This window comes from Rhineura floridana, chromosome 2 (assembly GCF_030035675.1).
Source record: "Rhineura floridana isolate rRhiFlo1 chromosome 2, rRhiFlo1.hap2, whole genome shotgun sequence".
Lineage (NCBI taxonomy): Eukaryota > Metazoa > Chordata > Lepidosauria > Squamata > Rhineuridae > Rhineura > Rhineura floridana.
In genome coordinates this window covers 40,818,411-40,959,656 of record NC_084481.1, presented here as the reverse complement: position 1 = coordinate 40,959,656, position 141,246 = coordinate 40,818,411, and the positions used below count along the sequence as shown (strand labels likewise).

The window sequence follows — 141,246 nt, the reverse complement described above, 5'->3', positions numbered from 1 at the left end:
AGAAAATAGGAGTCTCAGTTCATTTTAGTGGTTTAGTATTGATGCTCTCAGAGAGAGCATCTGTGCCATGCATCCTCTCTCAATGGTGGATAGATCAGCAATGGAGAATATTCAAAAATCCCCCAAGTCGAAGGAGGAGGAAGTCAGGTAAGTAACCCCACCCATTAGGAAGTTACATCATGGTAAAACAGGTACATGGGATATTCCCCAAATATCCCTTAAAGGGAACATGCAACATTTGCCTATTCCAACAATTGGCTTGTAGGATTCTGGAGACATAGTGACCCTGCTGGGACCCTGCTCCCAAAACAGTAAGGGGTCTAAGACCCCTGAGACCCTAAATGACTACACCCCTGTTTGGGAGGGAAATGAGATGATTTATTCTAAATGCACAAATCACAACTTCTTCGGATTCCCCCTCCCCCTTCTTCTCTTGTAGGAAGCCCCTGGGTACCCCCAATCCATCTGAAAAACTGTTTATTCTGATGCCTGCACCATTTGTAAATGGATAATTGACCGCTGCCTGGACTTGGTGGTGGGCTGGATGGGGGCCAATAAACTGAGTCTGAATCCTAGCAAGACAGAGGTGCTGTGGGTTGGTCGTTCCCAAGTTCGGATAATTGGTCAGTTGCCTGCTTTGGGCAGGGTCATACTCCCTCTGGATTACTGGATTACTGTAATGCATACTATGTGGGTCTGCCCTTGAGGTTGGTCCAGAAGCTGCAGCTGGTGCAAAATGCGGCGGCGAGACTGCTCACTGGAGCAGGTTTGCCAACATGTCACCCCGCTACTGAAAGAATTGCACTGGCTGCCCATTTGCTACTGGGCCAAGTTCAAGGTTCTAGTTTTGGTGTACAAAGCCCTATACAGCTCAGGACCAGGATACCTGAAAGACCGTCTTATCCCTTACATACCCAGTCGATCACTGCGCTCTGCAGGTGAGGGCCTCCTGCAGATACCATCTTAACAGTGTATCAGAGCGGAAAGCACAGAAGGAGGAGGGGCAGGTAAGCTTTCCTAAAGACCTCACAGTCTAGTGACAGAAGGAAGTCAGTCAGAGCATCACACATAAAGGTAAACAAAGCCTATCCATCTGGAGGACCCTAGCTCTATCTTCCTTCTGGAGCTTAAACAAAAGAACACAACAGGAGTTGCTCTTGCCCCACTTCCAACACCCCTTCTCAACGAGTGTTTGGTTCAGCCCATGAGATTCATCTTGTCTCGCAGCTTGCAGTGTCTGACTTTGCCCAATGCCTTTGTGAGAGCATCTGCAGTCATGTCTTCTGTTGGACAATACTGCATCTTGAGTAGTCCTCTATGGTAGGTATCTCTAATGAAATGGTGCACATCTATGTGCTTGGTCCGTGAACTCACCCCTTCTGACTCTATGAGTCTGATGCATGCTTGGTTGTCCTCATGCATCACAACAGGCCCAGGTATAGAGTTACCTAAATCTTTGAACAGTTCAAGCTGTTGGAATGCATGAGGTTCAACTCCAACTTGGTGGGTTGGGGCTGCATGGGGTTAAAAAGGGTAGCTAGGAAGGAGACCTGCTTCTCTCGAGAGGGGAGCAGACATCTTCCCTTTGTCTCTCCCTCTCAACCAGCATGAGAGCTGCACTGGGACCAGTGCAGCCTGCTCCAACATAGCTAGTTAGCTAGATATAGAACTCTTTCCTATCAAGCATGTACTTCCAGAATAAAGTAGTTCTTTCTTTTTTTAAAGCTTAAAGTCTCTGTCTGACTAATTTGCAGGGAAGGTAGAATCTTAGCAAAGATTCAAACACACACACACACATAAGCTAGCTCAAAACCATCCTCTGCTATGCAACTCAATAGAATTCTGACACAAGCAGCCACATCAGCTGTCTGCTTGCTTCAGAAGCTGACACATATTCCGCTTCTGTGGAAGAGAGTGCTACAGTCTCCTGTTTCTTGCTTGCCTAGCTGATCACTGAATTTCCATAGTAGAAGATGTTTCCACTTGTGGATTTTCGATCTGTAGTGTCTTCAGCCCAATCAGCATCTGCATATCCCACTAGTTTGGGATCTCTGGTAGCTGCCAACTTTAGTTTCATTGTTGCAGTACCCTTTAGATATCTCACCACTCTTTTTATTGTTTCCCAGTCCTTTTTGGTTGGCGAGCTGGTTTTTCTGCACAAGTATCCCACAGCTAGCACCACATCTGGCCTGCAAACAGTGCTGATATACAAAAGTTTTCCAATAGCTTGTCTGTAGCTCTCTTGGTCTTCCCATGGTTGTTTGTTCTGGTCTGGTTTCACGTACCCTACAGTTGGTGCGTTCTGAGGGTCTGGGTGCTGGTGCTGCGGCTGCCCCTTCTGGCTCTGATGCCTGTTCTGGCTCTGTTGCCTCTTCTGGTTCACACTCCTCACCTTCCTCTGCAGGTATATTGTTATACCTTCTGTGGTGGAAGAATAACTCAGTTTGTTCTTCCATTTTGGTGTGGCACCACTTCTGGTTGGTGTGTGCACTTTCTTTCATCAAAATGGTCAGCTCTGCATACTTCAACTTTGCCAGTTTCGGATCTATTACTCTGTATCCCTTTTTTGTTGGAGAATATCCAATAAAAATCTCTTCCCTGGCAGTGTTGTCAAGTTCGGATCTCTTTTCCTTTGGGAAGTGCACAAAAGCCTTGCATCCAAATACACAAAGGTGTGACATACTTTTCTATCTCTGTTCTGCTTTTCTTTCTAACTTAAAGTCTCCCTTGTAAATTACGCACAAGCACTTTCAGCTTCTTGCATTCAACACAACTTGCATTCAACATAGTTTGCTGGGCCCGTAACCCTTGTTGCTCTGTGTGTAGTTGTGTTGCTTAATTTCGTTTAAAAGCAGCACCACCACAGCAGAGAGTAACAGAAGATTTAGAAATGCGAGTGTGCCAGCGTGTGCGTGCGTTTGCCTAAGAAAGCAGGCTTTTACCCTGCATCAGCATCACTGAGACTGGACACTTAGTAAAATAAGAAAAGCTACTTTATTTAGAGAAATACATAGTAGATAGAAAAGGCATACCTAGTTCTAACTAACTAACTAAGTTGGAGCATAACGTCCAGGTGTGGGATGTCTCCTCTCTCCTGGACAGTCTGAGAACAAAGGAGTGGAAAGGGCAGAAGGAGGAGGGGCAGGTAAGCTTCCCTAAAGACGTCACAGTCTAGCGACAGAAGGAAGTCAGTCAGAGCATCACAGGTAAAGGTAAACAAAGCCTATCCATCTGGAGGACCCTAGCTCTATCTTCCTTCTGGAGCTTAAACAAAAGAACAAAACAGGAGTTGCTCTTGCCCCACTTCCAACAACCAGGAGGTTCGTTCTGTGTAATATCGGAAATGGACCTTTACTGTGACGGCACCTACCCTGTGGAATTCCCTCCCTTTGAATATTAGGCAGGCACCATCTCTGCTATCTTTTCGGTGCCTTTTGAAGACTTTTCTTTTTCAACAAGCCTTTTAAGTTTAGAGCTATCGCAGTCTGTGTCTGTGTCAGAATTGCTTAATATGTTTTTTAATAATGTTTTTAACCCTTTTTAAAGTTTTTAAATGTTTTTAATGCTGTTTTGTCTTAATGTATTTTAAGATTTGTTTTTATGATGTTTTAAAGTGTTGTAGTGACTTGTTTGCCGCCCTGGGCTCCTGCTGGGAGGAAGGGCAGGATACAAATCAATCAATCAATCAATCATCATCATCATCATCATAATGCCAAAGGGGAGGGAAGGTAAATAATTCCAAAAAGGAGCTATTGCAGATGCAAAAGCTCCGCCAGTATGCCCTAGCTAGGGCATTTTCAAATGTGACAGTCTCGTTAGACAAGTTGTTTTGGGAGAAATTGCTGGCTTCTTTATCTCTTCCCCTTTCTTTGTTTGCTTAAAGCCACAGGTCACCACGACCCAGCCTCCTTATTCTATAGCAACTGGTGAATCGGTCCAGAGGTTGTGGGCTCCTCTGGAATGCCTCAGCCCAAGTCGGAGCAACAGGTTCTGCGCAAAGAGGAAAAGCAGCAGCGGAAGGCTTTTCCCTACCTTAGCGAGCCCATTTGTCTTGTGAGCTCATTATTTTGATTCCCACTCGCAATACCCTGTCCCAGGCCAGCCCCACATTTCTATCCATATCTCACAAAACGACTTTATAACCTATCTAAAACTGATGATGTCAAACTGCGGGGGAGGGTTGTGGACACTAGCATAGGGGGTTCCTAACATTAGGGGAAGGTTCTCCAGCTACCGCTGGCAGCAATGATCTTTCATTCAACAACAACAACACGTTGAAGGGCGTAAATCAAGATGAGAAGGCACGATCCATCCACAATTCAGCACTTTGTGAGCCCCATAGACAAGGCAAGAATGCGGTCGTAAGCTCCTGGGCGGAAGCATCACTGACTGAACACAGTAGGTATAGACTTCCGAGTCTATATTGCCTCCGAGTAAGTGGATGGCATCCTTTAAAGGGCCGAACTCTGGCGGCATTATGGCCGGAAATCTTTATCCTATTCTTACTCACATTTTGAGCAGGTATAAATTGTGCTAACTAAACGACTTTATCCTAAACACGCAAATCCAAGCAAACAATTGCAAGGCTGCAATTTGAATGTGGTGGTAACAGTCTTCTGTTCTGATATTTGTATTATTTCGGGATGTACATGTCTCTTTACTGTATACAATTAAGAAAGAAGATAAAAGTTACAAAATCGAGTTCAGCTGAGTAGAAGAAATATTTATTTTATTTTATAGATGTGCCTTTAGTAACCACTTCCTAATTACCGCCCTAGAAACAAATAGGAATTGGGTTTAGACAGGAGTGAACTACATGACCTTTGTCGGTTTCACTTACTGGCCTGATCAGTTGATTAGAAAGGGTTGACAGTAAGTTAAGTAAGCCATCAAGACTTTAATGAAAGTGAACTTGTGTTTGTTGCCAGCCGCTTGTTCTTGTCGTTACTGGCACGGCTTTGTCATTCCTCGCTCCTTCCTCAGAAACTGCCAAATGTTAGTAGGAGGACAACAAACCATGGCGAAAAGACCCATTAGTACTTGCCAGGCCAGTTTTCGCTTCTCTTCCCAGAGATTCTGATAAAGGCGCGGCTGCGAGTCTGACCTGTCGTACAGTTGGATCTCACTCGGGACGAGCTTGGTACCTTGCCGAACTCCAGCCAAAGATCCATTCCCTTGCCGGGATCGCAGTCTTTTCTCAGTCTCATTTTAACTTATTTTAGCCTGCTTGCTAGGATATAATATCTCTTCCTGCATTAGGGGGAAAGGGGTCGTGCCCCTTATTCCTTGCAATGATGTTAAGACCTTTGAAAGGACTTGGGTGTGATTTAGTTAAGAAACGCACGTTATCCACTCACACAAGCATTTTGCCATATTCCGAGGACTTTTTTTCTGTCCGTTCTGTGTCCAGCTGTTAATTTATTACAACCAAACAGTCCATTGATCAGGAACAGCAAAGCACCAAGTGGCCTTCTGCGAGTCTGTGTGCTCTCCTCAACACTAAACCCCAAAGCTGCATCTGTGCGATGCCAGTGTAAGTTACCACCTGAAAAGTGGGGCTAGGAGGACCTTCCTCACTCCCCAAGCCAAGGAGATGAAGTTGAAGGCTGGACTCACCGGGAGTTACTTGCAGGAAAGCGTGTTTACTAGGATCATAATTGCACAGTACACCTTTGAAGCACTCCGCGTGAGCAGCAGCTCAGTCTTACGAATGTTTCTCCTGGCGGCTTGCAGTCATGCAGAGCAAGCCTGTGTAGGTCTACTTAAAAGGAAGCCCCACTGAGTTCCATGAGGCTTGCTCCCATGCAAGCACGTACCGGATTGCAACCGTACTCTCTGAGGATCTAGGGGTATCCCCCTTGAGTTTAAACAGGGTCCTTGCTCGCACTTACCACAGCCGAAATAAACAAAGAGCTCTAGTACTGTTTTCGCTTCATGAAATGCTGCCCAAGGCTCACTCTTCACCTTCTCAGAGGACCGGCGTCTATTGCATCAGTAGGAAAGTTTGTCCTATGTCGGAATACTCACCTTTCTGAAAACTAGGCTGTTGTTGTCGCTGTTCGCTACCAGAGACTACCCCTCTGGAATCTCAGCAAACTGACCGGCTTGTGAGAGCGGAGCGGATTCAGTGGTAAAGCTGAAGAAAGTGAATCTCGGCTCTGATGGCTAATATTTGGGTCAGGAATACAGAGAGCCGGCGGTGCATCTGCAGCAATTTTGTTTGCGTGTACAGCATTGTTTTATAGAGTTACGGGTGTTATAAAAATTCATACGGCCATTTCTCACGCATGTACACCTTCATGCTCTTAACCATTAACGGAGCCTGCAGCATGATTTGAAAGTAGTTAGTGAGATCATAAAATATTGGGGATGGGGGTTGAATTTGCGAGCCAGTGTGGCGTAGTGGTTAGAGTGTTGGACTGAGACCAGGGTTCGAATCCCCACACAGCCATGAAGCTCAGTGGGTGGCCTTGGGCCAGTCTGCCTTTCAGCCTCAGATGCAGGCAATGGGAAACCCCCTCTGAATACCGCTTACCATGAAAAGCCTATTCATAGAGTCGCCATAAGTCGGGATCAACTCCAAGGCAGTCCATTTCCATTTGGGTTGAATTAAAGAAATCAACAGGACTGGCTTTGGTGTAAACTGGGTTAAGATCGGTGTGTACAGCGTAGACTGGACAATTGAAACCGATGCATTCTGGGGACGTTACGCTTCAGGACCTGCAAATTCAGCCACATTGAACAGTTTTGCTCCAAGTATCAGAAGCAGCCTGGGAAGGAAGAACTCGGGAGGGCGAGCGGCGGGGAACAATCCTGTCCAATTACCGCGTGGCCTCTTAACAGGCCTGGGTGACCCGGAGCTGAAAAGTGCAACAAAATGTCCAAATAAAGTTTGAAGGCAGCTAGAGGAGTTTCCCCCCCTCTCCCGTCTAAATCGCTTTCTACTTCTCCTTATCTATTAATAGATTGTTCTTCAGAGGTCCTGCGGAGGGTTGAAAGGTTGGTGTATGTGTGTGCGCGCGCGCCTCTTGGAAAGAGGGTCCCAAACTGGAATGTGGGTCGGCTCCCTTCATTTCTTCTCCTGACCTGGTTCGACATTTATGTCAGTCCCGCTATCTGAGGTTGTCAAAGGCGGGGGAGAGGTTCATAGTTAATTCTTAATATTATCATCTTATTCAATCCCCTCTTTTCCTCTCCCCCCCCACCTATTTCCTCTTTCTTCCCGCTCTCTTTTTTTAAAGCAAACCCCCACAGCCTTCTCTGTCGCTATCGGAGAACTGTAGCTACATGCGGAAACAAAGTTTAGAGAGGAGAGGAGGGGAGGGGAGGGGACGTGGGAGGGAGGGAGCTTGCTCTCTCTCTCTCTCTCTCTCTCTCTCTGGGGCTGGCTCAGTTTCCCGGTGGCCGGATCAGGGTCACGTGGGCGTCTGGATCCAATGGGGCTCCAAGTCTGGCCCTCCCTGCGAAGCCCGGCGCCGCTTCCCCCCTCCCAACCTGGCCTTCGTTTTTATAAACCATCCCCAGCTCGGGGCGAGGGAAGCCGTCCAGTCCGGCGCGATCTGTCCCACGCAGCCGTTGCGTCCGGGGCTACGGTTCCTTTTGCCCGCCATGAGCTCCTGGGGTCCGCCGCTGGGCCAAGGCCGGGAGAAGGGAGAGGAGGAGACGTGCCCCCGCGGCCGCCGCCCCCGCAGCCACCACCCAGACTTCCTGGCGCGAGAAGCATGAGCCGGGCAGGCAGTGGCTGGGAGATGGAGGCGCTGAGGGCAGATGCCGGGGGTGGGAGCGGGAGCGGCGGGGTCAGCCGTGCCCAGTGCCGCAGTTTCCTCTCCCCGCCTGTCTTCGGGGCGGCTCCGTCGTCAGGTCGCTCTGCGGGCCCCGCCGCCTCTGGCTTCGCCTACGAGCGCTCCTCCGGCTCCTTCTCGGCTGGCGGGGCTCGTTCTTCCTCCTCTTCGTCGGAGACGGCCCCCTCCAAAGACTGCTCCAGCGGAGGCCCCCCAACGGCACCGCCTTCGGCCACGGCCGCCGCCGCCGCCGCCGCCGCCGCGCTGGGCTACCACCCGGGCTACCACCCCTTCGGCAACGGCTACTACAGCTGCCTCCAGCAGAACGCCGCCCTCAAGGCTTCCCCGCACGCTGCCTTCCCCGTGGAGAAGTACATGGACGTGGCCAGCCTGGCCAGCACCAGCGTGCCCTCTGGCAGCGATGTCTCCTCGCGGGCCAAGGAGGTCTCCTTCTACCAGGGCTACGCCGCTGCCGGCGGCCCTTACCAGCACGTGCCCGCCGGCTACCTGGACGTGGTCTCCACCTTTGGCTCGGCGGCGGGCGGCGACCCCAGGCACGAGACCTACATCTCTATGGAGGGCTACCAGTCGTGGACTCTGGCCAATGGCTGGAACGGCCAGGTATACTGCGCCAAAGACCAGGCCCAGGGCTCTCACTTTTGGAAGTCCTCCTTCCCAGGTATGGCAGGGCCAGGTGGTGATAGCGAGGGCGAGGAGGAGGAGGTCGACTGGACGGGGAAGCTGACATCTGGGCCAAGGAGCGACCCACCTACAACCACAAAGGGGAGGGGAAGGAGAGGAGGGGAAGGAGAGGAGGGGAAGGAGGGACGTTCCTCCAGCTGGTTAGATACACCGCAGACGTGCCAGGACTCGGAAAGTGGCCTGTCGCCATGTTTTGCACTGGAATTTTGCAAGGCCCAGACGCCCAAGGAGGCCAAAAGGAGCCCCATAGAAAGCCGCGGGGCCTCCTTACCGCTTTGAGCCCTCCTTGCCCTTCTTTGGCTTTCGGCTGAAGGGGCCTTCAGAGCACTTAGCCTGTCATCCGAGTACCTGCTTTCACTTCGCCCCATTTCGCTTTTAAAAGAACTTCCTCCCCAGTAGGAGTGTTGCAGGATTTTAATCTGAGGCTGCAGTCCTAAAAGCTCTTTTCAGTTCTATGGCACCACTCAGTGGGACTTCACTTTCCAGCAGGCCGTTTTGACAACTGGCTGCTATTTGTATGCTATATAGGTTCTCCTGAAATCTATGGGCTGCAATCCTATATCCAGGTACCGGGGCGTGAGTCCCAATGAACTCAATGGGGTTTACTTCTGAGCAGACATAAATGAGATTGAACTGTTAGTCCCCACATAATATGACATGGTTTAAGCCCCCTCCTCCTCGTGTTTTTCCAAACATTAACACTCCGTCCTAAAACTCAAACCCTAGAAATTCACCCGGCCTGCGTTAATTTTATTTGAATTTGCTTCCAGAAAAGGCGCTATAGAGAATGCTGGCCTGGGGGGTGAGTTCCATTAAACTACGGCGCCATTTATTTCTGAGCAGAATCGGCGAGGATCTGAGCCGTGCAGCCTGATCCGATGCATGTTTTCTCGGAAAACACATTATTCGATGTGCACATACATTATTCGATGGCGGTTGCTCTCTCCTTGTGGGCATGGCCTCTTTCCCTTTAAAATCAGATCAGATCTGTTGGAAGTCATCGGCGGGACTGAGAGCTCCAGAGGAAATGAGCTGAGGATCGGGTTGCTGGCCTAATGAAGACAGGCCTCTCCGAGGCTTGTCGTGATTGTTTTATCCTTGTGGACTGTTCCAAACTTGCTCCAGAGCACCCAAGCGGAGGGGAGCGTTGAGGGTCGCGTAGCGCTCATCGCCTACCACATGCGAATCACGCTAAGGCAGACTCCCGCAGAGATGCCAACACTGTAGTCTCGAGGAGCCAATGGGTATCAAAAGGAATAAATAAATTATATCCTTTTGAACCCTATGCAAAGGAGAAGGCAGAGTCAATCAAATCATGTTAACCCTTCCCGTTTTGGCAGGAATGGCTGCAAGCCAGCCCGTTCTCCTCTGTTGCTTCGTCTTCCAAGGCCATTAAGTGAGGGTCAAAGCGAGCCTGTACTACCACCACTGCTACTAACTAGCCGCTTCGCCTTTTCTACCGCAGGGGACGTTGCACTGAACCAGCCGGACATGTGTGTCTACCGGCGTGGGAGGAAGAAGCGTGTGCCTTACACAAAACTGCAGCTCAAGGAACTGGAGAGTGAATACGCCGTTAACAAATTCATCAACAAGGACAAGAGGCGAAGGATCTCCGCGGCCACGAACCTCTCTGAGAGACAAGTCACTATTTGGTTTCAGAACCGCAGAGTGAAGGATAAGAAAATAGTCTCCAAGCTGAAAGACAATGTCTCCTGATCCGGGCCCAAATCGGTTGGGGAAATCTATATCTATCTATCTATATTAACTGCAAACAATCCACTATCGGCTCAAAAGACTTTTGCAAAGACTTGAAATATATTTAATATTTTCTCGCGTGCCCTTTAAATAAGGGGAGGGGGGAGGATTTTGTGAAATGCTCATAGAGAAGGTTCGCAATTTCTTCTTGGGTTTACTGCAAGTCTTAGTTTTCTTTTCTTTTTTTTAATCCTTCTCTTTCATTTTGGTAGGTTGTGTCCCACCCCCAAGTCCAATGTACTGTGGAGCACTTAGCAGTCACGAATTCTGTAAACTCGTTTTAAGAATATCTGGGTGCTAAAACGAGCTGGTGTGATTATATAAATATACCTAGTATATCCCTATAATCATCCTCCTGAATTTGGCCATGGAACCCAAGACCATAATTTTGTAAAATGTAGCCGTGATGATGACGTCAGTGCCAAGGTAAACGAAGTCGCCGGTGGCATCGACCTCTGACAGCAATGTGAAATATCTTTTTTTTTTAAAGGCCTGCATTTCTCCACTCATCCCCTCCGATTCCACTGAGCTTAAACCGAAATAAGTGGTCCCCGTTTTTGAGGCCTCCCCTTCCGAGCCCTGAACACAGTTGCTTAGGAGTCAACCGTTGAAACGACCAGGACTCCCTCCCAAGGAAGTCTGTTTTAGAACAGGGCGGCTGTCAGCTTTATAAATAACTTTTATTCTTATTTTAATACTATTTCACAATGGCATTGGAACGGGGTTGTTTGCCTCTCACACTTTTTGCTGATGGAAAGCTGTTGTTACATGTACAGTGCAATGGATTTCTATTTCCTGCTCAATGAAAGACACGATCTGACCAAAAGCAACCCGGTTCGATGTATGTTGCTAGTAAATAAGTCCCACTAAGTTCAACGCGGCTGACTCCCAAGTAAGTCATGCAGCTGAGTAGTACTGGACTCGCTTCTATTGGAAACAAACGTGGGCTTAACAGTGCTTAATTTTGGCCGGATCGCGCCTGCGAGGTTTTTTGGGAGGGGGTGTGCGGGTGCACACACAGTGTGCAACCTAAGCTTTACACTATGGTGTATTCATAAGCTCTTTTTCATTATTGTTGTTCTAAGAGCTAGGGACCCCTCCCGCAAGCTAGCGCTAAGAGGGGGGAAACCATGATCCCCCACCAGTGGCCTGGCGTTCCCGGGGTTGAAGCCGACTGTGCCTATGTGTTTAGTTTGTATAAAGGTGTGTATAAATCGATGTGTATTTTTATATAAACATTGGGGCGCCATGTTAATTCGTCTGTTTTGTCTCCTCCACGATCATCGGTGCTTTCATTAACCCTTTATGGGAACGGGGAAAGTTCTGCTCAAAGGAGGAGAAATTGTCGAGGACTTTTGTCACTGAATGAAACGAGTGTGACTGAAAGAAGCAATAAATGCGGTAGCAAAAAATGGAGGGGAGGGGAAGTCCCGCGTTAAGCAGTCCCAAGAGTTTGGTGTTTTATTTCCTCTCCCTGCTACAATCTGAGCGTGCCCAGCATCAAGCGAAGCCCCTGCGCTGCCGAAGTCAATAGCAACGTGGCTCTTCCTCCCTGGTGGGTGATTTGGCTGTAGGAGATTCGGCAAAGGCTCCTCTGACACCTGAAAGACGTTGGTGGGCCGGAGCAGGTCCTCGGTTCAGTGCAAAATATCTGTTACGGAATGAATCTGAACTGGAACCGCTTCTTCAGATCGCACTTCCTTCGTCCGCTGCTTCGAGGGCGGGGGAATGGAAAAGCAGGCCGTTCCCTTCCTCTTGCTCCGCTGCTTGCCACGGACCCGGCCTTGCGCTTCCTTCTGCATCTCCGGGAATGCAGGCGGATCTTTCACTCTTTGGCTGCCAGGGTGGCTGAGGAAGGCACACGGGGCACGGACAGCTACCTGCCTCGTGCATTCATTCCAGAGGTAAAGCCGCATTTACTCCTATTCGAGGGTAAAGGCCCATGGTGGAGGGTCAGGCACTGCCGTTGAAGTCAGTAGGGAAAAGGGCTTAACTCTGACCTATTTGGTCATTTCATAGAAAATAGCTTCCAGCCCCGCTCTCAGATTCTTTAATTTTCGTTTTTACTTGGTAAAAGGATTGAGTTAACAAGCCGTTCGCCACCCCCACCCCCCATTACCTGTAAACAACCCCGAATAACTCGGGCCTTTTTTGTTGTTTTTGTCGTTAATGGCAAGAGTAGAAGAAAATGGTACATGAGTCCATATTGTGTGTGTTGTGGTTTTTATCAGAAAGGGCCTTTAACTGGGGGAGGGGCTGTTTTCAAACTCGAAGAATTTTTTTCCCCGGACTATACAAAGGTAATGTAGGTATAAACAGCTGGAAAAGGCTGCCACACACCCAAAACATTCAGCTGTTTTCGAGGGCGTTGGTGGTGAAAGGTTGCCGTTTTCTCTCTCCGTCGCAGTTGACGGGTAGGAGATTCAGAGCAGCCCTTCGGTGAAACGCTCGGAGTGCCAGTCTGGAATACCGGCCGCCTTCGCGCGTGTCAGTTCCGTTCGGGCAAGGAGGTGAGTCTTCCAGGATCCCCCTTTCCTGGGTTTGTCCGTCTTTCCCCTCTTTCCTTGCCAAAGCTTCTACAAGGGTGTGCGTCCCTCCCTCGGAGTCTGGTGCTCGGCGCTGGAGGCCATCTCTCCATTTTCATAGCCACTCCCCACCTTCAGATGCCCCTTCCTCCTTTCCTCTCCTCCCTGAATCCCCTCCCCCCGCTCGATTTAAATTCCTTGACTCGACGGGACCCTCGGAAAACGACGACGGAAAAGGTCTGTATGTTGTTAATAACGAGGATGCAGACAGATTGACCTACAACTGAAATAAGTCGCTCGAAACTATTATTGTTATAGTCGTACAGTAAATGTGTTAGATACGTGACTAACTGGATATTAGCATATGTATAACAAAAGTTACCGTAGATAATAACAGAGGGCAGATGCAGCTCAAATTATAACCGGACAGCTCTCCTACTAAAATCCACAGGACAGGTAGGGTGATGTCCGAGCAAGCCATATTCGATGGATCTGCTCTGAGAATGACTCACGTAGGAAACTACCAGGAAGCTCTTGGGCTGAATCCTGCCCATATTATGATGTAGCAGTAGGAGGGGGTGGTGTGGGCAGGGGTAGGAATTCTTAGAGGAAGTTTAAATAATAGAGTCGTTTTTCCTCCTTCGGGGATTTCATGCTCCTCCAGCTTGTCATAAAACAAATATTTCTAACATTTCCATATTTTAAAATGCTCATATACAGATGAAATTACAGGGAGCTGTGCTGGTCTAAAACATGGCTTTTGGATCCCCCCTGCAGATAATAATATTTTTAAAAAATAGTAATCCAGAGCTGTTTTGTTTCACATCAGCTTTCCTTCTTACATCCCGATCTTAGCCACAATTTTGGAACTTACTTTCAAAACGTTTGCGGGATGCTGAAGTGATTCCCCGCTCCCTTCCCATGTACCTGTAATACAAACTATAGCTGCGGTACTAAAATAACTTGAGGCTGCAATCCCGTGTACGCATTTAAGGTAGGATGAGTTCTATTGAATTTAGTGCAGTTTACTTCTGAGTGGAGGTGGCGAGCAGCACACTTTTCTCAAGAATCTCACCCGGTAGAGCGACTCCAGGGTAAATGGTGCTGCCTCCTTGTGCTGCAAAAATGCTGGAGAATGAACTTTGAACTGACTGATGCCCAGTCAACAGCGCCAAAATGGCTTGCGCGCCTGCGCTCTCTTTGCTCACAAATGAACAGAAAGCGCAGAAAACGCCAGATTTAATTAGACAGGCTGGCGGGGGAGCGCTAACCGGTGAAATCAATGCCATATATATACATATATTGTTGTTATGTGCCTTCAAGTCGATTATGACTTATGGCGACCCTATGAATCAGCGACCTCCAATAGCATATGTGTGTGTGTGTGTTATATGTGTGCGTGTGCGTAAATGTATATGTGTCTGTATATATGAGTGTGAATATACATATGTATGAATGTATATGTATATATATGTATATGTCTGTGTATACACACACACATGTTAGCAGAAAGCCTAGGATCCCTTTCTGAGTAGAAAGCTGCAGCTACATAGAGACTTTAAACTGCAACACACAGAATGCTTGATCCCAGGGCAATTCCTTTAACCTGAATAGGTCTACTCATGGGTCAAAGATGCAATTCGGGACTATCAAGGGCCTCCAAATTCCGCCATTTTCTCCGGTTATTTGACCACCACACCGACACATTTCCAGGTCTTTGAAATTTGGTTGAAGTCTTAACTACGTGGATTTGTGTGTGAAATGTGTGGGCAGCTAGCGCATTAGCAAAAAAAAAAAAGCGCCCGAAAATTTACGGTAGTTTTCTTGTGATCAGCACAATACTTGCTGAACAACACTTTTTAGGACAAATTACAAAAGGACGGCCATCGCGATTACAGGGGTTGGCTCTTGGTTTTCCGGCAGCTGCTTTGTGAGGCCACGCAATGTGTAGAACAATACTGCCATCTGCTGAACATATAGAGACATAGCCCCTGGAGCTTAGGAGAAACTCGAGACACTTCAGAAATGTATTCATTTAAAAGACCAACTTTCATTTTGTAATTGACAGGATATGTTAATAAAATGAAAGGGAGAAGGGATAAAGATGGGTTCCTGTGGAATGTTCGTGCTTGGTTTCTTGGATAACCAACACATTTTGAAATACGATGTTCATTAAACTCTTTACTAACAGCTCAATTATGAAAAGCCTCGCTCAGACAACTGAGGCTTTGGGGCAGCTTTGCTTGGAAAGTGATGTTTTGAACTCAGTGGGAATTCCGAATGCAGTCAGCAATCCTAAAGAGGTTTGTTTTCATCAGGGAATAAGCGGGACTTCCTCGCGCTGTGTTTATCCTGCAAGGGCCAGTCTAATTCTGCAATCGGAGTAGGTAGGTTTTTACAGAAGAGGAATGTTTCACGAATAGTGTTAATTCATCCAAGTCCTTAATCTGTCAATCTGTCTTTCCTATATTATGTCTGAATTGGTGAGCTAAGGGTTTACTAATACTTTAACGGTTGTGCTTCTGTAGACCAATACAAAATAATTTGAAGAGTGAGTCACGTTTCTTTTGGGTAGCTGAGCGGGTAGATCATTAATGTGTACCACTGGAAAATGCTCGTGTGTGTGCGCATACAAAAGAATAAATAAAGAATGGACCACCCTCACCCGCCCCTCTGCCTCAGTTGAATCCACTGTCTGTCCACCGAACCTGGAACCTAACAAATTAACTTGAAAGGAAGTGTACAGTCTTACACAGACTTGCTTCTGAGAAGGCATATAGAAAAGAGTGCCCTGTGAGTCCTGTTTGTTACATTGGGAATTATTTTATTTTCCACTGTTTCTGAGACCTTATCTTTAGGACTGCCAGCCTGTTTATCAGGAAGTAAACCCTACTGAATGAGACTCAGGCTGCAGCCCTAACCATGTCTACTTAGAAGTAAATCCCACTGAATTTAATGGGGTTTACTCAAAAGTAAGTGGAGTTAGGATTGTAGTCTTCATCTCTAGCCCAAGTTTTAAACCCTAAGCAATAAGGCCTGCTAAAGCCACTAGGACTTATTTATCAAAAAGAACATGCTTAGAATCACACTGTGTGCCTGTGATTTCTATACCAGCGGTGGGCAAATGTATTGGATTTACTTTGGGTTTTTTACTAGAAGCCAGTGGTCCAAGAGGTGGAGCCAAGTGCAAAATAGTGGTTAAGCCAGGCAGAATTCTAGGAAAATGATCTGCCCAGGAATTTGTGATACATTTAAGAAAAATGTATTTTCACACAAAAACTAACTCCTAATTTTTGGGGTGGTGGTGGAAGGAGACATGCTTTTTAGTTGTTGCTGTTATTAAACAATTGGAGTCACAAATCTTTGCTGATTGTCTGCAAAGCAGTAGTGATCAGTTCTTCTGTCACCTTTTGCATATGCACAATAACTTGGAAGTAAGTGACATTCAGACGAATGATTTATTTCCTGGTGAACGTTGTTAGGGTCAGAGCTACTAATGTATGGACTAAGTAAGATGACATATTTTACTGTACAAACCCTGCCTTGCTATGTACACTTGCCAGCTAGACAGAACACTTTGTAATGCAGTACCAGAACTAATGTTGAGGGGCCTCTAACTACACAAAAACATATATTTAAAGGAAATTAACATGCAAATAATATGCAAATTTCAGGTTATATATTTTAGTTAGATTGCTGGTTTTTAGTTCCATCCCCATGTATGTACACATGTATATATGCAATAACAACAACAATAATATTAATAATAAATTATATCCCACCCCTCCTGTCAGAAGGAGCCCAGGGTGGCACACAAAAACACTAAAAGCACTCTAACACATCATAAAACATCTAAAAATAAAATACTTTAAAATGTATTAAAACAAAACATCTTAAAAAACAGATTAAAACAATACATCTTAAAAAATCTTTTTAAAAACAAGCTTTAAAAACAAAAAACAATTCCAGCACAGATGGAGACTGGGGTAATGTCTCTACTTAAAAGGCTTGTTGAAAGAGGAAGGTCTTCAGTAAGCTCTGAAAAGATAACAGAGAGGGTGCCTGTCTAATATTTAAGGGGAGGGAATTCCAAAGTGTTGGTGCCACAAATATAATAAACACCTATTATTTCTATTTTCATTATCCTTCCTGCTAGATTAATACACTTGGGGGTAATGCTATGCATCCACTTAATCTTGACATAATTTAGGGCCTCAAGTTTTAAGCCATTCCTTTGTAGTCCCTTCTGACACAGTGGCTCTGCCTATCTAACAATCAGATCTCTCTCGCATACTCACTTTTGATGGAAGTGGGAGGGCGAGAGAGGCGACTACCCTGTGCATGGTAACCTGGGAATAAACTTTGAACACAGTGGTAATTACTTCAGAACAAGTTTAATATAGCACCCTGGATGCACCGTGGATGTATGATAAAGAGTATCTCTTGCCTCCTAATTTCTCAAGGGTGGAATGAATTTGTTTTAAAGAAGAGTCGCCTACTACAAGATTCACCAGTATTTCCTCCCCCACCGCTTCTTTTCTTTGCTCACCAATATTTTCTCATCAGCATTTCGGTTATAAAGGCCAAGGGCAGGATGCAACCAAGTCATTTTAATTCTCATTTATTTCAGTGGGAGAACATAAGAACATAAGAACATAAGAAGAGCCTGCTGGATCAGGCCAGTGGCCCATCTAGTCCAGCATCCTGTTCTCACAGTGGCCAACCAGGTGCCTGGGGGAAGCCCGCAAGCAGGACCCGAGTGCAAGAACACTCTCCCCTCCTGAGGCTTCCGGCAACTGGTTTTCAGAAGCATGCTGCCTCTGACTAGGGTGGCAGAGCACAGCCATCATGTCTAGTAGCCATTGATAGCCCTGTCCTCCATGAATTTGTCTAATCTTCTTTTAAAGCCGTCCAAGCTGGTGGCCATTACTGCATCTTGTGGGAGCAAATTCCATAGTTTAACTATGCGCTGAGAAGCTTGGGGTTAAGATCCAATGCAGTATGCACACCTATTTGGGGGTGTCATCGTGACTTACTTCTGAGTAGAAATGCTTAGGGGCACCCTGTTAAAGACTTACTCAGCTCTCCCATTTTATTAATGACGCAATGAATTCATTTCTATCCCGTGTGGGTGTAGTGTGGTGTATGTTGGAAGTGGGGCAAGAGCAACTCCTGTTTTGTTCTTTTTTATGTTTGTGCTCCAGAAGGGAGATAGAGCTAGGGTCCTCCAGATGGAAAGGCTTTGTTTTCCTTTACCTGTGATGCTCTGACTACTTCCTTCTGTTGCTAGACTGTGATGTCTTTAGGGAAGCTTACCTGCCCCTCCTCCTTTGGCCCTTTCCTCTTCTTCCTTCTCCTACTGTCCGGGAGAGAGGAGACATCCCTTTGTCTCTGCTGTCTCCACACCATGAGGCTAAGTCCTGCACCTGAGCGTTATGCCTCCAACTTAGTTAGTTAGTTAGAACTGGGTTTGCCTTTCTATCTACAATGTATTTCTATAAATAAAGTAGCTTTTCTTATTTTACTAAGTCTCCAGTCTCAGTGATGCTGATGCAGGGTAAAAGCCTGCTTTCTTAGGTAAATGCACGCACATGCTGGCACACTTGCATTTCAGCATCTGCTTGTACTCTCTGCTAGCTGTGGTGCTGCTTTAAACGAAATTAAGTGCACAAATTTCACACAGCGCAACAAGGGTTATGGGCCCAGCAAACTAAGTTGAATGCAAGTTGTAGCTAAAGCTAAAGGTGCTCGTGTGTAATTTACAAGGGAGACTTTGAATTAGAAAGAAAAGCAGAACAAAGATAAAAAGTATGGCTGAAGTATCAACACTCGAGAGAGGTGTTCCAAGGCTTGAAAAAGATTACTACGATCTGTGGGATCTAAGGTTCAGAGCCCTGCTTGACGGAGAAGGTTTGGAAAAAATTCTGACTGATCCAGAACCATCAGGTGCATGGAGATGTAAGCATGCAAGAGTAAAATCTCTGCTCATTTCTGCTCTTTCAGACGAAGCATTAAATCCCTGTGCTGGGTGTGACAGTGTAAAGGAAATGTATAACAAACTTGGAGGAGTCTAAAACAAGAAAACAAAGAGCCACATCATGTATCTTTACAAAGAGATATTTTCTCTGAAAGAAACTGCTGAGAGGGGCAGTCTGAATAAGCACATAGAAAATTTTCAGAACTTTTGGCTAAGTTGGAAAGATGTGGCAGAATTATAGGTGATGATGAATTGAAGAAGTCTTTGCTTTTGACTTGCCTCAATGATGATCATAAATTAATTTGCTGTGTATTAGAGAATTCTGAACAGAGCCTGAGTCAGATTATATCATATTTAAAAGACCAGAACCTTAGAGAAATGCAGGAGCTGGAGACTATGTTGGAGCATGCAAACTTTACTATGGGGAGAAACAAACAAACAAAAGGTAACCTGATGAGTCATCGCGCCAATCACAAAAGTGGGAAGACAGACAGAATTTGTATTTTAAATGTGGCTCTCCAAAACATTTTCAAAGGGATTGCAATAGAGGGCAGATGAGAGCAAAGCTTGACTTCAAACAGAGGCCAAACAGAGACCGGTTGAAGTAAGAGATACCCCTAGGCAAAGAAAGCTGACACCAGAGAATTCCAGCTACTATGTGCCTCATGAAGGCAAGAGTGATAGTAAAAGCAGATTTTTAATTGACTCAGGATCCAGCTCACATATTATAATTGATAGAAACCTGTTTAAAAGTTTTAAAAATCACAGGCAAAAGATATTTACAGCGTCTGGAAAAGAAATTTTCTGTGAAGGAATTGGGACAGTACAATTACTGTGCAAAAACCCAGATGGGCAAAGACAGATGGAAATGAAAAACTGTCTATATGTTCCAGATTTTAAAGTCAATTTAATAAGAGTTACAAAAATAATGGGATTTGGAGGTGAGCTTCATATGAGTGGAGAATTTTGCCATGTTCTAGATAAAGGAGGAATAAGTTGCACTGCAAAGGTGAAAAATGGACTTTTAATTCTAGAATACTTAGAAACTGTTGTGCTGTGTGTAGTTGTGTTGCTTAATTTTGTTTAAAAGCAGCACCACAGCAGCAGAGAGTAACAGCAGATGTTGAAATGCGAGTGTGCCAGCGTGTGCGTGCATTTGCCTACAAAAGCAGGCTTTTACACTGCATCAGCATCACTGAGACTGGAGACTTAGTAAAATAAGAAAAGCTACTTTATTTAGAGAAATACATAGTAGATAGAAAGGCATACCTAGTTCTAACTAACTAACTAAGTTGGAGGCATAACACCCAGTTGTGAGAGTCAGCCCCATGGCTTGGCGAGAGCAGAGACAAAGGGATGTCTCCTCTCTCCCGGACAGTTAGGGGACAAAGGAAGGTGAAAGGGTGGAAGGAGGAGGGGCAGGAAAGCGTCCTTAAAAACATCACAGTCTAGCGACAGAAGGAAGTCAGTCAGAGCATCACAGGTAAAAGTAAACAAACCTATCCATCTGGAGGACCCTAGCCCGATCTTCCTTCTGGGGTATAAACAAAAGAACAAAACAGGAGTTGCTCTTGCCCCACTTCCAACACCCCTTCTTAACGAGTGTTTGGTTCAGTCCATGAGATTTGTCTTGTCTCGCAGCTTGCAATGTCTGACTTTGCCCAATGTCTTTGTGAGAGTGTCTGCAGTCATGTCTTCTGTTGGACAATACTCCATCTTGAGTAGTCCTCTGCGGTAGGTGGGTGCTTCACGTCTCTGTACTTGGTGTGTGAACTCACCCCTTCTGACTCCAAGAGTCTGTTGCATCCTTGCTTGCTTCCCAGTCCATTTTGGTTGGCGATATGGTTTTTCAGCACAGGAATCCCACTCTAACACCACATCTGGCTTAGTAACAGTACTCATATACAGGCTTTTCTTTAGTATTTGGCTTCTTCCTGAATTTCCTCTTGTAGCCTGCAGCTTTCCTTACTTGAGGAAGCTTGGTCAGTGTCCAAGTTTTACTTTGGTGTAGAGATTCCAGCTGTTGCTTGGCTGGCTGCCTCCACCTTTCAGCTTTGGCTTGGGGTAAGGCTTCAATCTCTTTCCAGGTCTCTGGCTCCGGAAGTTCATCTCTTACGAGGTACGCAAGTCTCTCTGGTGGTACACCTCTGTTGGTGCGTTCAGAGCGTCTGGGTGCTGGCACTGCGGCTGCCCCTTCTGGCTCTGATGCCTGTTGTGGCTCTGTTGCCTCTTCTGGTTCAGACTCCTCACCTTCCTCTGCAGGTATATTGTTATACCTTCTGTGGTGGAATAATAGCTCAGCTTCTTCTTCAATTTTGCTGTCATCTGTTTGGTGTGGCGCCCCTTCTGGTTGGTGTGTGCACTTTCTTTCATTAAAATGGACAGCTCTGCATACTTCAACTTTGCCAGTTTGGGGATCTATTACTCTGTATCCCTTCTGCGTTGGAGAATATGCAATAAAAATCACTTCCCTGCCAGTGTTGTCAAGTTTGGATCTCTTTTCCTTTGGGATGTGCACAAAAGCCTTGCATTCAAATACACAAAGGTGTGACATACTAGGTATCCTGTTATGCCACAGTTCAAATGGTGTTTTATTGGTTGCAGATGCAGGAAGTCGGTTCTGCAGGTAAGTGGCAGTAACTGCAGCTTCTCCCCAGTACTCCTTTGGTAACTTCGCATCATCCAACAAGGAACGAACCATTTGTTCAAGAGTCCAGTTCATATGTCCTGCAACCCCAATTTGCTCTGGGTTGGACACAACTGTAGTCTGGTGTTCTATGCCTTCCTCACGGAGAAAGCCTTGCATAGCCCCAGACACATATTCCCTTGCATTGTCAGATCTTATGATCTGTGGCTTTCTGCCAAATTTGTTGGACACAATCCTAACACAGTTCTTCAGTTTTTGAAGTACTTGACTTTTCTCTTTTATTAAATACGTTGTAGTATATCTGGAGTAGTAATCTATAAAAGTCAGCATGTATAAATTTCCACCTTGGGAGGGCATTCTCATTGGCCCACATAGATCTGTGTGGATTAATTCTAGAGGACTTTTGGTTTTCCTCTCACTTTTCTTAGGAAATTTTGGCTTCATGCTTTTAGTTTTAATACAGCACTCGCTGTACAATTGCATTGTTTCATTTTAATGCCTCTTGCTAATTTCTCTCTTTCAAGGGCAGTAATTCTGGCTAAACTGGCAAGTCCCATCCTTCTATGCCAGATGTGTAAGCATTGAATTTCACTGGTTTCCTTGACCACATTTGCACGCATAGTTTCCAACCAATCAAGAATTAAAAGTCCATTTTTCACTTTTGCAATACAACTTATTACTCCTTTACTTAGAACATGGCAAAATTCTCCACTTATATGCAGTTCGCCTCCAAATTCTAATATCCTGGTAACACTGATTAAATCGTCTTTAAAATCTGGAACATATAAACAGTCTTTCAGTTCTATCTCTCTTTCCCCATGTCCCACCTTGCACAATAATTGAACTTTCCCTGTTCCTTCAGAGAAAATTTCCTCTCCAGATGCTGTCAGTATCTTTTGCTTGTAACTTTCAAAACTTTTAACAGGTTCAATTATTATATGTGAGGTGGATCTTGAGTCAATTAAAAATCTGCTTTTACAGTCACTCTTGCCTTAATAAGGCACATAGAAGCTGAAATCCTCTGGATTCGGCTTTTTCTGCCTTTGTTTGAAGACTGTTTGCCTGGGGGCCTCTCTGACTTCAGCTGGCTGTTTGAAGTCAGGCCTTGCTCTCGTCTGCCCCCTATTGCAATTTCTTCGAAAATGATTTGGAGAGCCACATTTGAAACACAGATCCTGCCTGTCTTGACTGTTTTGTGGATTGAGTTGATGGCTCATCCTTTTGTCCCTTTCATGTCTGCCTCTAGCAAGGTTAGCCTGCTCAGAGACAACCTGCATTTCCTGCTTTTCCTTAAAATCTTGGTCCTTTAAATATGATATGATTTGATTCAAGCTTTGTTCAGAATTCTCTAGTACACAGCAAATTAATTTATGGTCCTGATTAAGAGAGCTTAAAAGCAATGCCTTTTTCATATTCTCTTCTAATAATTTTCAACATCTTTCAAGATTAGAGAGGAGGCTTGTAAAATTTTCTAAGTGTTTACTTAGACTGCCTCTTTCATTAGTTTTTTTCAGGGAAAACAACTCTGTACAGAAATAAGATGTGGGTCTTTGTTTTCTTGTTATAGACTCCCTGCAGCTTTTCATAAATTTCTTTTACACTGCTGCAGCCTGTACAGAAATTCAATCCTTCATCTGATAGAGCAGAAATAAGCAGAGATTTTACTTTTGCATTCTTATGTGTTCATGCAGCCATTGCATTCGCATCCTCAGCCGAGGGTTCTCTCTCAGTCAGGATTCCTTCCAGCTCTTCTCCTTCCAGGAGCACTTTAAATCTTAAAACCCATAGTTTGAAGTTATCTTTTTCAAGCTTTGGAACGCGTCTCTCCAGCAAAGATACTTCAACCACCTTTTCTATCTCTGTTCTGCTTTTCTTTCTAACGTAAAGTCTCCCTTGTAAATTATACACAAGCACCTTTAGCTTCAGCTACAACTTGCATTCAACTTAGTTTGCTGGGCCCATAACCCTTGTTGCACTGTGTGTAGTTGTGTTGCTTAATTTCATTTAAAAGCAGCACCACAGCAGCAGAGAGTAACAGCAGATGTTGAAATGCGAGTGTGCAAGCATGTGCATGCGTTTGCCTAAGAAAGCAGGCTTTTATCCTGCATCAGCATCACTGAGACTTGAGACATAGTAAAATAAGAAAAGCTACTTTATTTATAGAAATACATAGTAGATAGAAAAGGCAACCTAGTTCTAACTAACTAAGTTGGAGGCATAACACCCAGGTGTGGCAGTCAGCCCCATGCTTGGAGAGAGCAGAGACAAAGGGATGTCTCCTCTCTCCCAGACAGTCAGGGGACAAAGGAAGGGAAAAGGGCCAAAGGAGGAGGGGCAGGTAAGCTTCCCTAAAGACCTCACAGTCTAGCGACAGAAGGAAGTCAGTCAGAGCATCACAGGTAAAAGGTAAACAAAGCCTATCCATCTGGAAGACACTAGCCCTATCTTCCTTCTGGACCTTAAACAAAAGAACAGAACAGGAGTTGCTCTTGCCCCACTTCCAACAGACACCATGCATGCTAATGTGGTCAAGGAAACCAGTGATTCTGAATGCTTGCATATCTGGCATAGAAGGATGGGACATGCCAGCTTAATTAGAGTAACTGCTCTTGAGAAAGAGAATTTAGCAAGATGCATTAAAATGAAACAGTGCAATTGTACACAAACTTGCGAGTGCTGCTTTAAAACCAAAAGTGTGAAGCCAAGATTTTCTATGAAAAGTGAGAGGAAAACCAAAAAGCCTCTAGAATTAATTCATACTGATCCTTGTGCACCAATGAGAATGCCCTCCCAAGGTGGAAATTTATATATGCTGACTTTTATAGATGACTGCTCCAGATATACTACAATGTATTTAATAAAAGAGAAAAGTCAAGTACTTCAAAAACTGAAGGACTATCTTAGGTTTGTGTCCAATAAATTTGGCAGAAAGTCACAGATCATAAGATCTGACAATGGAGGGGAGTATGTGTCTAGAGCTATGCAAGACTTTCTCTGTGAGGAAGGCATAGAGCACCAGACTACAGTTGTGCACAACCCAGAGCAGAATGGGGTCTCAGAGAGAATGAACAGGACCCTTGAACAAATGGTTTGTTCCTTGCTGGAAGATGCGCCTTTACCAAACCAGTACTGGGGAGAAGCTGCAGTCACTGCCACTTACCTGCAGAACCGACTTCCTGTATCTGCAACCAACAAAACACCATTTGAACTGTGGCATGGTAGGACACCAAGTATGTCTCACCTTTGTGTATTTGGGTGCATGGCCTTTGTGCACATCCCAAAGGAAAAGAGATTCAAACTTAACAACACTGGCAGGGAAGTGATTTTTATTGCATATTCTCCAATGCAGAAGGGATACAGAGTAATAGATGTGTGTGGCGGCACCTATCCTGTGGAATTCCCTCCCTTTGAATATTAGGCAGGTGCCATCTCTGCTATCTTTTCGGCACCTTTTGAAGGCTTTCCTCTTTCAACAAGCCTTTTAAGTTGAGACCTATCCTTTTATGCATCTGTGTCAGAATTGTTTAATATGTTTATTAATAATGTTTTTAACCCTTTTTAAGGTTGTTTTTTAAAATGTTTTTAATGCTGTTTTGTTTTAATGTATTTTAAGATCTATTTTTATGATGGTTTAAAGTGTTTTAGTGCTTTGTTTGCCACCCTGGGCTCCTGCTGGGAGGAAGGGCAGGATACAAAATTATTATTATTAATAACAACAACAACAACAACAACAACAACAACAACAACAACAATAATAATAGATCCCAAAACTGGTAAACTTAAAGTATGCAGAGCTGTCCATTTTGATGAAAGGAAGTGTGCACACTGACCAGAAGGGGTGCCACACCAAACAGATGGCAGCGAAATGGAAGAAGAAGCTGAGTTATTCTTCTACCACAGAAGGTATAACAACATACCTGCAGAGGAAGGTGAGGAGTCTGAGCCAGAAGGGGCAACCGAAGCGCCAGCACCCAGACACTCTGAAAGCACCAGCAGAGGTGTACCACCAGAGAGACTTGCTTACCTTGTGAGAGATGAACTTCCAGAACCAGAGACCTGGAAAGAGACTGAAGACTTACCCAAAGCTGAAGCTGAGAAGTGGAGGCAGCTAGGAATCTCTACACAAAGATAAAATTTGGACACTGACCCAGCTTCCTCAAGGAAGGAAAGCTGTAGGCTGCAAGTGGGTGTTCAAAAAGAAGTGAGATGCTGAAGGAAATGTTGAGAGATACAAGGCAAGACTAGTAGCCAAAGAATACTCTCAAAAATATGGACAAGACTACCATGAAACATTTGCTCCTGTAGTCAAATACACAACTATCAGAAGTGAGTGTTGCTGCCAACAGGAAAATGCAGGTGCAGTACATGGATATAAAAACAGCATTCTTGCATGGAGAAATAGAAGAGGAAATCTACATGCAGCAACCACCAGGGTTTGAAGTTCCAGGAAAGGAAACCCTAGTGTGTAAACTTCAAGAATCCATCTATGGACTTAAACAGGCTGCCAGAGCCTGGAATGAGAAATGCTCTTGAAGGAAGGTTTTGTACAAGGCAGAGCAGAGCCATGCTTATACAGTAGATTTAAGAACAATAGATGGACTTACTTACTGATTTATGTTGATGATCTGCTCTTGGCTTATCAAGATCCAATGGACAAGCAACAGCTAGTAAATCATCTCAACAAAGAGGTTGAAGTGGACTTCCCGGAAGGATTGCTCCACCTGTGGCTGCCTCTGAGATGAGCTCTGTCTCAGAGGAAGCTTTTTTCAGTTTAAAATCAGTCAAAAGGGAACTTTGACTGGTATAAATGTTCTCCCAGGCAAGGGTGAACCGAGAGATTACCCACAGAAACTTCGTTGGGCTGTCGGTGGCTGGAATTGATCAGGAATTCCCTGGGAAAGGAAGGCATACCTAGCAGCCGAGGACGGAGTTAGGACTTCCAGCAAGCTGGGCTGAAAAAAAGCGAGACGTTTTTTCTTTTAAACGATCCACAACGGGCGAGCTTTCTTCTGTCTAATCTTATCATTTGGCTTAAATTACTACAGTAAAAGAGATTTGTTTAAGAATCAGCAATTAAGATACCTGGGTGAGTTACACTTCTCTCTTTTATACAACGAATTAAGGAGGAGGAAAGAAAATTTAAAAAGCTTATCTTATTTTTTATGGCAAAAAGCTGGCCTGAATTTGGAAACTATAAAGATTAAAACGGATGAGGGGCAACTTACCCAAAGAGAAAATCTGATTTAGATGATTATTTGATTGATATATGTCTGGGACTACTTTTTCTTGGACTACTTTCTTTAGACGAATCTGCTGTTCATGTATGTTACTAATTGTTCGGCGCTGTGAACCAAATTTGTTTTGCATTCTTGGACGTGCGGGAGATAAGAACTGTGCTGGGCAGATGATGTCAACAGGCCTGGAATATTAACTCCCTTATTGCTGGAAAAAGAAGCAAATTACTCTTTGCTTGGGAATTGTGGCTATATTGGAAATTTGAAGGGGTTTTTTTTTCGGCTTTAAGAACGACAATCAAAGAAGTGGCAGAGACCCTGGATGTATCCCTGGAAGGGTTTTCCCCTCTGGATATGTTTCAGAAGATAATGGATGAGATTAAGATAACGAAACAAGAACTGGGACAGAGTAGACAAGAGATGGCAACTGAATTTGGTAAAGTGAAACAGGAGTTGAAAGAAATAAAGGATTATATGAGAAAAAAAGCAGATGGACAAGCAATAGAAGATGAAAAAGAAATTAAAGGGAAGGAGCAAATTCTGGAGATTGGATCAGATATATCAAATGTGGAATTGGAAAAAGATCTGGACTTTATGGCAAAAATTGAAGGAAGGATGCAAGTCCTGGAGATTGGAACAGATATATCAAGTGTGGAACTGGAAAAATATTTGGAGTCTGTGGATCCTGGAGATAAAGATTACTGTTTGGAATTCGGCGTTGTCCCTGGAGAAATTGATGAAGATATCAGAGATAAAGCTATCAATGTTTCGATGGAATTTCTGGACTGGAATGATTTGATGGAACTTGAAATAGAGAAAATTTATAGAATTAATTCCAGATATGTGACAATGGAAAAACTCTCAAGAGATGTGCTAGTGCATTTCGTAAAAAAGAGGAACAGAGATATGACTTTACAACAATATTTCAGCAACACATTCAGAATTGATGGCAAGGAAATATTTGTGATGAAGGAAATTCCCATCAGACTCTTACTATATGACTATGACTATGACAGCAAGATTATTATGGGTGCAAGGATGGAAGTTGGAAGATGGAATTAACACTGATAATGGAAAAATGGCTATTGAAATTACTGGACCTAGCAGACTTGATGAGATGGATTAATTGACATGTTTATTTGGAGAAAAATCGATGGATATATTTCTCAAGGAGTGGAAACCTCTCTTTGACTTTTTGCGGAAAGAATAAAGTGATGTTAATGAGATTTGATGATTAATTAAGATAACTACTGGCGGAAAGTGATTTTGTAATATATTAAGAGACAGGTTTGTTATATATCATAGACCTATAACTGATCTGCAACAAATCAGAAGTCAACATTTTATTTTATTGTTTAATTTGTTTCTTTTTTGTTTTGTTTTGTTTTGTTTGAAAATTTGAATAAAATTAATGATAAAAAAAAACAAAGAGGTTGAAGTGAAGTGCCTGGGTGATGTCACTCACTACCATGGAATACAAATTGAAAGAGAAGATGATGGATCCTTCCTGCTCAATCAAAAACAAAATATCCAAGACCTTCTTGAGAGTCTAGGACTGAAGGATGCACATCCAGCACCTACTCCAATGGAAATAGGATACCTGAAACCAGACCAGAACAAACAACCATGGGAAGACCATGAGAGCTACAGACAAGCTATCGGAAAACTTTTGTATATCAGCACTGTTTGCAGGCCAGATGTGGTGACAGCTGTGGGATACTTGTGCACAAAACCCAGCTCGCCAACCAAAAGGGACTGGGAAGCAATAAAGAGAGTGGTGAGATATCTAAAGGGTACTGCAACAATGAAACTAAAGTTGGCAGCTACTTGAGATCCCAAACTAGTGGGATATGCAGATGCTGATTGGGCTGAAGACACTACAGATCGAAAATCCACAAGTAGAAACATCTTCTACTATGGAAATTCAGTGATCAGCTGGGAAAGAAAGAAACAGGAGACTGCAGCACTCTCTTCCACAGAAGCGGAGTATGTGTCAGCTTCTGAAGCAAGCAGACAGCTGATGTGGCTGCTTGAACTGTTCTAAGATTTAGGTATCTCTATACCTGGGCCTGTTGTGATGCATGAGGACAACCAACGATGCATCAGATGTTGGTATGTATGAGGTTCAACTCCAACTTGTGGGTTGAGGCTGCATGGGGTTAAAAAATGTAGCTAGAGAGGAGACCTCTTGGTTGCTTGGCTATACCTATCCCTTTGATCTTCTGCTGTCTCTCCCTTCCTGCTAGACTGATATGCAAAGGATGTTGATCCCAATTCTTTCCCTCCTTCCCAGTCTTCTTCTTTCTCACGAGGGGAGCAGACATCTTTCCTTGTCTCTCCCCCTCCACCAGCATGAGGGTGAGTACTGGGCTCAGTGCTCATTGCTCAAACTTAGCTAGTTAGCTAGATATAGGACTCTTTCCTATATCCCATGTACTTCCAGAATAAAGTAATTATTTCTTATTTTAAAGCTTAAAGTCTCTGTCTAATTTGCAGGGAAGGTAGAATCTTAGCAAAGATTCAAACACACACACACATAGCTCACTCAATATTCTCTGTTCTGCTTGCAACTCTGCAGGGTCCTACAGGACATGGGCCCAACGTCCTATAGGTTACGGGCACCAGGCATGCACAAGGAGATTTGAGCAATTAAGGAGCTATTGTGTTGCGAATCAAAGAAGCTAATAGAGACTTTCGGAGTTTTAGTCAGTAAAGAGTTAAGCCTTTTACTTCAGAATGTCTGCTCAACAGATAAGTCTTGAAAAACTTATAGCAGGAGAGTGGAAGCTGTGGTCATTTCGTATGCGAAAGTCACTTAAAGCAACAGAAGCTGATAGAAGTGCTTGGAGATGTGGAACCGGACCGAATGCCTCCCAGGCGGAAAGGAGAGTTTGGACAGAGAAAGACGAAAAGACACAAGATATCATCATTAAATGCGTAAGTAACTTGCAAACCCCTTTGATCATGAATTGTAAGAATGCCAGAGAGATGTGGATTGCACTGGAATCCAATCACCAGCCGAAAGGACAAGGGCATTTAATATCAATGCTAAGAAGTCTTATCAACTTGCAAATGAAGGATGATTCATTTGAACAACACCTTACTAAATTTATGGTGTTAGTCCAAGGGATAGAAGAAGGTGGGACGAGGCTGGGCCAAAACATACAGATTGCTTTATTTCTAGATTCCCTCCCAAAATATATGGAAACTTTTGTACTCATTTTGCAACAACAGGAAAAGACTTTGAATGAAATTATATGAGAAGTTAGGGAACAGTTCTTTCAGAAGAACAAAGGAAAAGCTGATGCAAGAGAGGACAGCGTCTCCTCTTGCCTAAGTAAACAAGCTTCTGGCCAAGCTTCTAGCCGACTGCCAGTCAAATGCAGATTTGAGGGACAAAAGGGATCCAAAGGATGCTTTCTATGCAGTTCGAAAAACACCTTAAAAGCCAGTGTGACAAGAGAGAGAGGTCTGAAGGACAAAGTAAAGGATTTAAAGAGACAGACAAGAAAGATGCCAACAGTGTACAAGTAACTCACGTTGAAAAATTTTGTGATAATAAAGTCTATGTGGCCAGTGGATAAGTGCTCATTTAATATCAGATTCATGGAGTCAGAAGGGGTGAGTTCACGGACCAAGCACATAGACGTGAAGCACCATTTTATTAGAGATACCTACCGCAGAGGACTACTCAAGATGCAGTATTGTCCAACAGAAGACATGACTGCAGATGCTCCCACGAAGGCGTTGGGCAAGGTCAGACATTGAAAGCTGCGAGACAAGATGAATCTTGTGGGCTGAACCAAACACTCGTTGAGAAGGGGTGTTGGAAGTGGGGCAAGAGCAACTCCTGTTTTGTTCTTTTATTTAAGCACCAGAAGGAAGATAGATCTAGGGTCCTCCAGATGGATAGGCTTGTTTACCTTTACCTATGATGCTCTGACTGACATCCTTCGGTCGCTAGACTGTGAGGTCTTTAGGGAAGCTTATCTGCCCCTCCTTCTGCCCTTTCCACTCCTTCCTTTCTCCGACTGTCCTGGAGAGAGGAGACACCCTTTGTCTCTACTCTCTCCTAGCATGGGGCTAACTCCCGCACCTGGGCGTTATGCCTCCAACTTAGTTAGTTAGTTAGAACTAGGTATGCTTTTCTATCTACTATGGATTTCTATAAATACAGTAGCTTTTCTTATTTTACTAAGTTTCAAGTCTCAGTGATCCTGAAGCAGGGTAAAAGCCTGCTTTTTTAGGTAAACACACACACACACTGGCACACTCACATTTCAACATCTGCTGTTACTCTGCTGCTGTGGTGTTGCTTTAAACTAAATTAAGCACACAAATTACACACAGCCAACAGTAACAGATCCCCAAACTGGCAAAGATCTAGTATGCAGAGCTGTCCATTTTGATGAAAGAAAGTGCACACACCAACCAAAGGGCACCACACCAAACAGATGACAGCAAAATGGAAGAAGAAGCTGAGTTACTCTTCCACCACAGAAGGTATAACAATATACCTGCAGAGGAAGGTGAGGAGTCTGAGCCAGAAGAGGCAACAGAGCCACAACAGGCATCAGATCCAGAAGGGGCAGCCGCAGTGCCAGCACCCAGATGCTCTGAACGCACCAACAGAGGTGTACCACCAGAGAGACTTGCGTACCTTGTAAGAGATGAATGTCCAGAAGCAGAGACCTGGAAAGAGATTGAAGCCTTACCCAAAGCCAAAGCTGAAAGGTGGAGGCAGCCAGCCAAGCAACAGCTGGAATCTCTGCACCAAAGTGAAACTTGGACACTGACCAAGCTTCCTCAAGTAAGGAAAGCTGCAGGCCACAAGAGGAAATTCAAGAAAAAGCCAAATGCTAAAGAAAAGTCTGTATATGAGTACTGTTACCAAGCCAGATGTGGTGGTAGAGTAGGATACCTGTGCTGAAAAACCAGCTTGCCAACCAAAATGGACTGGGAAGCAAGCAAGGATGCAACAGACTCTTGGAGTCAGAAGGGGTGAGTTCACACACCAAGTACAGAGATGTGAAGCACCCACCTACCGCAGAGGACTACTCAAGATGGAGTATTGTCCAACAGAAGACATGACTGCAGACGCTCTCACGAAGGCGCTGGGCAAAGTCAGACATTGCAAGCTGCGAGACAAGATGAATCTCATGAACTGAACCAAACACTCTTTGAGAAAGGGTGTTGGAAGTGGGGCAAGAGCAATTCCTGTTTTGTTCTTTTGTTTATGCTCCAGAAGGAAGATAGATCTAGGGTCCTCCAGATGGATAGGCTTTGTTTACCTTTTACCTGTGATGCTCTGACTGACTTCCTTCTGTTGCTAGGCTGTTACGTGTTTAGGGAAGCTTACCTGCCCCTCCTCCTTCTGCCCTTTCCACTCCTTTCTTCTCTGTCTGGAAGAGAGGAGACATCCCTTTGTCTCTGCTCTCTCTCCTAGCATGGGGCTAACTCCCGCACCTGGGCGTTATGCCTGCAACTTAGTTAGTTAGGTTAGAAAAATAAGAAAAGCTACTTTATTTATAGAAATAGTAGATAGAAAGGCAAACCTAGTTCTAAGTCTCAAGTCTCAGTGATGCTGATGCAGGGTAAAAGCCTGCTTTCTTAGGTAAACGCACGCACACGCTGGCACACTCTTTCAATATCTGCTGTTACTCTCTGCTTGCTGTGGTGCTGCTTTAAACTAAATTAAGCGCACAAATTACACACAGCCAACAAGGTAGACATAAAGTTGGATGGAAGAATTAAGGCTGCAATCATTTACATGCTTTCCTGGGAGTAAGTCCTATTGAACGCAATTGGAATTACTTTTGAGTAGACATGCACAGGCTTGCTCAGTCAAGCCTTTTTGCCGTTCTGTGCTTTGAGAAAGGGTATCTTGACAGAGTGTAAGGCATAAATGCCCATGTATGTACCTGTGTATCTAAGGTTTAGGTGGCAATAAATCCTAATTATTTGGGTGTAAAGATTGTTGGAAGGAATACTGCTCATTAAGAGTGCAATCCTATACACACTTTCCTGGGGCAACCTTCATTTAACTCAGTGGGACTATTACTGAGAAAACGCGCATAGGATTGTATGGTTAATTTCTAGTTTCATAGCTAGCCACTTATTACTGGAGAAGCTTCGTAGATACCTGTCAAGTGTCTATAATACATTGGACACTGACGAACTGCTTCGATGTGAATTGCATTAAGGCTGCAGAAGTTCTGTGCAGGAACTACTTTGAAGTAAGGCCCAACTGAAAAAAGTAGCATTTATGTCCACGGAAAGACTGGTGCCGTACATCCAGTGGTTTGAAATATGCAGGCAGTTGCGTACATTTATATGAAGAAGTGAGAATATTTGTGTGTGCGTGTGTATATTATTGCCACTGAAAAGATATTCCTCTCTACCTGAATCTATCTATCTATCTATCTATCTATCTATCTATCTATCTATCTATCTATCTATCTAGTCTATTGAGACAGAACACACACACACACACACACACACATATATATATATATATAGTTAAGGTCATATAAATTATATAAATTAAAGAAGAGATACATAGAAATCACAGCAATTTCTTTTAAGCGGGGGAGCAGTGCTCAGTTGCCTTTTCAGGTGAGGCTGTGTCAGAAACGGTGAGCTGTTCCCTATTCAGCGAAGCCTGCTGGAGAAAGGCAAAGCCCCAAGTTAACAAGAGAGACTCAATTGGTAGACATAAGTCAAACAAAAATTTATTTATTTTATTTATTTATTTATTACATTTATATACATTTATATATATATATATATATATATATATATATATATATATGGTGTGCAATATCCTCCGGTGGTGCCTGCGTGGTGCGGTGTGGTCTGCAGGATTATGTGGGGAATAACGATTTAAATATTTATTTCAAAGGTGAAGGATTTTGTTGTGTTCTGTTGTTCCTGGAAGGGGCAGCGGCGCCTTGCCATCGGAGTTAGGATAAAAAGGTCGCACCTGGGATCTCCAAGCGAACATCTAAAAGAACTTGGACCAACAAGATACTATGACACAAGAAATTATATTTTTCTAAGTTCAGCAAATTAGGGGTTTTGTTTTGTTTTTTTGGTGGTGGTGGGTTTTTTTAAAAAAAAAATAGGACAAGGAAGAACTAAACGCCTCTCTTCCTCTCGCTCACCCCCCCCCCTTGGATAGGAGATGAATGCACTAAATGTTTGAAATGCATAAGAATGCAGGGTGGGATCATTATGCTGTTCAGAAGCCAAAATGCTGACTGAATTCTTATCGGATTCACAGGCAGGCTGAAATTATTTTGGAGCCTATTTTGATGCCTGAGGCGAGAAGTCCGAATTATGAGGCTCAGACACTCCTCATGCAACACGCGCACATGCTGACTATTTGCCACAGTTTCATAACTCCCCCCCCCCAAATGCTGAGTCAGGCTCAAGGTCCTGGCTCGCCCTGACTCCGGAGCCTTTGTTCCAGAATGATCACCCGCAGTCCCCAGTCGGGAAGCTCCCAAGGGCTGGCTGTGCTCTGGAAGGTCCCAATCATTTCAACCGCACAGGATCAGGCGCCCTCGGGTATGCCTTGCAAATTTATTTTGAACACTTTTTAAGGTTAATCCGGATGTTAACATGCGACCGCGAGACCTGTTTAAATGAGAAGGGGGGGGGACTAAGGTGATGTCTAAAACAATCCCTTGTCTGCGTTATTGAGCCGGCCATAGAAAACGCTTACTGTACTTAAGTATCCGTTTTTAAAATAAAAACAAAACTGTTTTAAAAGGGCTAATTACGAAGACAGAAGGCACCCTCTGAGGAAGAATGTCCTATCTGGACCATTTACGGTACAGTCCACGCAGTCACTAAATCAGCTTACTTGGGGAGAGAAATTCAGCTTCAGACAAGCCAGTCTGCCCAATTTTTTCATTTGCTCTTGGAGGCGAAGGAAAAGAGGTTCGAAGGCCCCTCCCGCTTCCCGCGTGTCCCCTTCTGCCCGGCGTCTGCCTGAGCCTGCCTGTGCCATTGCCATGCAAATCAACCCCGTCCACGCGGCGGTCAGGACTTGAAGGCTCGCGATAGCCGTGGTTCTCCCTCGCCGTCCACAGGTCCCCCCTTTTCCTTCCTCCGAAGAGCAATTCCTTCTCAAAAGGAGCGGGCCTCATTCTTCACGCAAGTCGCTCCTTAGCCGACCTTGGCCGTTCGGAAAGCGCCGATAGCGCTGAAGGGACGCTCCTCACCGCTTCCTCGTCCGGAAGTCCGTCCCGGCGAAATCGACGGGAGGCATTTCCAGAGAGACCCCAGTCCTGTACATAACGTTTGGGGATGCGACGTGTACGTTTCAAAGTGAGCTCATGCAAATTGCCCTTCTCCCTCTCTTTCAGGATAATTTTCCAGGAATTGTGAATTCTTTCTTTAAAAGAATATATATTATATGATATTATAGCACATATAAAGCAAACATACCATTTGTTGTAAAGAATGAGGCGTAGGGAGATACAATACCTCGCTTTTAATAGAAATCCTGATAAAGAGGTGAAAAGTCGCAATGTTAAGATGGGAGGAATATCCAGCAAGGGATTACTCCATCTGGCCGAAGTTGAAGTAAGGAGCAGTCTCCGTCCACTTTGCCCCTGAGCGTGAAGAAACCAGTTTCGCTAAAATAATTAGGACTTCCCCCCACCGAATGAGTTTTCATTCGGTTATGGATAGATAGAACATATTTGCATGCATTTAGTATAAAGGACGACTGTATGTCATGTTGGAATGTATGAGGTTCAATTCCAACTTGGTGGGTTGAGGCTGCATGGGGTTAAAAAGGGTATCTAGGGAGGAGACCTCCTTGTTGCCAGGCTATACCTGTCCTTTGATCCTTGCCATCTCTCCCCCTCCTGCTAGACTGATATGCAAAGGATGTTTGATCCCAGTTCCTTCCCACCTTTCTCAGTGTTCTCTTTCTCTTGAGAGGGGAGCAGACATCTTCTCTTTGTCTCTCCTCTCAACCAGGATGAGGGCCAGCACTGGGACCAGTGCAGGCTGCTCCAGCATAGCCAGTTAGCTAGATATAGAACTCTTTCCTATCAAGCATGTACTTCCAGAATAAAGTAGTTGTTTCTTATTTTAAAGCTTAAAGTCTCTGTCTGACTAATTTGCAGGGAAGGTAAAATCTTAGTAAAGATTCAAATGCACAAGCTAAGCTCGCTCAATACTCTCCGTTCCGCAGCGCTACACACCTCTGCTACTCAACTCAATAGAATCCCGACATTACACTGGTAAGGAACAGTACAGAACAGATCGGCCATATAATTTGTTGGAAGTGGAGCACAAGCAACTCCTGTTTTGTTCTTTTGTTTATGCTCCAGAAGGGAGATAGAACTAGGATCCTACAGATGGACAGGCTTGTTTACCTATACCTGTGCTGATCTGACTGACTTCCTTCTGTCGCTAGACTGTTACGTCTTTAGGAAAGCTTACCTGCCCCTCCTCCTTCCGCCCTTTCCAGTCCTCCCTCCTCCGACTGTCGGGGACAGAGGAGACATTCCTTTGTCTCTGCTCTCTCTCCTAGCTATGGAGCTCTCCTACACCTGGGTGTTATGCCTCCAACTTAGTTAGTTAATTAGAACTAGGTATGCCTTTCTATCTACTACGTATTTCTATAAATAGCTTTTCTTATTTTACTAAGTCTCCAGTCTCAGTGATGCTGATGCAGCGTATAAAAGCCTGCTTTCATAGGCAAATGCACGCACACGCTGGCACATTCACATTTCAACATCTGCTGTTACTCTGCTGCTGTGGTGTTGCTTTAAACTAAATTAAGCACACAAATTACACACAGCCAACATAATTTCCAAACTATAAAATGTGGGCAGTGCCTACGTGTGGGCACTGCGCCTCCAACTTAGTTAGTTGGTTAGAACGAGGTATGCCTTTCCTATCTACTATGTATTACTATAAATAAAGTAGCTTTTCTTATTTTACTAAGTCTTAAGTCTCAGTGATCCTAATACAGGGTAAAAGCCTGCCATTTAGGTAAACGCACACACTGCCCACAAGCATCTCTGCTTATTTATATAAATTTACATAACAATTGTGCTGGCCATCCTGTACATACTTACCTAGGAGCAAGCTTCACTGACCACACCGAGCCTTACTTCTGAGTAAATCCATGCATAGGATTGGAGTGCCCATTGATGTTTACAGAAATAGAGTGATGCCGCATTTCAAGTTCAAACCCTCCTTGATCCGGGACGGTCATCCATTCGGGTTACTATACACTCACAGTCTTAGACAGAATGTGTGCGCGCGTAAAAATCTCATCGCTTATGCAGCGCGTTCCCTCGCCTATAGAAATTTATCGATGTATCTATCACCTATACGAAGGTCAACAAGGTTCTCATTAGCTGCCTGACCCTACTTTGTTAGCAAACGAGCATACGTGCGTAATATATTCATTGGGTCTTAACCAACTCTTGGAAAAAGTAAGGGTAACGAGGGCAGCCACGATGGAGACAGAACGGTAGAGCCAAAGAGAATCAGGATGGTGCCGCCTGAAGCCTAGAAACGGGAGAGAGGGAAGGAAGGTCTTCTAAAACTTGGCCACCAGGGCATTCCCCGTCCACTTGCCCTCAGCATTCCATGGCTGAAGACGGTTCTCTCTTCCCCCTCCTCTCCCGCCCTCTTCCTCCTCCTCCGAGCCTGGGGGTCCATCTACTTCTTTCCTGAAGTTCTCTCGCAGCTTTCGCCAAAGGTCTCATTGGCTGGAGGCAGAGGAAATGCTAGGCCTGGAAGAACCTGCGGACGAAGAAGTTCTCCTCCAGTCGTCTCAGGCCTTTGGGCTCGATCCCCCGGTGGTCCTGAAAGGCTGCCCTGAATGAAGAGCCGGCGGAAAAGAAAGTCCAGCTCCTCGGGTTGGAAATGTGCGAGCCCAGCCTCTGCCGGCCCAGCGGCTCCATGGGCTTCCTCCTGAACCTGCCCTCTACTTCCTCAGCTTGCGGGGAATGGAAGCCACCAGCTGGCCGCCTCGTTGCCCGCCCTCTCCTACCCGAGGAGCCCCAACGCGTGGATCTGCGCCAGCTCCAGCCCGGCGCAGCAGCCCTCCACCCACGCTCTCGGCGGCTCCTCGCAGCCTTCCCCGCCTTACCTTGCCGCGGCAACGGGCTTCCTTCCCATCAGCCTCAGTCCCAGCAGCAGCAGCAGCAACAGCAGCAGCATCAAAGTTGCTTTGGCCAGCCCTGGCAAGGAATTCCCCCCACCCGCCCGAAGCCGCGAAGTTTCAAGCAGGAGGAGAGCGGCAGGCAGAGCCGGGAAGCCTTGGCCGATGACCCCAGTGGGGCGGTGGTGATGATGGCGGCGGCGGGTCAGGCCAAAGGGCCGAAGTACGAGCCGAGAAGGCTGCCAAGCAACTCAGTGGCTCTTTTGGACGCGGATTCTTCTGCCTCGGGCTTTAAGAAGGATCTCAAGTTCGCCATCAACTTGAAATTTATTATTATTATTATTATTATTATTATTAACCTGACACTCCAGCCCTCAGCAGCCCAGCCAACCCTCAGGCCTGCTTTGCACGATGGTGCGCCTTCAATATGCGTGCCTTCGTGCTGCGAGGGGAGGTAAGCCTCTGTGCCTTCTTCACACGCAAATCGCTCCCTCGGGAGCCAGCCCGAAGGCTTGCTTACCTCAGGAAGTTAAGCCCCATGTCACTGCTGTGGTGGGACCTACGTCCGCGTAAGGTCTTAGGCCGCTCTTGTCTCGCCGATTTCTAAGGAAATCAGGACGAGATCGCAGCTGCCCCAGCCCCAGCAACCTGATCCTGTGCATGTTTACTCGGAAGTAAGTCCCGCTGAGTTCAGTGGGGCTTGCTCCAGAAGAGACTGAGTTCAGGGCTGCAGCAGATAACTACCATCCAGTCAGATATATAAAGGCCGTTACCCTTGAAAACGGTCCGGAAACTTCAACTGGTACAGAATGCGGCGGCTCGTTTACTTACAAACAGTCGTCGCAGTTACGCCAGTATTATTCAATCTACACTGGCTTCCAGTAGTTTTCCGGGCCCAATTCAAGGTGTTGGTATTAACCTTAAAATCCCTATACGGTTTCGGCCCAGTTTATCTGAAGGAGCACCTCCAGCACCACCAATTATGCCGCCCGACAAGATCAGCCACACAGGGCCTTCTCTCAATCCCACCAACAACAGTAGCTAGGTTGGTGGGGACTAGAGAGAGGGCTTTTTCAGTGGTGGCCCCCACTCTCTGGAATTCCCTCCCGTTTGATCTTTGGCATGCCCCTTCCCTGGATACTTTCCCCCATGCCTTAAAAACTTGGCTGTTTGGACAGGCCTTTGGGACTGCCGGGGTGGGCTAATTTACATACTGAATGCCTGTTGTTATCTACTGCATATGTTGTTATTTTGTTATTGCTGAGTATATCATATTTTATTGTATTTACTGTATTTATTGTATTTTATTGGAATTTAATATGTACGTCGCCTAGAGTGGCTTCGGCCAGATAGGCGACCTAAAAAATTAAATTTACATTTACATTTTACATTTAATCCTAAAGGATTAAAACCTACCCCTCTTTCTTAAAGGCCCCTAGCGGGTCCATCAGTGCTTCCACGTGGCTCGCTGAATCCGCCCAGGGCAACGCAGGCGACCCACATCGGTCCGAAAAAGCCAACCCACCCAGACAAAACCGAACAAACTCCTTCTCCACGTGTCTGTCTATCTGTTGCAGGTTTTCCTTGGCGCCCTACCCAAGAGATATCGAGGGGGAAACGGAAGCCTTACACGAAGCAGCAGATCGCCTAGATGGAAAGCGAGTTCCTCCTCAACTGGTTTGTTAACCGACAGAAGCAGAAAGCTGTCCAACAGACTGAACGTGAGCGACCGGCAAGTGAGGATTTGGTTCCAGAATCGGCGGATGAAGAAAAAGCGGGTGGTGCTGCGGCAGCAAGAGCTCTTGCTCTACGGCGCCAAAGAGGACGGGAGGGAGAGGGGCGCTGGCTGGCTGGCTGGGTTGGTTCTGCCTCCCTGTTAATCATGAACTTGCTTCTAGAGTTGCTACCTCTGGCCTGTAGAGGAACAGCAAAGCCAAACAACCCCAACTCCAACACTATGGGTTCCAGACGAAAACTGAGGCAACATCTGAGAAGGCAGCTTTGACAACGGTCTAGTCCAAACGGTCAGACTTTTCCCACGGTCAACCATTTGGGCTTTGTAAATGGACATCAGCCCTTCCTTCTTGACTGGAGGGGTAGGGAAATAGTTGTAATAGCGGGACTGTATACTGTCAGGATTCCTCCCTTTTTGGGGGGCTCTTTATCAATGATCCCTCCCATTTCCAGACTTCAGATTAGGGAGAAGAAATGGCGTGGAATCCCAGCCCGATGCCTTGAACTGTATAGTGGTTGTATTTAGATAAGGGGTGTTGGCTGTGTGTAATTTGTGTGCTTAATTTAGTTTAAAGCAACACCACAGCAGTGAAGTAACAGCAGATGTTGAAATGCTACTGTGCCAGTGTGTGCGTGCATTCACCTAAGAAAGCAGGCTTTTACCCTGCATCACTGAGACTGGAGACTTAGTAAAATAAGAAAAGCTACTTTATTTATAGAAATACATAGTAGATAGAAAGGCATACCTAGTTTAACTAAGTTGGAGGTGTAAAGCCCAGGTGCTGGAGTTAGCCCCATGCTAGGAGAGAGAGCAGAGACAAAGAGATGTCTCCTCTCTCCCGGACAGTCGGAGAAGGAAGGGGAGGAAAAGGCCAGAGGAGGAGGGGCAAGTAAGCTTCCCTAAAGATGTAACAGTCTAGGGACAGACGGAAGTCAATCAGAGCATCACAGGTAAACAAGTCTATCCATCTGGAGGACCCTAGCTCTATCTCCCTTCTGGAACACAAACAAAAGAACATAACAGGAGTTGCTCTTGCCCCACTTCCAACAAGGAGAATATTGTGTGTGAAGCTGGCTGAACCGGAGATGCCCTGTGATGGTGACATTGCCAGGTAATCCCTGTATGACTCCAGTTACTTGGCAGTGGGAGGATGCAGCGGGGTGTGTGTGTGTGTGTGTGTGTGTATGTGTGTGTGTGTGTGTGTGTGTGAGAGAGAGAGAGAGAGAGAGAGAGAGAGAGAGAAAGAGAGAAAGAGAGCAAAACAGCACAAAAAGTGTTGGTACTTTTTTAAAGCTTTTCACAAATAAAACGTATTCTTTAAAAATAGCTACCAATTTTTATTTTATTTTTAAATCTGCACAAATGTCTTTATTGAAACAAAGGCTTTAAGGTCAAGGCTTGGCTTTCTTGCCTCAGTTACTTCGCGAGACACCCAAGAGTTCTGGCCGCGTTGCCTGAGCCTTGAATAAAAGTGGGGACCCCCACTGTTTGTTTCAATTGCTCCAACAACTCTCTCTTCTGGAGCCCTGATTGTGAGCTAAAGGGGGGGGGAGGTAATATTTAAGGAGAGGATGGGAGCAGAAGAAGGGAAGGCGGTTGTGTTTCTCCCAATACTCAAAGAAAGCTGGAGGTCACAAAACCTCTTACTATCCCATGCAACGCCCTTTTGCTCCGAAGCAAATCTCGCTGAACTGAAAATGCTCAAGGGATTGGGCTGCTAGGATGCCTAGATGGTCATTTGTCATGCAAAAGCACAATGACATGGGGGTGAGATTGCTGGAATATGTGGTTCAACTCCAACTTGTGGGTTGAGGCTGCATGGGGTTAAAAAGGATAGCTAGAGAGGAGACCTCCTGATGGCTAGGCTAATACCTATCCTTTGATCTCCTGCTGTCTCTCCCTTCCTGATAGACTAATATGCATAGGATGTTGACCACATCTCCTTCCTCCTTCCTTCTTCTTCTTTCTCTTGAGAGCAGACATTTTCTCTTTCTCTCTCCCTCTCATCCAAGCATGAGGGCAAACACTAGGCTTAGTGTTTGCATCTCCAACTTAGCTAGTTAGCTAGAGTAGAACTCTTTCGTATCAAGTATGTACTTCCAGAATAAAGTAGTTATTTCTTATTTTAAAGCTTAAAGTCTCTGTCTGACTAATTTGCATGGAAGGTGTAATCTTTAGCAAAGATTCAAACACACGTAAAGGCTCATTTAGTCTCTCCATTCCCAAATTTGCCACTCTGCAACAGAGATGGGGGTCTGAATTCGAAGTTAAGCTTTTGTGGGTGGCAATGGGGCCTGCGCTGCAGTGGGGAGGGCAGGTGAACGCCCCTTTCCTCGCGGGTTCTCTTTGGGACTCTGTGTCCCTTGTTAGCTAGGAATAGTTTTATCAACTGTTACTGCCGTTTCCTTCGCTTTCCAAACGGAGGCATTGTCCTTTGGTCTCATGCCATGCTTGATGCCTTAAAACAGAAGGAAAGTGTGGCACAAGTACACAATGTCCATGTGCCTCCTGCTGCAATAGTTCCCAGGCGGGTAGCCCTGTCGCAGCAAAAACAACAGACTCTTGTGGAATCTTAAAGATGGCCACATTTTGCTATGGCATCCACTTTCGTGGACTATCGTCAGTTTCAGCAAATGTCATAAAGTGTGATCCTCAGTTACAGGAGAGTTTACATTTCCCATGGCTACAGCCAATATATGTTTCTGTAGCTCAGGATAGTACTTCAGGCATCTGATGAAGTCGACCATAGTCCACAAAAGCTTCTGCTACACTAAATATGGTCGTCTTTAAGGTGCCACAAGTCACTTTTTTATTAATGTGCAATTGTTGAGGTGCACCTTTGGCAACGGGAGAACAACAAGCATCCGAGAAGGAGACGTTTCCTTTCCAATCCAAGTCATTCCCTCCCCCCTTCTCATCTTGTTTCTTTCTTGGGCAAAGAAGAAACCTGGACCTCTGGGGGAGGGGGTTGTTCTGGCGTGGGCCTGCAGTGAACAGGGCCTGGGCCTGCGACGCCAAAGGCCAATCCAGCCGCCCGCGCTCTCTCTCACTGCCCCACCTCTGTCTGCCTCGACGGGTCCCGCCATTTGTTTCCTGCAAATCGCCCCTCGCTCGCTCTCCTGGTTGCCCTTGGCTCTGTGCTCTGTCTACGAGGCTCCTAGCCTGCCTTTCTGTTTAGCTTGACTTTGGCCTTGTCCAAAACCTTACACGCAAACGAACGGGTGAAGAGCACAAAAGAATCAAAGAGGCGACTCAATGGGGACCTCCTCTGTCCTCTCAGTCCGGTCTTTCCCGCCCGGCTTCCACGTAGACACACACACACCCCGCTCCCTGCCAAGGCAGCAGCTTTGGTCCAGAATCTCTCGGAGAATGATGCGTTTCCTTCAGACCGTGCTATGAGGCACGCAAGGAAGCCGACGGCGGCTTCTTGAGGTTGAGGTTCTGCGCTCTCTCACATTAATGTGATGAGAGTGTAAAGAACCATGCCTTATGTTTTGAGAGAGAGAGAGAGAGCAGCGGAGCCAGAGAGTATTTTACAATATGAACTGCTTGCAGGAAAACAAACAAATCTCTCTCACTTATGGGTAAGATGAAGACGTTTTCCTGGGTGTTGATTCACGTCCTTGATCCATGATTATTTTCATCCTTCAGGTTTCATCGAGAACTCTCCAGACCTAAAAAGGGGGAATTGTCCCCATAATATATAAAAAAGGAGAAATTAAAATGGGGAGCATATTTAATATCCATAGTCTGAACGTTAAGCAAAAAACGTGTTTTAATTTTACATTTAAACCCATCTGACTCAGACATGGTTGTGACCCGACGTGTTATTTAACTGTAGATTATGATTAATAATAGTAATACTAATTTCAGACATGGAAACAATTCCCATCTCTAAAGGCACAATTACAAAATTCATGTAATGCTCACAGTTAATTGTCTTAAAAGTGAATATCTAAAATTCCCTATATTGTGAGAAATCTTTCTTGGGCGCTAAGGCACGGTTATAAGCAATCACCATAGTTAAAGCAATTGACTGCAGCTGCACAGAAACAACTAAGAGATAACCTTTTCTATTTATCATCATTATAATATGATAAATATTTTATTATTATTGATATAATAATAATAGTAATAATAATAGCAATAATAATAATAGGTAGGCCCAGGAGCTATTTATACAAGACAGTCTGAATTTACCCAAATTAATACTGTAAAGAGAACCAATTTTCTTTCGTGTTAAGGTTCTTCTAAATAGCGTCCATTGGCGATTTATTTAGCAAATAACATTTCTGACCAAAAAGTGAACGGCAAAAACGAAAGGACTTGCCTTATGGTCTCCCGCCCCCTTTTAATTATTTTACTCCCCCTTTCACTGACTGCTTGTAAACATTGAGTTCAACGCTTTTGTAATATTGAGTCATAGCAGCGGAAAATGTAGAAAAGGCAATGCATTATTAATTAAGTGCAATTGCTTTGTGGACTTGCTGTTGATCCGTGTGAAATGAAATAACGAGTGTATGAAAGAAGCTACGTCCAGTATATACATATATATAGTATGTCCATGCACGTTTGATTATGCCACCGAAATAAATGTTCCTAGAGGAGCACTCTTTACCTCTTCAAAAAAATGCTGATTTTGAGGCGCACAAGCGCTCAATGCTAGGTAAACTCCGGAGAAGCGTACTGCGACAATACCGTTCGCCTGGTGCTGTAGCAGCTATAGGTGGGTCGAAATCATATGTGCCGGTATGTATGACTATGGCTAGATGAAAGATATTAGGGCTACTTTGGGGTTAATATGGAGATCTATAGACAGGATCCTTGCCATTAAATTTGGAACCGCTGTGGCTGCTGTGAACAAAAACATGCAAATAGATCCTGGCGAATACCATATAATCATGAGAATACGTGTATCTGCACATCCTTACATCCGTACGGACTCCACTCTACACTCTGCAGGGATCCATAGGTAAATTTTCCATGGATTTGCACCTGGTTCCGAACCTAAACATATTTATTGGGAAGCAAGTCCTCTTACAGCACGATCCAATGCATGCTTACTCAGAGTTAAGCTTCCTCTGAGGTCAATGTGCTCGAACTGGAGCTGAAGCCTGCATAGAACTACGGAGGCGGGGAGGGGACTGGAATTTCCGTGAGCATCCGCATCTGTGTCGGAGAGGACAGAGAAAATCTATTATAAAGAGAAAGAAACTCGGGTGTGATCTGATCCTCCTACAGAGGATCTGCATCCTGCGTTGGAGGCTTAAGTGTTCCTCTATGTGGGTGGTGTGTGCGTGCTTGTAGTGTGGTGTTGTGTGATGTGGCATGTGTGTAGAAAATAATACGCTCGCTCTCGCGTTCTCGCTCTCACACACACGCGCAAACACAATTGCATGGCTTCATTAGTGACATACATGCTCACATATATCTTCCCCCAGTCATTCCCCAAATCCGCATCTTGTTGGCGTCGCGGGGGACAGGTCCTTCGCTCTGATAGGCTGAGCCGGGCGCTTTTGCAGTCCCTGGGAGTTTGATAAGGCAAAAGGAACGTCCCTCTGAGTGTTTTAAATGGCTCTGGGCGCTTTTGTGTTCCCTAAAAGAGCATAAATAATTAAAGTTTGGCAGGGAGGAAAAGCTTTCTTGCAGAACTGTAGCGGCAATAAATGAAATGACTCAGAATTGCTTCTCCAGTCGGTTTTTACGAGAGCTGCCAGACAGTGTCTGTTCACGTTCTCCAGATACTAGGGGCGCCATAACAAAGTTAAGGTCAAGTTAGTGTCTTATCTTGGGTGGCACAAAAATACCGCACCTTCTCTCCAAGCGGACCAGGCACGTTTTCTTTCTTCCCCTCCGAATGTTACGCCAGTCGCCCTAATTTTTCACGGAGGCTTCTTTGGAGATGTCACTTGGAATAGAAAACTGGCTCATTCCAGGAGGCAACGGCTGCAGACCTTACAAGACGTCGAACGGTAAAGCCACAGTCTTTGCTACGTTGCGCATTGCAAGGGGAGGTTGGTTGATTGTCTAATTGACTGAAAGGTTAACGCTTAGGAGAGAATCGGCGACCTGTTTTGAATGCACATATATAGAAAAGTGTCAAATTTCTCTTTGCAACTTCATCAGGGTAGGAATGCTTGAACAACCGGAGGACACCAGGTTCCTTCCTTTTGCTATGGTTTGTTAACAGGCGTTTCTAGAACATCAGTAGTCTTTTGCAAAAACCGTAGAAGGTGTTTCCACCACACACACTCTTTCTCTTCTTCTTCCCCTTCCCCTTTTCTTTTCATCTCGCTCATTATGAAACGGTCGTCGAGTCCTTGAACTTGGAATGGTGGAAACTAGTTGACTCCTAGCCAAATAGGTAGGGGATTCAAGGGGATTCTGCAACGGAGGGGATAGTGGTCAGCAGGAGCTGCTGATTAGCTTTATGCGGATTCCCTGTGGCTGGTTACTTGGGCGGGTTGGTGGGGGTGGGGGAGATGAAGGAAAAGAATCGTTTTGGAATTGTCTGTTTTTCTGTAAGATCAGGAGGTCTGGAGGATTCTTGGGGACACCACGCGAGGAAAAGCCTTGCCTTGTTCCATGGCGAGAGGAGGCGCAGGAGCCATTTTGGCTGCGCAGTCAACATTTGGGAGGTAGGAAGGGAGGGAGGGACTCTCTTCATTGCAGCAAAACCTAAAACCGAGAATGAGCATTCAAAGGAAGGCGGCGATACTGTCTTTGGCTAATGGCTGATGTGGCTAGTGATGCTCGGATCTGATGCGCTTGTTTGATGTGTGGATGGGCGCCATACAAGCAAGGCAACCGTGGTCAAACGGCAGGCACACTTTAAGGAGATCTGGAGAGCATTTGGGCATGTGATCTTTCCTTCCTTTCCACTCCCTTTTCGAAATCAGGAACGAGGCTCAGATCTGGAAGTCGCCTTGATTAAAGAGGAAGGTCTTTTGCCCGCAGCAATGCTCTCCCTTCTCTGCTTCCTTCCTTGAGCTGAGTGCTTTTAAAAGAGGGATATAATAATGCGTTAGTCCCTGCGGATATCAGTCAGGAGGCATCCTTGAATGCACGAGATATGCATACTGAGTCATTCCTCGGTTTATCCGGGACAGCAAACTATTCTGTTTCGTTAAATATGCACATAATCTCTCATTACTGTAATATAGTAATATCTCGTTCTCGCTTCGTCTTTGTTATGTTGTGTGTGTGAATGTGTGTGCATATTATATTGCAGAGAGAGAGAGAGAGAGAGAGAGAGAGAGAGGCTGCAATCCTATGCACATTTAGCCAGCTTGAAAGCCTATTAAATTGAACAGAGCTTTTAAAGCACTCTTCACGATGAGTAAGTAGCCTTACAGCCTGGTCGGTTTGATCCGCAGTCCTGCCAGTAAAGGATTTCATGTATGGGACGTGGCAAGGTCGCGGACTGAATGTTCTCTGTTTCTCTTCTTTTCCTTCCTAAAAGTCATATCTGTGGCCTTGAAATCCAAGGGTCTTTCTTCCTTGCCTTTTCGTCAGGCTACAGTTAATAAAATAAAACTCATAATCTCCAATTCAGTATCCTGGATAATAAGATTAGGCGTTTTATTAATAGCACCCAGAAGTACGGCGGCGAGGGGAGGGATGTTCAGCTTGGATGTTCAGCTTGTTGTCTTTAGCAAGCGATTGTGTTTTTGGCATTCAGTGTGTTTCGATCGGGAGGCGAAGAGACTTGTTCTGGGGTTAAACTTGACATTGTACTACAGCCAAAGGTTGGAATTGGCGGGGGGGGGGGAGATTCGGTCTTCCAAATGCGTCTGCATATCGCCTGCTGTGGCTGAGAAGGAATGTGTCTCTTCTCCCGTGGGTATTCTCAGAGTGTGCGTCGATTAATGTGCGCTTCCCTCATTTCACGAGCCTTGCGTGTGTAGAAGCGAAGGCAGGGGGCGGGGGAGCCATTTCGAGTCCACAACAGTGAGGTGAAGGTCCTCTGTATGGTTCTGTGTTCGGAATTTTAAAATTCTTGCTTAAATATTGTGCCTTCCTCTTCAAATGACACTGAAGTTGGGAGTGTGTGTATGTGCGTTTGTGTGTTGATCTGATCTTTGCTTTTCAGAAGGACGTTGCTATTCTTGTGGTTAGCGCACGCCCCACCCTAAGATGTCTTGTGCAGCGTAGGATTCTGCCAGCCCAGATGGGCTCATAAACGAGGTTCTCTGTTTGATGAAAACGGGGGGGGGGAGACAGAGAGAACTGAGGCCGATGCATATAGACTCTGCGTAGATTAAATATGTAGATTTAGTTCCCTTTCCATGCCATCTCTCTCTCCCCCTCTCTCCCCCTGTCAGATACAAAATTATATGGTAATCTAGGAAAGCGAAGGAAAAATAAAGTAACTGAGGAGCAGTCGAAAAACTACCTTATGAAAAGTAAAGCAGGAGAACAGGAGGGACGTAGAAGCCAATTTCTCCTGGTTGGGAAGACGTCCCGTTTTGCTCCATGAACTAGTCGTAGCGTGTGTGTGCGACAGGGCGAGAGAAGCAACAAGGCATAATATGGTCTTCTGGTAAGGAGGAAGGATGCCATAATCTGAGCAAATATTGGCGGTTGCTTTGCGGAGCCGGGCGAGGAGACAGAGCCGGGCCCTTGAGGCTTCCTGACAGCATTTCCGGCGGCTGCTCGCTTCCCCCCTCCCCCCTCCCTCCTCCCCCCTCCCCCCTCCTTTTTTCTTTTTTAAGAAAGACAAACTGTTCCTATTCGTGTCTCAAAACGCGGGATGGCTTTGTGCCTGGCTCTTCCTCTCTGTGGGCGATTTTGCTCGAAGATGGGGCTGGGCTTCGTCTTTGGAGCAGTGTGTGCGCGCCTGCGTGTATAGGAATCTGGGTCAGGGTGGCATTCCCAGGTGATTTGCCGCCTTACCTATAGCCCATCAAGTCTCCTGGTTGGGGAAAGGGGGGTGAAAGGAGGGGGGAGAGAAGAGGGGTGTGTGTGTAGCGAGGAGGGGGAGAAAGAGCTGGAACTGGTCCGATTTGTCCCCAGGAGTGCCTGTTCTGTGTGAGAGGGAGTGAACTGGGAAGCTCTGTCCTAAGGGATCTTGGAGAAGCCAGGCAGGCGGGGCGGGAGGGGGGACTGATATAGATATAAGGGGCATTTTTCCCTCGCCTCCGTCACGTGACATAATTACCACTCGAATCAAGCAAGATGAATCGCACGTCAGCACACGGTGGGATTTCCCCCCGCTTCTTCGTGGCTGCTCCTACCCTAAGACTCCCGAGCAAATAGATGGGGCTCCTCGGGCTCCCACTGGCTCGCCTCCGCTGCCGCCACAGCCGCCGCCCGCTCGCCATCGCCAGCAGGCAGCAGCTGGAGGAGGAGGGGGGGGGGACATGAGTGATTTTGACGACTGCGACAGCCGCGGGGCCTCCAATATGTACCTCCCCGGGTGTGCCGCCGCCGCGGCCGCCTATTACGTCTCCTCCTCGGATTTCTCCGGCAAGCCTCAGTTCCTCTCCCAGTCGTCTTCCTGTCAAATGACGTTCCCCTACGCCTCCAGTCTGCCTCCCCATGTGCAACCGGTGCGCGAAGTGGCGGCGGCGGCGTTCCGGGACTATGGCGGCGGCGCTGGCAGCGGCGGGAAGTGGCCCTACCGAGGCAGTTACTCGCCCACTTACTACGAGGAGGTGCTGCACGGCAGGGACTTTCTGCAGCCGGCCACCCGCAGGACCGACGTGCTCTTCAAGGCGGACCCGGTGTATGGCCCCCACCATGGAACCGCAGCGGCTGTCGCGGCCGCCGCCAACTTCTACAGCGCGGTGGGCAGGAACGGGATCCTCCCGCAGGGCTTCGACCAGTTTTACGAGGCGGCCCATAGTGGAGGCACCCCCTACCCGGAGCAGCCGGAGACCCAGCAGGGCGACCTCAAGCCCCCGAGCAGCACTTGTAGCAAAACCTCTCCCCTGCCCAGTCAGGAGAAGAAAGTAGCAAGCGAGTCCCCTTCGGGGGAGGCCGGCTCAGACAAGAACAGCAGCAGCAGCACTTCAGGTAAGAGGCGTCCGCCACAGACCCGCCAGACCCGCCACCCTCACCTCGGAGCCAGGGATTATTATTTTAAAAAGGGCGGGTGGGGTGGGAGGAAAGCCTAAACCTGAGAGGGGTGGAGTGGGGAGAGAGGGAGGGAACACAAAGCCACCACTTTGTCAAGCCCCAGGGTTTTTGATGTGAGATTTTATAAGCATCTATAAGGTTTCCCTTTCCGTTGTAAAGCATGTTTACTATAGGAAGCCCACTGAGGGACGCTCAGAGGTATTATTGGAGGCGGATATTAATTGTGACCAAACAGATGATTGGGAAGCTGGGATTTCCCTATGTTTTGGGGAGGCATTCAATATAGGGGTTAGTCTTGGGACTGTCATTTTAAAAGGGTAGGATTCTTTCCCAAGCCATTTCACTGCCAAACACACGCAGGCACGCACGCGCGTACACACATACACACCTGTCCTCCCGCAGGAGTCCTACATGGAGATTAGTGTCAAACAATTCAAAACACCCTTTAGCAGTGTACATTACCACTACAGCAAAGTTAACTAGACTGAGGCAGAAACTCCATGGATGTTCTCAGAGGTTTTGGGAATCGGTCAGCTTTCCAGGGAATCATCATCCCATGTCCTTCGGGTGTGTAGCTCTTCCTGAAAGTGCTTTTAAGTGGGACCATTTCTCTCAGTTTCCTCATTTTCTTCTTTCTTTATTCCCCGCCCCCCACACTTCCTTTTCTTTCTTGAATCTTCAGCACTTCCTCAGCGGTCCCGGAAAAAGAGGTGTCCTTACACCAAGTACCAGATAAGAGAACTGGAACGGGAGTTTTTCTTCAACGTGTACATAAACAAAGAGAAAAGACTCCAGTTGTCTAGGATGCTGAACCTCACGGATCGACAAGTTAAAATATGGTTCCAAAATCGACGGATGAAAGAAAAGAAACTGAACAGAGATCGACTTCAGTATTTCACGGGGAATCCCTTGTTTTGAGAGGACAAACTGGGGGGGGAGAGGGAGCGAAGACCCCCGCCCTCCCTTCCGGTCCAACCTGCCACCTGAGTGCAAAAATCACAGCGGTTTACATGACATCTACCCCGCGGACAAGTTCCCTTCCCCTCCGCACTTTTAACCCACGCTCAACAGATCTGGTTCTTCCAAACAGCCCTTGTCAACGAGAGATGTTCGGGGGGCCTGGCAGAGAAGATTCCTCCTAAGGGGGCAAAGAGGGTAAATCCAACCGTCCATTCTAATGTTGTGGCTGTGTTACTGGGGTCTGGTTTGAGTTTGCATTGCTTTCTCCACGTCCGTCCCTTCTCCCTTTTTCATGGATGAGCCCAGTAGACCTCCAATGTATATGGTCAGCGCGCTGAACAACCGTGTTGGGCTCCCTTCCTGCTGGGTCTGAGAGAGGAGAAAGAGTCCTCAACTCTCCCGTTTTTGGTTGTTATTGTAGCTGCTGCTGTTGTTGAAAAGGTGGTAATGTATGTTCGGGATATACCTATACAGCGGTATATAGCTTTGGTTTCTATGGCCATATTAAAAGAAAAAGAAAAAGCATTCGATGCTGTCTTCCCTATGTGAATAAGTAGTTGCTAGTAAAGGTGAAGTGACCTCTTCTGAGTGCATTATCAGCAGTGCCATCTCTGCAGAATCTGAGCCGGGTCCCTGCTGGTGCCCAAGTGAAACTGACTAATAGCCGGAGCGTGGTCCAGGCCACCGTTATCCTGAGCACCTCCTACTTGTATTTCCAAGAAGAACCCGTTAGTTTCTTATTCCTTACTTAGAATAATCCCTAAACAGGAGTAACCTCCGTGGCGTTTATCCAGTTTTTAGGGCAAACTGCGGCCTGCAAAATATGGATATAAATCTATGCCATTCGAATAAATGGGAATTAAAAAGGTTTTGACTCTGTTTGGATCCTATCCTATGAAAAAGCTCATTTAAAAAACAAACAAACCCACGCTGATTCTACTTTCAGTAGATAGCCCACAGGACAACAATCCCATTGTAGTCTAAAGTTTAAATGGATTGAAAAAAGCAAACTAGGCTAAGGACTTAATAGAGTTCTAGTAAAAGCTGAACTTCTCCCTCCAAAACTTGAACTTAATTAAGGATGGGTGAGTGGCGTTAAGAAGTGGGACTGTTCTGAATAATAGATATATAGAGAAAAACGAATGGGAAAGAAATCTGATTAGTCACTAAGTTGCCGACTCATTTTTTATTGTTATTGTCTAAGAAGAATTTGGTGGAGGTTCTTCTCTCTGTTTTATGTTGCCTTGCCTGGCTAGGCTGTTTACAAAACCTTGAACTGTCTAGACAACACCATAAAAGCTCAGGGTCTAAACAACTTAATTGGGTTATATTGTACACCTTCTGGTGGTCGAAAAAGAGATTTCCGCAATGTGCATTAAAGGAGAGCAGTGAGAAAAGGGTTTGATTTTAAAAAATAAAATAAGTGAGTCTAATTCCTTTTGCATCCATTAAAGGCGAAACTGAAGGGATAAAATGAGCGTGAAACATACAAAATAAATCTTAAACCTTGAGACTGCAGGTAAGCATGGCCAAAAATTAAAATCTGAAACTCTTAAGCAAGAAAACACGTAAGTGTATGCCTTTGAACTTCCAAAATGTCAAGGTCATCACCTTTCACCTTTCTGAATAATTAGGATCCTTAAAGGTTTCTCTTTTATTTTCAACCACCACCCACTCTCTTTGCCTCTTTCCCCGTTTCTCATTTCCTCCTACCGTCTGCTTTTTCCCTCTGTCACACACCACTCACCACACACGCATGCACACACACAAACACACTTCTGACTGCATAGCTCTCCACACCCGCGAATCCATCACATGGTCGGTAGAACGCTTCAGCTACCATTATAAAAGCCTTCCTTTTATAAATACTTACCTAGAATATTTGCAGATCATGTCTTCAGTCGAACAGGTTATTTATTGTGAAACCTTTTCTAATTCCTTCTTGAACCATTTTGAGTATTCTCCCCGACCCAGGCAAAACCCGTCCTTCCAAAAGCACCATTATTTCTAATCTGGTTTGATGGTCACATGCATACAGAAATCAGATCAATGTGATAATTCCCCCCACAATAGTAATAATAATAAAAAGTCCAAAGCAACAGATGCAATCCAACGCCATTAAAATAAATGAAAATTCATTCATGGCGTTCCGTGCGTTGTGGATTACGAGGGAAAAGAGGAAGAGATGTGCTGGTGCTGATCCTGCAGGAAATCCAGATAACTCACTTTCTTGTCTAAGACAAGTCTTAATGTTACAGAAAATATTGAGAGCTTTTCCAATGCCTTTAATAATTTTATTAAACTGGGAGCGATTTCCAGATATCTGCAGTACTGCTGGATTTCATCTACCAGTACTACATATATCCTTCAGTCAGGAAGGTATCAGAAGTATTCATACTTTAAAAAGGAGAATCAATCCAAATTCACCCACTAGAGTTGTTTTTTTATTTCTATTCTTTTATTTTAAATCTTTTTTACAGAAACAACAACTGCTACATAATGTATCAGAAACACAAGAGAAACACAGATTTTTCAAAAAATCCCTGTATGATTTACTGCTGGATTCCACAAGAGGGCGCGCTAATATTCCAGAATGTCTAATTGTCCTGATGTTCAAGTGTATTCATTCACCCGCCCCCCCTGAATCCTGCTACTAATAAAATATCTAATATATAAGCAACTATAAGATTTCAGGGCTTGGGAAATGAGAAAATAGCGTATAAGCAAGATTTATTAAACAAGTAACTCATGACCATGATTTCATTAAAACAAGTATTTTGGGTTATATATATTTTTTACTATATGATGCATAGGATTTTTTTAAAAACCTCATAATTTTTAGGAGTGGGAAGTTTGTCTCCTGAATTTCCTGAAGAGAACGAAATTCTAATTGTTTCTTTTTCAATGCAATCGTAACATCCAAAGAATACCAATGCAATTAAAGCCACCCTATTATGTTGACGACAAGAATATTTTCATGAAGAGACGAATGCAGGCAGATAACACAATTTTAAGGAATGCATTAATTTAATTAATGGGGAAATGGGCTGCTGAGTTTTTTGGGAGACCGCCTTGACTCTAATTTTTGTGTGTGATGAATATCGTATCGTCTCCTCGACAAGCAATTGATACCAAATTTCATTCTGTGTAAAAAGAACAGAGGCACACAGAAAACGTTGTTCTCAAAGGTTTCCTAAAACGTTTAAAACATAAACGGGAAAGGCCATAAGAACAACCACCCCCAAACCCAATTGTCAACTGATTTGGCAAATCCTCTCCGAAGACTCACTTATAAATAAAAACACCAAAAAGCGGAGGTGGACTTTCTCTGCCTTTGCCTCTGCGCTATAAACATTGAAGGTCTGGCAATGCATAATGAAACAAATTAAACACATTCGAAGTTACCCCTATGAAATAAGTGTCGGGCACATTGTTTTCCGGTGGATTTTTTTTAAAAAGTTCATTGTTACTGCATTTATCTAGAATAGCTTTTCCGCCTGGAATAAATTGAAGTGTAACAAACAACAAGATTCTTAATCTTGAAAGATAAATTAAGTGAATATTTGCCACTTAAAATCCAGAATAAATGGGACAGTGTAATATGAATCTTTTCTGAGAAAGAATAACGTAGAAAGGGTTAATGTTTGGTTGGGGCTCCCCCCAAAATTAAATCATGCTTTGTAAGACACAGCATGATGATGAAACAACACTGTTAGATTTCTCCCCCACCCCAGCCCTCGCCTCCATGTATGTGAAGGCCTTGTTGAAAGAAATGTAACATTGTGGTTGGAGCGACATACATACTATATATACTCTGCTCATTAAATTAGTTGGATATTTGAAATCTTGGCTTTGTTCTTTGTGGAACCTTAATGCACATGTGATGGTTCTGAGGAGGGTTACAAATTCGAGTTATTTTTTATTATGATTTTTCTCAACATCTCTTTTGTCTAGAAAGTGTTAAAATGGCCCAGTAAACATTTGCAATAAAAATATCTATCTATCTGTCTATCTATCTATCCCTCTACCAAATACCTATCTATTTAAACTAGGCTGTAATATGTGAAAGCTTGTCCTGTTTTGAGATTTGTGTGAAAAACTGCTGCTAGATCTATATTTTCAATAGCTGTAACCTAAGACGAATACCAGTGTTACTATGTACTATCTCTCTAGAGCGTCTAATAAATTGAGGGAATAAAGGATGCATGCTATAGAGAGATTAACTTGGCCAGACCCTTCTCGTAAAGTCCAGGAGCGTCTGAAATATCCTTCAGATTTTATTGAGTATAGTTAATAGAGATTAAATTATGCTCTGCATGTTACCAAGCAGGATGGTATGATAATAGATCTCCCTCTCCCTTTCAATCCAAATATTTGGGACATTGCTTCTGTTCCGCATAACACCGTGAGGCTCAGAAAGCAGAATCATTTAATTGCCTGGTTATTATGGGAGAAAAAGGCACAATAATGTATGGCAATAATTTCCTTGCTTAATTAAAAGCAATGCTTTTCATTGCCTCAACTCTACAGTGGTGTGAAATGAAATAAAGTGAATCTCTTTGCAAATGCGGCCAGATTCAATATTTAGATGAAAGAAGACAACATTTGGAAAGGCTTCGCGGGTGCCCGTCCAAATGCCAGCCTTTTGCACAATATTTGGTGTGCAAATTTTCTGTCCTGCTGAGAATTCACAGCTGCAAAATACCTCACTTTTGGGTACTATCTCTCTCCTTCCCTCCCCCATCCCTTTAATAACGAGAAGAAAATAAAACAAATTGCAGTTAAGAATTGTAAAGGGTGGAAGAAATACCTTTCACACGTCCATGCGTCTATACCAAAAGAAAAAAAAATCAACCGGCCTGGCCCGAACTGTCAAATAAATCTGAAGGATTAAAATTAAAATTTGAAGTAAGGACTTTCCTCTCAGGTTTTATTTTCTATTATTTATTAAGACAGAAAAGGGTAGCGTCAACATATATTTTACTGCAAATAATAACCGAGTTATAAATGGAGCTTTTTCTCCCGGGGTTTCACCCTTTTGAAGAAAAAATATGGGACAAGAAAGAGGGAAACCTTGCCATTAATGTAGATTGTATATCTCATTTATAGCATATTATTGATTTATTTGTTAATGTTAATTACTGCAATTCTATCTTAATATGATTTAAAACCGAAGTGGCATTAAACACACGCAGTCTAAGCAACTCATTTCCCAAAGAGATGTTTATTCAACCTCTAGATGTGTCACACACATTTTAGATTTTTGGTTTTCATTTGCATTTTCCCCTCCCCCCTTCTTAACAAATGCCCACCTCGCTCAGTTCCTATTTTAAAAGTAGGGACTGGTTATGATCCATGAGTTTCTTAAGAACTGGGGAGCCTTCACCGTGCCCAGAGTGTTCTAACAAAATAACTGGATATCATAGATGGCGGCATCTCAAACCTGCCACCTCAAATCGAGGGAAATGCTCTACCTAAAGGGAGGTTTCAGAGTCAGTTCATTAAACAATGCAGACCCCCGGGTTGCAAAAGAGGGCAAAGCCTGGCTTGCTTTAACGTTACAACTGAGCGGCATACAGCAAAAATGAAACAAAGTAGAACCTAGGAGGATGGGACCGTTGGGATATTTCTAGGGCGCTTCGGGAAGTGTAAGTAAGGGTTATGAACGGCCATTTGATGGGGGTAAAACATTATCCCTGATTAGATTTCACAGCGAAGGCTTGAAACGCAATCCAGAAAAATAGTATTGGGTTGCTTTAAACTCGGTGGGTTGTCTGGCGTCTTGTTTTGAGGGGAGAGGGAAAAGGGGAGGGGAGGAAGGGAAATTGCTGGAAAGCACATAAAAACCCGGCCCCAAAAGAGGGAGCATCGTGACCTCCACTTTTGTTTGTTCCTCAGCTCAGACGAAATCTTAGCAATGGCTCTGATAATGATCTTAAATAGGAGGAAAGGAGGGGGGCGGAGGACAGAACTCCTCTCACACCACAGGACCACAGTCGCCACTTTCGGTGGTGGTGGTGCGCGCCTTAGGTATAAGCCCACATCTAGGACAAGGGCAAGGATTATATATGCCCACCATTTAAAAAGGGTTCGGGGGGGGATCAGGGGTGGCCGTGGGGGAAGGGGGCTGATACAACGACAGCACAGAAGCTTAGCGACTGGAGCGCTAAAAGCCACCGCCTCTTACCCTGACAATGATGTTGTATTTGAACAGCTGCGCTGAGCTTTTTAAAAGGAGGTCTGTCTCATTGCCACAGCGAGATTTTAAACTGGGGGGGTTGTTTTCAGCAAAAGGGTATGGGGAGAGGAAGAAGAAAGTGACCCCCTACTACTCATAGACACGAAGTGCCAAAGATGTGGCATTCGGGGGAACGAATCACGACGGAGAACTCATCCCCCCGCAGTAATTTTAAGGGGCAATGGATGCCATTTAGAAGGACCTCGAAAGGGCTTGTTTGAGGTTTTATTTTAAAGGAGAGAAGGCGGATTTCCTAACAGGGATGAACGGAAGGCCTCCAATAAACATATGGACCTAAAGTAACCTCTAGCCACACGTCAGACAAGGCGTGTGTGCGCCTGAATTTTTTTTAATCAAGAGACACTTTTAAAATGAAACAGTGACAAAAAGTGGGTGGGTAGGAAGAGGGAAAACATGAATATTTTTAAGCTGGGAAGAGGTGGGTGGGGAACCAGTCCTTAGTTTCACGATCTTGCGTTGTCTTTTGTTTCAAGAAAAGGCGGTGATGAGCCGGGAAAGAAAGAGAAGCGATCAAAGGGAGGAAGTGATCGGGCTGATTTTGATTCCTGCAGGCGTTAACTGGGGAGTGATGTGTCCAAGTGTCGATCACTCTTTTTAATATATATATGGACCACTGCAGGGTAGTGGACCACTGCAGGAAGCCGACCGATGCTGTTGGATATGCGGGCTAGAGTGTGTATTAGTGGTTGTTTTAAAGTTCCACAGTGTCGCACAAAGAAACTTTACCTTTTCCTCTGCTTCCATTGTCGTGCGTAAAGAGTTGCTGTTCACATGTACAGTAAGAAAAAGGAGCTGTCATTTTATTTTAGGAATCTGGTGGAACGATAAGACCAAACTTATGACCAATACAAAAAACAAAACTAGCTTTTAATATTTGACGATTTCTATTAAAACAAAAATTGACCTTCTTGGTTAGTAGCAAAGAGGAAAAATCAATGGTATAATTTTCCATAATTCATAACACGAACACCGTTATGCTAAATCGTAACTATTAATCTTATCCTTTACAAAGTCTGGATTGATTTGTTAATAAAATATCTACTCGTGTGTGGCAACAGAGGGTATAACTCTTGAAAAAGCTTCAGAAGCAAGAAAATTACCAGGTGGCCCAAGAATGTAGATGAGAATTTTATTGATCGCTCTGATTCTTCTTAATCTGTATTAATAAATCCCACAACCTTTTGGACCTTGCACTTGCCAGGAACCAAAGCTTTTACAAAATCCATAAAAGGAAACATTATTTTCCCCTCCTTTGTATCCTCCCCAAAATATGACACATTCGGAGATCACCTACACCTCAGACGTAATCAGATGTCCCCCAAACTTTTTTGGGACCCTTATGGCATGCTAGGCATGCTGTGTCTTTAAAAAGAGTTTGATCGTGAAGTGAAAGGAGGAAGTGAAGGCGAGAAGGATGCCTTTTCCTGGGCTGAGATTTAGGGACGGTCTCTTCGGAGGACACCACTGAATGAAATGAAACGCCACGGAATGAGACTGAGGGAATGAAACTGGAGGTGCGGGCGAAAGCATTTGATCATCATTATCATTTACAGGTGGGGAAAATGGGGAGAGCGCCCCATATTTTGCCTGGTGTGATTGCATGCTTCTGTGTGCTTCTCTGGTCTCCGTCACCCCCTCCCCGCTGTTGAAGGTAGGAAGGATTTTGCTCGTACCTGGCTTATATTTTGGGAGCAAAGGGATCCGGCTCCATTCGGACAGTAACCCCTTTGTGTTATTAAAAGCAATCAGATCAATTCAATGCTTTTCCTTGTTTTAAATCAGCTCAGTGCGCCAGGACTGGTTTTTGCAAAATAAAAAAAAAATGCAGTCCGCCGCCGGCCTGCTCCTACTGGAGGAGCGCGCGCACTTTCTCCCTGTCGTTCTAGGTGTCGCTGTTGACCGCCTTTGCGCCTCAGCCCGGAGTGTCCCGGGGAGCACGTGACCGGCGGGGAGGTAGCGGCTCAAGGCCATTTTCAAATCTCATTGGCTTAGCTGTCATGTGGTCGTGCAGAGGCATCCACAATTACACAGGGAATGTTTTCGTAGAGATGTCAGCTTACAAAGGACACCATCTCTCTTCTTCAGATTCCTCCCCAAAATGTCCTTTCCCAACAGCTCTCCCGCCGCCAATACTTTTTTAGTCGATTCCTTGATCAGTGCCTGCAGGAGCGATAGTTTTTATTCCAACACCGCCAGCATGTACATGCCACCTAGCGCAGATATTGGGACTTATGGGATGCAAACCTGTGGACTTCTACCGTCTCTGGCAAAAAGAGAAGTTAACCATCAAAATATGGGTATGAACGTACATCCTTATATACCTCAAGTAGACAATTGGACAGATCCGAACAGGTCCTGCCGAATAGAGCAACCTGTTACTCAGCAGGTCCCCGCCTGCTCCTTTGCTACCAATATCAAGGAAGAAACCAACTGCTGCATGTATTCTGATAAGAGATCAAAGCTGGCCTCTTCTTCCGACCTTCCTTCCTACCAGAGGCTGGTCTCTGATTCGTGCTCAATTGAAAACCCCGAGGTTCCCGTCCCAGGATATTTCAGACTGAGCCAGACCTACGCCGCTGGGAAAGCCCCAGAGTACAGCAATAGCCCTGAAACGAGTTCAACTGTCATGTTACAGTTAAACCCTCGCGGCGCTTCCAAACCGCAAATGACTTCGCAACTTCCGATGGAGAAGAAAATGAATGAAAACCCCAATGGCAGCGCTAGCAGCAATAACAGCAGCCACCATCCAGACAACTCCGCCAAAGTCGCTCAAGTGGAAAGTCCCGAGGCTAAGTCTACGCTGTCAGACGACAGGAGCTGCTTGGCTGAAGTGTCGGTGTCCAGCCCAGAAACCCAAGAGAAAGAAAGTAAAGGTCGGTATGACTGCAAGAGTTGGCGGGGATGGGGGGGGGGACCCGAACGAGGTGGCAGGGCTAACTTGGGCACCCTAGTCTCGTCAACCACAGGAGCTAATGTTGAAAGGCCGTCACGACTGCTCAGCCGAAAGGGCTCTCCTTCCCTCCTTCCTCCTCTCTGCTCCTGAAGGTCCTAGTTTTTTTTGCAGCTTTTAGGGGGACGGGGAAAAGGGAGGGATAGATGTCTAGGATCTTGCCCCAATGTATTACATTCATTTTTTCTCGCCCTTGGAGGGATCCAGAGATTGATGTAGGCAAGGGATGCTCTCCTTTCCTTTTGCTAGGCTGCTGCATTAACTGCTCCAGCAGCACCTTTAGTTAGAGGGTCTTCAAAATTGCAGCCAGTTCAACTTCCCGTTGGTCAAACTGGGCTCCGACATTTCCTGGGGTCCTCTCTATCTGAACCGCAACATTGATTGCTAATCGTGATAATCAAAAGAAGTTGTTGTTGTTTTTTAAAAAAATGTTAAAATAAATAGGGAGGTGCCGCAGAGCCATAAAAAGTTTGAGGACAATAAAACACGGCCCTTTCTTTGATAGACTAAGAAGTCCAGGTTTAGGATTTGATTATTTAAACAAGGAAGTTTGGGTCTTTGGAGGATGCTGTTAAATAATTGGAGGAGGTGCATGTTTATTTCATTGTTCTTTTAAAAAGATGGGGGAGGACCTCAGGGGCTTCACTTGGAGAGGGGATAATTTGGTGGAAGAGCAAAACAAAAAACTCACAGCACGGATCCATGCCTTTAGTAAAAACTAACTTTGCTGCTTCTGCTGTGGATTCGACTTTGTTATGTACACAGTAAGCTTAGAACAATTACAGACCATCATGAATGACCCCAAGACTAAAAAAATGTCTCTAATGAGGGGGAGGGTTTAAAATTGGACCAAAAACACAGTGGCTGTTTGATATTCTCCCCCTCCCCCCAAAAATCTTGGTTTTAGTTGAGGACTAGAAAGGCCACCTTTGCTTTACTGGGTGATTGTTTAATTTCCTGAGAAATGTAGATGAATCTCTTTCAGCATGCATGGGTATCATACTGTTTTTAGCTGAGACATTTCCAGAATAAGTGGCTTATAAGGCTTGGGTTGGTTTGTACAATTCACACCCACTAAAATGTGGCCCCTGGAAAGAGGGCAGGATTAATATTGTTGCAGATTTGACATATGTAGATTAACACAGAGAATGTATAGAGATAATGTATAGAAATGATGCAGAAATTATCCAGACAATGGTAGGTCGCTTTGCTGGCATTGTTTAATTTGCATGTGGAGACCATTTTTATTTTATTTTATTTTATTAAAAAACCACCCTGCCCCAGTGTATACATCTCCATTTAGCAATGTTCAATACCACAAACCACCATATCTGCCAGACACAATGGATGTAGTAGGTTCATGGCCAAGGGTGCACTATAACAGACTGAGGTGTGTTTTCTTTTCTTTTCTTATTTTCCTTCCTTCCTTCCTTCCTTCCTTCCTTCTCCTTTGATGTTGCTAGAGGAAATCAAGTCTGATACTCCAACCAGCAATTGGTTAACTGCAAAGAGTGGCAGAAAGAAGAGGTGTCCTTATACTAAACATCAAACACTGGAATTAGAGAAAGAGTTCTTATTCAATATGTATCTCACTCGAGAGCGCCGCCTAGAGATCAGTAAGAGCGTAAACCTCACTGACAGGCAGGTCAAGATATGGTTTCAGAACCGCAGAATGAAGCTCAAGAAGATGAGCAGGGAGAACCGAATCCGAGAACTCACAGCCAATCTGACCTTCTCTTAAACCGGTTCAACTGGGGGCTGGGAAGGACTGAGACCTAGGCTCAGTTACCACCAGTTGGTATAGATATAAAGATATATATATATGTAGGAAAGTCTTTGGGGGAGAGACAGAGACAGAGAGGGGCACAATGAGTCAAGCCCTTCATTACCCATTTTTAAAATTTCTGATAGAATGTGACATTTTGTCATTTTTTTAGTGCTGCAAGTGTCTATGTATGTTCCTATGACGAGTACATATATATATATATATTAAAAAGGCTAGCACGTGTTATTTATTATGATGATGGTTATTCTCATCCTCATGCAGGGTAAACTGACTGAATATGGTCATTTGGTCTTAACTTATTGCAGCTGTCAAACATCCAAACAATGTGTCTTTTTTCATGTTTTTTTAAAAACTAACCACGTGGTATTTATGTGTGTATAGTATGACACGGGCCATGACATTTTTGGATATATAACAATACTTTAAGAATTATTGAAAAGAAAGGAAAAGAAGCATTCTCCCCCCCTTGGGGAAGGGGGTAGGCAAAAAAAGGAAAGGAAAGAAAGAAGAAAGCACATTTTACGACGTAACGACCTTTCTCCGTGTGCGTCAAAACTTGTCCTTCGTGCAATGGAATCTTTCACTCTTCCTCAACTGTAGACATTTCCCTCCCTCCCTCCCTCCCTCCCTTTGTGGTGCATACGTGAAATTGTCGTGGTATAGCAAGCAATATGTCTTCTTCCTCCCCCTCCTTCCCCTCCTCCCCCTCCTCCCCTTTCTTCTGTGTGCATGTCCTATTCACATGTAGAATGCAATAAACTCTGTAAAGTCACGCGGTTCCTTTGGTCTTTCCAGAAAAAAAATAACATCACAAAAACACACACACAAAAAAAACCGCAGCCACGGAGTCCGGTTTGCAGGCTCAAAGGCGCGCTCTCCCCACCCCAGTACGGGTTGGGAAAAGGGAAAGAGGGAGAGAAGTGCCCACCCCAGGACCTTTCGGTCCTGAGGGAAGGGCCCAGGGTGCACCCAAGGGTCCGGGGTAGCGGGCAGTCGGACAAGGAAAGCGCCCAAGCGCTGGTCAAACGTTGTGATCTCAAGTGGGCACCTTCCATCCAGCCCCTCGTAAACGGTAAGTCGACTTTCGGAAGCGAAACCGAAGGCATGATCAGCCCTCCTCTTGAGCCCAAGCTGTCTGCATAAAGGTGTCATTCTGGAAATCCTTATAGCGAGTTGTATATATATCGTTAAGAAATGTGGTGATTTTATTCGGTTTCGCCTTACTTGCACCCAATCAAATGATGATGATGATGATGATGCACTGATTCCTACTTACAGTGTTATGGGGGGAAAGTCATTTTGCCTACCTATGGCTACAGGGCTTGCCTCTATCCTTTTCGACTCGACAAGAGTGTACATTTGGTTTTCCTTGCAATCCTCGGTTCCTTCTGTCCCCGCCCGGCTTCTTCATCTTGGTAGCACACATCAAGATAACGAAGTTCACGACTCTTCCACCCCACCCCACACAGCTGCGAAATCTTGCCAACAGCCACTTTATTTCTCTACTAGAGGAGTTAGGAAAGGGCGGGGAGGGGGAGAGCGAGCGAGCTGGGGGTGAGGGTTGGGATCCAAAGCGAAAGTGTCTTAAAGGGAGTTTGCAAATGAACATGACTCTCAAGCTGAAGTCCAAATGCTTGGCAATGCTTTCATCTTCACAAAGGGTTGCGAAAGGGGTGGGAAGCGGCCGGCTTTGCTTCTGGAGCAGTGGACTCCCATGGCTAACACCACATGCCCCTCCTTGGCTTCTAGATCGGGAAATTGCCTCTAACATGCTGAAAATATTTGCTGGCCTGATGGCACCTAGGCAGTCCATAAAGGAAGGAGTGACATCCCTCACCCCACCTCCCAAAAACCTGGACTTGGAAAGTTGTTCTTTTAGATGGCTGTTTTGGGGGATACTGACTTATCAATACTTAGCAAACGGTGTGTATCTAAATTCAGATTTGTATAGAAAACGTCATATATGTTATGTGTGAGCGCACATATAAACCTTGTATATATTTATATGTATAGATAGATTGCCTTTATATATGCTAACATCACAGCATTGGGTATTTGTGAGGAGAGTTTGTTATGCAGGGAAGTGGATTTTTTTTAAAAAAAGTATCCATAACTTCAGTATAAAAGGGTCTCTTCCTCACAATACATATTTGGAAACATTTTGCTTGTTTATTATAAAAGCGTTCTCAGTAGACACGCAAAGATGTTCCCATGAGAAAATGCATTATAGGGCCGCGATTTTAGTTCGAAAGTGAATTCGGATCGAGTCGAGAGTAATGGCTTCTCCGTTCTTACGCTGCGTCGGATTGGGATGTGTGCATGAGCGTTACGTGTGTGTGTAGATGTCGGTATATCTACAGACACACACGGGCACGCGCACACACGCCAGAGAGAGAGAGAGAGAGAGAGAGAGAGAGAGAGACGTGTAAGGAAGTGGGTGTGAGTTTCTTTGTACACAAAGAAAAGAAAACCGTAAGTTACAACCCATAAAGCCCAAAGAGACCAACGCGAAAGAGATGGATTCCACCCAGTTGAGTGCCAGTGTGAAGAGAACTTTAAAATGTGTAGGGAGCCATGTTTGCTTTCTTCGCCGCCTTTCTTTGTTTTATTCCAAGCAAAAGATTTGGATCTGAAGGACATTCTCTCCACATTCAAGCACTCTGGCCTTTCTGAGGACCAAAGTTCAACAGGACTGGATGGTGGTGGATCATAATCACGAATGGCTCCATTAGCTTTCAATCTCCGGCACAGTGTTCGCTCCAGGTTCAAAACCCATTCCGGAAACTTGGCCTCTGCAAGGAAATAATAAAGGTGGTTAAACCGGATTGAATCTCCTTGATTTCTGGTTTTTTTTGGAGGGGGGGAGTAGACTTTGTGCTTACTAGGAAACATCCCAGAAATAACATAAAGGAGTGGAGTGGCGAGGAGAGAGAGAGAGAGAGAGAGAGAGAGGAGTCCCAGCCACTCTTGCAGCGGGTATCGTTTCTGGTTGCAAAGGAAGAGTTGGTTTTAGGCTAAGTCTGGTCCAAGGGGGGCTGCTGCCTTTCGGCACACGGGGGCTCATTCATTCATTTCGTTTATTGGTGCTTTTCATCTCCCAAACTCTGAAGTGGCTGGAAGGGAGGCTGTCGCCTCGTTTGAATCCAAAGTTTCAAACCTGTAGTAAAGATTGGTATTGAGAGGGGTGGGAGGCTTTTTCTTGTGTGCCATCCGTCCATTTTATTACAGAGACACATTAATCTATAATCAAATGCACCTCATAAATTTTTTATTGAACGGCATAAAGTCATTGCGGAGAGGTCTTCCACCTGTTTAAAAACAACACTATGCGCATCTCTTTCCCCTCCTCTCTCTCTGTTTCTTTCTCTTTCAGTCATTCTATCCTGCCCTTGCTGAATTGTGCTTTAAAAAAAAGGAAACTAGACCCAGAGTGACTTTGGAAAGATGGCAGTCGCTGCATTCTGTACTTTTTACTATAACATTTTCCTGTTTTATGAGCAGTCTTTATGCACTCCCAGCTTTTGGCAGGGTTTGTGGTCAGAGGCGAGAATATTTCCTTCTCTCCCTCTCTCTTATTTCAATGGAGGGTTTCTTCGGCAGCTTTCAGTGGCAGAGAGAGACAACCCGACCTTGCCAGAACCTCATTGTTCGCGGCAGATAGCAGAAATGAATGGCAGACCTCAGTCCAAGGAGGCGAAGAAATAGTCCTCCAACTTGCTGTTGCTGCTGACGGGCCACGCCCGCTTGGAATCCTGCTAAGGCAGAAGGTGGAAGGATTCTGGGTCTCACTCGCGCGCTCTCCCCCCCCCGTTTTCCATACAGTACACATTTTGGAGAGTGTTTTTTTTAAGCTGACGTTTAATTGAGGTTTTAGGGGGGAGAGGTTGTCTCAGCTTGTTGATGAAGAGCTGTTGTTGGTTGCTGGTTTTCTTTTTTTTTTTAAATCCAGCATTCCCAGTTGAGCGGATTGATTTACTCCTAGTATTGGTAAATATGATCACGTGGGCGGAGGGACCAATGGTGGAGGCAGCCAGTCTGCAAAATGCTAGGATTGTTCTCCGGGCCCGGCGATCCTCTACAGTTAACAGGGTACCCTTTTTTGCCTCCCCCCCCCACATGCCCTGCTAGGGAGGGAGCCTCCAAAAAATGTCGACCGGCGGCACCCTCAGTAACTACTATGTGGATTCTATCATAGGCCACGACAGCGAGGACGTTTACGGCGGCGGAGGGGTCGGCGGCGGAGGGGCCGGCCGGTTCTTGCGGGGAGGTCACCACGCGACCCCCAGGCCGTCCCCAGGTGTGGTGGCCGAGGGCTCGGATTTTGCCTCCTGCAGCTTTGCGCCCAAGTCCGCCGCCGTCTTCTCCGCCTCGTGGTCCGCTGTCCATCCGCAGCCTTCGGCGCCCATGCAGGGCATCTACCACCCTTACTTGCCCCAGCCATACTTAGGGGGGCCGGGCGAGGGCGGCAGAGGCAGATACGTGCGCTCCTGGATCGATCCCTTCGCCTCTTTCCCCAGCAGCCCCGGCACCGGCGGCGGCAGCAGTAACAACGCCAACGTCTCCGCCGCCGGCCCCGCGGCCAGGCTCGCTCCCGCCTGCACCGGCGCTGGTTCCTCCAGCGGGCGCCACTACGGGATCGCCAAGCTCGAGACCGCCGCCGCCTCTCGTTCCATAGGCCCCCCTTCCACTTCCAAGGCCGCCACCGTCTCCTCCTCCTGCGCCTCCGATTCTCCTTCCAAGAGAACTGGGTGCTCCTCGTCCACGGAGCCCTCGGGGATCCAAGGGCCCGAGTACACGTGTAATCCCTTCCTGGCAGAACCCCGAGAGGAGGCGGCAGCAGCCAGAGCAACGAGCCACGGTTCTCACCCCATCCCCAGCGCCGCCGCCGCCGCCAGCACCAAGCCAGCCTCTGGTTGCAGCCGCAATCCCAGCCCCAGCGGCGATCTGAAGGAGGAGAAGCAGCAGCAGCAACTTGACCCAAGTAAGTTTTAAAAAAAAGAGCGAGAGAGAGAGAAAAAAGAAATTGCACCCGCTTTGAGTTATTGCCCAAACCGGTAAGGCTCCAATGTGCAAAACGGATAGTTTTACTAACCTATAAAAACGTCTGGACGCCTACTCGAGCGCAAGCAGCAACAAGCACCCATAAAAAAGGCTCCCCATAACCACCTACAGTCATCAAGAAGACATCATTTGTACAGTAAACAGACCGGGCCATTCCAGCTTTTATGATAATTCTTCCTCAATTGTGAAAAGGGCAGGCATCCTTCTTTAGATTAATGTAACGACCTTTCTTCCTCTCCACTCCTTCACGGCCTTCCCCTCGTCTCCCTCCGAACCCTAACCTTTCCCCCTTCTTTTCTTCCCTCTCTTATGTTTCTCCCCTTTTCTAGATAACCCCGCTGCAAACTGGATTCACGCTCGTTCCACGAGGAAAAAGCGTTGCCCTTACACAAAATTCCAAACTCTGGAGCTGGAAAAAGAATTCCTCTTTAATATGTACCTCACCCGCGATCGCCGTTATGAAGTGGCTAGGATTTTAAACCTGACAGAGAGACAAGTCAAAATATGGTTTCAGAATCGGAGAATGAAAATGAAAAAGATGAACAAGGAAAAAGGCAATAAAGGGGACTAGCGCCTTGGATGTGTGTGTGCCGGTGTTTGTGGAAATGTGCTGGGATTTCTGTGAAAGCAGCCACGCATACACACCAAATTATAGATATTAATTCTTCTTCTTCTTCTTCTTCTTCTTATTATTATTATTATTATTATTATTATTATTATTATTATTATTATTATTATTATTATTTTCCCAGGTGCATTGGCACAGAATTGATCAACTGATCTGGTGGGTTTATTTTTTAGATAGCAGTGAATGTGGTCGATGTCAAGTATTTCGCAGACGAAAAGGGTGGCCGGAGAACGTGTTTGGTAAAAGTTGCTCCTTTTCCCCTCGCGTTCAGTTTGCCATTTAAGAAATTGTTGAGTGCACATATCTTAAACTGGTGGGCCTTATCTAAAAATAAAATGTTTGACATGCTTCTTCCAAGTGATCCTAGTCTAGAGAAAGAGAAAATGATGGCGCTGCCGGCGCTGGCGCTGGGGAGAGTCGCCTTCCCAAAAGGTAATAATATTAAATAACAAGGAGAATGACCTCAATGGCAATCGCGCGTTTGGAAAGGAGGAAGGAAAACCCCAGACCCGAGCCATCTCTCTCCTGCTCTGTGTTTTCCTTTGCAAGAGACGAGCCAGAGCGAGGCTGTGAGAGGATTTTCTTTTTTTAACACCCCTTTTCAGTGCACCGTTTTAAGAGGGGCACTTGAAACGGTCCTAGGCCCAACAGCTCTTCGGCTTATCAGTTCCGAGCCCCTGTTCACGTCGTCTTTCGCCTGGGACCCCACCCGAGGACGTGAAAAAGAAAAAGAAATAGGTAATTGTCGTAGGTTATATAAGAAAGGCTGAGCTGATCAAATAATAGGAGGAGAGGATGGGAGGTGTGTGTGCGGGCCTGCTGCAGATGGGCATGGCAACGTGGGTGCTCGCATGCTTATATGTGTCCCTGCCTTAGACGTCTCTTTCCAAGGGGGACATAAACAGACCGCATCTCGTTCTCTTTCAAACCAGCTGTCCCCCACGGAACCCCCCCCCCGTTTCTACACTCTCTTCTCGGTAATAAAAATGCCGAAGATGTCCAGAGGAAATAACTTCCGATGTTGGTAGAGGGGCAGGAGCTCGCCACCCTCCACTTCTGGATACTAATCGGGGACAAGGAGGACGGGGTTCAGCAGACCTTCTGTACATTGCTGGTGTAGAGCAGTCATGTTGTATATTCTCTCCCCCCCCACCCTGCCCTCCCAGGCAACGCTGATACTTTTTCTATTTGAACCTGACTTGCGTGCAGAAATTCGCCGCAGCGGAGCGAAAGCGCCGATCATAAGCAACAGCAATCTGTGACCATACATCTAGGTCCAATTCGGGGCCGTCTGCTCCTGGATCATAGCCGACGACCTTCTTTTCTGGGAAGGACACTGTAAGCTTTGATTGCAGTTGTGCATTGTAGGTGCCCCTAGTTTTTTGTCGTGCCTGGCGCAAGCTTCCTTGCCTTTCTTAAAAATAAAAAATAAATCCAAAAAGTTCCTGCAGCAATTTCAGATGGGGAGAATATGTAGGGATAACGTAGCGCAAACAACGCTATTCACAGATAGGACTGAAGCTGACTCATAATTTTTACATGGGCCTCCTTGTCTCCTATTCAAAACCTTGGGTCTTTTTTCAACAAACCAAAAACAAATTTGAAACTGAAAAGACTTTTGAAATAAATGGACAAATGCCAGTTTGACAGAATCAGCACTGTCACGATTAGTGAGGAGCTATACAACAATGTGCAGTTTTCAATCATATGTTTATTCAAATGACTTTATCTGATACACGCACACATATGCTGTGGGTGTGTAATACTTTATCAGGATTTCTAATAAGCACTTTGAAGCCCCATTGATTTAAGTGGGAGAGATTTAAGCACATGTTTTAACTCTCCAGTCAGAATCAATGGAACGTCAAATTGTTAAACTTTGGCTGAATGGGGTGTGTGTGTGTGTGTGTGTGTGTGTGTGTGTGTGTGTGTGTGTGTGTGTGTGTGTGTGTGTGTGTGTGTGTGTGTGTGTGTGTGTGTGTGTGTGTGTGTGTGTGTGGCACGCCAGCGCAATATTATACACACAAGGAAGTTTATAAGTATTGGATTGGCAGGTTTCTGGAACATTTTAAGGAAAAAGAAGAACCTTATTCTGATGTGAGACACCATTTTCCTTAAGAAGAAGAAGAAAACATAGTCTCTAAAGCCATTTGAAAGAAGATTTAAGGTGAAGGGAAACAGGCGCAGAGACCTGGGGGTCTGCAGGGTCTGTAGATGTGATCACTTCCCCTCCCTTCCCCTCGTCCCTCCCGAAGACGCATAGTGCTTAAGACCTAGGAAAAGGTGTTGCATTACTTTGCCATTCATTGTCAACCCTATACCCATAATTCTTTTTAAAACAGGAAGAAACGAGGCATAATAAAACCATTGAGGAGGCTAGACGTCTGGACCTAATGAGTTTACGATATGCGATGGCGCTTTTCTCTTTGAGACCCTCTTATTTTGATGTTTGTGTTTGTTAGAACACAAAATGCAGACAAAACCAGGTCTTTAAAAATCCGTACTATAAATTTCGGTATGTCACCCAACTCTGGCAGACAACGGTTGGACGCTGAAATATGAGCAATGAGACAAGATTAAGACCAATTCGGTTGGGTTTGCCGACGGAAGGGGCAGGGGCAGAAGGCATGTTGTAGAAAGTCAGGGATTCTTTTGAAACGGCTGAAGAGTTTATGAAGGTTTGTATGCGTAACTGCAGGAACAGGACCACCGGTAGGGTTGTGTAGTAGCCAGACCTTGAAAAAGTGACACTTTAATAAAAGGGAAGGACTGATTCCCGTCCCTTTGGATGGAACTGAACAGAATCGCAACTTGCCGAGATCTGATCCAAGTCCATGTTTATTAATTTCAAAATGCCTCCCTGGGCTCCTACTAGCAGGAAGGGTGGGATAGAAATCTAATAAATAAAATAATAATAAATAAAAATGGCACCATAGCCGAGTCATGTAGTTGGATCTCGTTGGAAACACATGCACCCGCTGTCCCCTTCAATAACATTTGTTAAGAGCCCATCTCTTTGTGGATATGTGAAGCGTCCCAATAAAACAGACACATTATAATCCCAAGTGTAAGTGTGGAAGACGAAATTGACCAGATCTCCGACAAGGAAGGTGGAAATATAACGAAATAGACACGTTTATGGCAGAAAACTTATAATCATCACGAAAACATACAACAAAACCGAAAGTTTTGATTTCATACAATCTACATTTAAACAGTATATTATCTCTCTTTAACTTCATTAGGTATAAAAAGGCATTTCTTTAGTTAAGTAAAATGCCTATGAATTAAAGTCTTACGCTCTTCACAACAAAAGGCAACATTGTATATGTTACTGTAAAGGTTTCCCTGTCACTCGAGATGTAAAACTTCGCGTATACAATAACCCCTTCTTAGTTGTGAATATAAAGAATATTTGTGATTCTTTGTAGCAATTGCACGCTCCTTGGAGGGTTTTTTTGCATGAATTTGGCTATCTTTAGCCCACAAAAAGGAAACATTTTATTAGAAACAATCAGGTGTTTCTTCCAAATACATTTCTTCCACATATTTTGTAGAAAAAGCATAAACATGGTGGCGCTAAACCTGGATTGTCGATCAAGATTTCATTTTACCACTAGAGGGCGGTGTTGCTCCATTTTCTGATAATTTTCTGTATCGACCAGGATTATTTGTTTATTAAAAATATGTATAGGTTGTTTCTTTTATTACATGAATCCGGTGTTTTTAGCTACAAATAAACAACCATGACCATTTTGTACTCTGATCTAACTAATTAACTGGAGAAATGTACGTAGTCAGCATCTCGAAAAGTATTCCCTATATACATTTGCCTATGACATCAAATTTAATTTTTACAGACTAGGGACTTGTACAATAACAGAGGAAAAACCTGTGTCTACAGGCGAACTCAGATCATTAGTTTATATTTCACATTTCTTCAAAAAGTTCAATGAGAACTCCCTTTCAATTATAAATATGTACGTCCATATATAATACGTTCTATGTAAGAGGAAGGATTAATGTTGACTGAACATCTCATGACCATGGCTGGTTTTCGGATTGTTGTTACCATCACTAGAAAATATTCTAAATTGTTTAAGGATTAATCTATATAGCATATTTGTCTTCTGTTCTGCTATCCATTTTCATACCCAGAAAATATAGACTCCGAACTGCACAAGGTAAGAAAAGAAGTGTGGAGGCCTCTCTTTCAACGTGGAAACCATAAATAGAATTTCTCCTTCTCTAAAAGGGACTCAAAAGAGACAAAAGGATTGTCTGTTGCATTGCCATTAAACTTGTATTTGATTTTCTTATTTCCCCTCTGAGCACAACCTAAGATTTCAGAATAAAGATGCACACGCAGTTATGCATGTTGATAGAACACCGTCTCCAAAGGGGTATTATTAAATAGACTTAATAAATAAAAAGGGGCTTTCTTTAATACCTAAGGTTTGCTATAGTTAGTTAACACGAGAAAACAAATTCCCTGAAGATTTTGGAGCCCTCCTTATGCCAGGACACCATCCTGAGACGGCACCGGGTTGGGTCTTTAGATTCCGATTCCTCATTGGCTCTCGTAAATCCGAAGTACTTGCAAAAGCTGAGAAGAATAGTTTTAGAGATTTGGCCCGAAGTTCCTCAGAGTGATTCCGCCTGAGTAGTCTTTCCGCTGACACCACCGGAGACAAGTTACAAAACCCGGGTCTGTTTCTGCAGGTAAAAATAATCCACTCTCCCTCGGTGGGGTACCTGTGTTACTGCACAGAGGAAACGTGCTCTGCCAGCGTCAGTGGCAAGATTTGGTTCAATCAAGCTGCAGCCCAACAGGGGTTGGCAAGGCGACAGCCTCGTCCTCTGAACTCCAGCGGCCGCGGGATCGTCCTTAATCTCCCTCCTCCTCCAAATACCATTTCAATGTCTTCGTGCAAGGTTTCTTCAGTTAGGGTGGAAACCTCTCTCTCTCTTCGCCGTCTTTTGCTACGAAACTGAAATCACTCTACAGCACGCATTTCATGCCATGGGAAATTCCGTTGGGTTCCCTATAACGAACGTGTTGGGGAACACGCGACGTTAGCATTTATAAAAAGATAATGTATCCCGAGATGGGAAGAGGGGGCTGGGCAGATACAAAGGACGAGAGTTCACTCTCTGTGATGTAACCACAAGTATTTTCTTGAACTCACTCCAGGGCATGCTTCTCTGTCTGGCTCTTCCATATTATTTCACCCAAAGTTGATTTTTTTTTAAAAAATCATTTATTTTTGCACTGAGGCCAGAAAGGGCCGGGATTCATTGTATGTAATCAAGAGGTGTTTTTCAAATGAAAGCCTCCCCCGCTTTCCCCCCTCTCCCCCAACACTGAAGGAAAACTCTCCTTGCACCTCGGTGCACCCGATCACTGCATGCCACACGAGGCTCTCACCCCACCCCGTCCAGCCAGAACCCCCTTAAGGGGGTGAAACATGCCTCTGGCCCCGCAGGTGGAATCACCGGAGTTCCTTTCACTAGAAACATCTGTCCGCCTCGAGGATCAAGCGGCCAAACCTGGAAGTCCCGCGCCCTGCCCCGCCCCCCCCCGGAAAGACAAGCTGGGCCAACCCTTGCCGAACCGGGCCTTTCCGCTCGGGAGCGGAAGGCATGAAAAGGAGCGCAGCGGCGCGTAGCGTGCAGCAGAGCAAAAGCCAGGAGACCGCGCGATCCTGCGGCTGCCACCGCCTTCTGGCCTCCCCCCTCTCTTCAGAAAACATTATTTGCTTTGGGATTCCGACCCCCCAGCTGTGCCGGTGCTCGCCGGTCTAGTGCCTCCCACCCCACCCGCTCCCCCTTGCTTGGCTTGGCTAATGATGTCCACCAAGGGTGAAATGATGGAAAGCATATTCATGGGCATGACTTCCATCAAGTGTCAATTAATCCGGGATTTGCAGCCCGGAGCGCGCACACTGCGTCAAGGGTAAACGGGCATCTCGTTTGCAGCTGGCCTACTCGCCTGAGCCCCCTTCTCATGCCCCGATTTGTTTGTTTGTGTCCGTTTGCATACCCTCGCTCTCCCCACCACATCAAAATCTCTCGGGAAAAGACAAAGCAGATCATCGTCTTACAGGACCCGCTAGCCTATTAAATATCCCCTCGCCCCTTTCACTGCAATTTCGCTTAAATTCTATTCACGCCGATGGCAAAATTCCCATTGATTTCTCTTACTTTGAGCACCTCTCAGCTTTCCCTGCTTTCCTTCCCGCCCCCCCTTCCCGTTCCCGTTCCCGTTCCCGCTCCTGCCCTTGTCCCTTTCGATGGTTTACGACCTTCCGGGCCTTCCCTTTACCAATACCATTGGATTTGAGCGCGAGAACGACACCCTCCACCTTCAGTGCCGGTGGGAAATGTGTTGGAGGGAGTGACGTCACTGCTCAAACTTGCCTAAAAGCCATGCCCTTTGATCCCGGAAGTGGAAGCTTTCTTCCTCTATCATTGGCCAACACTTTGTATATGTTCAGAGGCACAATCCCCGTTATGATGTTTTCATGGCTCATTGGTTTTAGGATCTAATGACGGCTTCAAGCCTTGGCCTAGAAAGGGGCTCAACAACAACCGCCCTGCTAGAGCTTCTACCAGTGGCTGTCCCCAGAGCAGCCAAAGCATGTCCCTTACACTTCGGGTCTCTCTCTCTCACACACACACTCCTCCCCCCTTTCCAACTTGGACCTCAGTCGGCATTCCTGCCAAACAAGTCCAAGCTTACTCTTTATCTAGCCCGGATCTCTCTCCCTTTCTTTCTGCTCGGTGAGTTTCAGAGAAAACATGCCCTTCCAGATCAGCATTCATACCTGGGGGGCGGGGGAAGCGGCTGAAGCGGGGAATGGGGGGCGAGGGGGGCCGCTTGCCTGAGCAGCCGGTGGGGCAAGCTTTTAATGGCTGGCTGGGGTTGTTCTTTCTTTCGTTCTTTATTTCTTTCTCCCGGGTTCTTTTTCTGCCTCAGGAGGTGAGTGTCAACCGAAGCCAACAAGCTCTCCTCCTGCCATGCCCTGAACTCCGGCCCATGTGAGTGTGTGGCTGCGGCGGCGGCGCTGCCTGTGTGTGCCTAATAGGAAATAGTAAAAGCAGTGAGGCAGGTCAGTCGGGCAGCGATTCCATCCCAGCTCGGGTCCCCTGCGCAGCCGTCTGCAGCGGCGGCAGCAGCCCCAGCAGCGCTCGGCTGAGTAAGGTGGGAGTAAGGAAGGAGTAGCGAGGCGGGAGGCCGCGGGTCGTCGGCCTCAGCTAGCCTTGCTGCTGCGGCGCTAGCGCTGCTCCTCCTCTTGCTGCTGGTGGTGGTGGTGGTGGAGCCTCCGCTCGCCCCCCCCCCCCAGCCGCCGCCTTCCGATGAGCTCCTACTTCGTCAATCCACTCTACTCCAAGTACAAGGCGGCGGCGGCGGCGGCGGCGGCAGGAGGAGGGGGCGAGCCGCCCATCAATCCCGCTTACTACGACTGTCACTTTGCGCCCGCCGCGGCCGCAGCCGCCGCCTTGCTCTACGGGAACAGCGCTGCGGCTGCCGCCGCTGCCGCCGCCGCCGCCTCCTCCTCAGGCTTCCCTCCGCCGCAACCTCCTCCTGGGCCCGGCTCAGGCAGCAGCGGCCCGGAATACTACCACCACCACCATCACCACCACCAGCAGCAGCACCTGGCCGGGGGGAGCCCCTCAGCCTACCACCACCAGCAGCAGACGCCTCCTCCTCCTCCGTTGGCCCCGCCAGGCCCCTGCGCTGGCTTGCCTTGTCCGGGGGAGCCCGCCAAGTTTTACGGATACGATCACTTACAGAGACAGCCGATTTTTACGACGCACCAAGAGGCCGAGCTGGTCCAGTATCCAGACTGTAAATCGTCCAGCGCTAATCTTGGCGAACAACCAGAGCACTTAAATCAGGGCGCGTCTCCTTCGCCAATGTTTCCCTGGATGAGACCACAAGGTTGGGACGCGAGCGAAATTCCCCTCCTTTCCCCTCCCGTGCGGTGGCAATCAGCCGCTGCCTCCTCCTGTCCTGTCTGTCTTTCTGTCTTTCTTCCCTTGGTTACGGTAGACCCCTCTGTGCCTTCTCCCCTCCCCAAAATAAATCACAATCCAGTTTTTATCCCTAATTCAGGTTCTCCCCCCCCATAACTCCCAAGTGTTGTTACTGTTATTATTCCGGGTTCTAAGACACTTTATACCATTTCTCTCCACCGCTCTGATCCCATCACGTACTGGAGCACTTAAACCACAAATATTATTAATTCCGGGATTAAACCAACCCGACAAGTCTACAGAAGTCGAATTAAGTGATTTTCACAGGGTACCGTTTTCCGTATACCCGCCGGTTAATTGGGAGTTCTTGGATTTAAACAGGTCTAGGCTGCAGTCCTTAACCTACTTACTAGGGAGAAAGCCCTACTGAATATAGTGGGATTTATTTCTGAATAAACAGACATAGGATCGCTCTGTCTGCTGCCTCCATTCAAATTTATGAGCTAGTATGCGGCTGGCTTGAACCCACGAGTCTCAGCCTATGGTGTGGAGTAGATAGTAGATCCCACGGAGTTAAATGGCATTTGCTCCCTAGCGCATCATTCAGGAAGACCGTTTGGGACTTATTTCCGAGTAGTAAACAAGCAGAGGGTGTCCTTCGGGTCTATACGCGCCGGTCGTGAGGTGTTGTGCGTGCAGGGGTAGTTTTTGCTTGCTTTGGATTTTCGTTTTAACGAAATCCTGTGCTTTTTGTTTTGTTTTCTTCCAAATAGCAGCTCCTGGTAGGCGGAGAGGAAGGCAAACCTACAGTCGCTTCCAGACTCTCGAGCTGGAAAAGGAGTTCCTTTTTAACCCCTACCTGACCAGGAAAAGAAGGATCGAGGTCTCCCATGCTCTAGGACTCACAGAAAGGCAGGTCAAGATCTGGTTTCAGAACAGGAGGATGAAGTGGAAAAAAGAAAACAACAAAGACAAATTCCCAGCCGCCAAGCAAGAAGGAAAGGAAGGAGGGGAAGCCAAAAAGGAAGTCCAGGAGGATCTAGGAGAAAGAGCGGAAGGCCCGACGAATTGAAGTTCTTCTCCTCGCTCCGAAACCTCGGCGAAGGACAATGGAGCGGGCTCTTTTCCTGGCCTGCCTAAATGCTTACTCAGGCACTTTTCTTGCAAGGGCCCTACCTTGACTTTTAAACTACCTTATGACGTTTCTGTGCTAGGTGAGAGTTTTATTTTATTTGTTACTGCACAAGGCCCCTTAGCTGGAGTGTCAACTGCCTGCTGCTGCTGCTGCTGCTGCTGTTGCTGCTGCTCCGCCGCGATTGCTGCTTTTCCCTGCCTGGAATTCACCTGGAATTTGATACCGAAAACTGTACCAATTTTGTACGTGGGTTTTCTATTGGGGACAATATCAGACATATCCAATGATTTAGGAATCAAATCAAACAAGTGCACTTGTAATCTCTCTCTCTCTCTCTCTCTCTCTCTCTCAAACTTTCCTTCTAACTTCTTTCTTGTAAAGTAAATTAACGAAGACGTTCTCATGATTGTGGAGGGGGAGAGGGAAGAAGGAAATATTTTAATGGAACATTGTTACTGAATTATCGGTAATTGATTGAAATAAAATAAAACTGATTCCACTGTAATATTAATCTTCAGGTTTTTCTTCCTGGCTTCTGTCTACCTTTTGAAAACTCATTGGGGTCCATAATACAGTGTGAATGGGATTGGAGAAAGCAATGCGACATGAGCCACCTTATTCCAAATAAGCTAAGCACAGTTTTGTTAGGGGAATGCCCCAACAACCAAGAAGCCATGTTGTTCAAGTATTCAGGGTTAAAACTTTCCTGTTACTCCTATTGATTGCTCTAGGATTTTGTCGGCGACTCTCAGAGTAAAGGATTTGGGTGACTCGCCTAGTGCGCAGACTCATCTGCCCATTTCCTGCAGCAATCCTTAAATGCACTTAGCCTTGGTTTACTTATTGAGTTGGTTCACCTATTGGAAAATTATTATTATTATTATTATTATTATTATAAAAACACTCCTCATTCCTTTCTTCTAAATATTATGATGGTATTATTTTAATTTTTTTTAATGCAGCAATGTTTTAATTTTATTCCCTTGATTTCGATATGTGCGATATTTCATCCTTATCCTGGCCAGATTTTAGCAGTTGAGATAATATTTTATTTATTTATTGAATTTATTAGTCGCCCATCTGGCTGGTTATCCAGCCACTCTGGGTGACGTACAAAATAAAACATCCATAATAGTGCTTACAGGTGTAGGAAAAACTACTCTGATTGCAGATACTGGTAGTAGTAGTAGTAGTAGTGATATTAGTAGTGGTAATAGTAGTTCTAACCGTGGTTTACACATTTATCTGTGCGATCATTACAACATCCCTGTAAAGTAGGAGGTCAGTATTATCGCTACAGTAAAGAGGGGATGAGAGAGCCAGTGTGGCGTAGTGGTTAGAGTGTTGGACTACGACCTGGAAGACCAGGTTCGAATCTCCACACAGCCATGAAGCTCACTGGGTGTCCTTGGGCCAGTCACTGCCTCTCAGCCTCAGAGGAAGGCAATGGTAAACCGCCTCTGAATCTCCATTACCATGAAAACCCTACTTACAGGGTCGCCATAAGTCGGGATCGACTTGAAGGCAGTCCATTTTCCATTTTCAAAGAGGGGATGAAGCTGTGAGACAGGAGTTTGCCTATGTCTGAATGGATGAGACGATATTTGAAGGAGATTTGCGTTAACGACGGCGGCGCGATTCGACAGTGCACTCTCTTTGTTAACCACTTTGAGGCTTCAGAATGGGAGAAGCCAATTAATGAAGAGAACGGAAAACCACCACAGTATTTGGATTCCTAGTGGGTAGAGTCCCCAGATCTAACAGAACTATATAAAGTTACTGCCGATAATCTCGGCATAGAGACAAGCGTGTTTAAGCATTTTAAATGAGGCAGTTGTGTAAGAGCGCCTAATTCCCCCTTGGCTTGTAGCCAATATGTGCAACAATCCACTCGTGGGCTGAAGCGCCATTGATTCTAGCGGGCTCGAAGTGTGCCAGCATTCTCTGGATTGTGTCCAACGTCTATGCTTTTATTTGGCAGAAAGCGGACAACTTTAAATATTAAAACATAAAAAAGGTATAAATTATTGAAAACACTGCATGGCATCGAGCGGTAGAAAGATGACTAAAAACGGGGGTGGCATTCTGAAAAACACGTGAAAACCTTGTTGGTTTATACATTTTTACACACTGTTTCTCTAGGAGAGGGTTTTTTTTCCTTTTACAGCAAAAAGGGAATCTCTCTCGCTCTCCCGCACTCCACTCCCGTTACAGGTGACAAAAACGACTGATTTTCTTTCTTTTCTTCTTTTTTGCCAATCCTGAGCGTGGTTAATGCTGTCAAATCCCATTCACTTCAATGGTGTCTATTTAAGAGCCTCACCGAGCGCTGGCCTGCAGCCTTACGCTACAATAAGGTATTCCTATCTCCGCACATGATGTGAGGAAACGACCAGAATTCTCTCTGCCGTTTTGAAGATGGGACTTCTCAATCGCAAACCATGCAGATAAATTAAAGAAACAGCATTCTGGCCCAAGAAGTCTCAAAGTGTGTGTTGCTGAAGAGAATGGCCTTCAAACGGTGTGGTGCCCATCCCCCAGTACACACACTAGTGCCTTGTGCATGAAATGGCCCATATGTAGATGGCACACTCCAGCAAAAATTAGTAATGACGAACTCCTTTGGATAGCAATCCAGTTAGTTACGATTAATTCCACGTAATTCTGTTGCTCTTCCACTGCGCTAAATCTGTGCAGAAGTTCTCTAGCTGAATCCCGCCCGCTGCTATTATCAGCCTTGGAGGCGGCCAGTGATTTTTTTTAATTTTAATTTTAATTTTACTCATATGAAGCCGCTTGAAGCAAATTAACTTTGCTATTCTGCTGCTACAGGAAGCGAAGTAAAACAAGGCTTTTAGTAAGGATATATATACCAGGTCAAATTCTTTTCTCACTTAACTAGAATTGGGAGGATCGCGCCTTAATAAGATGATGCCTCCTTCAACCACCACCACCCCACACACACCGAGAATGAGTCTTGTTCACTGTGACTTTTTTGCTGTGTGCTTGTGCATTAATATTGGCTCTGGTCGAATTCTTTTCTTGGGAAATATGTACAGTTACGTTGGGGTGAAATCGGCTAGCTACAAAGAAAGGGAAAGATACTCCCTGCAGCTATAATTTCCGAGGCTCTTTTCGCATTCAGAAAGAAGCCCCTTCCCGAACCAAACGCATTCCTTGCACCGCATTCCACCGTCAGCGCCCTAGTGGGCAGGGAACTCGTCCACGTAGAGGAACTGCGGCAAAAAGGGGGGGAGGGAACTGTGAAGCAAACAATTTGGTGCATTGATTTGCATAAATGCGGCAAAACAGCTCAGTGGTCAGTCTGCGATTAGTTATGCGGATGCAAGACAAATGAACTTCCAGATTGTGACTTAAAAACAAACAAACAAACAAACAAACCCAGTAAATATACATGTTAAATATTTGTAGACATTATTAGTAAAATATCAATACGTTTGCAATGAATGGCAAGGCTTAGTTAAGTGAAGCCCTAGGGGAGGGAGAGGCAATTTTGAGCATCTCAACCGAAAAACCCTTTCAACTAGAAAAAGAGAGTATCCAGTATTTATCCAATGTTAATTCCAAAATTGGATTAAAATGCCTGAAGACAAGATAGGAGAGAATTGCTAATATATGCTACACGAATGTTCTCCTGAAGATATTTAAAAGCGCACTGTATAATGTATTTCCTAATGTTTGTAAGTGTACTTTATAATGTATTTAATCGATATATTTCCATCCACAATTCACCATGAATGACAATTCTAATTAATGCCATCAGACATAACACTGCTCTAGAGTCTGTCGATCCAGAACATTTACGGAGAAGCGGCCATTTTGGAAACGGGTTGAAATCCAGTTTACCGAGTTGCCATGCAGTCCTTTAAGATAAAACCCCCACATTTCAGACATGCAAACCGACCCTTATTGCACTGCTGACTTGGAAGCAAATCTCAAGTGAGTCTGAACATGTCCAAATGCCAGGAGCATCGCTTTCAAACAGAAGGCGCTTACACCCTAACCGCACAATATGGTCATAAATAATGGGAGGAATTCGCCAAGTATTAAAAGGCGACTTTTGAGTCACAGTGGGAGGCAGCAAAATCCAGGTAAAGCCAGTTTGGATAGCTGACTCTTGCGGGATCGACAGAGGCCAATATTCCGGCTTCCCGCTACCACCCCCAGCTTGGTATGATTCCTTGGAAGAAAGTGTCACCGATGTCAATCACACTTCAGATCCAAATAATAGATCAGGGTTAAAGGGAGTGTTTTTTGCCTAGGAACCACACGCCTGCTGCAACATGGCAGCAGCTTACACCCCCGTTCACTCAGCTGCATGTGGAGGAGCGTTCGAGGAGTCTTACTTCTTAGAAAGTGTGGTTAGGTATGCAGCAAGGAAAAGGAACAAACCTGAATAAATAGCACTGTAAGCGAATGAGGCACAAGACAGACACAAGACAGGGTGTATCGACTGCTCTGAGACTTAACGTTCGAGAGGAGTCAGTTTTAAACTTTGGAGGGCATGTTTTCTCTCTCCACCCCCCACCTCCACCCCCACATTTTTTCTAATCGTCCATCCAGTTGAACTCTTGCTTCTTTTTCGGAGCATAGAATTCCCGGCGCCTTCTCCAGCGTTGCAAATGAATGGATGTGTCGCCAAACGAGGGTTTGTTGGACTTCGCTCGTCCAGTTCCATGCGCATTAGGGCCCGGGGATCTTCGAGAGAGGCCTTTCCTGCAACAAGAAAGATATCCATGCATTGATACGAGCGGGTAGCTTTGGTTTGTTACTCCAAACACTGAAATGCCCATGAACAGAACCATCGGAAAGGTGACCAGCCTCTCGAGCTGCTTCCGCTACTACGCGGCGGGTTCAAGCAGCTGGGCAGCACTGTTTTTTTGACGAGCTTAGTTTCACTGGAGTATTCCCCTAACTCTCCCCACGCCGGGGCCTCCTTAGAAAACTTGGCACGGAGGGTCGGAGAACGAGGTCGTCGAGTGGCCTAGGAGGAACGTATATAAATAGCACCCAGCGAGAGAGTCCTTGCCTGCTAGACTTTATTATTACTATTTATTTATTGCCTGTACCAAATAGACTTTTTAAAAACAAACAAACATACTTCTGCATTGCACACAGGCAAGGGGACTTAAGCGGTTATGTTCGGACCCGGTCAGATAAAGACGCTGCCGATTGGAGTCAGGCTTTCCTCTGCAGCTTTTGGGCACCGGAGCGTCTCTCCGGGGCTTTGGGCTGCGTGGGTTAGCCGTCCTCCACAGGCAGGCTCTCTGAGTCAGGCCAGGAAAACGGAAAGGTGGTGGCGGCGAGGGTGGGTGTAAGGAGAGAGAGCGAGAGAGCGGAAAGAAACAAAACCCAGTGTTTGTAGGAGTCTGGGTTACAAAAAAACCCGCAAGGAATTGCAGTAAATTCCTTTTTGTTTGAAGAAAATTTACAACTCGGTAATAGACCTTTTACGCACGTCATTGGCTGCGCCTGGTCATGTGCGAGCGCTGATGGCTTTCACGGCCTTTCCCCCCTCCCTCCCCCCTGCTTTCCCCTTCCTGATTTCCCCGGCGAATCCCCCCCCCGCGCATTCTGCCTTGCCCAGAGCCTCTGCCCGTCTTTCTCTAACCTTTGTCTCCGACGAGGTGTCCTGCGAACGCTACCATGAGGCGTGGGTACCGATCCACTCGAGTTCCAGACTCTTCAAAACAACCCAGGCGCACCCAGACAGGCACTCACCAGTCCTCCTCCGCTCCCCTGCCTGTTTCCAGGCGTAAGAGAGACGCAGAGTGCGGGGAAGGGTTCGGGTAGGCGGGGAGGGAGGGAGGCGCGCGCGTGGGGTGGGGAGGGGAGGGGAGGGGAGGGGAGGCAGAGCTCCCTTGCCTTTGCCAGCGAGGCAGCTTGCTTATCTAGCGAGCTGTCTCTCCTACCTGCCTGTCTGGGCTTTTCCGCTTGGCAGGGGACTCGGATTGCTACCGAAGGCTGCTCGTAATGGATTACAGGGATACGTCTGGGCTCCTCGCCCTTCTACCGGGGCAGCGAACGGGTAAGGGATTTACTCCCCCTTTCCCCCTTTCCCTTCCCTCCATACTCTTCCTGACTCGCCTTCGTGGCTTCCCCCTTTCGCTCAGACGCCGGAGAATGACCCCCAGAAGTCATAAAAGAAAGTGGGAGACGCTGGCGCCCATCCTCGGAAGAAGCCGGCTTCGCCCAGGCTGTGGCGGCCACCACCTAGCCGGGGCACTGCCAGATGGGGGGAAGCTTTGAAGCGCCTAGCTGCCCTTCCTGACACCTGTCCTGCACCCCCTCGAAAACACTTTCCAAAGGGCTTGACTGTTGAAACTGCGGCTCCCTCGGCTGGTTTCATGCCTCTTCCGAGGCTGGGGAGGCAGGTGTAGGTTTTCAGGGGAGTTCAAGAGGAAATTCGAGAGACTAGACAATGTCAAAGGAGCGAAAAACGATTTGGGCAGAGATGTCACTCAGTTTCTAGTTGTGCTCTTCTCAGCACTGCCTCCCCCGCCTCCTTTGATGTTTTATCCTCGTCCTAGGATTCCATCCGCATGCCTCTAATTGTCAACAGGTGGTTTTCCCCCTCCCTCATCCGGGTCATTAATAATAAGCAAAACTGAGCGCGTTCTGCTCCTAGATTTGCTACGTGGAGACTTGCTTAAGATATGTGGCTTCTTCTGCGCTAAGGATGTCTTAGGCATGCCTAGGCACAGGAACCCGATTTTTAATCCGACTAAGATATCTGCAAAACCCGAGCCTGCTTTGGGTTTTGCTTGCAAAACAAAAGCCAATTTTTTTGCAGTAATGGGCTCATAAGGGGATGGTTGAAGCTCTATTTTGGGGGGTGGGGAATGATTATGCAGTACTCTCAGATACATGCAACATTTCTGGGATGGCTGGAGTGATGGCTACTCGGTTTTCTACGTCTGTCAGATTTTTAGCGGGGTGATTGAAATATCCGATCTTGTGCCTTGTTATCAACAACGGATGCCTGTAATGTGTGCTCCGCGGTAGCTAACGTGTTCCGTTTAAACAGACGCCAATATGGCTGCAACGTAACCAGGCACTTACTCTTTGGTCACAGGACAGCTGCTTCTGGAGTAAATGCATTGTGGATTATTCTAGTCTACAGGGAGGATGCCATCACCGTAGTGCTCAGACGTTTCAAAAATAGGTTTGCCATCGATTGCGCCTAATTGAACGAAGAGAGAGTAGCTACCTGTCTATTTTTCTGTCTATGTGCAGGGTGAGCTGAGGATTCATTGTGTTTATTTTCGGAGCAACGATTCTGGAGAGGAGGAAAAAATGAACGTAGTTCATGATATCCCAGTCCTCTCCATGTTTACTTGGCGGTAAACAAATGACTTCACTGAGACTTACTGTCAAGTAAGCATACATGAGGTTGCAGACTGGATTTTCTCTTTTCTCTAGAACTTTATTCATTGTTGCTCCTTAGCTTTAGGAGCCTTTCTTTCTATTTGAAATATAACGCTGAATTGTCACCTCATTTTAAAAAGCGGGGTGGAGCTGTTGTCCGGTCTAGATACAATTAGAAAAAAAACTCATTAAAGAAAATTATCTGCTTCCAGAATGTCTTTTATTATCTTCCCGAAAATAGGTTTTCACAATGTGATTTGTACATACATAAAAAACACTTTTTAAAATGTTGCTGCTACACCAGTTTTGTTTCGGAGCTATCCTCCTATAAATAAATACTTTATCTTCCGGAGTGGTCGAACAATTCACTGAAGAGAAGAACACGTCTTAATCTTGTGAAGAGTCAAAATTTATGCTGAAATGTTTATAGGAGACACTTGGTAGATCCCTCCGGTGAGTCGCTGGAGATTACCATGTAATCGATTGAACCCAGCTTTTCCTATTTTTCAGTCAGCTCTATAGAATGCAGGCTTCAGAGTGATTAGCACCCAGTCTAGAGAAAATTAGGGGGGGTGCCCAAAGTAAAAGACCATTACAAACTTGCACGGTTTATGATTCCAGTTTAATGGCTACAGTTTATAGCAGAAAGTCGCAAACCATTTCAAACACAAATACTCATGCATGCATACTTAAGTCGCCCGCTTATATTGCGCCTCCATTTCCCGGTAAGTGTGGCCTTTTCACTGCGTTTATTATACAGCTAGGAAGGAGACACATTGTAGACCGTAGATCGGGGTCTTTGCTTTTGAATTCTTAATTCTCACGTCTGTTTCGCAATAGGATTTATTCGATGGTACACCCAGAAGAATCCATAACCCAAGATAAAGTACTTCCATTTAATAGAATAAAATAATATCGTGTATACTTGATAACTAGACTGGAACAAAATATGTCCGTTGGTTCAGTGGATAGTGCATGGAACTTAAAAAACAAACACTGCCCCCAGAATCCTGATTCTAAATACATTCCACTGGTTGGAAGAACGTCCCATTGATTTCAGTTCGGCATTTCCCCACCTTAGACCGTAATCCTAAACATACTTGTAGCTCGATCGTCCTACCTCTGTGAAAGCCACTGAGTTCAATGAGAAGCTCCTCTGAAATTAATTGAAATTGAGAAAGTGTTATGGTTGGGATTGCTGGCTAACTCGTTCAATTTCTCTCTCTCAAAAGAAGAATAGTTCATAAAAAGACCCTTTAGGACCGCAAAAGAGGGGATTTTCTTTCCTCAGTGGCCAATGTAGGTAGCTTAATCCACTCTCGCTTAAAGTGCAAAACAAGGGATCAATTTGTGTAAAGAAAACTGATATAAGAAAAAGTCATTTTATTGGTGGAGAAGAGCCACATACTCCTGTGCTGTTCAGACCTTTTGTGCACTGGGGGTGGGAAATAACGCTCAACGTATTTAAATATACACTCACCTCAAAGCTCTAAAAATCTACCGTGTATTGTGGTGTTCATACACACACGTACACACCAGTGAAAATAGACTGCTTTATGAGGGCTTGGAGCTGGGGGTGGGAGAGAGAATCCGAACAAAGACAGTATTTCACTCCTTGGTTGGCAGGCAGCTGTTAAAGGTATTTACAGCTCTACTGCATTGCGGCACTGAATGCTGCTCCTGCTAGTGTAAGAGCTAAAAAACAGGAAGTGAATGTGGGGCGGGGGAAGAGAGGGAGGAAAGAGTCGCCGCCATAAACGGTTCATTTGGTCGAATGGACAGAGCGCTTAACACAGAAAATAACATCAGCCCCAGCACAAGATCCCCTTAAGATCACTTACCCTCAAGCCCCTTTTGAAAAGCTGCCTCTTCCTTAAAGAGGAACTATAATCAAATGACTAAGTTTAATTGGATGGGAGGGGAAATCCTCCCTTTCAAAATCTTCCAAAGAGGAAGCAAGGCAGGCAATCTACATGAAACCTGTGTGAGTTAGAGGAGAATCATTTACCTATTGAGGACAGGCGGGTGGGGCGTGCAGAGGCTTGTAAAACCTCTCCACTGGAAAGGGAAAAGTGGGTTGAGGAGATTTCAAAAAAGCTGGAAGTAAGAGGTGGAGCCCAGCACTTTAGGAAGAAAAACAGTGCACTGTTTCAGAGCTCCTTGTGATGATAACTGAAGCTTTACATTCTCTGGGGAGCATTATTGTTCAGGAGTGTGCTATCCTTTACCCACATAAAGTGAGGATGGATGGAGAGCTGTATCCAGATACCTGTCATGCTGTATGCAGAGATGTCAGCGGTCTGAGATGTGTGTGTGCCAGTGTGTGTATGTACCTTAGAAGCAGGCTTTTACCCTGCATTTAAATCACTGAGACTTAAGACTTAGTAAAATAAGAAAAATCTACTTGATTTATAGAAATGCATAGTAGATAGGAAAGGCATACCTTGTTCTAACCAACAAAGTTGGAGGCGCAGTGCCCAGACTTAGGTATTGCCCTCATGGTTCAGGGGAGAGAACAAAGACAGATGTCCCCTCTCTCCTTGAACAGTAGAAGAAAAGAAGGTAAACAGGAAGGAGGGTCAGAAGTGAGGTCAGCTTCCCTGAGACTAACAGTTTACAAGGGGAGGAAATTAGGCTAGGGAAGAGCACAGGTACAGGTAGGCAAGCCTAGCCAGTTTGGACCATAACTCTAGCTTCCTTTTGGAATGCAGAAAGAACCCAAACAGGAGTTGCTCTTGCCCCACTTCCAACAAAATCAAGATAGGATTGCAGGTTTTGGCTGGCTCCTCTGACGGCCAATCATTCTCCCAAACAAACAGGCAGCAATCCATACTTTGGGAACGAATTAGCCAAACTCTGAGGCTTGAAAATAATCATCTGAAATTCTTTTATGACGGTCCATTTCAAAGTGCCATCATGAGGACCTCTAACGGGGTGGGGAGGCTGCGGTGGGGTAAAGAACAATGACGCTGCAGTGCCGCTCACGGTTACTAGCACGCAAGCAAGGAGCTTCTCCCTGCAGCAGCCCTGGGCCGCAAGCCCACAACCTCGCAGGCAGTTAAGCCTGGTTTAAAAACTCCTGCATGTCAAGACGAACGGTACTAGATCATTAGCTGGAAAGAGGTGTGGGCCGTTCACTTTGGCTTGTTGTTGTTTGATATCAGTTGTTTCGACCTGTCGGACTGACTGGCTCTGTAATGGGCCAAACATACAGGCCTCTCTCTTCACTCTGAGCAGAACAGAGAACGACCTTACTTGTTGCTCAAGGGAGTGCTGTTGAAGCCAGTGGCACTACTCGAGGGGTCAGGAAGGGTGTCAGAATTCGGTAGCGCTCCCCGAGTGGTGTTAGCGCCCCGATTTGCCTTTGAAACGACGCCAGCATTTTCTGCCTTCCTGTTTGCTAGTTCCTCGTATTCCTTTCATTGCGTCCTGTGTTGGACGCAGCACCGCCTGGCTCGCGCAGTCCCATTGAACCTGAGAGCTCTATACATGCGATTCCTTTTCTCATATCCCTTAAACAATCTGGGCATATTCTCAGCTGCTTTTCTCAGAACCTCAACCTAGGCGTTCAAGTCTCAGCGAACAAAGCATCAGCTCCGCAATGCGTTTCCTGCTCAGAGGCTGGAGCGAAACTTGTTCAGAGGAGCAGCGGGCTTGTCTTTCAGCTCTTAAAATAAGTAACTCTTTAATATTGAGTTAAGGGGAACAATACTTAAGCTTTAAAGTATGCTTTCATCTTATGCATATGTGCTTTAATGGAATGAAGGGGAAAGAAGATCCCTTGGGCGTTAAGCTTGCAATCCTGCGGTCGCGCACACTCCTAGGCAGAGGACTGGTAGGACTGGTAGAGGACTCTGAAGGCAAGGGACAGTATAATCCTAAATCTGAACAGCTGAGAATTTGCCCTGGTTTGTCGAGGAAAGCCCCTAGGAGCTGTTTCATCCTCGCGTAGTTATTTCCCAGAAGGGATTCCCTGTTACTTCTAACAATCGCTAATTTTCCTTCGTCTCCCAGCTCTCTAATCCTGTTATATCTGATTTGGGATCAGATGTCTCAAGGAGACCCTCGTTCCCCCAACCCGCCCCCGTTGTATGAATATGAAGAGCCACTTTGTTGTCTAGCCACTCGTCCAGGAGAAGGCGCTATAGGACAAGCCTGGCAGCGCTTGCTTCTTAAGACCTGCTTGAGAGCAACGGCAGTGACTCTGCTGATCTATTACCGTGCAGGGGTCCACACACTTGAAGGGCTGCAGAACTGCGATGCCGAGGACTCGCAGGACGCTCTGAAAAGCTCTCTCAGCTTTTCAGCAGCTTCAAGGAGAAGGATACGAAATCCTAGATCTCTACAATAATGTCTTGCCCCGCTCCACCCACAATAGAGAGCAAGGGTCACTATTTTAAAAAAAGGCCCCTTTATTTGGCAGAGTAGCCTCTTGCTTAAACTACATGCCTAAACAGTTGCAAATTTTGGGAGTTGTAGTTCCATGAGAGGCTGGGACACTTTGATTCTTAGCATTCTAAAAAAAGAAACAAACTACAGTTGCCAGATTCTTTTTTTTGGGGGGGGGGAGAAGCACAAGCAGAAAAACTAGTTTCAGAATGTTCTGCATTTCTGAGCCCTGACAGAATCATACAGTAGTTGGAAGGGAATTCTGAAGTCTTCTAGTCCAGCCCCCCCCCCTCAGTGTAGGATCTGCAATGCAGGATTCATTGTCAGAATCCCTGATAGATGGCTGTCCAATCTCTCCTCCCAGCAAAGGAGGGTCTGCCACCACCTCTGGAGGCACCCTGTTGCACTGTTGAATAGCTGTTTTAGTTTTCCTAATGTTTAGCCAACATCTGCAATTTCCACCCATTAGTTCTAGTCCTGTCCTCTGGAACAACAGAGAACAAGCCTGTTCCATATTCTGCATGGAAGCCCTACGGATATTTGAAGACCGCTATTCCGTCCCTCCTTAAACTTTTTTTCTAAGCTAACCCTGCCCTTGATTGTTCAATGGTCCCTCATTGGACTTGATTCCCAGACCATTCACCATCTAGGTCACCCTCCGCTGACCACACTCAAACTTGTCAGTACAGTACTCCAGATGCAGTCTGACTAGCACAGAATATAGTGGAACTATCTTTTGATCTGCACATTATGCTGCTGTTAATATTGTTGGAATATGTGGTTCAACTCCAACTTGTGGGTTGAGGCTGCAAGGGGTTAAAAAGGGTAGCTAGAGAGGAGACCTCTTGGTTGCTAGGCTATACCTGTCCTTTGATCTCCTGCTGTCTCTTCCTTCCTGCTAGAGTGATATGCATAGGATGTTGATCACATCTCCTTCCCTCCTTCCTTCTTCTTCTTTCTCTTGTGAGGGAGAGCAGACATATTTTCTTTGTCTCTCCCTCTCCTCAAGCATGAGGGCAAACACTAGGCTTAGTGTTTGCATCTCCAACATAGCTAGTTAATTAGATATAGGACTCTTTCCTATCAAGTATGTACTTCCAGAATAAAGTAGTTATTCCTTATTTTAAAGCTTAAAGTCTCTGTCTGACTAATTTGCAGGGAAGGTGTAATCTTTAGCAAAGATTCAAACACACATATAGGCTCACTCAGAAATCTCCGTTCCCAGCTTCGCCACTCTCTGACAAATACATCCTAAACTTGCATTAGGATTTTTTTCTAAGCAGCTGCATCATATTGCTGGCCTATGTATAGTTTATGATCAGCTAAGGCACCTAGGTAGTTTTTGTATGTTTGCTGCCAAGCTGGGTCCCTCCCATCCTATATATGTGCCTTTAATTCTTAGTACCTAAATGCAGGATTTCACTTTCATATTTGTTGACTTTTATCTGGTTCCTTCTGGCCCAACACTCAAAATTGTCAGTCAGTGGCACTCCACTCAAGAAAGTTATATTAACAGGACAATCCTATACATATTCATTCAGAAGTGAGTCAGTTCAGCTGGGCTTATTCCCATGTGAATGGACAAGGGTTTGCAGCCTAAACCTCCATGAGTTCATAAGATTGAGATGGAATGTTATAATCCTATGTACAGTCCTTTGGGAGCACATTCCACTGAATTCAGTGAGAAGTTGCTTCTGAGTAAATATAATAGGATCACTCTGCAGATTTGAGATCAGAGAGCAGATCTGCTAGGGCAGGCTATTGAGGTCAATGGGGAGCCACACCTTTGTTCATTTGCCATGCCTTTGTCCTTCCACAGTCTGGTTCTATCCATGTCCATTTAAAAGTAAATCCCATTGAATTAAATGGGATGGTATGTCAAGGTGCTCAGGACTGCCACACCGGTAATGCTCATACGCCCTGCCTTCTTTTCTTTTCAGTCTCATTTCACCCGCATACCTGTGGGTGGAGAGGGACTGTCAGACCTCTTTTAGACCAGACCAAAGAGGTATTACAGCTACCCATTTAAAAATCACAAATGAAATGGCCTCTCACTATCACACTACACTGCCCGGGTCTCCCACAGACCAGTGCCATTTAAAATGTCACCAGCCAGCCTCCTCGACCCTCAAGTGCAGCCTCTGTTTATGAGTCTATATAGAGGGCCTTTTGTACCATGGCAAGCAAGTGGTCACAGCTAGTTATTTCACGGGATCATCATCAGCCTGATCTTTGAAGTTGCTGTTTTTCTCCTGCTTCCTTTGCTTTCCCTTTGATCTCTGATGGCCCCTAAAATGACAGCCGTTCCTCTCAACGGTCTCTTATTTCTGTAGTGCTGTAAGGATCCCGTCTATTGGCTTGTGGTCTCCCCAAAAGGAGGTGATAAAAGCAAATTGATGTCTAGCCTTTCTTTCTGTCTGTCCCAGCAGCCCCCCCAACTCCCAGCCTCATTCATTTGACTCTTTCAAGGTTCATCTTCCACAGTCAAGACACAAGTACTTGGCCTAGACTGACCTTCTGTGCCAGACAACCATTTCCTCCCCCCCCATTTGTATGTGCAATTGATAGTTCACTGCCCTCGTATTCAAGCTTGTGGTTTCCATCAGTGGCTTTTGCTCTTCTTTCCTGGGTCAGAGCACCTGCTTTTATAATGCTGTCCTGTAATAAGGGGAAGGGCTGTGGCTCAGTGTAGAGCATCTGCTTTGCATGCAGATGGTTCAGTCCTTGGCATCTCCAGGGCTGGGAATGTCTCCTGTCTAAAACCCTGGAGAGCCACTGCCACTCAGTGTAGACAACACTAAGCTAGATGGACCATTGGCCTGATTCGTTATGAGGCAGCTTCCTGTGTGGCATCTCCTCAGATGTTAGCCCCACTAAGTGTTGCACTGTGTGTAATTTGTGTGCTTAATTTAGTTTAAAGCAACACAACAGCAGCAGAGTAACAGCAGATGTTGAAATGCGAGTGTGCCAGCATGTGCATGCATTTACCTAAGAAAGCAGGCTTTTATCCTGCATCAGCATCATTGAGACTGGAGACTTAGTAAAATAAGAAAAGCTACTTTATTTATAGAAATACATAGTAGATAGAAAAGCATATCTAGTTCTAACTAACTAAGTTGGAGGTATAATGCCCAGGTGTAGGAGTTAGCCTCATGGCTTGGAGAGAGCAGAGACAAAAGGATGTCACCTCTCTCCCGGACAGTCAGAGGAACAAAGGAAGGGAAAGAGAGGAAGGAGGAGGGGCAGGTAAGCGTCCCTAAAGACGTAACAGTCTAGCGACAGAAGGAAGTCAGTCAGAGCATCACAGGTAAAATATAAACAAAGCCTATCCATCTGAAGGATCCTAGCTCTATATTCCCTCTGCAGCACAAACAAAAGAACAAAACAGGAGTTGCTCTTGCCCCACTTCCAACACCCCTTCTCAACGAGTGTTTGGTTCAGTCCTCGAGATTCGTCTTGTCTCGCAGCTTGCAATGCCTGGACTTTGCAATGCCTTCGTGAGAGCGTCTGCAGTCATATCTTCTGCTGGACAATACTCCATCTTGACCGGTCCTCTGCGGTAGGTGGGTGCTTCACTTGGTGCGTGAACTCACCCCTTCTGACTCCAAGAGTCTGTTGCATCCTTGCTTGCTTCCCAGTCCATTTTGGTTGGTGAGCTGGTTTTTCAGCACAGGTATCCCAGTCTACCACCACATCTAGCTTGGTAACAGTATTGATATACAGACTTTTCTTTAGCATGTGGCTTTTTCTTGAATTTCCTCTTGTAGCCTGCAGCTTTCTTTCCTTGAGGAAGCTTGGTTAGTGTCCAAGTCTCACTTTGGTGTAGAGATTCCAGCTGTTGCTTGGCTGTCTGCCTCCACCTCTCAGCTTCGGCTTTGGGTAAGGCTTCAATCTCTTTCCAGGTCTCTGGCTCTGGAAGTTCATCTCTTATGAGGTGAGCAAGTCTCTCTGGTGGTACACCTCTGTTGGTGCATTCAGAGCATCTGGGTGCTGGTGCTTCTGCTGCCCCTTCTGGCTCTGATGCTTCTTCTGGCTCTATTGGCTCTTGTGGCTCAGATTCCTCATCTTCCTCTGCAGGTGTGTTGTTATACCTTCTTCCTTTTCGCTGTCATCTCTTTGGTGTGGCACCCCTTCTGGTTGGTGTGCACACTTTCTTTCATCAAAATGGACAGCTCTGCATACTTCAACTTTGCCAGTTTGGGGATCTATTACTCTGTATCTCTTCTGTGTTGGAGAATGTCCAATAAATATTACTTCCCTGGCAGTGTTGTCAAGTTTGGATCTCTTTTCCTTTGGGATGTGCACAAAGGCCTTGCACCCAAATACACGAAGGTGTGACATACTTGGTATCATGCCACAGTTCAAATGGTGTTTTGTTGGTTGCAGATGCAGGAAGTTGGTTCTGCAGGTAAGTGGCAGTAACCACAGCTTCTCCCCACTACTGCTTTGGTAAATGTGCATCTTCCAGCAGGGAATGAACCATTTGTTCAAGGGTCCTGTTCATTCTCTCCGAGACCCCATTCTGCTCTGGATTGTATGCAATTGTGGTCTGGTGCTCTATGCCTTCCTCACGGAGAAAGTCTACCATAGCTCTAGACTCATACTCCCCTCCATTGTCAGATCTTATGATCTGTGTCTTTCTGCCAAATTTGTTGGACACAATCCTAACATACATTCCTTCAGTTTTTGAAGTACTTGACTTTTCTCCTTTATTAGATACATGGTAGTATACCTGGTGTAGTCATTTATAAAAGTCAGCATGTATAAATTTCCACCTTGGGAGGGCATTCTCATTGGCCCACAAAGATCAGTGGTTTTCCACTCACTTTTCTTAGGAAATTTTGGTCTCATACTTTTAGTTTTAATGCGGCACTCGCAACTTTGTGTACAATTGCATTGTCTCACTCTAATGCCTCTTGCCAAATTCTCTTTCTCTAGAGTAGTAATTCTAGTTAGGCTGGCATGTCCCATCCTTCTATGCCAGATATGCAAGCATTCAGAATCACTGCTTTCCTTGACCACATCTGCATGCATGGTTTCTAAGTATTCTAAAATTAAAAGTCCATTTTTCACTTTTGCAGTGCAACTTATTACTCCTTTATCTAGAACATGGCAAAATTCTCCACTCATATGAAGTTCACCTCCAAACTCCATTATTCTAGCCACACATTAAATTGTCCTTAAAATCTGGAACACAGAGACAGCTTTTCAGTTCTCTTTCTTTGCCCATGTGGCACTCTGCATAACAATTCAACTGTACCAATTCCTTCACAGAAAATTTCTTGTCCAGACGCTGCAAGTATCTTTTGCTTGTGACTTTTAAAACTTTTAAACAGGTTTCTATCAATTATGATATGCGAGGTGGATCCTGAGTCAATTAAAAATCTGCTTTTACAATCACTCTTACCTTCATGATAAGACACATAGCTATAAGTCTCTGTTTTTGGCTTTCTCTGCCAAGTTTGGCTGGGAGCTTCTCGTTTGAAGTCAAGCTTTGGAGTTGTCTGCCACCTATCACTTTCCCTTTGAAAATGTTTTGGAGAGTCACATTTAAAATACAAATTCCATCTCTCTTCCCCCTTTTGTGGATTGGGGTGGTGACTCATGTGGCTACCTTTTGTTTGTTTGTTTCTCCCCATAGTAAAGTTTGCTTGCTCAGGCACAGCCTCCATTTCCTGCCTTTCCCGAAAGTCCTGGTCTTTTAAATACAATATAAGCTGACTCAGACTTTGATCAGAATTTTCTAGCACGCAGGAAATTAATTTATGATCCTGATTAAGAGAGCTTAAAAGCAATCCTTTCTTTAATTCTTCATCCAGAAATCTGCCACATATTTCCAATTTTGCAAAAAGTTCTGAAAACTTTTCTATGTATTTATTCAGACTGCCCCTTTCAGCAGTCTCCTTCAGAGTAAATAACTCTTTGTAAAGAAACATAATGTGGCTCTTTGTTTTCTTGTTATAGACTTCTCCAAGTTTGTGATACATTTCCTTTACACTGTTACATCCTGCACAGAAATTTAATGCTTCATCTGATAGAGCAGAAATAAGCAGGGATTTTACTTTTGCATGCTTACATCTCCATGAAGCTGTTGCATTCACATCCTCAGCCAATGGTTCAGGATCAGTCAGAATTCCTTTCAAGTCTTCTCCTTCGAGGAGGGCTGTGAACCTTATATCCCATAATTTGTAGATATCTTTTCCAGCCTTCGAACGCGTCTCTTGAGTGTTGATACTTCAGCCATCCTTTCTATCTTTGTTCTGCTTTTCTTTCTAACTTAAAGTCTCCCTTGTAAATTATGCACAAGCACTTTTAGCTTAAGCTACAACTTGCATTCAACTTTGTTTGCTGGGCCCATAACCCTTGTTGCGCTGTGTGTAATTTGTGTGCTTAATTTCGTTTAAAGCAACACAACAGCAGTAGAGTAACAGCAGATGTTGAAATGTGAGTGTGCCAGCGTGTGCGTGCGTTTACCTAAGAAAGCAGGCTTTTACCCTGCATCAGCATCACTGAGACTGGAGACTTAGTAAAATAAGAAAAGCTACTTTATTTATAGAAATACACAGTATATAGAAAAGCATACCTAGTTCTAACTAACTAAGTTGGAGGCATAATGCCCAGGTGCAGGAGTTAGCCTCATGGTTTGGAGAGAGCAGAGACAAAGGGATGTCTCCTCTCTCCCAGACAGTCAGAGGAACAAAGGAAGGGAAAGGTTGGAAGAAGGAGGGGCAGGTAAGCTTCCCTAAAGACGTAACAGTCTAGCAACAGAAGGAAGTCAGTCAGAGCATCACAGGTAAAATATAAACAAAGCCTATCCGTCTGGAGGACCCTAGCCCTATCTTCCCTTTGGAGCTTAAACAAAAGAACAAAACAGGATTTGCTCTTGACCCACTTCCAACACTGAGTTTAATTGAGCTTACTCCCAGGAAAGTGTGCATAGGATCCTTAAAAATTCAGTTCCCACCCTGACCTAGCTCTCTGGTTTCACTTAGCTTATTCTCTGAGATGGGCATCATTCTGATAGCTAAGCAGAACCCTCCAAGTTCAGAGGCAGTATACCTGTGAGTACCAAACGCTGGATAAGACATGCATGGGAAGGCCATAATCTTCTTTCCCTGATTATGAGTAGCTGTTGGAAACAGCCTTACCTAATTCAGCAACGCAATTAGCAGTTCCTTTGTCCTCAGAAAATGGTCTTGATCAACATGAATGTTTAACACCATCAAGAGTTGATTGTAAAGTAGCCTAAATAAATGCAAGGCTCCTTGCCATGAGAAACACAAAAATGGGTGACCACAGCAAATTTCTGTTGGTCAAAAGACCATACGCTGGGAAGCTATGCCAGCTTCTTATTAGGAGTTTTTGGAATTTTCCCTTTGTGAAACTCAAAACCTGGCTAGTGTTTTCCAACAGAAATCTGCCTCCTGTTTCCTGCCTCCTGCTGCAGAATCTTGTCTGATCAATCACATCATTTAGTTAGAGGCAAGCCAGAATGATCTGAATTGAACGTATTCTCCAGTCACTGCAGTCGTGGGTCACGAGCCTAGGGAATAAACTCCACTGAGTTCGACAGGATTTACTCCCTAGCAATCGTGATTAGGATTGCAGCCCTAGTTTGTAAGGAGAATGTGCATAGCTGTAAGATTTGATGTAATTAAATTATAGAATTTAAAGTAAGGGGTGACACAGCTAGCTTTGTTGAAAGCAGTCCTACAAAGGGCAAAAAAGGAGTAAAAGAGACTTCAGCTGGACTTTCCCCCACCCCAACTCCTTCCGCCTTTGCAGCTACAGCAGATGGGCAGAGAGAGCACCAGATTTCCAAAATGTACATTTTTGAACTGGGGTGATATCCAATATTACTTATACTGGGAGCAGACCGTTTGTAATAATTGGAGTAATGTGGTTGAGTCCATTGATTTCTGTGGATCCGCTCTGAGTTGGATATCACCCCCATTGTCCCCCCAAAAGCAGGCATAAAACCTGAGATCCAAAAGCTCAGGTTCCAGGCAGCCATTTCTTTCTGTTAAAGACAACTGGACTTCTTTTCCAGGTAGTAAAATGCCTTCGGGATCGAGCTACAGATTGGTTAATAAATGAACCAGTAGGCTTCCTTGCATAACTTGACAAGAGATCCTATTTCATTGGCTTTGAATCTTGTGTAGGTTAACACCAAGTTATTAATTTGATGTTGACTCGGATCTTATTGTGTTATTATCCAGGGGTGGAGATTCTGTTCTGCTTCCTTGTAGGGAATGGGGATAAAAGGGAAACTCTTATGTTTGTTCACCGCCCTGAGAGCTATTTTGCTAAGGGCGGTATATAAATTGAAATAATAAATAATAAATTATTTCCTTTTCACGTGCCTTCTTAAGCCCAGGCCTTTTGAAGGCACTTCATAGTACTAATCCGCTTTGAACGGAACCATTTTTCAAACTTCTGATTTTTCACCTGAGAACCCTCTCTGCTGATGTATGCTTGACCACACTTAATGAAAGGCCACGTCATCTCCTCCCACAGCTCATTTGCCTTATTTCCTCCTTTTTTTGTGGTTTCTGAGCCTTAAGCCCCTTGCCAATTTCCACTGGGTGCATTTATCCTAAATTTTGTGGGTGACGCCAAGGAGCTGAACCGACTTCTTATGCACTTACCCTTTTGAGAAATAGCCAAGTCATTTGTGCTGGCATTTTGATCACTACCCAGTACGAGTTTATTCTGATTTAGTCCAAAGCTTGTACAGTAGTGGTTGTAGTAGTAGCAGAAGAATCTATTCCCACCGCATTTCTTTCTGCCTGTCAGAGAAAGCTTCTGAACTGGGTCTCAGAAGTCCTCTGTGAACTAGATCCCTCCGTTCCTAATATGATTTACTATTTCCCTTTTCTGTGAATATCGTCACTAATGAACCCCATTACCTTTGATGACCATTTAGAAAATGGTTCCTTCCTTCCTTAATTGTGGCCCTCAATGCAGAAACTTTCTTTTTTAAAAGACATATTAAACCCAGCATTTTACTAACTTCATAATGGGCTTCTTCTTACAGAAAAAAGGACCACAACTAGATGCTATTTTATATTTACAAAGCATTTGACTTGAGGCCAGTCACTAGAGCTGGGCAACAGAACGTGTTTCTTTTGCTAAGGCTGGAGCCAGGAAATCCTGAAGAGCTGGGTGCCTCTGAACATGTATAGAGTGCATTTATTTTATCTCAGAGGAACAACTAAGCAGCACACTTCTGAGATCAGGAGGAAGTTTTTCTAGGGCAGAGAGAGAGACTTACAAAGAGATTTGAATCCAGGTGCCTCTAATTTTGTAATTAGGGCAGAAAGAGCCCTGTCATTGGATACAGTAATGCAGCTATATCAGTCAGCTGGTTTTGGTTTTCACGAAAGGGCAAGTTATTTAAATTATGTAATTATTGTTGGTTGGAGGGGGTGTTTGTGGGTTTTCTGCCTCAGGTGCCAAAATAACTTAAGAACATAAGAAGAGCCTGCTGGATCAGGCCAATAATCCATGTAGTCCAGTTGCCCATGGGAAACCCCCAAGCAGGACCTGAGTGCAAAGAGCACTCTCCCATCCTGCAGTTTCCAGCAACTGTTATTTGGAAGCATACTGCCTCCGCATGTGGAGGCAGAGTAGAGCATTCATAGCTAGTAGCCACTGAGAGCCTTTTCCTTCATGATTTTGTCTAAACCTCTTTTAAAGCCATCCAAGAGGGCCTCCTGCAGATAGCATTTTGTCAAGGAAGTCCATTCTGCACAACATAGGAAGAGGACCTTTAGTGCTGTAGCACCTACCCTTTGGAATTCCCTCCCCTAAAATATACCACTTCTGTTATCTTTTTAATGCCTAGTGAAGACCTTCCTCTTTCAACAAGCCTTTTAAATAGAGACATTATCCCAATCTGTGACTTTGCTGGAATTGCTTTTTAACATGTTTTTAAAGCTGTATTATATATATATATATATATATATATATATATATATATAAAGCTGTTTTGTTTTTATATGTTTTAAGATGTTTTAGAGTGTTTTTAGTGTTTTTGTTTGCCACCCTGGGCTCAATCTGGGAGGAAGGGCAGGACATAAATAAAATAAAATAAATACATTGGTGGCCACCACTTTCTCTTGTAGGAGCGAATTTCATAGTTTAACTATGCGGTGCATGAAGAAGTAGTTTCTGTCCTGAATCTTCCAGCATTCAGGTTCACTGGATGTCCACAAGTTCTAGTATTATGAGAGAGAGAGAAAACCTTTTCTCTATCCACTTTTTCCATGCCATGCATAATTTTATATACTTCTGTCATGTCACCTCTTTCTCTCTTTTTCTCTAAACTTGCTGCAAATGGTGTCACCTTTCCTCATAGTGAGTTACTCCATCCCCTTGAACATTTTGGTTGCCCTTTTCTGAACCTTTTCCAACCCTACAATATCCTTTTTGAGGTGAGGTGACCAGAACTGTACACAGGATTTCAAATATGGCCACACCATGGATTTATAATGGCATTATGATATTGGCAGTTTTATTTTCAGTGCATTTCCTAGTGAACCCTAGCATGGAATTTACCTTTTTCTCAGCTGCTGCACACTGGACTGACATATTCATTGAGCTATCCACCATGATTCCAAGGTCTCCTTCCTGGTTAGTAACTGCCAGTTCAGACCCCATGAAATTGGCTGACCTTGGGCACTAAGTATTTTGACCAGGGGTGGATGTGGCAAATTGGCACTATTTGCTGCTCACATCAGGCAGAAAAATTAAGGTGTTTTGCTGTGTTTCATATGAAAGGCCTAAACTGAGTAACCAGTCTCTGTGTTGTGCAAGAACAGGAGACAGACCAGCAATTTATTTATCATGCACCCGGCAGCACATGTTAGAAAATAAATATTACTAGCTTTGCATCCTAAAGCAATGACCCTTTGGAGCTTAGCATTTCAGGCTGCAGGTAAGGGCTCACATGACAGACTTCTTCCTGTAAACAAAACAATGTGATAGCAGGAGGGGGATAGATGTCCTGGATAAGGGTTCTACAGTAGCTGTCTAAACGTCTATGTGCATGATTTTCTTTTCTTTTCTTTTAAATGGAGGATATGGTGAAGTGTTTGATCACTTGAGCCCCCATGTGACTGGGACTCTGAAGTAGTATAGTCCAGATGCAGGTTTACCACTATGTCAAGAAAAAGGCCTATATAATACAGCAGGAACCAAGCACCTCTCTTGAATCTAGCCTCAGGGGTCCATATGTCCACTTAGAACAGGGATAGCCATCATGGTGCCCTCCAGACATTGTGAATGACAATTCCCATCATTCCTGACCATTGCCCATGCTGGCTGGGGCTGATGGGAGTTGCAGTTCAAAACATCTGATGGTCACCGCAGTAAGAACCCCAATTTAGAGTGTTGATATCATGACGGCTGGACCATAACCAGAAGGTCTTTTTTTGCAAAAAGAACAGAAGACCAAATGCAGATCAGGAAGGGGAAATTTAGGAAAATTTTGAATATATGTCCAATAGTGGAAGTGTTAATGTCAAGAATAGGTTCCCAGCATTAAATCCTCATCTCTAAGAATGTACTCAGAATCAGGAACCAAATTAAGAGAAAGTACTTGAACAGAAACTGATTTCTAAACTTGTGTCATGGAAGCAAGGCACACTGAGACCAATATCAGGTAAAGGCCAGGGCTTCAGCCTGTATCAGAGCTGGGCTGCTTAAGTCCAATTGTAGGATTCTAGCCCCAGGGAAGTCTAAATTCAATATGGTGAAACTGAGGTCAATATGGTGAAACTGGAGTAAATCCTCTTTCTTTGATTTCATTGGGCTGTGGCCCAACTTTGGGATATAACTCACATCTTAAACCTATAATATACTGTTGAAAGGAAATGGGTATAATCGAAAACCACCATTCCCTTGATAGAGACAAAGTCCACTAACTTATATAAAGGGTAGCCCACATGGTGTTCTCCAGAATGTTGCTGGACTCTCAACTCCCATCAGCCCCAGCCAGCATGGCCAATGATGGTGGGAACTGTAGTCCAAAAATATCTAGAGGGCATCACCCTCTAGGATATGTTTTAAAAATAAGTCCCATCAGTTACATGGAAGCAAGTTCCATTGGAAGAGGCTGTAATCGTCTAAATACTTCCTTGGGAGTCAGTCTCATTGGGATTTATTTCCTAATAAGCAGGTATATAACGGGGCTATTAAATACTTTTCATGTGTGACTTTGAGCCTTTCTATCATGTGAATGCTGCGTATGAGAGAAGGATCAGGGAGGGAATCTGGTGTATATTTTTTCCCTTGGATGTGTTTTAGAACTATTTAAATCTCACCTGAGGAAACATCCATGCCCCCCATGATACTCTCTCTTGGGATAATTACAACAAGGTTACCCTTTAGTATTTTTGGAAGGTGGGGCTGGGTGGACACAATTCACTTGGACACAGATCACAAAAATAACCCCTTCCACAAACCAGTTACTCAGGAGTGCTTGGATTTCAGCAGGTTTAACTTCAGTTAATTTGGTTGGCAAAACTAAGCTAGCTGAACTAGACGGCAGACAAAGTCCTTTAAGCACACTTATCTGAAAGTAAGTCCCATCCAAATTCAAATCCAATCAATCAGTGTCAATCAATCCACATGAAATGGATCTTGTTTAAACTGGGTTTAATACAAGAATTCCAGATTATCAACACTGTGGACCTAAGTGTACCAGAGGCCTGATTTACAGACAGCCTCATGACCATTCTCTGATCCGAATCCATGCCCCACAAAGATTTGTTCGTGCTTGGCTTTTTTGTGTTTCACGTTGCTTGGATATGTTTATTTGAGCTTCTCACGTTTGGGTTACTGGAATCTTCACTTGCTTTGGAAAGCAGAGCGTACTTGTACTTGGACTGGAAAGATTAAAAAAACACTAGAAAACAATGTCAATTGATCAACATCTTGCACAACTATGACAGCCCAAAATTCTAGGCATGTATTCTGCAGTATTCCTGCAGCCTTTCCCAACCTTTGGTTCCCCAGATGTTGTTGGACTACAATTCCCATCAGGCCCAGCCAGCATGGACAATGGTCAACCCCAGCCAGCATGGACAATGGATGGGAATTGTAATCCAGAAACATCTGGGGACCCAAAGGTTGGGATTGGCTGCCAGAGAAAAAAAAGGGATTTGAGTGAGATTTCTTCTTCGGAGTAAGTGGCTGGTGGACTGAAACCTGCTGTCTCCGACGTTGAAAACTGGCCAGCTTAAGTTTACAGTCAGATCTACACGCCTGTTAAACTAAAATACTTCATTTAGACCTCGGAACTCTTGTTACTGTTCTAAGTAATGTGTCTACGAAGGGGGGAGGGGAGGCAGCATTCGTTTATAACAATATGCAAACATCCAGACACTTTGACTGAATTCGATCCTGGGTACAGTGCTGGTCAGGGGAACCTTAAAAAGAATCCATCCTTTCCATCAGGTGAAAATCAACCGAGACTGCATATGTTCTTAACGATTCTGAAGGGCATGCCTAAAGTCTTGCTCACCTACATGACTTAGGACACCTTCTCCTGAGGGCCTAACCCTATGCGTTACAGCGGCGCATGCTAACCCATGCTTGGGATTCATTTTCATAAATCATTTCCCTGTAATAATAAGATCAATTGACATGGCAGGAGCGTCAGGGGGGCTGGGTCTTCCGCATTGACATTTCTGCCCTATCCTTTTAAATGTCAGAAGGTCCTTTATTTTCTCTCGCCTTGTTAATAATAAGAATTATTATTATTACTATTATCTGAGTATTATTTACAATGATTCAATCCATTGACCTACACAACTAGAAGAACATTTACCCCTGCCCTCGATTTTATGTTTCTTTCTCTATATCTGTGTATAGATCCCCCCCTAAACACACACACACTCAAAACTTGTGACGCAAAAAGTGATCAGTCATGCAAGGGTGATTCCTTCCCCGGGACATTTGACTTCCGGTGTTTCCGAATTTTAGTTTATTTAAAATCCACTTTGACTTACGCACCCCTCCTTCTCCCTCCCTCTCTGCTCCCTCCTCCCTTTCGTTCACACCAGACTTTTTATTGTTTTATGGCCCTCCTGAAAGCTTCACTTATCAAAGATTTCGGGAGGAGGCGGAGAGGACAGGAATAGGCTTAGTCATTTTATCACGTTTACAAGTCCTGCGTATCTCCTTGCGCTTTGAGACAGTTTGGTCAGTATGGAAAGCCCCAGAACAGGCCGCAAGATAAGAACTGGCGATCCCTTTTTCCTGGATCCATGTCGCCCAAGGATCCTGCCTCTAACAGTGGCCAGCCATACTTTTTGGAAGCTCCTGAGCAGGCACGGCAAGTAATGGCCTTCCTTGTTGCGCCCACCCAACATCTGCTGTACTGCCTCTGCACATGGAGGTTCTGCTATCGGCCAATCATTCCCCCCCCTGAGCCCCACATATACACTTTCGGCAGCTCCTTAGCGATCAGACATCGACACGTTCTTCCTATGACCAACCGTTCACACCAGAACCATCCTTCTTATAGAACGGGACTATTCCCAAGTAAGTGAGTTGTGTGCGCATGGCAGCCCTCTGGATGATCGCGTAGTCAAGGGCCTGACCTTAAAGAAAGGCAGGGGGCTAGCAGGAAGGATCCCACAAATCTGGTGATGGCCTTTGGTGTTGCTTAAAAAGTCTCCGCTCCCTCCTTCACCCATCCCCACTATCCTCCGCGCACACATTCATTCAAATAAATGTTGAATCAGTACTCACGGCGAAATGCACGCGTTCCTTTCCTCAAAAGCAATAAAGGGGAGCGCTAAACTACCTCTTTGGCCGCTGTCTTCGCCCAACTCGCTACAGTATTTTTAAAAGCCTGGCCTAAACCCTGCAGACACGCAGGGCCTCCCGTGCATGGTCCTTCCTATTCTGGACTCCTTTAAATTTCATAGGGCACAGGGTGCGCGTGGGGCTTTCCCCCCTCCCGCCTTCCGTCCAGACCCTCTTTATTTAAGTGAATAAAAGTTTAAAGCTGGAGGTTATTTATTGTTCCGTCGAGATAAGTCCTGAGTGGCTCTTTCGAAGCACGTGATTCCAATAAACTTTGTTTTATGGCTTGAGAGTTGACAAGCCAAAATATAATTCCCACCATAAATTAGTTTAAGAGCATACAAATGCAGATGCTTTCGTTCCTGGGAGCAGTGATAGGGAAAGAGTTAGGCAGGAGTCCTCTGCCTGCATCCAAGCGACAGGACTTTGGCTTCTCTCGGGGGTACCGTCCTCTTCCCTTTGGGAAAGCTCACAGTAAGTCTCTCCTTGTTCCCCATACTTGAGTGAGCCCCTTTCTCTAGCGACGTTTTTTTTCGCGCGTGATGTTACCTGAAACGGTACATGAATTATTAGATCAAATCCGGGGGAGCCCGAAAGTCTTATTAGAACAGCTCTTCATCGGATTTGCTCCAAGCTTCGAAGAGCTGTCAGTAAATTGTTCGACGATTATTTGTGTGTTTGTTTATTTGAAAATAAACAAACAAAACCGGCAGCCTTGGTTTAAGCCGATATTGTACTTTCAATGTTTCATTTGCTTAGATTTACCTATCACGGCGCTGAGTTCTAGCTGTTGTTTTAGAAGGAAACTGGAGGGAGGGACGGAAAGAGAGAAACCTTTTGAGACGACAAGATGCATCTATGGAATTATTGCTAAACTGGAACTGAGTGTTTATTCAGCCCTTCTCAGGGATAAAGCAAGCAATGGGATGAACTGGAGTAGGGGGGGGCGTTTGAAAATAACCGAACTTTGTTTCTCCCTGGAAACGTTTTTTAAAGAGTGTGTCTGTCTCCACGTGGGCGATAATGTAGAACTTATTTGTTTATTTAAAAAGAAAGACACACAAAGAGAAAAGGGAAGGTCTATTTACGGAAGCAGCATAATAAATACGCTACAATCACAGTGATATTTAGCAGTTCACGTTGAGAGAATTGCATGGATCTTTAAGTAATCAGGTCGCTGAATAAATACTTGGCCAAGACGCTTCAGGAATGTCCACACTGGTAAGGTTTCTGTCACTTTGGGATTAACCCATGCGAGCTCCTTGGATGAAGAAGGAATCATTTATATCTGTGTCAGATATAACAGTTTACAGATATAAAGCTGAAACTGACAGTCAAAAAGATCACTTAAAATTGCAGGATGAAATTGACTGAAATATTTAATTTGCCTGGTTTCTTTCACAACTTTTTTGTAAAGAATAAAAGGGGTAAATCACCAATGAGGAAAAGTGTGCTAATTTTCCAGCTTGGTATGCAGTATCTGTGTCCTTAAAAGTGCTGATATAGACATAGAGTTGAGTTATACTTTTTTTGAATTATTATCAATATCTTCAGTACATGAAGTATGTAACAATACCAAATGGTTTTCTTTATTTTTTTCTCTCCCCCTCCACCCCCCATTGCAACAGGTTCGAGACAATGGAAGGACATCTACAGTAAGTGGACTGTTTCTTTTTGCAAAATCTGCTGGGCTTCCAGACATTGCCTTTTAAACAGAGATCATGTATTTTTGATGTGTCTGCAAGGTTGTTTGTGCTGGATGGCTCTTGGGGCTTTAGTTTCAGTTCTTCCATCCTCCTCCAGGTCTATGATCGCAGATCACAGCAAAAGCTGATCGTACAGTTCCTAGGGAGATAATTACAGGACTGCACAGGTGCAAGGTGTCATATTCTGCCTCTCATAAGTACTTTCCAGATAATGAGTAGGATTAGCATTTTAATGGGATAAAGTGATGCAGTGTTTCCCTGTGCAAATGTTGAATTTATCATGTACAGAACTGAAGTTCTACTGTTGCCTCCCCTTTTGGTGTAGACTCAAATACAGTTGCACTTGTAGTCTGATTTTACAGCCTTTGAGAATGAACTAATGATCAATGAAGTATTATGCTCTGACTGCTTGTGTATCTCCTCTCTTTAGCCTAAACAAATATATTTTGGGGATAAGGCCTGCTGATAGCAATGGAAACATATGTTCCTAGTCAATAAGCATAGGATCGCAACCAAGGTGATGTTAATGATGTTATTGTTAAGTGTTGCAATGATGAGATTGCTCCTCCATTTCAGTGAAGTGTTCCCGAGATAGACTGGATGGCATTTATATAAATTACAGGGGGAAAGTGGATATAGATACTATTATTGTCTGAAGGTAGGGGAAATGGGAGGAAGACATAATATGAGAGAGAGAAGGCTCAGTTTTAATAAAGGAGAAAGAAACAAAGAAATATGATTATTAGTTCAATGGTTGGAAGTATCTATGGCGTAATTATATGTGGTGTATGAGTATTAGCCTAATGTCCTGGAATACAATAAATTCCTTCCCTATTTAGAAAAAGAAAACCATCATATCCATATGTTACTTGACCTCTAAAGGCAATTCATTTCAGCACAGCATCTCTCTCTCTCTCTCTCCTTCGTTAGCTTTGAGCTACTTTGCTAATTTTAAATTCCAGCCTGAAATATTGATCTCCTTGTTTTAAAATCGCAATATTGTTTTGTGTATGGCTTTTTGATGGCTGTAAACGACTAAGAAAGGGAAAGGATTTCCCTCATTTTCTTTCCTGCTGAAGCCCCTATCTATGCTCTTGGCTCCTGCCTCAGTTTTCTTTGGCTAGCCTTAAAACTCTTAAAAAGAAAAGAAAACCAGAGCCACCCTTTTCTTTTCTTTTCCATTCTTTTCTTTTCTATTCGTTCTTTCTTCCCTCTCTTTTAAAAAAAAGTTCTTCCTTAAACTTAGCTTTAGCATACTGATTATGAACCAGAATACAAAAAGTGCCTGGTGGATCAAAAGAATTTGTATGGGCAGTTGAGCACGAGGTGAATATTTAACGCTTTTGTTCATCAATAACTCCTTTGGCTTTGACCTGTCTGAGCAAGTAGTGCAATAAGGTGAAACGCAGGTCACAGCGTCTAACAAATATGAAAATCTGTGCTATTGCACAAAATATTTGGATGGTTTTTTTAAAAAAATAATTTTTCCATCTGTTCCCCTATTATTCCTATCATATGCCTTCCCTGATTCTGCCCCTCTCCCCATTTTCCCTGAAAAAAATAACATATTTGAAAACGCATCTTCCATAGAGTTGGCTGCTTGGAGACATTCCGCATTTTTTGGATAAATACTTATTGATCAAATGGAGCAATGGTGGGGTTGGCCCATGCATTCTTCTCATCAGAAATGATAATGCCCCTTCAGCCAACCCAGGAAGCAGGTATGGATTGTGAAATTCGTTAAGGGGTCCACTTGCTCTTTCATTTCTGTCCCAAGGAGACCACCTTCTGAGATTAAAAACGATCAAAAACAAAACCCTAATGTCAAGAAAAGGAGCAGGTCGTTGGTTAAGAAGCCATTTGCTCACAGACGCTTCATGCCCTCCATATATATTTTCTAATTTCTCCCAAGATTGGTTTGGGTAGAGTACTCAAAGGAGGGAGAAGGGAAGGGAGCGGAGTCCACAGGACAGCACAGAGGAACCAGGTCAGCCACAATGCATGAACTTTTGGACTCCTGTGTGTTGCTGTCGACGGAGTAGAAATAATGAAACGCAGGGATATGTTTGTAAATGATTTAGAATGACCTCCCACCCTGCCCTTCACCATAAACGCTACTGCATGGAAACCAAAGGACAGTGGTGTAGGGTTTTTTAAAGGCCCAGATACTCTCTGCTAGTAGGAGAATATTAAACTCGATGGTAATGGCATAAACTTCTAACAACAACAACAACAATAATAATGATAACCCACCATTGATTTATTTATTTTTAAAAACGAATAGTTCGCTTTCTCCTATATAGGTCCCTTTGGACGAAGGCTTTTATTTGGGGGTTGAAAAGCGATTGATTTTGATCACCATCACCAACATCATTATCACTGACAAAATTAAATGAGCTCAAATCCTTTCTTTTTCTTGCATGTAAACACGTGTTAGTTAAAATGTTTTAAGCACAATTCCATTTCCTCAAGTGCACCTTTCAATGTGTAGCATCCAGAGCGATTGTCACACAGGCTGTCCGAACAACCCGTCGTTAGAAATCGTTACATTGTGATAAAGCTCCATTTCACAAAAATGACATTTTTGGGGGGGGGATACGCTTTCCTATGAAATCATTACATTCTTCAAATCCATAATTTCAGACCTTTACCCCAACAGAGAGTAGTTTGCATTCCTCGGAAGAAAGTCAGAGGGATCAGAATGCTACCCTGACGCTGCTTTTGTTGCCCCACTCTGTGTTGATGAAAACAAAATGTTATTACGTTGTCTATATATACCCTGTAGAACCGAATTTGTGTTGTATTTACATAGTCACAGATTCGATTCTAGGGGAATATATGGTCGATGCAAAAACTTCACCTTTCTGCAAATGGTTAGAAGTTTTAAAGATAGAAGACACCCAAAGACACGTGCAGGTTGGATGCTATTGCCTCTCGCTGGTATACTAGGACAATTTTTCAGAGTTCCTGGTTTGTTGCTTATTTTCTCAATTTATTACAGTTATTTATATCTCATCATAAACCTGTTCATATCAATATAATTAGTTTGCAGAGAATTTAGGAAAAAGTTAGTGGGCCAGTTAATGTTTTTTTTTTTAATAGTAATAAAAGGTGCTATAATACCCAATTTTTTTGTATTCATTTCCATGCCCAGATTTTTATGCTAACATTCGATGCCACTGGAAACAGTGGCCTCGTTTTCTTGCACTCTAAAAGAAAGCTATGAACATTTGAATATTGGAACTATCTTATTAAAGCTGGCTTTTAAAAACTGCCATTGTAAAATGTGTTTTTTGTTTTTGTTTTTTAAATGAACTTCAGATATCTCAGGGTAGTTCCTCTTTATCTGTATCTGGGGTTTAAACATGTTTTGACACTTACAAAGTAAATTCGAAGCTAGTTACTCATTGCCTAATTTTGTTCTGCCCAAGTAGATCATGGTAACTTTTGGTTGACCCCAACTAGACAAAGGCAGGGCAGTTCCATTGTGCATCATATTGCCCTTTGGTTTGATGTCTTCTGATTTTCTGTCCTTTCCCTGATTTTTAGTGCTTGCTTCGCTCTTGTCTTTATCTCTGTGCACCTTGATTGCTGAAATGTAACCAACTAATGCTTTCATACGATTCCCAAAATGTAAACTAAAGGGCATCAAAGGTTAGAAAAGTCAGTGGAGACAAAAGGCTTTGATTTACCTGGGGGAGGGGGGGAGAGGGCAGATGGGGTGGGGGTGGGGGTGTCACTGAGGCTACCATCAATTGATGAATCGTGTTTTATGGTATTCATATCTCCTTTTGGAAGGGGGGGGTGACGACAGGGATCCTCAGACAGCATGTGGGTCCACTTGATTACCCGTATGTTATTAAGTGAAATTTGTGGAAATTATGAGGTGCACACACAAAACCGGTGATAGACCTCCCTGCCTGCCAATTGGCTGAGCAGGTCACATGGGCGCCTAACTTTATTCAGTTGACAGCAAGTAGGAGGGCTCTGTGGAAGGAGAAAAAAAGACAACACGAGAAAAATTAGTATTTTCTACCTTCCGAAATTAATGGCCATGAGTTCGTATATGGTGAACTCTAAGTATGTGGACCCCAAATTTCCCCCTTGCGAGGAATATTTGCAGAACAGCTACCTTGCCGAGCAAGGCTCAGACTATTACGGTGCTTCGCAAGGCTCTGACTTCCAGCACCAGGGAATCTATCCACGGTCAAACTACAGCGAGCAGTCCTACAGCTGTAGCAATGCCCAAGGCTCTGCAGTGCAGCCGCGGGGTCACGGGCAGGAGCAATCCGGCCCGCCGAGTCACTTTCCCGGGCAAGCTGAACACCGTCCACCGCATCCAATGCCGGCCTCGAGGACCTGCAACCAAACACCAAACCTCAAAAGCCCCAACGGGTCGCCGCCGCCGCCGCCACCACCACCACCACCAGCAGCAGCAGCAATGAAACAGCCCGCAGTGGTTTATCCCTGGATGAAGAAAGTCCACGTTAACTCGGGTAAGCATCGTCTTCTCCTATCCATCTCTCCTCCTCCTCCCCCCCCCGCATCTCCCCCCCAAGTCCTTTCTAGGCTCCACGACGAGAGATGTGGGGTTGAGATCGAGGTAGCCAATTACACTTGCCATAAATTTTTATGGCCGAGGAAATAGGTCTCTTGGCCATGTGCTTTGGCATGCGAATGTTCCATTTCAGAGATATTAAATCCACTATGTCTATGAGAGAAGGGCGGGGGGGCGGCGAGGGGGGGAGAAAGCATGCCCATCTGTTATGAGCAAATGTAATGGTGTATATAACGGCCCCATGGTTGCTACTGAGACTCATTTTGCTCCCATAATATCTCATGTGAAAGTCCAGATTAGGTTTTGGAGGATTTTATTGGGGGGGTAGTTGCTAAGTCCTGCCTATTATTTGTCTCGCCCTCAGTGAATCCTAATTACACCGGAGGAGAACCCAAGCGCTCCAGAACAGCCTATACGAGGCAGCAAGTCCTTGAACTGGAGAAGGAGTTCCACTTTAACCGGTATCTGACGAGGCGCCGCCGGATTGAAATAGCTCACACGTTGTGCCTCTCTGAACGCCAGATCAAGATCTGGTTTCAGAACCGGAGGATGAAGTGGAAAAAAGACCACAAACTGCCCAACACGAAGGGCCGTTCCTCGAGCTCGTCCTCTGTCTCCAGTCAACACTTACAGACTGTTTCTAAGGAGCGTCAGACTGACTTGACAACTTTGTAGGGAACTTGGAAGTGGCCCGTTTCAGCCCGGTTTGATTCGGAACTGAACTGTTCTGCACACGCACGCAGGCGCGCGCACACACACACACACACACACACACACACGCACACACGCACGCACATACAAACAAACATACCGGCTGAGCAGAAACCTGCACGCAGCCTGCTAACAACACCCAAAGTGTCCTCATCCTGCTTTAAGGTACTGAAGACAAACTCAAAAGATATTATGGACTTCGCAGGATTAGTGCAAAACAGCACAAAAATTCAATCAAACAAATTAACTCTGCATCCAGGTGGTGAGAAAGTGATATATGTATATGTATGTGTATGCATATATGTATATGTATGTGTATATATATATATATATATATGTATGTATATATGTATGTATATATATATATATGTATGTATATATGTATGTATATATATATATGTATATGTATGAGGGGGAGAGAGAGTGATGGCTAGATAGACAGATAGCTAGACGTAAATATTTTAAAATACAACTCCTTTGTCAACACACAGCAATGCACCCATTACAAAGGAAACCGTTTGGTGTTGTGTCTGAACTATCCAAGGGAAGGGTTTGGGGAACTGATCATCCCGAGTTCGTGATTTTTTTCTTGTTTTCCCCCCACTCCGTGCTATGCCACTCCGGGTTGGGCGTTTGAGTAATTCCAAAACTGAAGTCTCTGTTGGAAACAAAAAGCAAAAAACATGTGAACTCTTCCCCCTCCATCATCTCCTCTGCATTCTCCTGAAAATGGTGTTTCCAAAAAGCTTTCCTATGCCTCTCACTTTTCAGAAATATTTTAAAAGCATGAAATGAAACGGGTTGTTTTAATATTTTTGTTATTGTATTAGAGTAATTAATTTATTCGTTGGTTAGGAAAATATAAGAAAATATTAGAGAGACGAACCAAAAAGAGAGAGAGAGGGAGGGAGAGAGAGACAGAGAGAGAGAGGATGAAAGCATGGACTCCCCTCCCTCGATGTTACTCAATCTTCTTTTTTCGCCATAAAAGCAGAGAACTTCCTTGCCTCCTCCCGGCTTCCCCTTTTAAAAATTCTTCTGTATATAGGCAAACGTTTTCCAGCTTTTATAGAGGAGGAACAAAATATCATTCTCTGTTGAAATGAAATGAATTAAAAACGCTTCTTTTTGTTGATGCTTTGTGCAGGGGAGGGGGACAAATGATAAACAAAAAGAAAGCAACGTTAAACGAAAACAAAAAACCGAATGAACTTTCCAAATGATTTGTGAGATGGAGGAAAATGATCTCATATTCAGACTAGGTGATCTGGCGTTTACTTTTACTATCGTCTGTTGAATTAAACTATCGAGGTGTTTTTTTTAATAATCCAAACAAACAACTCCGGGATGGAGGGCATGTTTAGGATGGAAATTTTGGGTTTCTTTTTATTTGTACCCAAATGGAAAATCTTGGATATATTTTAATATAATTTTAGAGAAAAGGGAGAAGACTTAGGGAGATGAGAATATGTTTTGGTATACCTTGGAGTACATCCACCGATGTGCGTGGGTCTTGCTTTGGTTTTAAAGAGCAACCAGGATTTGCTGAAAGTATCTTAACTAATCCAAATGTTACATAAACGAAGCTAAAACGATCATCCCAATTACATCTTTGGATAGGGACAAAGTAAAGAGAGGCGCCCCCTCCCCCAAACACACACACACGTAGGCAAAGCTTCTGACAATTGGGGGGAAAGCGAGGGAGATGAGCTGGTCTGTTCACTTGGTCTTCCTCTTAAATGAGCAGCCAATGTCTAAACATGCTTATTTCAATGGGAATTACAGTACAATACTAGACATGTTTACTCAGAAGTTAGCCCGCTGAGTTCAGTGAGACTTACTCCAACGCAAGTGTGTCCCGGACTGCAGCCCCCCACTTCACGTGCAGAGTGCTGCAGCCTTCGGGTGAATTCTGAGTTCTAAGAATGGACCTTTCTGGATTCTGGAATGGAATTTATCATGGTCTGTATTCTTTTATTGGTGCCGAATAGTCCCATTGGATTCCTCTTATAGCAGACCAAGTTCTGAACGCTTTTCTTGATTAGAAAACAGATTGGGAGGGCGAGGTGAGAGGGGAGAAGAGAAGAAGAGAGATGGATGTTCCTAAATAATATGACGAGAGATTAATATTTACTGTACTGGATCATGGTAGTCACAGTGGCTTAACAGTTCCTTTGTGCTTTTTCCCGAAGTCAGCACGCTGCTTGGAAGCCAGACCCTTGACAATCAGGAGGGTTTACTTCGAGGTAGTTAGGATCGGGATCCTAGAAGACATGTTCTTTTGTGTTAGGTCCTGGAGCCCTTCCTTTGTTTTCTCTCTCTCTTTTAGTTGAGCCTACTTCTCAGACTCTTACGGGGTCCCCTTGAATATCTGCCCGTCCGCGATATTAACGATGGATATTCCTTCATTATCTGCGTCATTGTCTCTATGACAAAAAGCGCCTCGTTCATACATAGTAGGAGACGTCTTCTGTTCTGACGCCTTCACGTTGAGAGGCTGAAAAGGTATTTTACTGAAGTTCGGCTAAATTGTAGAAACAGGTTCATCCAGAGGACAAATTTTCTATTCGATTAGCCGTATTTCAGCCGGGAGGAATGACCTCTAAACCCTTAACCTCTTGGACCTGGAGTCCCCTTCCTTTGCTGCGGCACAGAAAAAGCCGCACCGAGAGAACAGCTGTTGTTGGCAAGCCCTGGCCCCAGATGTGGAGATCTAAATCCTGAAGTCATTTAAAAAATAAAAAAAAGCATCAGCCCCAACCCTGGTTCTTCATCGTGCTCAGATTTCATATAGTCCCTTCCGAAATTCTCCTCTCAGCAGAAGCTCTGGATTAGTTTAATTTAAGAAAAGGGAAGCCAGGCATTGTTTACTTAAGGCCTGTGTTGAGTCGTTTGAGTCCCATGGCAGCATGTTGTTTTGGAGGGGAAGCCAACAGCCCTGGCTTCCTTACAGCCTGATCCTCGATACATCATTAATAGGATGCAAGCCTTACTGAGCTTCGCGGGCATAGTGAGTGCCTGATCCTCTAGGCATGTTTATTCAGAAGTAATTCCTGAGTTCAGTGGGGGTATTTCCTACTAAGTGTGCACAGGACTGCAGTCTTACAGTAAGATCCTTGAAAGTATGCCCTATATCCTGGAAAAGTGCGAGAGAGAATTGGGCAAAGAGGAGGGAAAGAGAAAAGGGTTTTCTTTGTGTGCCTGGCCCGCTCTCCATCTTAAACACACTTCTCTGGGAAGTTCTGATCCATTGACTTCATTGGATCAGACTTCCTACTTAAATGTGGTCAGGCTTGCTGTCCTGAGTCCTATGTATATTTGCTCAGAAGTAAGTGTCACTTATTTCAGTGGGGCTTTTTCCATAATAAATATGGCCAGACTGCACCTTAAGATTGGTTTAGGAAACAGAGAGGTTGTAATGCAAAACATATTTAAAAGGAAACACTCCTCATTGAACCCAGTGGAACTTACTTCCGAGTAAACATGTTTGGAATGGGGCTGTCAATGGGACAAATTTGCCTTCACAATGTAACTCATCCATCCTCAACCTAAATGACTTGAACTCAAGAAGGTGTGAAGAAGAAAGGGGGGACAGAACTGGGGCAAAGCCCTTTTGTAATGTTAATGTCCTCTGGACAAATGTTTGGTTCAAACTCTTAAAGTCATGTTGGGAGAGGAAAAAACCCCTTTGAGCTCCTTTTTTTTTGAAGTCTTAAGTCTTGGTCGCAATGATGTTGGTCCACTCTTGAAAGAGAATGATGGAAGTGGCAGCGTATCAAAGGGTTTCTGCTTGACGGGCCTGAGATGTAAACATTTGGCCAAAAATTATATATTTTTTAAAAGGAAACTACACACAGCCTCATCACCCCTTTCATTTCCTATAATCTTTTCTCACTTTTTCAGGGAAGGAGTTAATGGGGATAGTAATGAGAATGAGAATACTTTTTCTGAACTATGCGGAGATGTTCTTGGTACCATGCTAAAGTTGGGAGGGGGGACCTTTCTCTTTCCCTTATAGACACAAAGTTGCATATTGTTACCACGACCTTTGTGATTAAGCTGCATTGTCCGACGGCAGTTCCCTGTTGCTACTCTGAGGTGTTTTCTAAACTTTGCCAGTGTTTTTGCTGCCTCTGATTAAAGAACTATTTATACAAATTATTTTGGTCTAAGTCCTCTCTATGCGTACATGTTTGACACCCCAAAAAGCAATAAAGGTTTATATTGTATTGTACATTTAAACAGACAGCTACCAAAGAGCATTCATAATATCTTCTAATATCCTTACTTACACTTTAAAAAGAGAGAGACATGTTTGCCATCTCAAAACATAAGCTCACAAACAGTAAAAAAGAGGTTTTGTGGGGTGATGCTGTCTATACCTCGATTCTAATGAAGTATGCAGGAAGATGCTATGCGTCCTATCTTGAGAAGTATCCTGCCCTGCCCCATTCTAGCCTTTCCTGAGAAGTAAGTAGTGCTTATTTCAATAGCACTTATTCCCAGGTAAATGTGCAAAGGATGCTTACTTTGAACCCATTGAGTTCTGCAGGATTACTTTCAAGTAAGTTTTATACTTCAGCCCAAGCATATTTACTCAGAAGTAAATTGCACTAATTCCAGCCTTAGTTACTTCCAAGATAATATATTATTTGATTTTACAGTTGGATTTGGAATTGTCTCGCTGATTTCAGTGGGGATTATTCCCCAGCACATGTGGCTGGAAAAGGGTGGGGGCTTGTGTCTGAAAAGCAATTATGACAGCCACCAGGTTTAAATGTGTTTTCTTCTTTAAAAGATTTCTATGTTGCCTTTTAGCAAAGCTTCCAGGTGGGTTCACACAAAATAGGATAAAAGGTCCCCCCCCCCAAAAAAACCCCACACCAAAATATAACATAATAGATGACAGCACATTACAATAGGTTGTGGCATTACTTTCACTCTCTTTCGCTCAGCCTTTAATATTCTTTGATATATTTATGTGCCTTGCACCCTAACACTGAAGAAAATATTTGGCAGTATCCTACTTATTTCAGTGGAACTTATTTCCAAGTTTTCTTCAGGACCTAAAGAACCTTGTGACTAATTATTTCAGCACGAAGGGGGCTTTGGTGGCCTTTCTCCAACAGCAGAAACCCTCAGATCTCACCACAAACTGATGGGAATTTTCAAAGCAGATTGCTAGGTGGTGTGTGTGTGTGTGTGTGTGTGTGTTGTATGCGAACTATCCCAGCTGAAAAGAACAACAGCAATATCCCTCTGGCTTCACTAAGTGCCTGGGTGAAATGCAATAAGCTCTGTGGATCTAGACAAGTACATTGAAGGTCAGGGTTCCAGTTATTACTAAACCCTTTAGTCAAATCTTAGGAGGTGTGTGTTGAAAAAGACTTAGGTTGCAATCCTATACCCACTTACCTGGGAGTAAGCTCCACTGAACTCAGTGTGACTTACTTCTGAGTAGACATGTATAGAATATGAGCATTCACCACCACTTATATTAGGTCAGCATTCCTTGCAGTGTAAAGCTTACAAGAAGCCTGTAAAGTAGGACAGTATTATTATTCCCATATCACAGATGGGAGGCTGAGGATGAAAAGTGGTGGCATGCAGCTCATGTCCCAGACAAGATTTGAATGCTACACTGCTCAGGGTCACATGTCAAATTTTATGTGAAAAACTGCAGACAGACAGCACACACAACCCTCCTACAAACTGAAAAAGTTGACAACTTACTTGTAATATAGCAATGCAATGCTATACCTGTCTTTTCAGAAGTAAGTTCCACTGAGTTCAGTGGGGCTTACTCTCACATAAGTAGGTAGAGGATGTGCTTTAAGTAACTGAATTCAATATGAGCTTCTTCCAGCTAAGAATCCTATGCATCCTTACTTGAGAGTAAACATGCACAGAATTAGAATTCCAGCCAAACAGCTCCATCCTTGTCATATTTACTCTAAACTAAACCCCACTGCTTTAAATGGATTTTATTCCCAAGTTTGTCAAGACTGCTGTTTTAGGCAAGAATCCACAAAACTCTGAGATGTAATCCACACCCTACTGAAATGCATGGCAGAATCCACCTTCGTTTTAATGGTCCTGGGTTGTATCCTTCAACTGGACTAGTCCCATTCAGGAGATGAATGGAATAATTCCTGAATGAATGTGTCCTAAGGCTGTGCTGGAAACACAGCACGGAGACCTTAAGCACATTGAAATCGATGGCCATATGGACTTCTGCCATTGTTATAATAAAGAACTTAAGAAGATCAGATCAGACCAGAGGCCCACCTAGTTCAGCATCCTGTTCTCACAGTGCCCATCCAGATGCCTAGGTGAAGCCTACAAACCATACCTGAATGCAATAGCACTTTTCCTACCTTTGATTCCCTACAATTCTGAGGCATACTACCTCTGACAGTGGGGGGTAGAATATAGTAATAGCAGCAGTTGTCATTGATAGTCTCAAGAACATTAGAACACAGGAAGAGCCCTACTGGATCAGGCCAAAGGCCCATCTAGTTCTGCATCTTGTTGTCACTGTGAGCAACCAGATGCCTATGGGAAGCCCAAAAGTAGGACCTGAGTGCAACAGCACTCTCCCCTGCTGTGGTTTCCAGCAACTGGTATTCAGAGGCATCTACCACCTCTGACACTGGAGGTAGTAGTACATGTACTACTGGAGGTAGTACAAAGCGTGTAACTATTGTGGCTAGTAGCTACTGATAGCCGTATCCTCCATTAATGTTGTGTTAATTGATAGAAAGTAAGGTCAATTGGAATTAACTGTATTTATTTCTGGGTAAATGGCTTTGGGATAGGGGGTATTAGTGTATATAAACCAGAATCAAGAGGTGGAGGAATCACATTTCAAACATGAAGTCTAAATTCTGAGAAGAGACGGGGCTTTTTTGTTGTTCCTAGGAATCAATTATGCCATCTTCCTTAGGAATCGGTTTGCAGACAGAGTGAGCGCTGAGAAAGTTCCTGTGGACTTTTAACATGAAAGATTCCTCCTTCCGACATAAACACCCCTGACAGCAATAAAACATTTATCTGTCCAGGAGGTCAATGGCGCTATTTTTATCAGAGATATTTTGATTCCCCCCCGTTTTGACATGCTGGCTTGTCTTTTTTTGGAGAATAGCCAAGGCTGGAGTTTAAAACCAAAGAATCCTGCCTCGAACGGGAAAAAAGGAACCCTCTCCTGAAGGGAGGTATGATCTCCCTTTAGCCAGGAGAGGCTGAGGAGGGGTTATTGTGTGTTTGTTTGTCTGTGCCCCACCACAGCCACGAGTGGTAAAGCTCCGGGACACCTTCTACGATGAGGGCTTCCCAGCCGCTTTCTGCTGAATGGCTCCTCCCGTTGCCATCAATATCATTTTGTATATTGCCTCGCCTCTAGTCCTTATGGTGAGGAAGAGGAGGGGAGGGGGAAGACAGGATCGAGAACAACTCCTCATTCACTCCACAGTACAGTAAGTGGGGACTTTTCAATGGAGCGCCTCAAATAGCTTTCATCGGCCATGTTTGCCAAACCTCCCCCCTGATTTCTTTTATTTTCGTGTGTGTGTGTTACAGAGGAGGAGGAGGAGGAGGAAGAGGAGGAGAGGGTTAAATCTAACCATGTAGACCCAAATCATCTTTTGCTAGGGAAGAGTCACAGCAGACAGCCTCTCAAAGTGCAAGGAAGATGATAAGAATAGATTTTTCTCCAAGTCTTGACCACGTGATGGGCGAAATAATTAATTCAGCGCGTCCCTTAAGAAACACGGAGTCGTCATTAATCTGCCAAGCAAAGGACTCTATCAGACTTGAAAACTGAAGAGATCCCAAGAATATAATATACAAAGGGGCGCAGGCTCTGTCTATGCACACCTAGCTCTTTGGCTAAAGCCGAAGGGGGGGGAAATTACCAATAATAAAAGAAATAAAGAAAGCGGAGCTCGGTATGTACACATTTTCTTTCTTTTCTTTTATATTTCGAAATCCTTAATGAAGTTAGCTGTCAAATGTTTGACAAATAGGGGCCCTTCTCGTCCTGATTTGCAACCCTGCCCTAGTCAGAAGCTGTACTGGGCATATGGGGGTGGGGTGGGGGGATGGACGGACACCCCCAATGTTTACTCTTTATTATGAGATATTCTGGTACTGAGTAAGGAAGGGATCCTTCCTTGTTCCACGGTGGAAGGGAGTGAAAGGGGAGTCTTGGCCAAAAACTGCTTGTGTGGGGAAATGGGTGAAGATTTACTGGTTGCTTATATCTTATTGGGAACAATGCTAGCTGTCAGGGCATCTGCTGCCCCATTCTGAAATGGTGAGAAAAGGCCCTGAACTTCTTTTCAAGCAAGGGTCGTAAATTTTTCTTTGCGTCATAATAGAAGGCTATAAAACCGAGTTGAAATTTTACCCAAGGCAGGCTTTAACCAACAGATAATGAATTCTAAGGGCACTTCACCACCACCCCCTCCCGACCCTGCTTGGCTCGAGTATGGTGCCGCGACACAAAGACGTGGTGGTTTCAGAAATGCTCTTTTAGAATATATTTGTGGAGAGGGATGGCGATCTGAAGCGATGTGGAGGGAATACCCGAGAAGGGGGAAAGGTCCCTCTCCAGTCGGCATTTAGTCGGTTCTGTAGAAGACACAGGGTCAGTCTCTTTCGCTGAGCGAAAGGGGAATTTTGGATTGCATTCCGTGTGCGTGTCGATGTTAGTGTATTGTCGTGTGTATATAGAGATAGGCAGATACACACAACTACATAGACACGCAAACTTATACCTATGCACATATCACAAAGCTATCCTTCCAAGACTTTGGCTGTTTGGACATGTTTTATTTTGATTTTTTTAAAAATTTTATTTTGGCAAGCGGTGTAGTCTTTATTAAGCCTTACTTGGAGACCTTTCTTAATAATAATAATAATAATAATAATAATACAGACTGTTGTTTTTATTACTTCCGTTGCGCGTCAGGATTTCCTACGTTATGAATTATACATTCAAACAATAACACATTAATTCAGTTATTTAAAGATGACAAATGCTTATGGTTTGGGATAGTGACTAAGAAACAGTTCTGCTCTTTCAGAATTTGTACACACACCCTTGCGCACACGCACACACTTTATATATATTTCTGGTTTGTCCCAGAAAGAACGCGCGAGAGAGACGCCAAACGAAACTCCGAACCTAAATGGAAAAGGCCCTTTAACGCTGATTCCTGCATATGGCCCCGTAGATTTGATCAGTTTGACAATCGCCGGGTTTATTGTTATAAATCATCGTAAGTAATTCCTGGAAGGGTGCGATGCTGATCCCTCTCGTGTGTGTGTGTGTGTGTGTGTGTGTGTGTGTGTGTGTGTGTGTGTGTGTGTGTGTGTGTGTGTGTGTGTGTGTGTGTGTGTGATGGAGGGGTGGTGTGTGGAAGGGCGAGAAAGAGAGAGGAGGCCCAGGAAGGACTGTAAATCTTTCCGTTTTATTGCTCTATGAACATATGCTGAGACTGAAAAAGCCTTAGATCCTTTACCGAGACACATCTCGGCCAAACTGGGAGCCATCCCCCTCCCTCCACTCTCGGCGAGCTTCACACTTGGCTTGCAGCGTTTCCAGTCTTAATTTGGTCGGGTTGTTTGCTTGCTTGCTTGCTTGTTTGTTTTAGCCGCACAATTTATAGGTGGCCCTTCTGGAATGTGCGATGCCGTCCCCCACACTTAAAGATATTTAGAAGTTGCTTCTCTCTCTTACAGCATCCTCCTTCCTTTACCTTTGCTGGATTGGTGCTATAGGTTTCCAGATCTACTCTCTGTAACGAGGAAAAGTTATATATGGGTCTTCCCCACATCCTACCCCACCCCACATGTTCTGGAATCACCTCCCCTTCCCGAAGGCGAAGGTCTTTGTGGCTAAAGATGTCTGAAGGGAAAGGACAGAGAGGTCCCGATCCACCTCACATGCTTTGTTCCCCTTGCAATCAGCGGGTTTAATGGGATGCATATTATCAGATTTTAAGTGATAACAGCAGATTTTCCAATAAGAGTTTCTAACTAACTTCGATAACTGGACTGCAATCTCTTTCCACCACCATACCCCATGTATTTTTTCTTTTCTTTTTACGACTGGTTTGCAAAGTCAGGAGAAAGCAGAGTAATTTAGATAAATGCTCCCACACACTTCTGGTGAGTATTGTAAGGTAATACATTACTGTCAGATCTCCATGCTTTGGCTGGTAATGAAACCTTAGGAGATTCTAGATTAGGGTTGGATGCATTACAGCTCCAAGTTACTTTCAGAGACACCAGACAAAAAAAAGCTACAACCATAAATAATAATAATGTAATAATGCTGTGCAAGAATATGACTTGCTTGGAATATTACTTGTGCAAACAACTCGCCAGAGTGTTGTATCATAAGATGGTTTGCAACCAGACATACAAGCGGGCGTTGCGATAAAAGGGCAGAAAAGCGAGACTTCCAAATACGGGGCAGAGAGGACAAGGTTGCTCTGTTATCTCCAGTGTTGCCCAAACCCAACTTTACGGATTTTGTTTGTCCTCTTGAACAAAAACCAATACGAAAAGGATGAGATGATTCTGTTCTGGAAGGCTCGGAACTCCCGCCACCCTCTCTGGTCAGTAGATTTGACAGAACTAGAGAGTTCACAAGCAAGATAAACCGGAAGGCGACCCATATTTCTTCCTCTCTTCATCTCGAAGCTCTAAAGTAATAATTGTTTTGAGGAGCGATGGGGGGAAAGCCCCACCCCCACCATTAACATGAGCACCCCCATTTGTTTTAATCACGGATTAGTAGAATCCTATAAAGATTCTCGAAGCCAAATTTGCTGGGGTGGTTGAACTTGTCGCGACTCTCTGACAAGGTTTGCAATCCCCACCCCGCCACCCTCTCTACCACCCTGAGAAATAGTTTGCTACGGTGATCGAGCCAATCCGGATTTGTAAAGAGGGCTCTGGGAACCACGCTGCCTTATGCCCCTTGGCACTTGGACTGTGAAGGCGGACCTTTAGCGGCATCGGTTATTTCAACGCGCTTCCCCCCGCCACCCCCATAGGAAGGCTTGTGGGTGCCTTTGGCCCCGCGGGTTAGGTCATCCCAGCCGCGCAGCCATCTAGATGGAGGATACCTGGGGGAGGATTTGCAGAAGATAATCTGAGTGAAAGTTCCAGCCTGAATCAAAGTCATCTTCCCTCTCAGGATCACGTGAACAAATATGATTGTATTTTAAGGCAGCGCCTGTATTTCTTGTTACAGAAGGCTTTCTCTGCGGCTCTTTTGTTTTTGTTTTTTTAAAACTATGTGATTATAATTGTAATGATGATGTGTATATGGCCTCATCTCTTGTTATTTACAAACAAAGCACAACGCTAAGCGGGCCAATTGGCTTCTTTTTTCCTTGGGGTTGATTGTGAAGGATTAAAAAAAATTATCATTAAACTCGACGAACTCAGAATCCATTCGCCCTCTTTTTATTGGAGCTCGAGCCTTGTTTTTTTATTCTATCGGGAATACTGGTCTATGGAAATGCTCGTGCAGACCGCAAGATCAGGTTTAGGAGAGTATTGTCTGCAGAACAAAGGAGCAAGGAGATTTCCTCAAAGCTTGAAAGCCCACGGTGTTTGACCGAAGTGGACGGTTTTAGGATAAACAAGGATACAGGTAAGCGACTACATGAGCTTTAACAAAGATGGAATATTGAATCCCAGATCCCGTTCCCCTCCCCCTCTCCCTAACACCGTAATGGGAGATGAAACAGGGTGTGCTAGTAGTCTGTAGAACAGAAAATATCTGGATAGGCATCTCTCTTTACAGATTGTCTGAAGGAATAAGATGCTGTTCTTGTTGCTGCTGCTGCTGATGTTCTTGCTGCTGCCGCCTCTGCTGCTGCTATTGTAAACGTAGGGCTTTTCCAAGTTGTATTTTCCCACCCTTAAACATCCAATGTTGGGTGACCTAGAAGGGGGAGGGAAGGATTTCGCATTACACACTTCCAAGGAAGACACATCTTTGTGTTCAAGTAAGAAACCAGAAAAGTGACTGACTGGGTAGGATCTATGACCCATTGAATTCAATGGCAAACCTCCTGTGCATTTTAATGGCTCTGGACTGCTCTGCCTCGGATTGTCGGACTAAATGAAACTCAGTATGTGTCTGTGTGTGTATACACATACATGTATTGTGTATCGCCTTTATTTCGCGTGTTTGCTTTACAATGAATCCGTCTTTTTCTCTGAATAATTCCTTACCGCAAGAAAACAAGAAGTGCAGACAAAAGAGTTATAGTTCCGATGTATTGTGCATGGCTCTTATCAACAGCAGAGTTTGTTCGGGTCTGTGTGTCTGCCCCAGAAATAAATAAATAAACCTGCACCATCCAACAGAGTTAGGCATGCCTACTCCCACCGATTGTAGTAAGCTGTGCAATCTGATCTGCACAGCGTGCTTACATGGAAGTAAGTTCCACTGAGTTCAATAGGACTTGCTTCCTAGTAAGGCATTTTGGACAGGTGTACCAAACTCTGTGCTGGATTGTGGTCAATGACTATTAAGCAGAGAACACGTCCTTTATAAAAGCCTAATTGGTAAATATCACATCAGTATTTTTTTCTGTTTTCGTTTGCATAAAAAGCGTCTAAACAAACCGGATCCTGTATAAAGCCAGGGGCCTTAAAAGCCGCTCCAGTTCTAAACTTACTTTGAGCGCACCGTCCATTCCAAAGTAAGCCCCATAGAGTTTTGTGCGGCTATCTCCCAGGTAAGTGGCTATAGGGGTGCAGTTTTACTTGGAAGAACCTAGATAATATTAGTGGAATTTACTACCGGCACGGTGAACGGCACACGGGCGTTCTTGAATCTAAAACATGTTTACTTGGAAAGACACGGGACTGGTTTCTGTGAAACTTGCTGCAAAGTGAGTGTGCTTAGTATGCGTCCTGGTCATGTAGCCTGATCTTATGGACATTTACTCGGAAGCTGACTCCTCCTAAGTTCAGTGGGGCTTACTCCCTGGGAAATCATGCATAGGTTTCAGCTGGGAGACTAAAGGTATTACGATCCCGCCTGCTTGGAGAAAAAGAGTCTATATCTGATTTTTTTTTTCTGAGCCCCCTCCCATCAAGATTCCTTGATTCTGACTCCCTCCCCCTGCACACAGTGTTAACTCATATTTTCTTACGCCAAACAATGGGCAGCGGGAGGGGGGACCCTGAGCTTTGGTCTATGTTCTGTGCTGGTCTCGATCGGAAGAAGCTTCTCAACTTGCGACTCGCCCCCCCACACACACACGCCGGCCCGTCGGCCGCCTTTAGCGCTTTTGCCCCCAAGCTGCGGCCTGACAAGTTAGTCAGCTGAATCCAATTACGGCAAGCGGCATTTCATTTCCTTACGCGACAGAGAAGGCTGCTGGTTGGAACCTCACCTAAAATTTCAATCTCTATCTATCTTGGAGGCGTGGTCCTGGAGAATCCTCAGAGATCGGCCCTGGGATCTAAGGAAATCCCCGACGGCCTTTAGGGAAGAGCTCAGCTTGAGATCTCTGTTTCAGCGAGCCCCTGCCCTTCCAGATCCCCACAAGGCCGGTGCGGTGGAAGGGAAGGCCCAAAACTTAGGTGGCACTTTTCGCATCAGAATACAGGGCGTATCCAAACCGGGATGGAAACATTTGGCTTGATGTACTCTTGTTTTTCTTTTGTTAAAGGGGGGGGAGACAAAGTTTCCAATCAGCATCTCTCTGTGCTGTCTTATTGCTGTTGCAGAAGGATGCAGCAGTCGATAATTAATTAGACACAAAATGAAAACTTACCACGTTAATCAACAGCGAATAACAATGACTGCCTTTTGCAAATAATGATCCTTCTGCTCAGCCGCTTCTTTGACGGTGCCCCCCCCGCCGCCGCCCCCGCCCCAGCGCAAGCGTTCTTCTTAGATCGTACGCCCAGTGCCTATCCCTAATGAACTCCGTTTTTAAAAAGGGAAAATAAAGAAAACCACCAAAGTTGACGTCCGCTCACGTGAATGTGTTCTATAAGACGTTGGCTGGGACAGGCCTTGGAGAACCAAGGACCTAGTTAGAGCCTCGAGGGTGACCAGCCAGCTCCGCTTGCCCTCCAAACTCCACTTGGCCGGCATAAATTAGAGGTGTCTCGGAAAGAGGGAAGGAAGGGCGGTCTCGCAGCTGGGCTTGGATGGGGAGAAGAGAAGAGAAGTTGGAAGCTTGCTTCGTTGCCAGCTATTGGAGGGGGGGGGGGCTTCCGCGGGTTGTTCATTAAGTGGTGAGTTATTGCTGTACAAGCCAAAGGTCATTTCAAAGGCTTATGCTTGTTAGATATTTCTCTTTAGAATGACCCAGGCTTCATTGTGGGGGGGATTTCCCTCACCCTCCCCTCCCCACTAGCTCTGTTAATATTCTTCAGAGTTCTTAGTTGGCAGATTCAGATGTGAAATGGCTACAGGAGCCCCAAATTAACGGCTTGAGCTGGTTTTCAGGGAGGGTGGGTGCTTTTTAAAAAAAGTCTGACTGCATCTTGCAGGGAGCACCCCTCGTGTGAAAACTGAACAAGAACTGCTAAGATTCTGGAAGGGGTGTGTGATGGCCGGGTTTTTCTCGCTGTGACATGCCCAGAGTAACCACAGCCATACATAATGCATGAACCTCACGTTATGGCGCGGGGGTCTTCCTGCTTGCCTTCCATTCTTCTGAGTAGAATGGTGTTGCCCTGAGTCTAATTCCCCTTATTTTAATACACCAGATGCGTATGACTTTCTGGTTTTTTTGTTTTTTTAAAACAAATGTTAGATTCAATCAACACCCCTCCTTTGTGGGTGCTTATAAAGTCACTGCTCACAAAAACTACCGTTTTTGTATTTTTCCTCCACTCTCCGCCCAGCACACATACACATAGATGTGCAGAACAGTGTTGCATTAGAAATGTTATGGATGTGTGTGTCTGTGTGAAAAGTATTTTTAAAGCCTGATTTCTACCCAAGGGCGGGCTTTGGCCATCACTTGCTCCCCCTAAATGGTTAAATATTAGGAGAGGAAGATGTGTGTGTGAGTCTGTGTGTCTCTCATTGTGTGGATCTGCATACAGGCTATATGTGTATATATATATATACATCCAAAGATCAGAAAGTCACTCCAATGTTTATGGTATAATATTTCATTACAAAGAAAGTTAGTTATTTTTAAGAAAGGAAGAAAGAAAGTCTTATACTGTATAGTCAAACAGGGCTGCAATCCTATACTCACCTAGCTGGGAGCAAGTCCTATTGTATTATACATGTAAGAGTAAATAGCTCTGTCTAATAATATACATTATTTATGAAGCTCCTGTTTAAAAAGTGTGTGTAGGGGGAGAGAAATTGGTCAAATGAGTTTTCCTCTTTGTTCCAGGTACATCTCATCATTTTATCCAAAGGAATCTGAAGATCCTACCAAAAGTGTTACAGATAAAATTCAAGAAAAAACATAACTGTGGTGAGTTGTGTGTTTTTTTAAAAAAAAACATTTCTGTACATTTGTGACTTCTCTTTGTCCACGTGAGGTTTACCAGCAGATGATGGATTTTAGATGGGGGAAGGGAGGGAATCCTGGCAGTTGATCCCCCTAGGAGTACCTAATACACATGATATAATGTAGCTGACAATCGATTTTCAAAAATTTGTTAATATTCAGTGGCCTTAAACAAATACTTGGAGTACATAGATAAAAGGTTATTACCAGGAAGGTTATTTTTGCCTGAGCAGAATTGATATCCTATCACGGCTCTTGAGTAGATCATTATTAAAGAAGGAGGTGCACTAGGAAAAGCCTTTAATGAAGCTATGGCACAACGATCCTGGTGGGTCCCACAGATGCTAGTTTTTTTCCCCAGCGACCATCTAATGACATCAGATCAAATGCTGATGGAAATTATAGCCACCATCCCGCAGTAGGGAAGCATTTTTAAGTGCCATGAATTTCATTTGGGAGAATTAAGCATGCAGTGGAATTGCACTTAAATATCTGCCATTGAAACCCATTGCGCTTAAGAGTGCTTAAATTTGAGTGGTTCGTGCTCGGTTCCCATAACCTGCAGTTTACAACACAGTTATGCTCTAAGCAAATTTACTCAAAGGAGCTCTTAATATGTGGGCATACCTCATCTTGTGATATATCTTTCCCAAGAGCTCCTTTGAGTGAACGTACCTAGAGCAAAGCTCTGTTGTAAACTGAGAGTTATTGGAAAGCGATGAACGGAAGGAAGAGGAGAGCATCTACATATCATAACAACGCAGGCTCCTGTGTACAAGCTCATAACACCGAATACACAGTCCTGCTACCAACGTGGCAGTGATAGCCAAATGATACAGTAGAACGGTGATACAATATGGCAGTTCTGGTCAATTTACATCCATCACCCGTTTCTCTCCCCCCGCTCCAAAGAATAGCTCATTTCCTGAGGCTCCTTCCTGGCAGGCACAGCAGTTCCCTCCGTGAGCCCGTTTTCTTCCAGCAAAGACCCGGAGAGTTCTTCTGTCCTCAGAAAGTGCTTCTTCTGTGCTTAAAACACACGCTGAGGCTTCCAGTGTGCGAAGATCAGCCTTGCTTTAGAAGCGAGGAAAGCGCGAAAGGACAACGGCGCTCGGCCCTTTATAGCCAGATGCGCCGTCGCAGGCTGCGAAGAAGGGCTCTTTTTCTGCGGACGGGGGCATTCTTTTGCCGGCCTCCCTCCTACGCAGCTTGTTCGACACTTCGCTGTGCCCAGGTCTTTTTCTTCCTCTCCACCCCCTCCTCCTCCTTCTTCCCCCCCTTCCCCGCTTTCATTCCTTACTGAAGCGTTTACTGCCCTAGCGCCAGCAGTCATAAATTTTGCTACACGCCACCATGACAGGTGCATTGATATGCGCTGTGAGAACTCCGGCTGCTTATTAACCACTCCTCCGGCCTCTCTTACTGCTTTTTATTTATTCGGTATCATATTAGATATTGATCCCCAGCAGAATTAAGTGTAGTGGACGCATTAGTAAAGAACTTGCTTCATATGAATATGTTGGTTGGGTCTCGGATCGAACACAATTGTCAGCGCTGGGAACTTGTCAGAAGCAGAATTTGGGGCTCCTCTGTGGTGGCACGTGGTGTTTTGTGCGCGCGGCGGCGGGAGATTAAAAATAATAATAATAGGGGGTAGAAGGTGAGCCTCACATCCCCCGTAGTCAGTTTGATTTGGAGAGATTATGCTTCGTAGTAGATTGAGAGTAGCGAGGGAACAATGGCATCCATTACTCTGCCTAATGGCACAACGGTTCAGACAAGGTTAACCTCTCTGGATGCTTGGAAAGGAAATTCGAAGCACGGGCACGGATGCTTTGAGGCTTCCTTAGGCATCCAGAGTGAATTCTTCTCTCTGCTCTACCTCCCACACAGCTTGTAAACAGTTGGGGCCAAACCACCAAGTGGGTTACTATGTATTCTGGTATTACCTACACAAAACGCTGCTTTAAGCATATGACAGTCTTGCAAAGTCAAAACATGACGTTAGGGATTTTTTTTAAAGAGAAAAACAAAAAAGGAAGGAAAGAGGGGGAAAGTGAGAGTGTATGTCTGTAGATCTAAAAGATGAGCCACCAAACAGTAGAGCATTGTCCATGTGATTTATGGCCCTTTGCCTCCTTTTTAGGTTCAAGCAGAGTTCACAAGCAGTTGGTATTTCAGAAAAGAAATAAAGCTTCTCAGTTTTGCAGCAATATTCTCTCTGAAGACTTTATGTGTTATTTGGGAAAACCTGGTTTTGGTGAATGAAACGGGCCAGCAACATGGTGCTGGATTGGAATAAACAAAAACTTCTCAGAGCAGGCTATCAGTGAGGTTGTAGATGGCTGAGGGTTAATCTTTATTATTATAGATTATAATTGGTGAATAAATAAGTGCTTAAATGTTATTAATACTTAGATAAATGGAAGGTAATCCTGGAACTCCCTCTTGGTCTTTCTTCTTCTTTTTGATTTAAATCCCTATCTTTCTTGTTTTTCATGGCATTTGGCCACACTTTTAACCATGTGTGTGACTATAGATGTAAATATCTACCAGTGTTTGAGGATAATACTTGGTGCATCTGATAAAGGGGGCCTCTAGTCCAAGAAAGCGTATGCCACAATCCCATAAGACTTTCTTGTTTTTGTTGCAACAGACTGCTAGCCCTCTGGAATTTCCCACAATATTTTAGGTTTGTAAAGGAAGGGGTGAAATATACATAGCTAGCTCAACAAGGGAAAGGAGTGCATGAAATACATCTTAAAATGCATTTTATTTAAAGGTGCCTTTAAAAAAAACAATTTTAGACTGCAGTCAGTACTCTCTTGCCTAGGAACCACTCATTTTAATGGGGCTTACCTCTTAGTAGACATGTATAGGATTTCACCATAAGAAATCCTGCTGGAACAACCAAAATGTGTCAAAAAACTACAACACTATTGTCCTGTTTAAAGTGCAAAATGAACATTTTCTAAGTTGTCAGGGAGATTAAATGTTTTGTAGGTTAAACTGAGGTTAGTAAATTATGACAAAGATGAGAAAACATAGCAATTAAGAACATTACATGATATGTATGTTGTGTGATAAATTAAGTTGCAGCTATGGCATCCGTAAGTGATTATTAGGGAGGCTGCAAATTTATAAAGTGAAAAGAAAGATACTATATCACTACATCTAGCAATTCAAAACTGTTATGGGGAGGCAGCTAGTGACAGAGGTCAGTTACTGTCTGGTATCATTTTCAAAGCACTTGGATTCTGTGCTCATAACCTGATTTATTTGGATGTAAGCATTCAGATTCACCAGCAGTCTGCCCCCCCCCAATTTTAATAGCCCCTATTCATAGGATTATTTAGAGACCCAAAGTCTAGTGTCTGTAAACTGTAAGGACAAAATGAAATAAATGGAAATTTTGCCTTTAAGCTCAATGAGTTGTGAATTGCATCTTTAGCATATTTAAACCAATTGCTTAAGGGACAGTCCTGCAGACAGCATTAGGAATGAGCAACTTACTGACAGTGATCTTAAAGAAGCAATCCAATCCATACCTTAGTTAGGGGTATAGCTTAGTGGAATGTCTACATAAAACAGGGATGGGATTGGACTGTTCATCACTTACTTGCAAGTAAATTTAATTGGAATTAGTTCAGTCTTACCTCTACAGATTGTATTTATAAGTGAAGTGTTAGGCGCCCAGTAATCACTGACTGCCAGTGGCACTTCTCATTTTAGGTAATGAAGTGTTTCAGAAACTATTTCCTGGACATCTCAGTCCTAAGCACTTTACTTAGAAGTAAATTCTATGGATTTGGCCTATAAATACTTGCACTGTATGCTTCAAACATCCAAACTAAAATTGATATGCATGTATCTATCTATTAATTCATTGGATTCTGCTCTTCCTCTCAAGAGCTCAGTTGTATATACATCCCACTCCTCATTTTTCCCTACAACAGTCCTATAAAGAAGTTTAGTTGGTTATCCATTGTGCTTCTGGGCTTAGGGGAGATATGAGCCCAGGTTTTCCCTGTTTATTTCCACAACTCTACACACTACATATGTATTTTAATATCTTGGCCCGTTAGATCTATGGATATGTATAAGCATAAACATTAGAATCAAAAGAGAGAAAAAACAGTCGTTACCCATAATTCAAAGACAGGTCCCCCTGCTTACATCAACACCCACAAGATGGTTTTTATATACAGGAAATAGCTAATACTACATAATACTGTAATATTGGAGGAACCCTCCACCCAACCAGGAATCTTTCTGCATGGTAATAAACCAACAGAAGAGCTTTGCAGTGAAAAACCATGCCCTGGAAATTGCCTGTCTGTACTTTAGATAGCTTTTGCGTCAAAATAACCTGCAAGAAACCTTAGCTGAAAAATCTCTAAAGAGTAAGAGCTAAGGTAGCTGACCTATGTATTTCTTCTTTATATTGCAAATGAAAGTTATTGAATACCCTTAGTTACACTTTAACTTCGTTGAAATCTTCCCAGGAAAAACAAAGCAAAACACCAAGAGACAGGATTTACAATAGAGATGGAATTTCTCTGGTTTTTCAGGTTCCAATTCTGGTTCAATCCATCATGTCACTCCTGCCTCACAAATAGTTGTGCGCATGCGTGACTTGAAAAAAACAACACCCAAGGGTGGGGGAGTGAAGAGTAAAAAAAAAAGCAACAAAAATGTTGGTTAATATTTATACCAAAATGGCACAGGGATCGAACTTCGAGTATATAGAAATGCTTGCAAAAAACAATAGAACAAATAATAATGTAATAGAACACAGAGAATGTTTATTTTTACAGCACCTTTTAAACATGAATGCAAAACCAGTAAGAATTTGTAGGCTAGAAATTAAGTCACTTAAATAAGCGTGTCTTTTCAACAGCTAGTCCAGGGTAGCTTTGCATGCCAGGCTAAATGATAACTCTCTCGTGCTTGCAACAGACATGTTACTTAAAAACAAACAAACCCGCACACAAACACATAAACTCCTTATACTGGGATAACAGTTTTAGCATCAGTTTGATTTATTATCAATTTATTGTAATACTACAGTAAAGTTCTGAAAAGTCATCCTTTAAAACTGTTTCCATGAAACCACTGATAAACCTTCAACTCCTCTTCACCCTAGCTGGACAAAACCTGTGCAGGAACACTGCACAGAAGGACCTATATCCTCTTACTAATCTGTCATCTGTTGATACACTTCTGGTTTCAGCTTGGCTAGGGGATCTCCTTTTGTTGTATAGTCACTCGCATTGCCACCTTACACTCATTAGCTGGAGACAGATCCAAGTTATTTCAGAGTTGTACACTTCCAACTGCATGCGCATGACACAGAGCTGTAAGATTCAAAACTCATGCCACTAGGGTATTAATGGCTCTGAACTGTTTCCTTTTGTACACCCGATTCTCAAAAAGAAAAGAAACACATTGATTTCAATGGAACATCCCAGATACTGTGTTTAAGAGCGGCATGCAAGGGTATTAATGGCTAATTGTCCTGGTATGTGCTCTTGAAGGAGGGAAGGGAAAGGAATGAGAGATGATTGGTTGTATGGAAGTGAGGCCAGTGGTGAATTGTGCCGCGCGTGCGTGTGCGTGTGTGTGTGAGAGAATGCACAAACCGACCATGGGAATTGGCAGAAGAGGCCACCGAACCTGTGTGACTTTCCTGCCGCGGGACAGGGAGGAACAGAGATGAGGGAGATGGGAGTCATATGTTAGTGTGGGCTGTGTAGGATTTCCGACGAGGGAAGAAACGGAAGAGATGATGTAAGGCATTGTGCTGTATGAAGGCTATTTGCCATGTTGTGCATGTGTGAAAGAAACATTGGGGTATGGGGATTCTGTGCAGGGATTGCCACAACAGGTCACATATCAATACGTGAGTTTCCTTGCATTTATGGTGAGGCACGGGTGTGCCTGTCTAACTATTACATGAGTGTGTGTGCATATCAGGGTGGGGGAGAGATTAAGAAAGAAAGAAAGAGTGGAGCCTTGCTGCATCTTTGCTTGTAGGAGACAAGGCGCACAAATATCATGTGTGTGGAAGAGAAAATTTCAGGATGTTCTAGCTTGGCAGATGGTTTGAATGTCAGAACATAGTTAGAACAATGTGGATTTTTTTGTGTGCATTAAAAATAAGTGTGTGCTTTTGTGAGGAAGAAACTACGCTTTGACTGCCTTAACATAGTTCCCTGATTTTGGCTGTCTTGGGCATGCTTGAGAGAGGGAAAGGAAATGTGCGAATTGCCTGCAAATTCCATTCAGGTGTATGTCTCTAAGAGACTCTGAGGGTGTGGTTAGAAGTCCAACGTCAAAACATATCTGCGCTTGTGCAGTTTGTCCTCGTGTAGGTCATGCAAGCCTGAAGAGAAAGTTGGAGAGATGTGCTACCTGAGGCCCTGTATGTATTTTGATGTTGTGTTGTGAACATGTGACTGGCGTGTGTATGCGTGTGTGTGAGAGAGGTTGGAATCAGAGGTGGATAAAAGGGTAGCTGTTCCTGAGCCCATGTGCAGCCAGCAGCGCGCCAGCGTGTGAGGCAATCTATAGGGGCCAAAGTGTCCCATTGTGTCACTTGGTTCCACGCAAGCGCGCGCCCTTTTCCCTTCCCGCTCCTCAGTTAACATTTGGCTTTCTTTCTGTGTGGCCTCCTCGCTCCTTCACCCCTCCCGCTCTCTTCTGTCCAGGTGCTTTCGTGGGCAGCGACTGGCCGAAGCCCAAGAGGTGAGGAAAGAAAGGCCGCCTGAGGGGGTCGGCGGCAGTCAATGTTATTTGAGCGGGCTCCCGAAGCCTTGGCGATCGCAGAGCCCAAGATGCAGAAAACCGCCTACTACGACAACTCGGCGCTCTTTGGGGGTTACGGCGGCTATGGCAAAGCAGACGCCTACGGCTACTCCTCCGGCCCTCCACAGCCCTACGCTCAGCCTGCTCTAGACACCGATTATCCTGGCTCGGCTTGCTCTCTTCAGGGCACCGCCCCCATCCGAGCGCCGCCAGCCCACAAGAGCGCCGACCTCAGCGGGAGCTGCATGCGCACGGGCGGAGGCAGCCAGGCAGCCCCTCAGCAGCCTCCGGGACTAGGCGAGCAACAGCAGCAGCAGCAGCAACAGGCGCCGCCTCCTGCGCTGCCTTCGCCCTCTCCGCCAAACAGTAACCCCGCCCACGCGGTTCCCGCCAAGAAGGGCAAAGGCGGGCCCAACTCCTCGAGCGGCTCCACCGCCACCATTAGCAAACAGATCTTCCCCTGGATGAAGGAGTCCCGTCAGAACTCCAAGCAGAAAAACAACTGCGCCCCCGCAGGTAACCAGTGAGCTTCATCTGGGGCGCCAGTTCCTGCCCTCGTTGGTTTCTCTTGTTCATGAGGTTGTTTTTCTACTCCGCCACCATCTCCAGTCACAGAACAAGAGCAGTGATGCACTGGTCCAGGGTCTGGGGTCTTACAGTCCTCACTTTTTTTGGGAGCCGGGTCCCAGCAGGGTCCCTATGTCTCCAGCATCTTATGAGCCAATCAGCATGAAAGTGTTGCAGAGTAGTGAAATTGGGAATGGAGCCTCTGAGTGAGCCCCTGTGTGTTTGAACCTTTGCTAAAGATTACACCTTCCCTGGAATTAGTCAGACAGAGAACTTTAAGCTTTAAAATAAGAAATTACTTTATTCTGGAAGAACATACTTGATAGGAAAGAGTTCTACATCCAGCTAACTAGCTAAATTGAAGATGCAAACACTAAGCCTAGTGTTTGCCCTCATGCTTGGAGGAGAGGGAGAGAAAAAGATAAAATGTCTGCTCTCCCTCTCAAGAGAAAGAAGAAGGAAGGAGGAAGGAGATGGGGTCAACATCCTATGCATATCAGTCTAGCAGGAAGGGAGAGACAGCAGGAGATCAAAGGATAGGTATTAGCCTAGCAATCAGGAGGTCTCTCTAGCTACCCTTTTTAACCCCTTGCAGCCTCAACCCACAAGTTGGAGTTGAACCACATATTCCAACAGAAAGAGGAGTGTGTTAGCCACTGAGAAGAGTCTTCTAACATTCTTCATTGTCCTTTCCTACTGGTTGGAGCCAATCAGTGAAAGAAGGTGAGTCATCCACTGAGAAGACTGTTTTCAGTAGTTAAGACTCCTCTTTAGTCCTTATTGGCTCCTAGGGACGTCTGTTATGGGAGAAGGCATAAACAAGGATTTCATTCTTAACCCAGCAGCAAAAAAAGAGGGAAGGGCGTGGCTGTGACTATTAAGGAACCTGCACTTCTGAATTCGCCACTACACTGCTGAACAAGAATCATAATAGTACTGGAACATAATAAGGAGCGCTCATAGGGGAAGGTCTATTGCTCAGTTGTAGAGCATCTGCTTTGCATGTGGAAGGTTCAGGTTCAGGGGTTCAGTCCCCTGCATCAGGTAGGGGTGGGAGAGATTGCCTGCCTGAAACTCTGCAGAGCTGCTTCCAGTCAATGTAAAGAATACTGGAATGGATGGACCAATGGTGTGGCTTGGTATAAAGCAGCTTTCTATGTTTCTATGCTCCAGCACACCAGAGGCCCATCTAGTCCGGCATCCTGTTTCCCACTGTGCCTGTGGGAAGCCCAGAAGCAGCACATGCGGGCAATAGACCTCTCTCGCCATTGTTCCCCATTAACTGGTATTCAGCGGCAACTTGGGGGTGGTCTATAATCTCCATGACTAGTAGCCATTAATAGCCTTATATGAGTGTATCTAATCCTCACTTAAACCATGTATGTTGGTGGCCATCAGCACATCTTGTGGCAGCGAATTCCATAAAGTAACGATGTATCGAATGAAAAGGGGTCCAAAATAGCGTTTCACGTTCAGGAGAGAAGATAGGGGATCACACAGGACTTTTCTCCCAGCTGAATATTGAAGGGAGCCGGTGGAGGGCGGGTGAAAACCCTCCTTTCTAGATTATCATAAACCTGGTTGATTACGTTTATCCGACTCTCCCGGTGCTGAAGAAGTATGTCGGAGACATCTTGCTGGTCTGGGGGAGCCGTGAAAGATGAATGACTTCTTAGCAACGACTGCCCCACCCCCTTCCGTTATTCAGCCAGGGGGTGAATTCTGTGCGACTTCAAAGCCTGCATTATGAAGTTCATACAGAAATTGCTCCAATGTAAATATCGTGCTTCCTCTGCTTCTTAACATTGCTTTCCCCTGCCCCCTCCCAGAGAGACCGGTTAGCTACCCCCTATGCATTTAAGGGCAAAATCTCCCCTAAATGCATGTGGATTTAGGGTTTTAGTCTGGGGTACTAAGATGAAAATGAAATTAAGGAAAGGTGGGGGGAGGGAGTTTGGGAATGTTCATCCTCTTTTGTTATTTCCAAGTTTAGTCATGAAAGCCCCCCCCCCCGTAAATTCCCGGATGTCCTTTCTTTTAAGAGGTGTCCTTTTTCAAAAGCCCTTTTTAATTTTTATGTAAGAAGCTTATATAGCTCTAAACACAAGGAATATCAAAAAAGGTGTACAAAATACAAATGCACGGCATAATAAAATGAAATCAATGTTACCCATAATATCACCAATTTGCATTCAGCGTCCAGCTTTCTTTGGGCACATCACAGTCCCATTGTCTAGAGTGCTGGCTTGTTTCCACAACTGACACGTTTTTTTGAACTTAACAATTGCGCTTTGTATCATACTCAAAGAAAGACACCCTTGCTCTTTCTTTTTTAAAAAATGGTTTGGGGAAATCTCATTATGCGCAAGTATCAAGTTGTACCCCAAAGGGAGGGGGGGAAGCAAGCAAATGCCCTTCTCTAATCTAGCAGAGAAGTCTTTTCCCCAAACCCAGATACAGAGTGGAATGCTTTCTCTGTTATGAAGCTTTTAGACCGCTCTTCATTCCAAAGTAACCAGAGTGATTTGCAATAAATACCAAAAAACAACATATACAAAACAAACGTATCGATCAATTATATTTTTTAAAATGCACCATCACAAAAATATAGCCACGGTTCGTCACATTCTAAGACCTTATGTCCCCAAATGCGTGTGGGGTGCTTTTGGTGACTCTTTCCTCTGAAACCATCTTGGTGGGAGCATTGCTGACAAGATGGGACCTCTGTATGGTGGCCCTTACATTCCTCCCATAACTCAAAATCTGCTGACATGGGGAAAGCTTATAGACGGTCTAAGTACAAGAAATATCCACGCTGTGTACAAAATACATATGCACAGATTAATCAATTATGTTTTATAATGCTGACATGGGGCTAAATCCAACTCCTGCTACTTCCCCCGGTTTTGAATTGGCTGCTGGCCCACTTTTCTGGGGCGTGGGACCGGGGAGAGTTGTAAACCCGGGTTTTTCCTGACGCTTTTCCTATGGGAATCTCCGCTCTGCTGTCTTCCTGTTAGTGAGAGCATCGCCTCAGAGATAATAAACGTGCCCGATATATTCTTGTTAGCAGTAGCGGCGGCGGCAGCGACGCCATTGTCTTCCATTGTCTTCAAAGTTTCGAGGCCTGAGCCCTGTTTTTATTTGGGACCACTCAAGAGGACCTTCCTGGGCATTGTCAGGCATCGATCGATTCTTCCAATTAAATTAGATGATTTACAACTCCCCCATCTGGAACTGTAACTTCCCTAACTAACCCTTTGAGAACCCCAGAGCAGGTTGTCTCCCGACAGGTTGGGAGATCGAATTCTGTTCTCATTTTTAGACCATGTGCGCGGAGGGGTCGGTAGCCAAGGACCTCGGTGGTGGCACCGTCTGTTTCAATGAAATGAAATAAAATCCGATGAGATCGAAGGATTAGGTGAAAGCCTCACTTTGATCAAGCCTGTCCCTAAATCACGCCTCTCCCGTGTGGATATATGAGGCATTGATCTCCCCTAATTGATTGGAATTTTGCACGGGGCGGTCACGACCCAGTCCCTTTCTCAACCAGTTTCAGTTCACTTTGAATTCCCAGATTTTGGCTTTTGGAAAAGTGTGGGATGGGGGCGGGGCTTTAGAATTTCAGGACGAGAGCGAAGCCCAGCAAAAAAAGGAACGTTAATTGTTAAACGGCCTAAGAGGTTCTACAAAGAGAGGAAGATCCCAGTTCAGGCAGGTCGCAGGCAGTGAGTGTATATAAACAGGGTTTGATTCGAACTGGGTGATGATAGCGATTTGTGTCCATTTTTCAAACTGGCACATAGTCCTCTGCTGCCTCAGAGTGTCAAAGCAGTTCCCCTCCCCCCCCCGCCGCTGCACTGTTATTGCTATCAAGCTTTGTAAACCAGCCGACCGACCTCCTCCTCCTCTTTTTCTTCTTTCTCTCCTTCTGGACAGGAGAGAGCTGTGAAGATAAAAGCCCCCCAGGCCCTGCTTCCAAACGTGTCCGCACCGCCTATACCAGCGCGCAGCTGGTGGAGTTGGAGAAGGAGTTCCATTTCAACCGCTATCTCTGTCGCCCACGCCGAGTCGAAATGGCCAATCTGCTGAACCTGACAGAGCGTCAGATAAAGATCTGGTTTCAGAACAGGAGGATGAAGTACAAAAAAGACCAGAAAGCCAAAGGGATTATGCACTCCCCTGTAGGACAGTCCCCCGACCGAAGCCCGCCTTTAAGCGGCCCAAATCACGTAGGATATTCCAGCCAGCTCCCTACCGTCAATAGCTTGAGCTATGACGCTCCATCGCCAACGTCCTTTGCCAAATCGCAGCAAAACATGTACGGGCTGGCTGCTTACACGGCACCTCTCAGCAGCTGTTTGCCCCAGCAGAAAAGATACCCAGGAGCAGAGTATGACCATCATGCCATGCAAAGCAACGGCGGCTTTGCCAATCCCAATTTGCAGGGCAGCCCGGTTTATGTTGGAGGGAACTTTGTTGATTCCATGCCAGCGTCTGGCCCCATGTTCAACATCAGCCATCTTTCTCATCCTTCGTCCGCCAGCGTGGACTACAGCTGCGCTGCTCAGATCCCGGGCAACCATCACCATGGACCTTGTGACCCCCATCCCACATACACAGATCTTACTTCTCATCACACATCTCAGGGAAGGATTCAGGAAGCGCCCAAATTAACGCATCTGTAGTAGACTGGAACGGATTTAGAGAGAAAGAAAGCGAGAGAGACTGAAATGTATTGCGTTTAAATTACCTCACTTCCCCCACCCCTGATGTTACAGTATTACTTTGAGTACCCTTGAATATTAGTGAGTTTTTGTGTCCCGTAAGCAGCTACATTTTCTTATTTCTTTCGCGACTGAGACCATGAAAATGATTTCCCCCTTGTTCTTTTAAATGTTTTAGCCCTTTAAAAGCATGGCAGTGCAATATCCTTTAAAAAAATATAAAATAAAATATTCCTTCAAGGGAGTAATAATTGGTAATGATGTACTGGAAGGTAAGTTGTAGAAATCCATTAGTACTAGGAGAAAGTGAGTCCTGATGAGGAGTTTACAACATTTGGGACCAAATTGGGGACTTGTTTCAGATAAGTTAATTTATAAGATTTTTTCAGCAATGTAAAAGATTGCGTTGGACTTAAATAAGATGTATTTATTATTTTAAGAGACTTTTTCTTTGTATCACTGATTATTTAATCCTGGTCTTCAATGTATTTATGTGGATATTTGTAGAGTTTCTTCCCTTCCCCTTCCCCTTCCCCTTAACTTTCAAAGATTGATTCAGGTCTTTGGTGACTATACATTTTCACCTATTTAGTATATTTGGTCTGAAATAGAAAGAGTAGTTTTGAACAGTTGTAACAGTGGCTGGTGTTTGTAGTTTATGTAAGGATTAAGCAAATTGTAAGTCAAGTCATAGATTATACAAAACTGATATATTACACAAAGCCGTCACATTTTTAATTTTTTTTAAAAAATATAACATTAAATTATTTCAGATTGTTTGGAATCATTTTACTTAGAATTAAAAGCTACCCTCCTTAGGTTGGAAGTAGACCTCATTTACTATTATAATTGATATCTGTGGCCAGTCGGCTGTTTGGGTTTCTATCAGCTTCTGCATACATAAATTGGTTACTTCCTTTCTGTTGCACAAACCATTTTGTCTGGTTACTGGTGTTATTATTTTAAAGACTAAAATAAGCAACATATTCAGATAGACATTTAGGAATAATAGAATACTGTTGATGTAATTAGGATATTTATAACAATTCAGGCTAAAACTGTTGTTTCCATCATCATCATCATTATTATTTATATGATATTTATGCTAACCATAAATCAATTTTGTACAAGTCACTGGAAACCCGAACTTACTTTTGCTGAACAGGGAGGGGGGAAAAAAGAGAAGAAGATGATGATGAAGAAGAAGAAACAGAGAGAGAGAATTTTTTTTGAATGAAATATTGACAATCATGTATCTACAATTGAAAGACTGTGATAGGGTGTAGGAGAAGAAATCCTTCTGAAACGCTCAGAATGGCTTTCGAGATAAGAAATTAGATCTATCAATATTTAATATCGTCTTCTGTAGCAGACATTGGTACAATCCTTGTGTAAACAAATGTTTCTGCCCCAAGCCTAAAAGGGATAAGAAACACAAGCATCCTCTCCCACCCCTCCACCCACTCGTCCTCTTTATTTGTATGTTGCATTTAATCTCTCACTGAGTTTATAAAGCTTTTCTCAACATGAAAATGGCACTAGGTACATGTTAGATGTGATACATGCCCATTAATTCAGGAGGAAGCATCCTTTATTGCTTTAAAAAGCACTCAGTTAAGATTCAGATCTTCTGAATTCTCACAGAACTGTAGCAAAACCTCACTTTTCAGGTTGACTAATAATGCAGCTCATCTCTCCACTTTCTGATGACAACTCTTGCCATTCTTTGTGTGTGTGTGTGAGAGAGAGAGAGGGGGGTGTTTTTACTCCTACATTTGTGTCTGTCTAAATGATGATTGTGTGTGTGTGTGTATGCACACACACAGATTCACCTCATTATAATTTAAAAAATCAATGTTAATAATGAGAGAAGAGGGGGATATGTATCCTTTTGTTAAATCTCACTTTTACCCAAGTGTTGTAGATCTGTAAACAAACAGAATAAACAGCTTCGAATGAAGAAATATTTTAACCACTTCCAGATCCAAAGTGGCTTTTTATGACAGTTTGTTTCTTCTGGGAATTTAAAAAAAATTACAATGCAACAACTAATAATAAGCACAACTGGAGAGCTATAACAACAACAAAAATGATTTCTAGTATGTCTTCCAGGAAATACCCTGTGACTGAATTGATAAATAAATAGTGCATGTAGATTTTATTTTATGTTCCTCATGTGAGGGCATATTTACTTTCTACTCCTATAAATGCATAAGGAGCCCAACCCTGCAGGCCCTTTATCGTATGGCATGTCACTCAGTAGGCATCCGCTGACTCTGCGGAACTGGGAGGCCCAAGTGTTATCCACAGCTTAATGTTTCATGGGCTGGACTGCAAATAGTGTCTGGACTGGCTTGCATTATTATCCCCTCTTAAAGTCAAGTAAAGGGGACTTGATAATTTATATGAATCCTGGGGCCAGGGAGGGGGATTATGAACTAATGTGTGTGTGTAAATGTATGTTTGTGTGTGCACAAAACAAGTTAGTACACATAGAGAACTGGGGTAGGTCTACTTTTATTCTCAAAATATTCAAGGCATTCAATTGGCAAAGCCTGAAGATCAAGGCTCCCATTGTAGTCAGTGTTATCTGGTCAAGGGGATCTAAGCAGACTGTGTTATATATGTCTTAATAAGTGAGTCTCGAAATCATACATTTCAGGAGTAGCAGAGGAGTATATTGCTGGAGATGTGATAGGACTCCATTTAACTATAATCCAATTATTGGATACAAACGTCTCCCTTTGCTCTGTTTCTGGCTTTTTGCCTTTACGGAGGAGGCCAGTCACAGAGGGAACAGTCCAAGGCTAAACAAATTACTTGGCAAAAAAGCCCAATTGATTTAATTGGAGCTTACCTCCAAGTAATCAGGCGTGGGATCCGTGCCCGAGAGAGCGAGCAAGAGATGGAGGAGAGGGAGAGTTTATATTTCATAGAAGTCAATGGCAAAACTCCTATGGATTTTAATGGTGCTGCTTTAAACTGAAAGACCTTTCTGCCACACCTTTCTGCCACAAGGTTTCTCCTGTTTTGGCCACTCATTCGGATCGTGATAAATAATAAACAATCTGTTTTCACACCTAATATAAATCCTGCTCTGTCTACCTTCCGGACCTCTGGGGTGTTGACTGAATCAAATACAATGTGTTGTAAGCAGGTCCAAGAATTCACTCTCGTTTTCTGTTCCACACCCCTTTACAAAGAGCCCGCAGCCCTTCTCCCCAGGAGCATCCGTCATAAGAAATCAGAAGGAAGGCTGCATTAAGGGGGGTGCATTTAAATTTAATCCAGCTTCATCACCGCCGGATCATTGACCGATACGGAAAAAGTGTTTTTTGAAGATGTCGAGTTATCCCGCCCTAAGGTAAAAATAAAAAAGGGGGGGAGGGGGCTAAGCTACTTTACCAAGCTATTTCAAAGGGGCTTTTTAAACCTTCTGTAGCTGAAACAAAGAGTCTAAATGTTGACGTCGCCTTTGTGTGTTGTCCCTGATTTTATTTCATGGCGCCGATTTAGTTTCATTTAGACTTACCCAAGGTAGTAAACTTGATTACGGCTTTCTGTGGTATTGCATGTAGGGTTGAGGAGAAAGAGGCTATAGAGATCTAAAGGGACGACCCCTGTTTGTTTTTGTTTATGTGTGTATGAGAGAGGGGAGGGGGGAGGGACATAAACTAATTCTCTCTAGGGCTTACTTCTAAGTAAGCTTGCTTAGG

At 44.6% G+C, this 141,246-nt stretch overlaps 8 protein-coding genes and 3 long non-coding RNA genes across 17 annotated transcripts; 8 read left to right on the top strand and 3 right to left on the bottom strand.

The window, feature by feature from the left end:
- Window positions 1–7,544: 7,544 nt before the first annotated feature.
- On the top strand, window positions 7,545–11,623 carry HOXD13 (homeobox D13). Its single transcript, XM_061612912.1, has 2 exons — window positions 7,545–8,460; window positions 9,949–11,623. Exons 1-2 carry the CDS (start codon window positions 7,722–7,724, stop codon window positions 10,197–10,199), a joined length of 990 nt encoding a protein of 329 aa, XP_061468896.1. The 5' UTR covers window positions 7,545–7,721; the 3' UTR covers window positions 10,200–11,623.
- Window positions 11,624–37,523: 25,900 nt separating this feature from the next.
- On the top strand, window positions 37,524–39,641 carry HOXD12 (homeobox D12). Its single transcript, XM_061612690.1, is given in 4 exon segments — window positions 37,524–37,758; window positions 37,849–38,175; window positions 39,339–39,462; window positions 39,464–39,641. Coding segments are annotated over 4 exon segments (864 nt in total).
- Window positions 39,642–48,858: 9,217 nt separating this feature from the next.
- HOXD11 (homeobox D11) lies at window positions 48,859–50,494 on the top strand. The gene is made up of 2 exons (XM_061612911.1): window positions 48,859–49,504; window positions 50,259–50,494. The coding sequence occupies exons 1-2, from the start codon at window positions 48,859–48,861 to the stop codon at window positions 50,492–50,494; spliced, it is 882 nt and encodes a 293-aa protein (XP_061468895.1).
- An 8,399-nt stretch (window positions 50,495–58,893) lies between these two features.
- HOXD10 (homeobox D10) lies at window positions 58,894–61,592 on the top strand. Of its 2 annotated transcripts, XM_061612910.1 has the most exons (3): window positions 58,894–59,512; window positions 59,546–59,668; window positions 61,209–61,592. In XM_061612910.1, exons 1-3 carry the CDS (start codon window positions 58,894–58,896, stop codon window positions 61,484–61,486), a joined length of 1,020 nt encoding a protein of 339 aa, XP_061468894.1. In that variant the 3' UTR covers window positions 61,487–61,592. The 2 variants fall into 2 exon arrangements, with proteins under 2 accessions (XP_061468894.1, XP_061468893.1); XM_061612909.1 differs by having other exon boundaries at window positions 58,894–59,668.
- A 3,970-nt stretch (window positions 61,593–65,562) lies between these two features.
- On the top strand, window positions 65,563–67,231 carry HOXD9 (homeobox D9). The gene is made up of 2 exons (XM_061612908.1): window positions 65,563–66,512; window positions 66,922–67,231. Exons 1-2 carry the CDS (start codon window positions 65,678–65,680, stop codon window positions 67,161–67,163), a joined length of 1,077 nt encoding a protein of 358 aa, XP_061468892.1. The 5' UTR covers window positions 65,563–65,677; the 3' UTR covers window positions 67,164–67,231.
- A 3,100-nt stretch (window positions 67,232–70,331) lies between these two features.
- On the bottom strand, window positions 70,332–73,699 carry LOC133376382 (uncharacterized). The gene is made up of 2 exons (XR_009760465.1): window positions 73,552–73,699; window positions 70,332–72,265 (listed from the first exon to the last, which is right to left on the bottom strand). It is a non-coding gene; the product is annotated as an uncharacterized LOC133376382 (long non-coding RNA).
- A 229-nt stretch (window positions 73,700–73,928) lies between these two features.
- HOXD8 (homeobox D8) lies at window positions 73,929–76,828 on the top strand. Of its 2 annotated transcripts, none has more exons than XM_061608402.1 (3): window positions 73,929–74,003; window positions 74,200–75,165; window positions 75,977–76,828. In XM_061608402.1, the coding sequence occupies exons 2-3, from the start codon at window positions 74,580–74,582 to the stop codon at window positions 76,270–76,272; spliced, it is 882 nt and encodes a 293-aa protein (XP_061464386.1). In that variant the 5' UTR covers window positions 73,929–74,003; window positions 74,200–74,579; the 3' UTR covers window positions 76,273–76,828. The 2 variants fall into 2 exon arrangements, with proteins under 2 accessions (XP_061464386.1, XP_061464385.1); XM_061608401.1 differs by having other exon boundaries at window positions 75,974–76,828.
- A 2,169-nt stretch (window positions 76,829–78,997) lies between these two features.
- On the bottom strand, window positions 78,998–82,943 carry LOC133376380 (uncharacterized). Its single transcript, XR_009760464.1, has 2 exons — window positions 81,968–82,943; window positions 78,998–81,072 (listed from the first exon to the last, which is right to left on the bottom strand). It is a non-coding gene; the product is annotated as an uncharacterized LOC133376380 (long non-coding RNA).
- On the top strand, window positions 82,222–139,445 carry HOXD3 (homeobox D3). 5 transcript variants are annotated; one of them, XM_061608396.1, is made up of 5 exons: window positions 82,222–82,384; window positions 104,559–104,585; window positions 125,310–125,393; window positions 132,140–132,752; window positions 136,743–139,445. In XM_061608396.1, exons 4-5 carry the CDS (start codon window positions 132,218–132,220, stop codon window positions 137,489–137,491), a joined length of 1,284 nt encoding a protein of 427 aa, XP_061464380.1. In that variant the 5' UTR covers window positions 82,222–82,384; window positions 104,559–104,585; window positions 125,310–125,393; window positions 132,140–132,217; the 3' UTR covers window positions 137,492–139,445. The 5 variants fall into 5 exon arrangements, with proteins under 5 accessions (XP_061464380.1, XP_061464381.1, XP_061464383.1 ...); XM_061608397.1 differs by lacking the exon at window positions 82,222–82,384 and adding an exon at window positions 103,295–103,404; XM_061608399.1 differs by lacking the exons at window positions 82,222–82,384; window positions 104,559–104,585 and adding exons at window positions 117,010–117,119; window positions 117,484–117,851.
- Window positions 83,885–85,641, bottom strand: LOC133378121 (uncharacterized). The gene is made up of 3 exons (XR_009760866.1): window positions 85,566–85,641; window positions 84,845–84,880; window positions 83,885–84,277 (listed from the first exon to the last, which is right to left on the bottom strand). It is a non-coding gene; the product is annotated as an uncharacterized LOC133378121 (long non-coding RNA).
- Window positions 108,422–110,122, top strand: HOXD4 (homeobox D4). Its single transcript, XM_061612906.1, has 2 exons — window positions 108,422–109,132; window positions 109,559–110,122. The coding sequence occupies exons 1-2, from the start codon at window positions 108,685–108,687 to the stop codon at window positions 109,867–109,869; spliced, it is 759 nt and encodes a 252-aa protein (XP_061468890.1). The 5' UTR covers window positions 108,422–108,684; the 3' UTR covers window positions 109,870–110,122.
- Window positions 139,446–141,246: the final 1,801 nt, after the last annotated feature.

Coding starts and splice junctions, on each gene's coding strand:
- HOXD13 (XM_061612912.1), top strand. CDS start 7,722: ATGAGCCGGGCAGGCAGTGGCTGGGAGATGGAGGCGCTGAGGGCAGAT. Junction 8,461..9,948: donor TTGGAAGTCCTCCTTCCCAG/GTATGGCAGGGC, acceptor TTTCTACCGCAG/GGGACGTTGCACTGAACCAG.
- HOXD9 (XM_061612908.1), top strand. CDS start 65,678: ATGTCGACCGGCGGCACCCTCAGTAACTACTATGTGGATTCTATCATA. Junction 66,513..66,921: donor GCAGCAGCAACTTGACCCAA/GTAAGTTTTAAA, acceptor CCCCTTTTCTAG/ATAACCCCGCTGCAAACTGG.
- HOXD3 (XM_061608396.1), top strand. CDS start 132,218: ATGTTATTTGAGCGGGCTCCCGAAGCCTTGGCGATCGCAGAGCCCAAG. Junction 132,753..136,742: donor AAACAACTGCGCCCCCGCAG/GTAACCAGTGAG, acceptor CCTTCTGGACAG/GAGAGAGCTGTGAAGATAAA.
- HOXD4 (XM_061612906.1), top strand. CDS start 108,685: ATGGCCATGAGTTCGTATATGGTGAACTCTAAGTATGTGGACCCCAAA. Junction 109,133..109,558: donor GAAAGTCCACGTTAACTCGG/GTAAGCATCGTC, acceptor TCTCGCCCTCAG/TGAATCCTAATTACACCGGA.
- HOXD10 (XM_061612909.1), top strand. CDS start 58,894: ATGTCCTTTCCCAACAGCTCTCCCGCCGCCAATACTTTTTTAGTCGAT. Junction 59,669..61,208: donor CCAAGAGAAAGAAAGTAAAG/GTCGGTATGACT, acceptor TGATGTTGCTAG/AGGAAATCAAGTCTGATACT.
- HOXD8 (XM_061608401.1), top strand. CDS start 74,580: ATGAGCTCCTACTTCGTCAATCCACTCTACTCCAAGTACAAGGCGGCG. Junction 75,166..75,973: donor TCCCTGGATGAGACCACAAG/GTTGGGACGCGA, acceptor TCTTCCAAATAG/CAGCTCCTGGTAGGCGGAGA.
- HOXD11 (XM_061612911.1), top strand. CDS start 48,859: ATGAGTGATTTTGACGACTGCGACAGCCGCGGGGCCTCCAATATGTAC. Junction 49,505..50,258: donor AGACAAGAACAGCAGCAGCA/GCACTTCAGGTA, acceptor TTGAATCTTCAG/CACTTCCTCAGCGGTCCCGG.